The sequence below is a fragment of the Eretmochelys imbricata genome, chromosome 8, assembly GCF_965152235.1.
Source record: "Eretmochelys imbricata isolate rEreImb1 chromosome 8, rEreImb1.hap1, whole genome shotgun sequence".
Classification (NCBI taxonomy): Eukaryota; Metazoa; Chordata; order Testudines; family Cheloniidae; genus Eretmochelys; species Eretmochelys imbricata.
Genome location: NC_135579.1, coordinates 108166551 through 108305267, shown reverse-complemented (window position 1 = coordinate 108305267; position 138717 = coordinate 108166551). Strand labels below are relative to the sequence as shown.

Below are 138717 nucleotides of genomic sequence, written 5' to 3'. Positions count from 1 at the left end.
TTGCATAATGACTTAGCCACTCCCAGTCTCTATTTAAGCCTAAATTAATAGTATCCAATTTGCAAATGAATTCCAATTCAGCAGTTTCTCGCTGGAGTCTGGATTTGAAGTTTTTTTGTTTTAAGATAGCGACCTTCATGTCTGTGATTGCGTGACCAGAGAGATTGAAGTGTTCTCCGACTGGTTTATGAATGTTATAATTCTTGACATCTGATTTGTGTCCATTTATTCTTTTACGTAGAGACTGTCCAGTTTGACCAATGTACATGGCAGAGGGGCATTGCTGGCACATGATGGCATAAATCACATTGGTGGATGTGCAGGTGAACGAGCCTCTGATAGTATGGCTGATGTTATTAGGCCCTGTGATGGTGTCCCCTGAATAGATATGTGGGCACAATTGGCAACGGGCTTTGTTGCAAGGATAAGTTCCTGGGTTAGTGGTTCTGTTGTGTGGTATGTGGTTGTTGGTGAGTATTTGCTTCAGGTTGGGGGGCTGTCTGTAGGCAAGGACTGGCCTGTCTCCCAAGATTTGTGAGAGTGTTGGGTCATCCTTTAGGATAGGTTGTAGATCCTTAATAATGCGTTGGAGGGGTTTTAGTTGGGGGCTGAAGGTGATGGCTAGTGGCGTTCTGTTATTTTCTTTGTTAGGCCTGTCCTGCAGTAGGTAACTTCTGGGAACTCTTCTGGCTCTATCAATCTGTTTCTTTACTTCCGCAGGTGGGTATTGTAGTTGTAAGAAAGCTTGACAGAGATCTTGTAGGTGTTTGTCTCTGTCTGAGGGGTTGGAGCAAATGCGGTTGTATCGCAGAGCTTGGCTGTAGACGATGGATCGTGTGGTGTGGTCAGGGTGAAAGCTGGAGGCATGCAGGTAGGAATAGCGGTCAGTAGGTTTCCGGTATAGGGTGGTGTTTATGTGACCATTGTTTATTAGCACTGTAGTGTCCAGGAAGTGGATCTCTTGTGTGGACTGGACCAGGCTGAGGTTGATGGTGGGATGGAAATTGTTGAAATCATGGTGGAATTCCTCAAGGGCTTCTTTTCCATGGGTCCAGATGATGAAGATGTCATCAATATAGCGCAAGTAGAGTAGGGGCTTTAGGGGACGAGAGCTGAGGAAGCGTTGTTCTAAATCAGCCATAAAAATGTTGGCATACTGTGGGGCCATGCGGGTACCCATAGCAGTGCCGCTGAACATAGCAGTGTGCTGGAAATGGCCTAACCTGACGATTACTTTAGATAAGCTATTACCAGCAGGACAGTGGGGTGGGAGGAGGTATTGTTTCATATTCTCTGTGTATATATAAAGTCTGCTGCAGTTTCCACGGTATGTATCTGATGAAGTGAGCTGTAGCTCACGAAAGCTCATGCTAAAATAAATTGGTTAGTCTCTAAGGTGCCACAAGTACTCCTTTTCTTTTTATGAATGTTATAATTCTTGACATCTGATTTGTGTCCATTTATTCTTTTACGTAGAGACTGTCCAGTTTGACCAATGTACATGGCAGAGGGGCATTGCTGGCACATGATGGCATAAATCACATTGGTGGATGTGCAGGTGAACGAGCCTCTGATAGTGTGGCTGATGTTATTAGGCCCTGTGATGGTGTCCCCTGAAATCCAGACTCCAGCGAGAAACTGCTGAATTGGAATTCATTTGCAAATTGGATACTATTAATTTAGGCTTAAATAGAGACTGGGAGTGGCTAAGTCATTATGCAAGGTAGCCTATTTCCTCTTGTTTTTTCCTACCCCCCTCCCCCCAGATGTTCTGGTTTAACTTGGATTTAAACTTGGAGAGTGGTCAGTTTGGATGAGCTATTACCAGCAGGAGAGTGAGTTTGTGTGTGTATGGGGGTGGGTTTTTGGAGGGGGGTGAGGGAGTGAGAGAACCTGGATTTGTGCAGGAAATGGCCTAACTTGATTATCATGCACATTGTGTAAAGAGTTGTCACTTTGGATGGGCTATCACCAGCAGGAGAGTGAATTTGTGTGGGGGGGTGGAGGGTGAGAACCTGGATTTGTGCTGGAAATGGCCTAACCTGAAGATTACTTTAGATAAGCTATTACCAGCAGGACAATGGGGTGGGAGGAGGTATTGTTTCATATTCTCTGTGTATATATAAAGTCTGCTGCAGTTTCCACGGTATGCATCTGATGAAGTGAGCTGTAGCTCACGAAAGCTCATGCTCAAATAAATTGGTTAGTCTCTAAGGTGCCACAAGTACTCCTTTTCTTTTTGCGAATACAGACTAACACGGCTGTTACTCTGAAACCAACAATTATGAAAGGTGAGTAACTGTTTTTAATTCTTTGAGTGCTTGCTCATGTCCATTCCACTGTAGGTGACTCCCAAGCAGTACCTCCAGAGGTGGGTAGGAGTTCATGGATGTGTCGATTGCAACAGAGCTCTGCCAAATCCAGCTCCATCCCTGGCTTGCTGGGTGATGGCGTAATGCATGGTGAAGGTGTGTACCAACGACCACGTTGCGGCTCTGCAGATGTCATGGATGGGGAACAAGGGCCAGAAATGTGGCCGACGATGCCTGAGCTCTCGTGGAGTGAGCAGTTACTATTGGTTGGGGTGTCACCTGTGCGAATTCGTAACAGGTATGGATGCAGGTAGTGATCCAGGACGAAATCCTCTGGGACGACACTGGAAGGCCCTTCATTTTGTCAGCCACCACAATGAAAAGTTGAGTCTAACTGCGGAAAGGCTAGGTGACCTCCAGGCAAAAAGCCAGGGCACGCCTAACATCTAGGGTGTGCAGATGCCGCTCCTCAATAGACGCATGCAGCTTTGGACAGAACGCCAGGAGGAAGATGTCCTGGTTGACATGGCAGTGCAATACCACCTTTGGCAGGAAGGTGACACAGCTGGACTTTATCTCTGTAGAACACCATGTATGGGGGATCCGATGTAAGAGCTTTTATCTTGGAGACTCGCCTCACCAATGTAATAGTTACGGGGAATGCGATCTTCCACGACAGGTGCGAGAGAGAGCAAGAGGGTAGAGGCTCAAATGGAGGACTGATAAGCCTGGAAAAGACTAGATTGAAGTCCCATTGGGGAAGATGTGGACAACCTCAAGGAAGTCCAGAGGAGAGCAACAAAACTAATACAAGGTTTAGAAAACCTGTCCTATGAGGAAAGGAGTTACAAACTGGGCATGTTTAATCTTTGGAGACTGAGGGGGGACCTGATAACAGTTGTCAAATGTGCTAAGGGCTGTTAGAGGAGAGTGACCAATTATTTTCCATGTCCACTGAAGGCAGGACAAGAAGTAATGGGCTTCATCTGCAGCAAGGGAGATTTAGGTTAGAGATCAGGGTTGTTAAGCTCTGGAACAGGTGTGCAAGGGAGGTTGTGGAATCCCCATCACTGGAGGTGTTTAGGAACAAGCTGGACAAACACCTGTCAGGGACAGTCTAGGTTTATTTAGTCCTGCCATAGCACAGAGGGCTGGACTCAATGACCTCTTGAGGTCCCTTCCAGCCTGACATCTCTAAAATCATCTCTGTTTTGAAGAGAAATTCTTAACAAAGCTGGAAAAGAAGATCGGCTGTTCTCAAACTTATCTTTTTGGTTCAGTTGTTCTGGATGATTTAGTTGGGGATTGGTCCTGCTTTGAGCAGGGGGTGGGACTAGATGACGTCCTGAGGTCCCTTCCAACCCTGCTATTCTATGCCCATTGTGCTGGGCACTGCACACAGGAGACAAGGGCACTGCCCCATGAGCTTACCGTCTAAATACAGGGGAGTGCAGGGCCCAACAGAGGGAGCAGGGGGAGGACAGAACGATGGCACCAGGAACACACAGCTATAGATAGGAGCTGGTGTCTCTGTTGGAGGCTGCAGAGTCAATTATTTTCTTTATTTAAGTAAATGAATGAACAAGAGCTGTCAATGAATAACTAACAGCCCCCATCTCATCAGCACTAACCCATCTCTCCGCTCCTCCACAGGCTTGTATTACAAACTTGTGTTCCGGGCAGCTCCCCTCTGCCACCGTGGCCTACACTCCTCTGTGGTCAGCTAACATCCCTGTTGAGCCCAGATGGTCTTTGGGTCAGGGACTGTACTTTATGATCATTGCATGTGAAATGGAGTCCTGATAATAGTCACTGTGTTATTCATTGCAAAACCCCCAAACTACACTACTGCTGTTATTACAGCAATGCCTAGAAAAAAATTAAGTGTACAAATTCAAAATAACCAGAGTTGTGGTTCCTCAGCAACATTAAGTAGGACACACTTCACATGGGTAACACTCTGTAATACTGTGTTAATTAGCTGCTGGCATTAGCCGTTTGTACTGTGCTTTAATGTCGTTTCCTGAAGATGCTGATAGATATCTGAGTTTTTACAAGAATGGAAGGATTGTCTTGTGCAAGGCATTGGCCTGGGACTCAGAAGATCCTGAGTTCAATTCCTAGCTCTGACCCAGACTCTCTGTGTGATCCTGGGAGAGGTGTTTCATCTCTCTGTGCTGGAGCCGTTTCCTCCTGCCCTGGTGGTGCTCCTGCAGTCCTCCACACCTAGCACTGTCTTCACTTGGGATTAGGTCGGTTTAACTCCGCTGCTTGGAAGTGGATTTTTCTCACCCCTGAGGAATCTGGCTGCAGGTTATTTCTGGCAGCAAGCAGTGCTGCACCTCTGCTCCCAACCCACCGTCCCTAGAGATAAAACCATATGCTGCCCTGGCATCCAGGTGTGAGGAATTTCCCCCAAAGGTAGAGGAGAAGAAGCCGTGGATCCCCAAGGCTGGGAGGATCGCGGCCAATACGCTCAGGAGGAAACAAAGGGTGGTGGTGGTTGGTGACTCCCTTCTAAGGGGGAAGTGAGGCATTCAATTGCCAGCCTGACACGACATATCCTGGAATGGCCCATATCTGAGACATTCCAGAAGGACTGCTGAGGATCGTCCGGCCCTCTGACTACCATGCTGCTCCTTCATGCGGGCACTAAAAGTACTGCAAGGTGTGACCCTGAACAGATCAGAAGGGACTACAAGAAGGATGTGGAAAAATTGGAAAATGTCCAGCGGAGGGTAACAAAAATGGTTAGGGTACTGGAACACATGACATATGAGGAGAGGCTGAGGGAACTGGGATTGTTTAGTCTGCAGAAGAGAAGAATGAGGGGGGATTTGATAGCTGCTTTCAACTACCTGAAAGAGGGTTCCAAAGAGGATGGATCTAGACTGTTCTCAGTAAAAAGAAAAGGAGTACTTGTGGCACCTTAGAGACTAACCAATTTATTTGAGCATGAGCTTTCGTGAGCTACAGCTCACTTCATCGGATGTTCTCAGTGGTAGCTGATGACAGAACAAGGAGTAATGGTCTTAAGTTGCAGTGGGGGAGGTTTAGGTTGGATATTAGGAAAAACTTTTTCACTAGGGGGTGGTGAAACACTGGAATGCATTACCTAGGGAGGTGGTGGAATCTCCTTCCTTAGATATTTTTAAGGTCAGGCTTGACAAAGCCCTGGCTGGGATGATTTAGTTGGGGATTGGTCCTGCTCTGAGCAGGGGATTGGACTAGATGACCTCCTGAGGTCCCTTCCAACCCTGATATTCTATGATGACTACAGGGCTCTGGGAGTGAGGGAGCTGGTGGTGCGGGTAGCATTGTCATCAATCCTTCTGATCAAGAGTAGTGGCCCAGGCAGAGCCAGACACATCCTGGAGTTGAACACATGGCTGGTGTTGCCAGGGCTTCAGCTTCCTCAACCATGAGAGGCTGTTCTGAGAAGGACTGCTGAGCAGAGACGGGGTCTGCCTATCAAGGAATGGGAAGAATATCTGGATACAGACTGGCTAACCCAGTGCGGCAGCCTTTGAACTAAGGCCTGGTCTACACTACAGAGTTAGGGTGATGTTAAGGCAGCTTAGGTCAATCTAGCTCTGCAAGCGTCTACACTACTCCCACCGATGTAAGTCGCCCGTGTAGACACTGCGCTACTTACATTGCCTGTTGCCAGGCAGGGCTGACAGCCGGAGCCCCCCCATGTTCCACTGACAGCCAGAGCCCTGCTGCCACGGCCCAGTGAGGGAATAAGGGGCTGCGGGGGAAGAGTCCGAGCCCAGGCTGCCTCCAGGTGAGGGACTGGGGGTGGGGGAGGAGGGAAGGCGGGCCAGAGCCTGGGCGGTGGGGCTCTGGGTGAGGACGCTGCCAGAAGCGGCATAGTGTGGCCATTAAAAATCAAATTAATTACTCCAGTGGCTGTATGTAGAATTAAGTCGACTTAATTCTGTAGCGTAGACTTGCCCTTAGTTTGACGGGGGAAGGAGACAAAAGCCCACAGGTAAGTCCAACACATGATGACCTGCGTGAACGGTCGGAATCTGGGGGGCACATGAACAATCCTAGCAGGGTCAAAGGAGAGACAGGAAGGAATGTAGAAGGGAAATCCAATGAACATCTTAGCTGTCTGTATACTAATGCAAGAAGTTTGGGGAATTCACTAGTATTTCTAGTTCTTCCTGTTAAGAGTCACAATTACAACATAACTGGCATCACAGAGATGGGATGGGATAGTTCACATGACTAGAATATTTAGCATAGGAGGGTACAGGCTGTTCAGGAAGAACAGGCAAGAGGAAAACAGAGGCGGTGTTGCCTTGTATAGCAAAGATGTCTTCACTTGGACTAAGGTTGAAACAGAAGTGGGAGGCAGCCCTGTTGAAAGTCTCTGGGAAGGATAGAAGGGATGTCGCGATGGGAGTCTGTTACGGACCCATCTGACCAGGAAGAAGAAGTGGATGAAGCTTTTTTTAAACAACTAACAAAATCATCCAAAGAAGTAGTGACAGGGGACTTCAACTTACCCAGACATCTACTGGGAAAATAACACAGCAGGGCACAGAGTACCCAGCCAGTTTCTGGAATGTACTGGAGACAACTTTTTATTACAGAAGGTGGAGAAAGTGACGAACAGAGAGGCTGTTTTCGATTTGAGTCTGAAAAATAGGGAGGAAACTGGTTGAGAATTTGAAGGTGGAAGGCACTTTGCTTCTCTACAAAAGAAAAAGGACACTAAACTATCTCAACTACTACATGCCACAAGGGGCCACAGCAGTGGTTCCCTTAACCCACCCAGCAATATTGTTAATCTATCCAACTATACTCTTAGCCCAGCAGAAGAAACTGTCCTATCTCGGGGCCTCTCCTTCTGCCCCTCCACCCCCACGAACATGACACAGTTCTGTGGTGACTTAGAATCCTATTTTCGACGTCTCTGACTCAAGGAATATTTCCAACACACCTCTGAACAACATACTAATCCACAGAGACCTTCCTACCAAGACTACAAAAAGAAGGATTCTGGGTGGACTCCTCCTGAAGGTCGAAACAACAGACTGGACTTCTACATAGAATGCTTCCGCCGACGTGCACGGGCTGAAGTGGTAGAAAAGCAGCATCACTTGGCCCATAACCTCAGCCGTGCAGAACACAACACCGTCCACAGCCTCAGGAACAACTCTGACATCATAATCACAAAGGCTGACAAAGAAGGTGCTGTCGTCATCATGAATAGGTCAGACTATGAACAAGAGGCTGCTAGGCAGCTCTCCAACACCACTTTCTACAAGCCATTACCCTCTGATCCCACTGAGGGTTACCACAAGAAACTACACCATCTGCTCAAGAAACTCCCTGAAAAAGCACAAGAACAAATCTGCGCAGACCCCTAGAACTCCGACCAAGGGTATTCTATCTGCTACCCAAGATCCATAAACCTGGAAATCCTGGACGCCCCATCATCTCAGGCATTGGCACCCTGACTGCAGGATTGTCTGGCTATGAAGACTCCCTCCTCAGGCCCTACGCTACCAGCACTCCCAGCTACCTTCGAGACACCACTGACTTCCTGAGGAAACTACAGTCCATCGGTGATCTTCCTGATAACACCATCCTGGCCACTATGGATGCAGAAGCCCTCTACACCAACATTCCACACAAAGATGGACTACAAGCCGTCAAGAACACTATCCCCGATAATGTCACGGCAAACCTGGTGGCTGAACTTTGTGACTTTGTCCTTACCCATAACTATTTTACATTTGGGGACAATGTATACCTTCAAATCAGCGGCACTGCTATGGGTACCCGCATGGCCCCACAGTATGCCAACATTTTTATGGCTGACTTAGAACAGCGCTTCCTCAGCTCTCGTCCCCTAACGCCCCTACTCTACTTGCGCTATATTGATGACCTCTTAATCATCTGGACCCATGGAAAAGAAGTCCTTGAGGAATTCCACCATGATTTCAACAATTTCCATCCCAACATCAACCTCAGCCTGGACCAGTCCACACAACAGATCCACTTCCTGGACACTACAGTGCTAATAAGCGATGGTCACATAAACACCACCCTATACCGGAAACCTACTGACCACTATTCCTACCTACATGCCTCCAGCTTTCACCCAGACCATGCCACACGATCCATTGTCTACAGCCAAGCTCTATGATACAACCGCATTTGCTCCAACCCCTCAGGCAGAGACAAACACCTACAAGATCTCTATCAAGCGTTCTTACAACTACAGTACCCACCTGCTGAAGTGAAGAAACAGATTGACAGAGCCAGAAGAGTAAACCAGAAGTTACCTAGTACAGGACAGGCCCAACAAAGAAAATAACAGAACGCCACTAGCCATCACCTTCAGCCCGCAACTAAAACCTCTCCAATGCATCATCAGGGATCTACAACCTATATTGAAGGATGACCCATCACTCTCACAGATCTTGGGGGACAGGCCAGTCCTTGCCTACAGACAGCCCCCCAACCTGAAGCAAATACTCACCAGCAACCACATATCACACCACAGAACCACTAACCCAGGAACCTATCCTTGCAACAAAGCCAGTTGCCAACTGTGCCCACATATCTATTCAGGGAACACCATCATAGGGCCTAATCACATCAGCCACACTATCAGAGGCTCGTTCACCTGCACATCTACCAATGTGATCTGTGCCAGCAATGCCCCTCTGCCATGTACATTGGTCAAACTGGACAGTCTCTACGTAAAAGAATAAATGGACACAAATCAGACGTCAAGAATTATAACATTCAAAAACCAGTTGGAGAACACTTCAATCTCTTTGGTCACTCGATTACAGACCTAAAAGTGGCAATTCTTCAACAAAAAAACTTCAGAAACAGACTTCAAGGAGAGACTGCTGAATTGGAATTAATTTGAAAACTGGATACAATTAATTTAGGCTTGAATAAAGACTGGGAGTGGATGGGTCATTACACAAAGTAAAACTGTTTCCCCATGTTTATTCCCCCTGCTGTTCCTCAGACATTCTTGTCAACTGCTGGAAATGACCCACCTTGATTATCACTACAAAAGGTTCCCCCCGCTCTCCTGCTGGTAATAGCTCACCTTACCTGATCATTCGCATTTCAGTATGTATGGTGAAAAGAAAAGGAGGACTTGTGGCACCTTAAAGACTAACCAATTTATTTGAGCATAAGCTTTCGTGAGCTACAGCTCACTTCATCGGATGCATACTGTGGAAAGTGTGTATGGTAACACCCATTGTTTCATGTTCTCTGTGTATATAAATCTCACCACTGTATTTTCCACTGCATGCATCTGATGAAGTGAGTTGCAGCTCACGAAAGCTTATGCTCAAATAAATTTGTTAGTCTCTAAGGTGCCACAAGTACTCCTTTTCTTTTTGTGAAATGATAGAGTTCATGATCCTAAGAAATGGTAGGACAGAAAACAAGCAGAATAAAGACAACGGACTTCAAGAAAGGGACTTTAGCAAACTCAGAGAATTGGAAAGCAAGTCTAAGGGGAAAAAGTATTTAGGAAACTTGCCAGTTTTTTTTTAAAGAGACATTATTAAGGGCACGAGAGCAAACTATTCCACTGCATAGGAAAGATAGGAAGTCAGGTATGTGACAATTCTGGTTTAACCAGGAGATCTTCAGTGACCTGAAACTGAAAAAAAATGGTGTACAAAAAGTGGAAGCTAGGTCAAATTACAAAGGCAATCTAAAAAAACCCCAACACAAGCATATAGGGACAATATTAGAAAGGCCAAGGCACAACACGAGATTGCACTAGCCAGGGTCATAAAAGGTAACAAGAAAACATTTTACAAATACATGAGAGGCAAAAGGAAGACCCAGGACAGGGTAGGCCTGTTACTCAATGAGGAAGGAAAGACAACAGAAAATGCAGCAAGGGTGGAAGTGTTAAATACCCTTTTTGTTTCAGTTTTCACCAAAAAGATGAACAGTGATAGATGACTAATGTAGGGAACATCAATGTAACTGGGGTAGGATCTGAGGTCAAAATAGGGAAAGAATGAGTTAAGAATTACTTAGGCAAGTTAAAAGAAAAGGAGTACTTGTGGCACCTTAGAGACTAACCAATTTATTTGAGCATAAGCTTTCGTGAGCTACAGCTCACTTCATCGGATGCATACTGTGGAAACTGCAGGGATTCGGGGTGCAGGAGGGGGCTCCAGGCTGGGAGGTGGGGCAGAGAGGTTCAGGATGTGGGAGAGGGCTCTGGGCTGGGGCAGGGGGTGAGAGCGCCATCTGGGGGTGCAGGCTGTGGGGTGCAGGAAACTGCAGGAAACATATACACAGAGACCATGAAACAATACCTCCTCCCACCCCACTCTCCTGCTGGTAATAGCTTATCAAAAGTGATCACTCTCCTTACTATGTGTATGATAATCAAGTTGGGCCATTTCCAGCACAAATCCAGGTTTTCTCACCCTCCCCCCCCCCCCCCCCAACTCACTCTCCTGCTGGTAATAGCCCATCCAAAGTGACCACTCTCTTTACAATGTGTATGATAATCAAGATGGGCCATTTTCAGCACAAATCCAGGTTTTCTCACCCCCCCCACTTTTTTCCAAAAACCACACACACAAACTCACTCTCCTGCTGGTTATAGCTTATCCAAAGTTACAATGTGTATGAAAATCAAGGTGGGTTATTTCCAGCACAAATTTAGACAAGTTAGATGTCTTCAAATGGACAGGCCCTGACAAAATACAACCTAGAATACTTAAGGAACTGGTTGAAGAGATCTCTGAGCCATTAGCAATTATGTTTGAGACCTCATGGAGGATGAGAAAGACCCCAGAGGACTGGCAAAGAGCAATATAGTACCCATCTATAGAAAGAGGAATAAAAGTAACCCAGGGAATTACAGACCAGTCATCTTAACTTTGATACCCAGAAAGATAAGGGAGCAAATAAACAATCAGGTTGTAAGCACCTTGAAGATAATAAGTAACATTCAACACGGATTTGTCAAAAACAAATCATGTCAAACCAACCTAATATCCTTCTTTGACTGGGTAACAAACCTTGTGGTTAGGATGGAAGCAGTAGATGTGATATAGGAAGTAAGGGAGATTTAGGTTAGACATTAGGAAAAAATTCCTAATTGCAAGGGTAGTTAAGCACTGGAACCAATTACCTAGGGAGGGTGTGGAATCCCTGTTCATTGGAGGTTTTTAAGAGCAGGTTAGACAAACGCTGGTGAGGGATGGTCAGATAATACTTAGTCCTGCCCCACTGAAGGGGACTGGACCATATGTAGGGTGACTAGGTGGCTGGTGAAAAGGGACCCTGGTGGCTCTGGTCAGCACCGCTGACCAGGCCGTTAAAAGTCCGGTTGGCAGTGCTGCAGAGCTAAGGCAGGCTAGTCCCTACCTGTCCTGGCTCCGTGCTGCACCCCGGAAGTGGCCAGCAGGTTCAGCTCCTAGGCAGGGGGGGCCGGGGTCTCCGTGTGCTGCCCCAGCCCTGAGCATTGGCTCCGCACCCCCATTGGCCGGGAACCACGGCCAACAGGAGCTGCGGGGGCAGTGTCTGCGGGTGAGAGCAGTGCGCAGAGCTGCCAGCCATGCCTCCACCTAAGAACTGAACCTGCTGGCTGCTTCTGGGGCACAGTGTGGTCCATGGTGCCAGGACAGGCAGGAAGCTTGCCTTAGCCCCCGCACTGTGCTGTCGACTGGGAGCCGCCGGAGGTAAGCCCATGCCCCAACTGCCCCAGCCCTGAGGCCCCCCAAACTCGGAACCCCCTCCTGCACCCCACAGCCTGCACCCCCAGATGGCGCTCTCACCCCCTGCCCCAGCCCAGAGCCCTCTCCCACATCCTGAACCTCTCTGCCCCACCTCCCAGCCTGGAGCCCCCTCCTGCACCCCGAATCCCTAATCCCTAGCCCCACCCCAGAGCCCATACCCCCAGATGAAGCCCTCACCCTCCCTGCACCCCAACCCCTGCCTCAACCCGCAGTCCCCTCCTGCATCCTGACCCCTCATCCCCAGCCCCACCCCAGAGCCCGCACCCCCAGCCGGAGCCCTCACACCCTCCCGCACCCCAACCCCCTACCCCAGCCTGGAGCCCCCTCCCACACCCTGAACCCCTCATTTCTGGCCCCACCCCGGAGCCCACAACCCCTCCTGCACCCCAAGCCCCTGCCCTAGCCCACTGAAAATGAGTGAGGGTGTGGGAGAGCGAGCCACCAAGGAGGGGGTAGAGTCTTGGGGAAGGGGCGTGACCTTGGGGAAGGTGCAGGCTAGGGTGTTCGGTTTTGTGAGATTAGAAAGTTGGCAACCCTAACCACATGACCTACTGAGATCCCTTCCAGTCCTACATTTCTGTTTGCTCTTTCAACACTCCTGTGAGATATGGAAGTTCCTTCATCCCCTTTTTACAGATAACTGAGTCAGAGAGAGGCTCAGTGCCAGATTTTTACAGGTATCGATTTGCCCAGGGATGCAGATAGGTACCCAGTGGAATTTTCAGAAGCAGCCAGGTGCCTCTCTGCATCCTTAGCGAACCAGATACCTTTAAAAACCTGTAGCTAGATGACTTGCCAAAGTCTCACAGCAAGCCTGTGCATAGCAGGGAACTGAACCCAGGTCCCCCAAGTCCCAGGCTAGCACTCCAACCACTGGGCCCTTCTGCCTCTCCATGTCCCTCACTTACCCTACCTGAAGTTTTTGAGCACTTCACTCTAAAATGTCTAAGGTGAACTCTTCCCAGATCTACAAGAAGCTTGTTCTTCATGAGAACTAAGTTCAGGTCCAGTGGCTTTGGGAGTGATCTGAATGCAAAACCAATCTCAACATTTCTATAAAGTGGTGAGCAGAGCTTACTCTCAGCACAACCTCAGTCCAAACCCCAGGGCACATCTGCCTTTGGACCCAGAGCATACATGGGACACATCAGTCAGAAAAGTCATGTCATTAAAGTAAGTGCCTCCAGTCATGACTACAGTGGCACAGACTGAGCCAGCAAGCCTCAAGTGATGGCTTTGGTTAGGTACAGAAAACATATACTCCCTAACAGGTTCCTTCCTTCAGGCTTCTCCCTCCCCGTATATGAACAGTCTGCTAAGCTCCCCTGCTGTAGAGAGCTCCGGGCTGGGTTAGCACATGCAGATAGTTGAAAATCCATCACTAGATGGATATGGTAGAATGGTCAATACAGATGTGAAAAAGGCAGAAACAATCAATAAACAATTCTGTTCTGAACTGGGGAAAAAGCCAATAACGTAGTCCTATCGTACGATCACGAAACTTTCCATTCCAATAGGAACTCGGGAGGATGTCAAACAGCTACTAAATTTAGACATTTAAAGTGGGTGGCTCAAAGTGACATGATTTGGCCACTGAACCTGAGCAGAACCTATGTAGTCAGAGTACAGAGAATGCGTGTTGTAATTCTCTGGCCTGTGCTATACAGAAGGTCAGACTGGAGGATCACAGTGGTTCCTTCTGGCCTTGGAATCTACAAATCTATAAATCAGCAGGTCCAGATAACTTGCATCCAAGAGTTTTGAGAGAGCTGGCTGCCCAGCTCACTGGTATGTTAATGATGATTTTCAATAAGTCTTGAAACACTGGGGAAGTTCCACAAGATTGGAAGAAAGCTAATGTTGTGCCAGGATAAACAGGACTACCCAGGTAATTATAGATCTGACAGACTGGCATCGAGCCTGGGCAAAATAATGGAATGGATGATAGGGGACTCAATTAAGGAGGGTAATATAATTAATGCCAGTCAACACAGATTTATGGAAAATAGCGCTGGTCAGAATAACCCGTTTTTTTTTTTAATGAGATTACAGGTTTGTTTGATAAAGGTAATGGTGTTGATGTAATATAATTAGACTTCTGTAAAGCAAATGTATGGTACAACATTTTGAACTAGAACGATGCAGTGGTGGGGGGGAGGGATAGCTCAGTGGTTTGAGCATTGACCTGCTAAACCCAGGGTTGTGAGTTCAATCCTCGAGGGGGCCATTTAGGGATCTGGGGTAAAAATTGAGGATTGGCCCTGCTTTGAGCAAGGGTTGGACTAGATGACCTCCTGAGGTCCCTTCCAACCCTGATATTCTATGATTCTATATTCTATGATGCAAAACTAACATGGCACTCAAATGGATTAAAAACCCGCTAACCACTAGGTTACAAAAAGCCAATGCTGCAACAGCAAATGTCCTTCTGGAATGTCCTAGTAGGAGCGTTGTATGTAAGACCACAGGAGGTAATTCTTCCACTCTACTTGGCGCTGGGAAGGCTTTAGCTGGAGTGTCATGTCCAGTTTTGGGAACCACACTTTGAGAAAGATGTGGACAAACTGCAGAGCGTCCAGAGGAGAGCAACACCAATGGTAAGAAGTTTAGAAAACAAGACCTATGAGGAAAGATTGAAAGAAACAGGCATATTTTAGTCAAGAGAAGACTGAGGAGGAGAATTTATAACCATCTTCAACTATGCAAAAGGTTGTTATAAAGGGGGCCGGCAATGACACAGCTGGGAGCAGTGTGAGACACAGTTCGAGATGCATTTAACAGCATGGCCTCAGACTCTTTCCACCATGGAAATGAACAGTCTGGGAGATTTCCTGACTGGCTTTCTTCTTTGTAGGTAAAAGGCTCAGACTCACATCAAGGGAATGAAGTCACCTCTCCTCTTCAGATGTGTGTGGTTTTGGAAAAAACACAGGTAAGTGGATTGACTGGTTCAGGTGACACTCTGAAACAATGTGTGTGTGTGCACGCGCGCGTGCAGGGAGAGGGTGATGGGAGTGGGGGGAGACTTGGGATGCAAATGCTATGAAACTTTGTCTCTCTGCAACATGATGTAAGGTGGAGCCACCATCAGTGCTCCAAGATCACCCACTGCTGGAATGATTAATAATCTTTGAAATTATTAAAATGGGAAACCACCAAACACTAATTTAACCATTGTGGCAGGCGCTGAAAGAGCCCTTAACCAGCTCCTGCCACTCCAGCCCCATTCAGAGAGAATAGACTGGGGCTGGGTGAACTGCCCTATGTTTGCCTGGTAACTGACCACACCTACCAGCCTCATTAGCAGGAGCTATACGGCTGGAAGGAAGTCAGAAAAAGTTGGGGGGTGGAGACTAGGAGCTCAGCCTCAGCCTGTTGGGATCCTGGAAATGGGTGGCCTCCTAAAGGACCTCTCCCAGCCTAAGGGGAGGATCCACAAGGTCCGGGATCTCAATTAAGTATGGGGGACAACTAAAGCCATAACAGGGACAGGGGTGAGGTCACAGGGCTAAACGAAGAGAACCTGACGGGGACACCGAGCAGAGAACCCTGGACAGTGCCCACTGCTCCTCAAAGGTATCAAGGGAGCCAGCGGATGCCACCCAGAGGAACTCTGCCCAGATGAGTGAGACCAGGGAGGAGTGGAAATAGGCCTCACAGTTGCAGAGCACCCCCTTGTCTAGCATCCTCTTCCTGGTGGCGTAGATGGCTACTTTGGCTAGTGCCAGGAGGAGGTTGATGGGGAGGTCTCGCAATTTAGTGGGGCCACGGACATGGTGTGCAAATATAAAAAAGTGTGGGGAGAAGTGCAACCAGAACTGCAGCAGGAGGTTCTGTAGGAGTCGGAAGGGGCTGCAACATGGCACACTCCAGATACACATGTGCCAGGGTCTCCCTCACGCCGCAGAAGGGGCAGGTGTCCAGGATGGGGGTGAACCGTGCCAAGAACATGCCCATGCTCATGGCCCCATGAAGGAGCCGCCAACTGTTATCCCTGGCGGGCTTCGGGACCAGGGTGGAGTATAGGCTGGCCCACCGGGGTGCCTCACCCTCCAGAGGCGGTAGGAGGTCCCACCACTTCGTGATGGGGCAGGGAGTGAGGACGTGAAGGGTGTGGAGCACGAGCGTGTACAGATGTTTCCTTGGCATGGTCCAGAAATGAACTGGCTGCAATTCGTGCAGCCGGCTCACAGTGAAGGGGTGGGATGGCCGGGTGGGGCCACGGGGCAGAGTCCCGATGAAAATGTCCAGAGGGCCTGGGGTGTAGGGTGGGCAACCTCCCGCAGGACCCAGTCAAGGTAGGCCCGAGCAGTGGGTGGTAAAGTGGCCCTCGTCTCCTGAAGTACGTGCTGGGGAGTACGAGGGCCGGAGAGCCCCATGCACTGAGCGAGCATCAGGGGATCCAGCCAGTCTCCCCAGTCGTAGTCCAGGAGGTCTCTGACTCTGGTGACTTCTGCGAGGACCAGCCTCTGTTGCACCGAGTGGGACTCCGCCACCTGCACATAGAGCTGGGGGTTGTGTAGCAGAGGGAGTAGGAGCCTCTTAGTCTGTTGCTGGCCAGGCCTGTGGTAGGCCAAGCAGCTGTAAAGCCTGTATACAGCTGGAAACTGGTGGTGGGAAACTGATCACAAATAAAGAACACGGGTGTTGCACCAGACTAAAGTGTCCCTGATTCACGGAGGAGAAGGGGCCAAGGGGCCGAATCCAGAGGGGTGCAGTGTGTACCCCATTACAACCATAAATTCCTTTATTAAATCCAAAGATAAACTTATACAATTACTCTAAACATGCCTAAAAAGCCTGAATAATAAGCAATGCATCCAAACAGTAACAAAACCTGTATAAGCATTTGATCAAGATACTTACAAATGGGCTAAAAGCAAGGGGTGCTTAGACCCATATTGGTCGGCTCTAGCTTGGTCAGGCAGGTATGATCAGTGAACCCTTTAAGAGTTTACTATTTATATCTTTAACAAACAAGTGATGTCACTGCCAATTACTGACTACAGCAAAAGACAACTGGAGACAGTTCACCCTTATTTCCAGCCTTAATCCAGGTAAGATTTACAACCCCTTTTCTTCCCAAGGCCTTTCCTCCCTCCTTCCTGCTGTCCAACAGGTTCCCCATTGCACTTGGGCTCACACAGGTGTTATTGGTGTGTGGGCTGGGGAAGGGTCATGTTGGCTTATTTAAAGACAGATTCTCTTTGTTTTATTTAAAACCATCTACAGCTTCTCCTATTGGTCAGAGGCCTTCTGTTTAGAAACTTCCCTTTATCTCACTAGTAGTTCTTTGAACCAGACGTCCTCCCTACTTTATTCCTTCTGGCCTTATCATTTAACTTAAGCTAACTTTAATTCTTTAATTTTGTACTTATCCTACACCCACCTCCTGGCTGAGATTATGGCTACCAGGAATGCAACCTTCATAGATAGGCGAGACACGGAACATGTAGACAGTGGTTCCAAGGGTGGCTTTGTGAGCACCGAAAGAACAAGGCGTAGGTGCCACTGAGGAGCAGGGTTCCTTAATGGCAGAAAAGTTCTAACTTGGCCCTTCCAGAACCAGGCAGTCAGCAGGTGAGCAAAAATTAAGTTCCCATATGAAGGTGGGTGGTACACACTGATGGGTGCCAGGTCGATTCATAAAGAGCTGATGGAAAGACGAGCTACTTTGAGGGAAAGAAGATAGTTCAGAATAAGGAGAATACCTGCAGCTTCTGGGGATATAAGTTTTTTTTGTGCCCAGACAAACACTTCCACTTGGCTAAGTACCCTTTCCGAGTGGAATCTTTTCAACTATTAGTAAGGATGCTTTGCATGGCTTCAGAGCAGAAATGTTTTAGAGTTGATGCCCATCCAAAAACCCATGCCTGAGATGGAGTGCTTGGGGGTTGGAATGCTTGATTCTGCCCTTCCCCGGGTCAGGCTATTGGAAAAGGGTTGAATACTGATCGATGAGTAAGATGACAGGAGTACAAGTCTCTGGAATCAAAACTGTCTGGTCCAGTTGGGGGTGATGATGATGACTCGTGTCTTGTCCCAATGAATCTTCTGCAAGACTCAAGATAGGAGTAGAGTAGCAGACGTGTTAGTCTGTATTCGCAAAAAGAAAAGGAGTACTTGTGGCACCTTAGCGACTAAGCTGCATCCGATGAAGTGAGCTGTAGCTCACGAAAGCTTATGCTCAAATAAATTTGTTAGTCTCTAAGGTGCCACAAGTCCTCCTTTTCTTTTTAAGATAGGAGTAGTAAGGGAGGGAAGGCCTAGTTCAGATGATCTGACCACAGAAGGAGAGTGTCATCCTACGAATGAAGCCCTAGGGCGCCTCTGGAGCACTATATGTTACACTTCCTGGTTGTTTGAGAGGTGAACAGGTCCGTGGTGGGGGTTCTCCATAGAGCAAAAATACTGTCAAGTATCTGGGGGTAGCCGGGTTAGTCTGTATCCACAAAAACAACAAGGAGTCCGGTGGCACCTTAAAGACTAACAGATTTATTTGCGCATAAGCTTTTATGGGTAAAAACCCCACTTCTGAAGAAGTGGGGTTTTTACCTATGAAAGCTTATGCTCCAATAAATCTGTTAGTCTTTAAGGTGCCAGCAAAAATACTGTTTACCATGGAGTCATGTAGTTCCCACTCCTGGTTGATAGCAAAGCGTCGGCTGAGTGTGACCATCAACTCATTTTGATTCCCTGCAAGGTAAGCTGCCAAAAGCCTGATCTGACTGCTGATGCACCAATTCCATGGATTGAATGCTTCTGCACACGGGGATGGATCTCACTGCTCCCTGCTTGTTGATGTAAAAGATGGTTGTCATATTGTTCGACATTACCAAGACATGGTGACGTTGTATGAATAGGAGAAAGGCTTTGCAAGCCTCTCAGATTGTCCACAATTCCAGAATGTTCATATACATCCTGGTCTCTCGGGATGTCCAAGTGCCCTGTGCTGTATGACTGTCCATCTGGGCTCCCCAGCCTAAGAGGGAGACATCTGTAATGATCACTGTGCCTGGTGATGAGGAAAGAAAGGGAACACTTATGCATATTTGGTGGGGATCCTTCCACCATAGTAGAGATGATTACTGTGGTGGGAACTGTTACTTTTGTGTTCATGGACTGTTTGTTTGATGAGTACACTGTCTGAAGCCATGCCTGTAGGCAACGAAGATGGAGTCTGTCAAATGATGTGATGTGAGTGCATGAAGCCGTATGTGCCGAGAGAGAGAAATTTTGGTTGATGTTCAAGGGTTGTTCATGACCTGATCTATAAAGTCATTGTTTGGAACATGTCCATTGGCAGGTAAGCCCTTGCCATGACTGAATTTAGGGACACCTTGACAAAGTCTAAAGTCTGTGTTGATCTTAGGCTGGCAGACACTGCCTTCAAAATTCTCCAACTCTGGGTGCATGGAAAACATGTGTACCCATAGTGGAATATACAGAAGGGCCAGCACTTGAAGAAGAATCTCTGTTACTGGATGGAAGAGTACAAGCAAACAATGGGACACCACCAGTCAGTACCCTGGACAGTGGTCTCAGCACACCAACAGCCTAACCTTAGTCAATTTTTTTGTAGGCATCATGGTAAAGGAGAGTCTTAAGGAGGAATTTGAAGGAAGTGTGACAGAGTCGGGCTACATGGCTATAGGAGAGTAATAGAAGGCAGATATATTAGCCCCAGGCTAAGTAGGTCCCTTTTCTCTGGGTAAGGTAACAGGGAAGGTTCCAGAACAATCAGGAACCTTCTGGAGACAATTAAGACAGACAGGCTGATTAGAACACCTGCAGCCAATCAAGAAGCTGCTAGAATCAATTAAGGCAGGCTAATCAGGGCACCTGGGTTTTAAAAAGGAGCTCACTTCAGTTTGTGGTGTGCGTGTGAGGAGCTGGGAGCAAGAGGCAGTAGGAGCTGAGAGTGAGAATGCGGACTGTTGGAGGACTGAGGAGTACAAGCATTATCAGATACCAGGAGGAAGGTCCTATGGTGAGGATAAAGAAGGTGTTGGGAGGAGGCCATGGGGAAGGAGGCCAGGGAGTTGTAGCTGTCACACAGCTGTTCCAGGAGGCACTCTAGACAGCTGCATTCCACAGGGCCCTGGGCTGGAACCCGGAGTAGAGGGCGGACCCGGGTTCCCTCCAAATCCTCCCAACTCCTGGTCAGACACAGGAGGAGTCAACCTGGACTGTGGGTTCAGAAAAACAGCCAAGCTGAGGGCTGCCGTGAAGCTCCAAGGCGAGCAAATCCACCAATAAGCACAAGACCCACCAAGGTAGAGCAGGAACTTTGTCACAGAAGATAATGAGGTAGCTTTGCAGATGTTTACGGGGAGCTCCTCTTAAGCCTGAGGGACAGCATAGGAGAAAGCATGAATATGCTTGTTTGAAAATTTAACAAGTAGAAGATGTAGGCTGACGTCCTCGGCTGATAAGAGCAGGGAGTTGACATTACGAGAATGAATGAGATAGGCAAAGTAGGGATAGGCCATGAAAGGCCTGGAAAGTGAAGACAAGCAGCTTATATTTATGTGATAGAGAAGCGGGAGCCAGTGTAGAGATGCAAAGAGAAGGGTGACATGGTCAAAGCAACAGGCTAGGAAAATGATCTTTGGAGCAGCGATCAGAATGGATATAAGCAGGGAAAGACGGCATTTGTCAAGGCCAGACAGAAGGATGTGGCAATAATCAAGAAAACTATGAGAACGTGGATGACAGTTTTAGCTCTCTGGGTGGACAGAAAAAGGCCTTATCTTAGAGATGTTATGCAGAAAGACTTGGCAAGATTAAAACATAGCCCAGATGCAAGGACTTAGACAGGTTTGAGTCGAAGATGATGCCCAGGTAATGGGCCCAAGTGACAGGCGGGCAGATGGTGTTGTCCACAGTGATCAAGTAAGCAGGTAGTGAGGAGGATACGGGGGGAAGGTCAGGAGCTGTTTTAGCCATGTTGAGCTTGAACTGATGGCTAGACATCCATGAAGAGCTGTCAGAGACAGGCCAAGATTTTAGTCTGGACAGAAGGAGACATGCCTAGAGAAAAGGTAGATCTGAGAGTCATCAGCATCCAGCTGGTAGTTGAACTTGTATTTGTGGATGAGATTACCCTGTACAGGTGTGTAGAGAGAGAAGAGGACCAAGCACAGAGCCCTATGGAGCCACCATATAACATTGGGAGTGCAGATGAAGATCTCCCTCCAAAGGACATGTTGAATGTGTGACTAAAGACGTAGGAGGAGAACCAGGAGGGGACAAAATCACCAAAGCCCAGGGAGGACAGGATTTCCAAAAGAAGAACAGGTTATTAGAGACTATGGCAAGAGTGCTTTCAGTGGAGTGTAAGGGTGGAAGCCAGACTGGAGAGGGCCTGGGATGGAACTCCAGACAGCAAGTTCTACACTTTGTGTTAGGCAGGAGGACAGATGAGATGATCAACAGTGGTCCCTGCTGGCCTCGATTATCTATTATTTTAGACAGTGCATTCAATGAACTTTATAGATGGGAGGGAGATGGGGCAGTAGTTGGAGAGGCAAGTGGGGTCAAACGAGGGTTTTTTAATATAGGAAAGACTAAAGCATGTTTGTATTGTGAGAGAAAAGAGCACGAGGAGAGTGAGAAATTATGGAGAAGAGCAAAAATGGGTGCGAGGGAGATCAGGAGATGGGACGGGATCAAGGCAAGTAGAGGCATTAGAGGAGCGTAGATAAGAAACAGAGCATCTGTGCTTCTGTTCCTGCAGCTCCCTCTGCTATGACCCTCACAACATGGAATCTCGAAGGGTGGTACAGGGTTACTCATTTTCCCCTTGGATGGATTTTTTCATTCCAGCACTGGTGCCTGGGGAATAGCTATTGCGAGTTTTACAGTAAACAAAAATTCTTCTGCTCATGGCAGGGAGTGCTGTGTCCAGGTGAAACCCAACAGCAACTCCTGGATTCAACCTCCGTATCAATATTCAATAGAGAACAAGATGCCATATAAATGGCCAGCTCCATGCCATGTTTACAGGCAGAACTGTTCTACAGCCATTCCCAAAGGGAAATGAGACTCAGGCTGCGAGGCTCCCTTGGACCTGACAAACAGACAGCAGTGGTCATGCTTGGCATAGTACATGGTTTTTATTCAATAATGGGAGGCAGGGGAAAGGGAGGAGGCAGTGCAACCTTCATGGACCTCCTTACACAAAAGCCAGGAGAAGAGTTTTCTCTGAAGCTGTTCAGGTTCTGCATTCGGATGAATGAAGCGTATGGACCCTTCCAGGCCAGACCAGGTGGGAGACAGGCTTTCCCTTGTCTGGGGAGCTCCTACCCCAAGCATGTGGCCACCAGCAGCTCCGCACAAACCCTCCAGCATTGAATAAAACCAGAGGAAGGAGACAGCCTGGAGCTCACAGGATGGGAGAGCCCACCCAGAAATCTCCCTGCTGGGGATTATGAGTGGAGGCTTGAGGGGATTTGACAGGCATGGAAGGAAATCCTGGAGTGGCAATTGTCAGGAAGAATGCTGGTGTTGTGTGGTCAGCCAGGACGAGGCTCCTCCCTGCTCATCTCTGGTATGGATGCATTGAGGCAGATTTGATGTTGGTTTTTATGCCACTGGGTATCTTACCTAGAGAAGAAAAAGGAGTTGTGAAGTCACTTGGTAAGAGAAATCATCTGTACAGGAGAGCACCACCAAAACATCAGTGCAGAAACAGCCCTATTGGGAGCCATCCAGTCCCAACCCCAGGCTCCAGGGCAGGCTGGTTAGAACATAAGAACGGCCACACCAGGTCAGACCAATGGTCTATCTAGCTCAGTATGCTGTCTTCCAACAGTGGCCAATGCCAGGTGCTTCAGAGGGAATGAACAGAACAGGGCAATTATCAGGTGATCCTCTCCTGTCATCCAGTTCCAACTTCTGTCCCATCCTAAATAAATCCTTCCCCTCTTCTTCCTGGTTACACCCTCCATCACATGTTTGCAGGCAGGTAGATTTGCTACCATTGCTCATTATTTTGGCCAAGCCATACATTATAATTTGCTCTGCTATAGCACTTTCCATTTCACAAGGATCTCAGAGCATTAATGACTAACACTAAACACTGTCTTCCTCAATGTTAATTTAGAGTTAAGGCTGCTGCTCAAAGGTGTTTTCCATCAATACTATCATTGCACATCCAGGAACTCACCAGTAGGCAGAGTTATATCCACACTACCCTCAATTAACACCTCCTTCCCCAAACATCATACCCACCACCCCTGGATTCTGTGGCAGCTTCAAGAATAATTTAGAAATTTGAGATTTTTAGTGAATTAAATAGGAGCATGAGTAATTCAATCAGCTCAGCTTTCCTTATGATTTTAATTCAGTTGTTTCTGGGCTGCCCTAAATTCAGTGTTGTGTGCTACAGAATTCTGTATTGACACTACATTGTCATTTCATTGCAGAAGCTGTGGGGGGAAGTGGCAGCTGGGCCTCCCACACCCTAGGAATGGGAGCATTTGGAGAAACACATTAACTGGAGGTTTCTGCTAACAGGACCAACCATGAAATCGCTAACAGTGCTGACATTTACATTGTCGTGGTTCATAATTATCACCCCACTGAGATAAATGAGGCCATTCTACCTCTCTGGGCCATTGTTTCAGGATGTTTGCTGACACCAGCAGACACCATTGCACTGGTTATGCTGGGTTATATTTCAAAGGATTCCTTCACAACTGTAAGGGCTAGAAATGTGTGTTTTGAATAAAGCTGAGTTTCTGGAGGACACTTACGCATCGCAAATCCATGGGCCTGGATCCTAACACCAAACTTAGCCAGAGTCTGCATCTACGTAACTTCCTTCTGCTTTGAGCATCCACAGCACTCACATTCTATTGCTCAGAGTCATGCCCATGGCGTGCCTTACCGCTGACTTCAGCATTTCTGGCTAGTAACCGACATGACAATCGAGGTCCAGACACCCCCCGGAGAGAATGGCAGTGAGCCACTGATTTACAGAACAAGAATACAGTATGCAAAGTATATTGAGTAAGATCTTGTATCACAGCTTGTCATGTTCTGAATGTGATGGCCATAATGAAATAGGTGTACAGACTGGTTATGAATCTAAGTATTTTTATATATAGAAAACTGTGCTAATAACTGGTACTACAACTTCAACTCCACCTCATAGCAGGGAGGGGCACCTCCTAAGGCAAGTGGCTCCATGTAATCGTCCATTGTCCAACCCAGGAACAGATAATGATGAGAGTTAATAGGGAGACACTGAGACATCCCCAGCTATCACCTCAAGATGGAATTTCCCCACTCTGAATAACCACATGTCACCATAGTTTTGGGGGGACCCCTTTAAAAAGGAGGCTTTCATCCAGAAACTGAGGGACACCTCTAGGCAGGAAGCTGTCAGTGAATGCCAGATTCCACCCACAGCAGGGCACACACCGGGCAACTGTTCAGAGACAACAGGCAGCTTCTATTAGCAAAGGGATTTTATCGAACATGGAAATGTAAATCAAGTTTGCGTCTTTTATGTTTATTTTCTGTGTAACTTGTTCATGCTGGATTCCCCGACTAGTTCATCTCTGAATCTCTGGCTTTTCTTGGAAATCCACTGATGTCAGCCATCTGAACGGTAGCTGCACAGCATTAAGGACCCCAAGGTTACAGGGCAGGTGGAGACAGAACCCCATACCCATCTGGATGGTCCCCAAAACCTCACAACAGATCACAGACTTTTCAAGTAAAAACAAATCCATCACTGAGAGAGCTTAACTTCTCTGAGGTGGGAGTTAGGAAGGTGCAGAGGGTGGGGGGGTAGGGCCACACTCCCAGGGCGCTCACTCTCTGCTGGGGAGCAAATACAGACAGAAGACGCTAGCCTGCAGACTGCATGCATGGTCCCCAACAGGATGCTGTGCATTCTGACATGTCTGGTTGCAACATGCTGGGAAATGTCTTTATTAAAACAGGATTCTCGGTCATTCCCAGCAGAGTGGATGAGCGTGGGCCAGGAGTGGGCTTTAACCCATGTTAAAGATCCACAGAGATTAGTGTGGCTTGTGCTGAGGTGTGGGAATAAGCTCAGTTGCACTGAGGTGAAGCCTCATGTCTAGATTTCCCTTGTACTAAGAGAATATGGGTTCGTTTCACCGTTTGTGTCCCTTTGTTGACTCCAGCTCTGAGTTGTTGTTTAATGGCAGTTTGGATCATATTGTGGGTTAACCTAGATCCCCAAGATACCGCAGTCTACTCAGCTACACCCTGGTGTCCCCCACAACTCCATGAGAGGTCTCCCTCAAAGCCAGGTCTCTCCAGCTCCATATGCTCTGCTCTCCCTGCCCTCAGCCCCCATCTTGCCTCAAAGATGTCTCTCTCAAAGCCAGGTCTCCCCAGCTCCATACTGCGTATCCCTCTGCTCTCAGAGCCCGCTCTCCCCGGCAGCACGGTGAACGTGGTGCTTGGGGTAGGACTGCTGGCCTTGATGTCCCTCTCTTCCCCCCCATACATCAAGCACTCTTAGGCATTCTTCTTATTTACCTGGCTGGCCTGCCTGTGACATCTGCACTCCTCCAAGCATAGGCTGCTGTTGGCTGGAAGCACCTGACATCTGGACCTGCTGGATGCCTGAAGCCCCTGCTATGATGGCACCGGCTCCTGGCTGACTTGCTTGGACAGGTCCCCCTGAGCCTGGAGGCCTCCGGTTCGACAGCCCTTTTCCAAACGCCACAGCTGCCACCAGTGCATTGGTATCAGCAGGGTTGAAAGTCTGCTTGTTCTGCCGTAAACCTGCAGGGAAAGAGAAGATTTCTGGAGCATTTCAACAGCCAAGTCCATTGGACAGTTCCCAGGAGGCAACCTGGGCTCACTACTGTCCTGCGTCCGTAACAATGAACTTGGCATGGATACCAGTAGATGAAATAGAATAAGGATGGGCCAGCATGCTAGCGGCACTCAGGAGACTGGGGCTCAATTCCCCCTCAAGGACTCCTTGTGTGACCTCGCGCAAGTCAGTCTCTGTGCCTCAGTTCCCAATCTGTAAAATGGGGACAAAAGCCCTGCCCTGCCTCACCGGGGTGCATGATGGTAAGTTCACTAAAGACCGTGAGGTGCTCAGACACCATGGGACACCTACGATACATCCGTGAGGCTCCATGAAGGCCCCTTTCTCTGAGATGCCATGCTGTGGACTAGCAGGTAGCAATGGAATAAGATGCCACAGCCTTCCCAGACTGTTGGAAAACCAAACCTACTTTCCAGAACTGAACATACATGGTTTCAGGTAACAGGACCATGCTAGTCCATGTTGGCCACGGATACCAGAAATACCTAAGATCTGTTTTTAAAAACAGGAGGTTTCCTGTACAGATAGAGCACAGAACTTTAGAATTGAGACTCCTTATGGCACACAAAATGGTTATTTGCCTGTTCAGTACCTGCTGCCCTTCAAGATGTGTTGCACATGTCCATTCCCCTTCAGGGTGAGCATGTGTGTTCAAGTGCACCAAAGCCAGAGCTCTTTCCCCATACCAGTACCCATCAAGCACCGCATGCACTGTCTGCGTGCTTGTGGTGTTAGCCAATGGAATAGAGGGGCAGAGCTGTCCTGACCTTCCCTCAGCTCCTTCTTACCGGAAACAGGAAGTTGGAGTCTAAGATAGAGGGGAGGAGGGTGGGTCATGGAATAGATGTGTCAATACAGCTCAAAGAACAACAGTTACAGAACAGGTGAGTAACTGTTTTTTTTTTCTTCTTTAAGTGGTTGCTCACGTCCATTTCACTTCAGGTGCAGTGCAGCAAGGAGGAGGGTTTCAGAGTCTATCTGAACAAGAACTGCAATACAGCTCGTCCAGATCTGGCATCTTCCCTTGGTGCTTGGAAAATAAATACGACTCGGGTACATATTTTCACATGTCCAGGTTGCAGCCCTGCAAATGTCACTGATGGGTACCTTACCTAAGGAATGCAGCTGATGCTGCTTGAGCTCTTGTAGAAATGAAGGTTACTCACTTGTAACTGGAGTTCTTCAGGATGAACTCTGCATATTCCCACTCATGGGATATGTTGAGTGATCTGGGGCATGGCTAGCTCTTTATTGAAAAGGCTAGCCAACTTAGTCAATTTTATATATTGTCTTTACGAAACTACAAAGGTTATTGAAATTCGCAGTGTTAAGAGGAAACCAGACAACAAAGGTGCTGCCATCTGGGAACAGGTTATCCTAAGAGCTTCAATATCTTAGACCAGTGGAAATTATACCAGAGCTAAAACACAGAATGCAGCTGAGTGAAGCCAACATTTGTTTCCACTTGGGTACATACCTGCTAAACCACAGCACACATGCTACAATCCTCTGACAGACCCTGCTCAGGGAAGAAGCTCAGACAGGCTTCACCAGTTTGGGATGCCTGCCCTCCCTTTGATAGTCTGCCCTGAGGTAAGCAGTAGACACTCATAGCTGTGAGCAGTGTTCCCTCTAATTTTTCCCACCCAGGTGAGGAATGAATTTTGTTATGTGCACCAATATGGAGGTGACATGTGACACATCACCGCCATATTGGTGCCCACAACAAAATTCATGTGGCGGGGTGGGGCCAAGGGATTCAGTGTGTGGGAGGGGGCTCAGGGCTGGGGCACAGGGTTGCGGTGCGGGGTGGGTGAGGGTTCCAGCTGGGGTCACGGGCTCTGGCGTGGGGCCGGGGATGAGGGGATTGGAGTGTGGGAGGCAGCTCAGGGCTGGGCAAAAGGTTGGGGTGTGGGGGGTGTGGGCTCTGGGGTGGGGCCGGGGATGAGGGGTTTGGGGTGCAGGCTGCCTCGGGACTGTGGCGAACAGAGAGGACCCCCCCCAGCTCTCTCCCCACAGCAGCACCTGGGATGGGGGAGAGGGGTACCTCTCCCCGCCGCGGCGGCTCCAGCAGAGCTGGGCTGGGTTGGGTGAAGAGCACCTCTCCCCAGCTGTGGCAGCTCCCGAGGGGCTGGGCCAAGCCGGAGGAGGGGCTCCTCTCCCTGAAAGCTCCGGCAGCGTGGGGCCGGGCTGGGGAAGAGGCTGGATTGGGCGGAGGAGGGACTCCTCTCCACAGCCACTCTGGCAGGGCAGGACTGGACCAGGCGAGGGGCACCTCTCCCCAGCTGCGGCACTTCCGGTGGGCCTGGGCCGGGTGAAGGGCTCCTTTTGCCAGCAGCTCTGGAGGGGCTGGGCTGGGGGATCTGCACCTCCCTAAATAACCTGCTGCATGGCTGCACAGCTTACAGGGAACTTAGGTTGTGAGCCACTCCATACAGCACGACAAAGACTATATGAGATACAACTGAGGTTGGAATCTGCAGCAGAGATACAGATTAAATTAGTCTTTCTTGGAGACCATGTAGGTGTCTTCGGAGGTGGAGCCAAGAAGTCAGATGATCTTCGTGAAGACTGATGCAAAGAATTAATTTAGTTTCTCTGCAATGGTCTTATCATCCTTTTACTTTGTTGTTTAGCCACAGTGGCACTTTTTTTGTTCTCTTACTAGGTTTTTTAATTTGGGGTACACATTTAAGTTGAGCCTCTATTATGGTGTCTTTAAAAAGTTTCCATGCAGCTTGCAGGGATTTCACTTTTAGCACTGTACCTTTTAATTTCTGTTTAACTAACTTCTCCATTTTTGTGTTGTCCCCCTTTCTTAAATTAAATGCTACAGTGTTGGGCTGCTGTGATGTTTTCCCCACCATAGGGATATTAAATTTAATTCTATTATGGTCACTATTACCAAGTGGCCCAGCTATATTCACCTCTTGGACCAGATCCTGTACTCCACTTAGGACTAAACCATGATAGAAAGAACCGGAAGAGATGAAGTGCTCGATTTTGATGGATACTTTGGATTCTTTGGCTACTTTGCATTGGTCTCAGGAGGAGGAGCAAGCCTTTATAACTATTAAACAAAACTTTGTCTGCAGGCCAAGAAAACCCTACAATTGGCTATTATGTTTTTAGGCTGCGGTTCCTTAGCTAACTTTGGACCCACACTGAATTCACAATCCAAGGAATCTGATGAATAACCTGAAATGGGAAATCTTTTCCAACTCCAAGATATGTTTCATCTTGGCTTTCTGTTTGTTTGAACTAACGTCCTCAGGTCCAACATGATGTCAGGGGGTTTAAGTCCTCTATCCCGAATGGTCTCAGTAGAGGGCTGTACCTTTCTTGCAACGGGGTCTGAAGGTTTAGCTACTGAATGCTTGGTTGCCTTGGAACTAGAGCTCAGTGCAGAGGTTGATGCCTTTGGCGTAATCAACTTCCTCACTCTGGAAATTCCTGGGGCTGATTCAGACCACCTGTTCTTTCCCTCAGATGATTTTGATACCCCCAATCCCAAAGGGGTAACAGTCAAAACTTCTTGTAATAAGAGGGCTTGAAATCTTTTGTCTCTCCTGCAGGACATGGGGAGTAAATGTGCAACAGACAGCATCACACGAAGAACGAGGTCTTTTCTCTAGGCATTTGAAGCCCCTGGTGTGGGCATCCGAAGCTGGGAAGACCACGAAACATAATGCACATCTTTCAAAGCCATGCTTCTTAGTCTTCGGCCCCACCAGAGACACCTGTACTCTCATGAGATACTAAAACCTAGATTAATGCTATTTAACTATGAACTACTGGCTAACAAACTAAACTTACTAAACTGACTGACTATCCTAAGAGAATAAAAGCACTTATCAAAGCTATTACAGATCCACAAAATCTGGAGAAGGTCCATATCCATCCCAGCGCTGCATTTGGAAGGAAATGAGATGGTTGGGTGGTGCTGTCTCTTTGTGCTAATATTTTTGTTTCCCTTTTATCTAAACCAACCTAGTGCTGTGTTTGAATTGAAGTGATTGTTAACTCCAGTTAAAGTAGCAAACTGCAATTTTGTCTCTTTAGAGGAGCAACAAACTTGTCCCCGGACAGGGCTGGGCAGTTCAGACCAGACGGTTTTGAGGTGCTTTGGGGTGGTGGTGGTGGGGGTTTGAGGTCACCCTGCAAGTAGTAACCAAGGCCGGGGAAGACCAGGGTGTGGGCTGCTGTGCTGTAGGTGGGCTGCTGGAGTCAGATCGCTGCTACACATCTGCCTTGGTTAGATGGTAAGCCCTCTGAGGCAGAGAAAACCTATATTTTGGATCTTGGACAGCACCACTCACAGCATCAGCAAGGAAAAAACAAGAAATAGCAACCTGCATGGAGTGGTGCCAGAATGACATTCCTGATAGGATCAGAACTCACCTGAATGATGCTAGTTTGGATCAATTAGATTTCCCTACAGCACAGAATACCTAATGCCTGGCACACAGGAAACCCATCTCAAACAGTCTGGATTCCTTTCTAAAAAATGGCTCTCCTGGCTCAGCCTCTCCTCCCACCACCCACCCCGAACTCTTCTCCCATAAGGCCCTTCTGCTCTCCTCAGGCCCTATGGTTTGTGTTCTACTTGACCTCTCAAGCCTTCCCCTTGGACTCTGTACCCCATCTCCACCCCAGTGCCATACCTCCACTCTCAGACTCTCGCTCCTCCTTGCTGATTTTCTCCAGCAGATTTGAGCACATTTTGTTCAGGCTCTGGATCTGTTTCTGCAAAGTGGAAATAATGAGAAAATGCAAGGACATCTCCAGCATGGTACAAGACAGCAAGGTGAGTGTATAAAACCTTTCTCAGTGGCTGTGTGACTGAATGCAGGCATTTAGGGGGCCTGGGCCCAAAAGAAGGTTGGCAGGGAACAGCCATGTGAATGACTGTGTACTCTTCATCTCTGCTGATCAAACAGCAATCCCTACAGAATGCGATGCACTTTAGGAGGAGGTGGAGCCCAATGGTCTGGGGCAGCTGGAGAAATCACAGAAGGGGAAAGGGAGAAGGGCCTAGAAGAAAAGCAAATTACAACAAGGACAGAATGGCAGGGTGTAGCAACTCAGGAGCAAGACAGAGAAATGGGGAGCCTGCGCCTGTTCTCTGGGTTGAAGGTGGGTGCAGCACCTAGCTGTTCCTCCCCTACCTGTGCCACATCAGAGCTGATTCGAGTTGCATCTGTGATCAGCTGCTTCTCCTGCTCCTCCACCTCAGGGTCGGGCTTGGTACGGAGGTGGTCCGGCACAACCTCATGGCTGAAGACTGGCACACGCCCTTCTGTCTGTCGCTGGAACAATCAGAGAATCCACGCTCAGAGCCCAACCCTCCAGCAGAGCAGTCACACAACTGGAGCAAAGAACACAGGCTACGAAGCTAGAGCTCTGGCTAACAATTTGCTGTTGAGCGATTTTGATCTACAAAGCATTAAATGGTTTGGGTCCTATCTAACTAGGTTCTTACACTACGCCTGTCCTCATAGTATCCAAACATTCTAGGGACTACCCGAGATCCCTCTTCTCTCCCAAGGCAATGCCTGCCATGACAGTCACATTTAGCTGGGATGCTTGTGCTAACAGCCCCCACATTTCAATATCGGGGGGCCTGGGAGTTCTTAGTTGCGTGTCTTAGACTGTGGAATTTACTTCCCTGTTGGTCAGTTAGTTGAGGACATGATGCAAGATGCAGACTTCTTCTGGAGAGAGCATGGCTGAGGCGAAGTTCCTGGACAGCCAGTGGGGAGGCCTGTCAGTACAGGGGATGCTCTCTCTATGGGCCTTGGCTGCACGGTGACTGCATTTTCACAAAGTGGAGCAAGGAATACAGACTGTACCAAAGTGCAAGTTCGCAGGTGAAACGATTCCACACAGCAGCTCTGGGATGAGCCACCCCTCCCCCAAACGGTTCATCCCCCTCTTCCTTCTGTGGAAAGGCCGTGCGTGTTAAGCATTAGGAGGTTGTAGGTGAGTTGGAGCTATTGCCTGAAGCACATTCCAGCGCTCCATGGGCATCTCTCAGCAGAGCAGAGCTGCCAGGTTCTTACCATGATCTCCTCATCACGGTCTGGAGATAGCACCAGGGGGATGATAACCTGGTTGCGCATTAGGGGCGTCTTCTCATGCTTCAGCACTTTGTTCAGCGTGTTCAACTGGCCTGAGAGCAGTGCAAAGCTGTCCAGTACTGAGGGCCTGGGAAGGGAAAGGGGATGAGCGAGACCTGGGAATGGATGCAGGAGACAGAAAGAGCTCTGTCACAGCTCAGCCTCAGTTCGTCATCCGCTTGTCTCTGCAAAACCCTCAGAGCCAGGGGCACAGCAGGCTGGGGGAGGAAGGGTGGTCTCTGGTATTTGTGAAAGAAGCCTACTTCAAAGGCTCAAAGCAGGGACTAATAACTCCACCTCCCCCTGTATGATGCCATGGGTGGCGCCATTCCCAGCACCACTGGAAGGGAAAAGGGGAAGGAGGTGCCTGTAGGTTTTAAATTACATGCTATGACAAGATGGCCTTCAGATCTGTCTGCCCACACCAACAGAATTCCAATGGGAGGCGAGGACTGTGGGAACTGTGGGATGTGGGAACTGTGGGATAGCTACCCACAGTGCACCACTCCGACATTCGATGCTAGCCTTGGTACTGTGGACGCACTCCACCGAATTCACGCTCTTTAGTGGGGACACAGAAGACCGAATGTATAAAATAGCTTCTGAAAATTCGAATAGAATAATTTCGAAATAATTTCATACTGTAGACGTACCCCAAGAAACGTGGAACAAACAATTTACTTATCGTATAGTAAATGTGGGTTTTCAAGATGTCTTCTCCACGTGGGTCCCTCTCAAGGTCCTACTCAAGGAGCCATGCACACAGTTTCATGCATGAGGCCCAAGCGCATCTTGAGTAAGATCCACATGGACAAAGATTCAAAGCAACAACTATGAGTTTTACTGCCACACACAGGGTGGGGCTGGGGGGGATGGCCTGGGTAAGCAGTGCAGTCAGGAAGAAAGATATAGAGGCCCTAATCAGGAGCAACAAAAGAATGAGATGGATGTGGTCTCTCTCAGATCTCAGTGCAATTCTGTCCCTGGCTGGAATTAAGGAGCTCAAGGCTCTGTTGAAGTTCCCGATTTAACAAAGATTTGGTATCAAGGAGTTGCAGGCCAGTGCTGAACCAAGGATGGAGCTCAGAACTGAGGATAGATCATACAAATCCTCATACATCCCCGCTGCTAGAACCCCTATGGAGGATGACTCCTGGTGGTGTGGGCAGACAGATCTGAAGGCCATCTCTAGGCAGGGATAAAATCCAACTGGATCTTTCCTTTCAGTGAACTCTCAGAATCTGAGAATGTTGAGAAAGCTGGCTGCACTGAGGCCTGACCAGATCCACCTGTCTGTGCCTTTGCATAGTCATTCATAGATTCACAAATTCCAAGGCCAGAAGGGACCATTGTGATCATCTAGTCTGATCTCCTGTATAGCACAGGCCAGAGAACTTCCCCAAAATAATTCCTAGAACACGTCTTCTAGATAAATATCCAATCTCGATTTAAAAATTGCCAGTGACAGAGAATTGACCAAGACATTTGGTAAATTTTTTCAATGATTAAATACTCTCACTGTCAAAAATTTACACCTTATTTCCTGTCTGAATTTGGCTAGATTCAACTTCCAGCCATTGGATCATGTTCAACCTTTCTCAGCTAGACTGAAGAGCCCATTATTAAAATATTTTTTTCCCACGTACGTACTTATAGTCTGTAAATCAGCCCTTAACCACCTCTTTGTTAAGATAAATAGATTGAGCTATTTTAGTCTATCACTATAAGGCAGGTTTTCTAATCCTTTATTCATTCTTGTGGCTCTTCTCTGACCCCTCTCCAATTTATCAACATCTTTCGTGAATTGTGGGCACGAGAACTAGACATAATATTCCAGCAGTGGTCACAACAGTGAAAAATATTGAGGAAAAATAAACTCTTTTACTCCTATTCGAGATTCCCCTGTTTATTCATCCCAGGATAACATTAGCTCTTTTGGCCACAGTACTGGGAGCTCATGTTCAAACGCTTATCCACCACGACATCCACATTTTTTTCAGAGTCATGGCTTCCCAGGATAGAGTCCCCCATCCTGTAAGTATGACCTACATTCCGTTCCCAGATGTATCCATTTAGCTGTATTAAAACACACATTATTTGTTTGTGCCCAGCTTAACCGGGAGATCCAAATCACTCTGAATCAGTGACCTGACCTCTTCATTATTTACAACTTCCCCTAATTTTTGTGTTATATGCAAACTTTATCAGTAATGTTGTGTTTTCCTCCAGCTCACTGATACAAATGTTAAATAGCATATGGCCAAAAACTAATCCCTGCGAGACACCACTGGAAACACATCCACTTGACGATGATTTACTATTACATTTTGAGACCTATCAGTTAGCCAGTTTTTAATCCATTTAATGTATGCCATGTTAATTTTATATCCTTCTAGTTTTTGTTTTTTTTTCAGACAAAATGGTATGCAGTACCAAGTCAAACACCTCACAGAAGTCTATCTATATTATATCAACACGCATCCCTTTATCAACCAAATTTGCAATCTCATCAAATAGAGATATTAAGTTAGTTTGCCAGGATCTGGTTTCCATAAACCCATGTTCATTGGGATCAGTTACACTGCCTTCCTTTAATTCTTTATCAATCAAGTCCTATATCAGCTGTTCCATTATCCTGCCCATGACTGATGTCCTGGAAATGCTCCTTCCTTTCCTTGGAGGTGGACATTCCTTTCCATAAGGACTCACTCACAAGACAAGGTCACATTTCAGAACACATGCAGCACTGAGCTGTGTAGGGTAATTCTATTCTTTCTAGGGTCTTACACTGTGTCCATCACCATGGCAACGGAATGTGTAAAATGTGGCCATTTTTAGAAGTGGGAAAAGTGGGGAGTTCACCCCCCCGAACTCAGAAACACCAGCGTGGATTGTGGTCAAACTCTCCTATGAAGTTAATCTCTGGGCAAAGACCAAATCTTGAAAATTTCAATCCCGAAGTTGAATTTTCACAGCTGAAAAGTCATGACAGCATATAGGGAGAGATGTGTATCCCTCAAGTACTTCAATGCTACGGTGATAGGCGCTGCATAAAAACCCTAGAACAAAGACCCAAACCGAGATTTAGAAATCAATTGCAACCCTGGACTAACGAGCAAGGAAACCACCCACATTAGATCAGATAATAGAACCAGACCATTTCTAGAGTGGAGAATATCATGCACAACTATCCCTACATTCCCCAGAAGTTCTCTGGCTTGTGCTATACAAGAGGTCTGACTAGATGATCACAGTGGTTCCTTCTGGCCTTAGAATCTATACAGAGCAAGGGAGGGTCCCTGCTTACTCCATTCATGACTGGTCCTGAAGCACAGTTTGCTCAGGAGCCAACACAAGGAGCAGGCACCTCTGTAGTTTGCACTTCTTCTACAAGGCTTGTGGCTGCTTCTTTGTTCAGAAGATCATCTGCCAAACCCAGTGTGTGGGCACCTCCCCTCCAAAATCACTTGACCGCCATGTGGCAACACCTGCAATTGCTAGCATGAAAAGTTAGTATTAAGAAAAGATTTTTTGGGTGGGGATTCTTTTCATGGGATTTAGCACCTGGAAATAAGGGCCACAAGTATAGTCAGGCTTCTGTGAACCCCAGCAAGCAGAATGTAGAGCACATCTTGCACAACAGGACAGATTAGCCGTGACACCCGCACTCACAAACATGCACACCCTCTTACCAGGTGAGCCGGTCATACTCATTCTCTAGCTTATAGATGAAGCTGACCAAGGAATTCTTCAGGTCAGCCACCTGGCTAATAAGCGCCTCCAGGGACAATTCGAGCTGTTTCTCCTCCCTCTGCAGAAAGCAGGAAAGAGAAGGGTTAGGACAAGGCCTAGTGCTCTCCTCAGCCCCAGAAATGCACTGAGGTCACCAGACACAAACTCATATGCATCGCCCCACTCCCCCTTAGCGGATAGAACAATACCACTCTTCCAGGAGAGAAACGTGTTTGAGATAAAATGCTTGGCGTTTCTTCTGTCACAGTCCCATTTCCCTTTGGCCAGGAACTCAGTCTCGTGCAGCTCACAAGGCAGTTGGTTTCCTGCATTTCCTAAGCACCACTAGACCCGACCCCCATACCCACCTGAGCCTCTTTCCCTCACCCTCTGCCTTTGGTCTCTCACTGACCACATGTCATTTCCAGCTGCCATGGAACCTGTAGGCTCCCATGTTTCATCTGCCATTTTTAATTTGCGGCTGGTGCTCTGACACTGTGGTGATTAGTGTCATATAACACCTAGACCCACAAACAGAGTTGACTACTGCCTTTCATCTCAAAGTGTTTCATACCTACATAGAGCCATCTCACTGACATCCTCTGGGATGGAGGGTGGCAGTCAACTGGGGCACAGCATGCCACCTAACAGATGGGTGGGTATCTGCAGCCTAGGAAGCTGGGTCAAACACTGGACTCTTACGAAAAGTACTCTAGGATCTTGGCTACTATGTTACTTACACAGTAGCAGAGTTGCACAAAATTCTTTATGAAACACAGTTGGACTAGGTCCCTGCCCCACTAATTTACCAGTGTAAACCACAAAGAGAATAATAATACACCAAGGAAGGTGGGAGAGAGCAACCAAACAATGGGAAGGGAATGCTGATTGGGAAAGCAGATCATGAAACAGTCATTTTACAGGCATCCACCCATGGCTCTCACCACACCCTTCCTGTTTCAGAGCAACCATCCTTCTCCATTCCTCAACCCTTCCCCACACTGGGTCCATCTCCCCATCCTGGTTACCATCACCCCTGTACGGTTCCAACCAGCTCTACTCACTCCTCTTCCCATTCCAATCTACCACTCCTCCCACCACCACAAATCCAGATCCCACATCCACATCCTTCTCTGCCACCTCCTTCTCCTCACCTCTGCTGACATTTGCACCAGCCCTGGTCCTCCCTCCATCCCTACCCGCTCCACCTGCCACACACATGCCCACCATCATCTCTGCCCCCTCATAGCACTATTCCCAACCTGACATCCATTCTCCTCCACCCTCATGCCCTTCCCTGTGTCCCTTTGGAACACCACGCCATTTCTAAAAAGATCACAGCCATCCACAGACTCTTCATATCTCCCTCCTACCAGCTCCTGGTTCTCACCAAGACCGGGATCCCTTTGCCTCATCCAGCCTTTGCAGCTTCCCTCTTACTGAGGCCCCTCCTTCTCTTACATTTCCCACCCTGGAACAGACCGTAGTGGAAGCGTTGGATGTCTCCTCTCCTGCTCCTACAGCTTCCACCCTCTCCCTCTTCCCCTACCTCGAACAGCACTGTATCTGAATCTTCTCTCCTCTCCCACTCCACGTTGCTCTCATCTACCATCCACTTAGCTCCTCCCCATCAGCCTTCCTCTCAGATCTCGACGACTGGCTCTCCTTCCTCTCCTCGCAATCTCCCACATTCATCCTCAATGACTTCAACGTCCACGTTGATAACCCATCCAACCTCTCAGCTGCACATTTTCTTACCCTTCATTCGACCTGCAGCCCTGGCTCAACTCTTGCACTTGACTCAGACTTCACCAAGCACTGCTCTCTCTAATTGCTGTGTTCCCTCTCTCTCACCATCACCTGCCCTCTTACAGCACCACCAATCAGCCCCTGCCCTGGAACTCGCCTTTTCTGTTTGCCTCCAGCCCATCAGCGCTTCTCTGCTCTCAACCCTCTCCCCCCATTTCTAGGATTGTTGATTCGTTCCACGCTTCTCTCACCTCCACCCTTGATTCTTTTGACCCTCTCTCTCATCACAAGGTCCACCTTGCCAATCCCCAGCCTTGGCTCACCCCCAACACCTGTTTCCTCTGTGTCCGCTCTCACACTGCAGAGCATCTCTTATGGACGAGCAGGCTGACTTCCTCCATTACAAATCTGTTCTCACCCATTTCAGTTCTGCCAGCTTCCTAGCTAAACAACACTACTTCTTCAATGTCCCCGATTCCTATGGCTGCAAAGCCAACTGCCTTCTCACCGTCTCCGACTCAGGCTTTGTCTACACTAGCACTTCTGTTGACAAAACTTTTGTGGGTCGGGATATGAAAAAACACCCCCCTGACTGAGCTAAGTGTTACGGACAAAAGCACCAGTGTGGACAGCACTGTTGGCAGGAGACACTCTCCCGCTGACATCGCTACCACGGCTCGTGGGGGGTGGCTCAACTCTGCCAGCGGTCTCCTGCCGGCGTAGAGCGGCTGCACAGGAGCTCTCACGCTGGCACAGCTGCAGTGGTGTAGCTGTGCCGCTGGAAGGTCCGTAGTGCAGACGTGGCCCAACTCTCCAAACATATCCCTTCTCCTGCCACGGGATCTCACCGATTTGGTCGACAAAATACGACGTAACATTTCCCCTCCCCTCGGCTTGCCTTTCCCTTCACCCTCCCCCTCCAACATCTCTCCTTCTGCACTGTCACACATACAGAAGTGTCTCATCTGCTCTCTTCCTCGAACCCCTCCACTTGCTCCAGTGAACCAATCTCCTGATCTCCCTCACTCCCACTCTGATCCCCACCCTCACTTTTCTCCTTAACCTCTCATTATTCTCGGGCTCTTTCCTCTCTTACAATACAAGCAAGCTTTAGTCTCTCCCATCTTAAAAAAACCAAACCACCTATAACCTCACTTGCCTCTCCAACTACTTCCCCATCTCCTAGCTCATTGAACATGCTGTCTACAGTCATGTCTGAGCTCTTCTCCTCCAATTCCATTTTAGACCCTCTCCGATCTGGCTTCCACCCCTTGTGCTCCACTGAAATCACTCTCACCAAGTCTCTAACGATCTCTTCCTAGTCAAAGCTCAGAATCAGTCTCCATCCTCATCCTCCTTGACTTGACAACTGCCTATGACACAGTCAACCATACCCTTCTCCTTGAAATCTTGTTCTCCCTTGGTTTCCATGATTTGGCCCTCTTCTGGTTCTCCTTCTAAGTCTCTAATCACACCTTCAGTGTGACCTCATCTGCTCTCCAAACTTCTGTCATTTTTCACAGGGCTCTGTCTTGGATCCGCTTTTCTTCTCACCTTATCTTTGGGTAATCTCATCTGCAAACTGAAATTCAACCACCATCTCTATGCAGATGACTCACAGATCTACCTGTCTGCTCTATCCTTGTGAAAATCTGTCTCTCTCAGATCTCCTTGTGGATGTTTAGCGGCCAGCTTAAGGTCAACATGGCTAAAACAGAGCTCTTCCTCTTTCTCCCCCATCTCTTCTTGATCACTATGGACCACCCTGTGGACAACGCCACCATCCTGCCTGCCACTTGGGCCTGGAAACCTGGGTCTCATCTTCCACTCGGACCACTCTCTAGGTCCTTACATCCAAGCTCTTTCTAAATCTTGCAGTCTTTTTGCTTAACATCTGTCAGAGATGGACTGTCGTACCCCTCCACACAAGTAAAATTCTCATCCAGGCTATCACCATTTCACATCACGATTACTGTAGCATCCTTCTCTCTGGCTGTGACAAATGCAATCTTGCCCTGCTCACATTCATTCAAAATGCTGCTGCAGAGATCATTTTTGTAGCCAGTTGTTTGACCATATCACCCCCCTCTTCGCATCTCTCTCCTGGCTCCCTCTTCTCTATTCCATCAAACATAAGCTGCTTGTCTTCACTTTCAAGGCCCTTTGTGGTCTGTCCGCACCTTGCCTATCTGTGGAACTCTTTGCCAGAGGATGTTGTGAAGGCCAAGACTATAACAGATTCAAAAAGCACTAGGTAAGTTCATGGAGGACAGGTCCATCAATGGTTATTAGCCTGGATGGGCAGGGATGGTGTCCCTAGCTTCTGTTTGCCAGAAGTTGGGAATGGGTAACGGGATGGATCACTTGATGATTCCTTGTTCTGTTCATTCCCTCTGGGACACCTGGCATTGGCCACTGTCGGAAGACAAGATACCGGGCTAGGTGGACCTTTGGTCTAACCTAGTATGGCCGTTCTTATGAAGAAGGTCCCTGTAAACATATGTAAAACTCATTACCCTTTTTCAAACTATCCTTTTCCACAAGGCCTACAAAACACTAGACAACACTTATGCTGTTGGCGCGCAGAGACCATTGCCCAGCATACCGATCAGCACTGTCTCATTGTGCTCCCCCACGTGTCTGTTGTCTTGTATTTATAATGTAAACTATTTGCAGCAGGGATTGTCTTTTTGTTCTGTGTCAGTACAGCATCTTGCACAGTGGGGTCCTGGCCCATAACTAGACCTCCTAGGCAGTACAGTAATCATAGAATATCAGGGTTGGAAGGGACCTCAGAAGATCATCTAGTCCAACCCCCTGCTCAGAGCAGGACCAATCCCCAATTTTTGCCCCAGATCCCTAAATGGCCCCCTCAAGGATTGAACTCACAACCCTGGGTTTAGCAGGCCAATGCTCAAACCACTGAGCTATGCCATCTCCCCCCCCCACCCCCCCGGAATAATAAATAAATAAAGCAGTCTGTTTGACCTATCCCATATTTTGTGATAGGTTTTTGCTTTTTTAAATGATCAAGCATTTCAGTGAAGACCTTGACAGGGATCTTCAATGTTCATGCCAACATGACAAGACAGTATTTTAAATGGCTATGTTCAAGAAGGTTTCACACTCAACTCGATAGTATTTCTCCCTCTGTCACATTATATCTCTTGAACACCACATTCAGGCATTAAGGGTCAGAACCTTATTGATTTGGGGGAAACTGGGAAATGGTGAAAATGGGAGACACAGGAAGCCCCAGCCTACTCTTCAGCACAGCCCCAGTTCCAAGTACCTCTGCAGTTATACAGAGATCAAAGTAGTTTCATAGATTCTAAGACCAGAATGGATAATTGTGATCTTCTAGTCTGACTTTGTGCATAACACAGGTCAGAGAACTGCCCCAAAATAATGTCTAGAGAATACCTTCTAGAAAAACATCCAACCTTGAAGTAAAAACTGAAGCGATGGAAAATCCACCACAACCCTTCACAAGTTGTTCTAATGGTTAGTTACTTTCACTGTTAAAAATTTACACCTTATAGCCAGTCTGAATTTGTCTAGCTTCATCTTCCAGACATTGGATCATGATATAACTTTCTCTGCTAGACGAACGGCCAATTATTAAACATCTGTTCTCCATATAGGTACTTATAGACTGTAACCCAGTCACCCCTTAATCTTCTCTTTATTAGGCTATATAGATAGACCCTCGAGTCTATCACTACAAGGCATCAACTGGATACAGCCATTGTTTTGATTTCAAATATGTCACCCTAGTTTCCCCTTGTTAAAAAGACATATGGGTATGCCACGTATTTAGACAACCTTTGTAACAACACACTAAGGAGTGCCTTTACAGTTCTCTGTTTCTAATCCATGCTGACTGCTTACTTCGAAAGAACGGAAAAATATAATCGTCTCTGTCCATGCGGTTTAGGACATGCAGAAGACCTACGCCATGATTTATTACGCTGTCATTTATACTGCCATTTTAGGTCAAAATGGCTTTCTGTGTTTTTGTCCTGGGGGCCTTTTTCTATGGCCTCTCAAAAACCAGAATATTTGTTGGGAGCTGACAATGTGTGTGTGTGATTCAAAGCAGTTGCCCTATTTGCATGGTCAGGCACTAAAATAAGGAAAAGGCAAGCAGATTAACAGGGTGTGTTCTTTTTAATCTGCAGTTACAATATTTTATAATGTAGGATGTAGTTTGAAGTTTTATGGTTTGCACAGTGGCCCAAGGCTAAGTCACCGTCCATACACTACGTTTGCTACCCCTGGAAGGATGTTTGCTGATCTTCTTCATGGCTCTTCTCTAAACCCTCCTGGATTTATCAGATCCCTTCTCGAGCTGCAGGCCCCAGATGGGGCAGGGGCTGCTGGCAGCAGGGCCCCAAGGCTGGATGGAGGTGAAGTAACCACTCTGCTCCTATCACAGCCCTCCAGCCACTCCCCACACCCGTCTCACACAGCCCCCCGCTCTGCCCCCATCTCACAGAGACCCCCAGCCACTCCCCACCCCCATCTCACACAGCCCCCCAGCCACTCCCCGCCCTCGCATCACACGGCCCCCCAGCGACTCCCTGCCCCGTCTCACACAGCCCCCTGCCCCGCCCCATCTCACAGAGACCCCCAGCCACTCCCCCCGTCTCACACGGCCCCCCCGCCCTGCATCTCAGAGACCCCCAGCCACTCCCCACCCCCTGTGTCACACAGCCCCCCAGCCACGCCACGCCCCCGCATCACACAGCCCCCCAGCCACTCCCCACCCCCGTCTCACACAGCCCCCCGCTCTGCCCCCATCTCACAGAGACCCCCAGCCACTCCCCACTCCCATCTCACACAGCCCCCCAGCCACTCCCCGCCCTCGCATCACACGGCCCCCCAGCGACTCCCTGCCCCGTCTCACACAGCCCCCTGCCCCGCCCCATCTCACAGAGACCCCCAGCCACTCCCCCCGTCTCACACGGCCCCCTGCCCTGTATCTCAGAGACCCCCAGCCACTCCCCACCCCCTGTGTCACACAGCCCCCCAGCCACTCCCCACCCCCGTCTCACACGGCCCCCCGCTCCGCCCCCATCTCACAGAGACCCCCAGCCACTCCCCACCCCCGGCTCACACAGCCCCCCAGCCACTCCCCACCCCGCATCACATGGCCCCCCGCCCCGCATCACACGGCCCCCCAGCCACTCCCCACCCCCGTCTCACACAGCCCCCCGCCCCGCCTCACAGAGACCCCCAGCTACGTCCCGCCCCCGCATCACACGGCCCCCCAGCCAGTCCCCGCCCCCCCCGTCTCACACGGCCCCCCAGCCAGTCCCTGCTCCCCCGTCTCACACAGCCCCCCGCCCCGCCCCATCTCACAGAGACCCCCAGCTACACCCCGCCCCCACATCACACGGCCCCCCAGCCATGCCCCGCCCCCCGAGGCCGGGCTGCCCCCGCGGCCGCCTGGGGCGGGCACCAGCCCCCACCTGAGACCCGCCCCCAGCGCCCCGCGCACCTGCATGGCGGCGCCGGCGGCTCCGCTCGGGGGGCCTGGCTCGGCTCCCTTCCGCTTCCGGGTCACGGGGGGTCACGGGTGGGGCGGACATGGCGGCCGCCGAGCGAGGGGCCTCTGAGGTACCCCCCCCGGCTCCCCGCCCGCCGCCCCCTGCGGGCCATGGGGGGGGCCTGGCGCTGGGCGGGGGGCTGGGCCGGGGCTGGCCCTGGGCTGGGGGAAGGGGCCGGGCCGGGCCTGGCGCTGGGGGGGCTGGGCCGGGCCTGGCCCTGGGCTGGGGGAAGGGGCCGGGTCAGGCCGGGCTGGGCTGGGCTGGGCCGGGCCGGGCCTGGCGCTGGGCGGGGGGCAGGGGAAGGGGCTGGGCCGGGCCTGGCCCTGGGCTGGGGGAAGGGGCAGGGCAGGGCCGGGCTGGGCCGGGCCTGGCGCTGGGCGGGAAGCTTGGTCAGGGGGAGGTGGGCTGGGGCCTGAGGTCTGAGCCTGATGCTGTGGAGGGGGAGGGGTTGGTGCTGGGTCTGGCTGCAGGTTTGGCGGGGACAGCCTGTGCTGGCTGCAGCGTCTGCCTGAACTGTGCAGGCTCCCTAGTGAACAGTGTTGGTGCCCTGCAGTGACTGTCGCTGTTCAGGGTTACAGTGCCGCCAAAGCCTTGGCCTGTTGTGCAAGGAGCTGCATGGACGTCTAGCAAAGCACAGTCCCTGACCCAGACCCTACAGCTTTGGCTCAGGATGAGGCATGGTGGGTGGGTGAGGATGGAGAAGCAGTATGTATCTGCAGAGACGAGAAATATGCACTTTTTGCTGTAGAAGGGTTTTAGTTAATGGAGAAAAATAAGCAGCTTAGCTGGTGTGTTCTCTGGTCGTCTCCTCCCTAGTGATATGGTGACTTGTTCCTCTTTGCTGCAGGTGGAAGACGCAGGGCAGGTCTTCCTCCTGATGAAGAAAGACTATCGAATCTCCCGCAACGTGCGCCTAGCCTGGTTCCTCAATCACCTGCATCAAGTCATTTGGGCTGTGCCTGAGTCAGAGCTGGTGAGTACATGTGCCCAGGCTTGAAGGCAGGGTGGCACTGTGTGCTGATCAGTGCCCTCTGGCATTGGCAGTTTGGCCAAGTAGAAGAGAAGCTGTAGGACTTTTGGCCACTACTGCTCCTTGGGAACCTGTGAAAGGCTTTAGCCCAATTCTTTTTTTTTTTTTTCTCCTCTTTTTCTTGCTCCCCTGCAAGCCTGGCTTTCCCTCACTTGCTGTTTTTTTTCTCCCGTAGGTGAAGTCAGATAATGAACTGGATGTTCTCAGCATCCTGCCAAATGGGTGGCAGCCACATGAGTCTGTCCGGCCTAGGCCCTATCTCCTAGTGCCCTCCACACAGGTCACCTTCCTGGCACGACAGTACCGATTTGTGATTGAGCTCGACCTGAGCCCGTCCACAGGCATTGTGGTAAGTGTATGCGTCCCTGCCTCTTCCTGTGTACCCTGTGGCTCTGCCCACAAGGAGCTCCTGCTGCCATCTCTGTTCTGGAAGGGCTTCCTCCTGTGCACTTACTCCCAGCATGCATCTCCCTTCTGTGTGCCAGGAGAGGTTGGCTCCCAGTAGAAGCAGTGTGTGCCAGCGGCTGCCACTTGGCCAGCTGCCACTCCTGGGCCAGCTCCTAGCAGGCAAAACTCATGCACAGATAATCCCTACAGGAAAATCCTGCCCCTTTTGCAGGGATTATCTGTGCATGGGCTTTGCCTGCTAGGAGCTGGCCCAGGAGTGTTCGCCTCCCCGTGCTGGGGCTCTGCAGAGTATTTCTAGAAGGCTGTATGGTGTAACTCCATGTGCTAGGGACCCTTGTCAATTACATCAGGGGGAACAGCTAAAATTTCCTGTTTGTACTTCTGCAGGATGACTCAACAGGGGAGATCATTTTTGATGAGGTGTTTCATGCCCTTTCCCGATGCCTAGTGGGATTGCTAAAACCCTTCCGAATTCCTGGTTCAGAAATTACCTACCAGCCAGAGATCTTTGTCACCATCCAAGCATATTCCTCCATCATTGGCCTGCAGTCCCATCAGGTAACGTTCTACCTCCTTCCCCTCTTTGTGTGAGAGCACTTTTTGTTGCCCTGGTTGCTGGTGAGATCCTAGGGAGGCGGAGACAGGAGTTGTCTGAGCACTGCTATATGATGATGTAGTCTTGCTTCATGAGAGCCTGTAGTCTGGTGCAATGCTAGACCATAAAGGAGCAACTCCTCTCATGTGGGCACAGCTTCATTATGTATCTGTGGACAGGAGGCTGAGATTTGGCATATGTGGGCAATGCCAAGCAAAGAAGGGGATCTGTGGGCCGCAGCCTGCCATTAATTAAGGGAAGTACATCTAGGATATCTTTTGCCCCAATGTGACTTGAACTCTCTTCAATTCACTTTTTTGGGTGGCTTCCTAGTGAGATTGGACCACAGCTCAGGCGCTTTGTAAACCACACATGCAAGGGCAGTTCCCGTTTAAACAACTGAATTCTGGTTGGTGGGGCCAGAAGGCACCCATGTAGCTCATCACTTCCCAGCAAAACCTTAACCCTCAAAAATCATGGTGCTACCATGCCATTTGCTCTGCTCATCCTGCTGATGTGTTCTACCCCTTTCCTCTGTCTTCTGTCTGTGTGTTTGGAATGTAAGCTGCTTGGGGCAGGGACTGCTTATTACTCTGTCTATACAGTACTTGCACAACGGGGCCCCACTCCTGGTTAGTCTCTAGGCATGACCGTAATAAACATAATGAGGATGCCTCCCTCTGTCCTTCCCATTATCCCTCTGTCACTGATGTCATCCTGGACTGCTTGCTTGTCCAGTTCTCCCATAACCGTCTGTGTGCTTTGTTCTAGTGCATCTCCTGTAGTGACATTGAATTGATCTGCAAGGCCACTATCCTCTCCTCCTTGAGATCCTTTCTCAAGACCCACTTCTTCCATGAGGCCTTCAAGAAACTAGCCCTGGGCTGAGGGGCAGATGGGGATCCCTGTGCATATGGTGGGGAGGAGAAGGGTGTATATATATGTGCAACTCATCTAAATAAAATTGTCCATATTCTAGTTGTTTCCCTCTCCCCCAATCTGTTACTCATCTCGGGGAGGAGAATGGAGCTAGCAAGTTGTGTGCCGATCATCTCCTGAACTCTCTGCATGTGTGTTGCATCATGTTCCCCTCCCTGTCATCCTGCAAATTCTTTGGGGCAGGGACTGTCTCTTACTCTGGGTCTGTGCAGCACTCAGCATGATGGAGCCCCCATCCTGGCTGGGGCCTGTGGGTACTACTGTAATATAAATGGTAAGAGCATCATCTTTGACCTGGTGTGGATTATCTGCTGTGATTGGGCTCCCATCTCCCTGACCAGTGGACTTCACTGTCCAGTTGCTCAGGCTTTTTCCCTAGTCTCTACCCTAATTTTTTTTTCTTTTGCTTCAGGCTACTTCAGGCTTTATCCTGCCAATTATCAACAGGTAGTTGGATCAGGCTGCATGTGAGTTAGAGTAGAACAAATGTGCCGCCTTGAGGAATGTTAGGCTGAAGTTAGAGGCATCTAGGAGCTTGGACAAGGAGCCCTACTTCCTCCTGTTCAGTGCCTTTCCCTCTGCCTGACTCCTAGGGCAGCAGGAACCTCTTGCCCCCAAATGAGGTTGACAGGTGCATGTTGTGGTGGCTCCCAGGATTGCTACACAGAGGTGGCTGGTGTGAGGCCTTTCTTGTCATGAGTTAATTACCTGCCATCTCTTGTGTTTCCCCTGCATTTCCTTAGGGTAGTGCATGTGTGTGTCTGGGTCAGTGGGTCAGATACCACTGTGATGGGTAGCTGTTTAAAACCCTAAGGTAATGTCTTTCCCATGTGTCTCTGGCTCAGGTGCTATTCCAAGGCTGTCAGCTGGATGAGACCAAGAGAGAGACCTTCCTGCAGCAAATTTACACACAGCTGTGTGCCTTTGAGAATAAAGTGGCTGAGATGCTCCAACAACAGTATGAACTCAAGCCCCAGGTGAGGCAGGCAGAGGTGATGGATGGACTGGAGGAGAGATCTAGGCTCTCTGGGGCTGCTTCCCTGCCCTGCCCCTCTGGGAGGGGCTCATAGGATGCTGGCTTGTACTAAGATGGGCATGCTATATAAGCCTCAGCTGGGAGTCTGTCCTTTTTGAGGAACAGCCTTGTTCAGTGGCTGAGAGAACAGCACATGGCTGCAGAGATAAGTGGACTGAGGGGTTTCCAAAGTAGGTAAGCAGGACCAAGAGGTATTTGGGAGGGGTCATGTGGGAAATATTTACCCTAGCTTGGGGTTATACAGTTAAGCAGCTGGGTTTATTTGACTGGTTGTAAAACCACGGAAACTGGCAGTGGCCTTGGGCAGGAGGATCTGGAGCAGAGGACACGCTAGAATTGGAATTTATTTTTTTTTATTTTTTGAAGTTGCCTAGATTTTCAGTTGACTGTGTCCTTGCCAGCAAACACTGATGACTGTATTGGATTCAATGAATTAAAGGGGTATTGATGTGCACTGAGGGATTTTAATTTTTGCTGATCGTGTATCTTTCCCAGGCAAGAGCAGCCCTTTGATTGCGCCCGGGGAGGTTTTTTACCCTTACCTGGTAATAATAGTTATATGGGATGAGGCTGGCAGAGCTGTCCCACGCCATCCCAGACCAGAAGGGCCCAGGGCTGCTCTTGGTTTTACATGACAAATATTTGTGTACCCCAGGACCACACACCCTCTTTCACCCACAATAGCCTTTGGGCAAATGACGGGAAAGACTGGACAGCATTTGTATCAGTCTTTGTAACAGGACTTGTTCTGCTTGTACAGATCTAAGCACATAGGTACACATTTGTTTACGACCCGAGTCCTCAGAGCGCCTCCAGGATCAGTGCCCCAGACAGGGCAAAAGAGACCTACCTTTCTTAGATGCCCGGCAAGAGAGACCTCGGTCTGCGCGGTGAGAGATGTTGCACAGCTGCAGCTTGCACTAGATTGAAGGAGTTAGGGTCTGTCCACATTGCAGTTGACACCAGCGGCTGGCCTGTGCCAGCTGACTGGCGTTTGGGCTGTGCAACTGTTTCCTTGCAGTGTAGACTTCCAGGCTGGGTTGTCAGTCCGAGCTCTGGGACCCTATTTGGGCTGCAGCCTGAACCCAGAAGTGTACACTGCAATGAAACAGCCCCACAGCCTGAGCCCCACTAGTCCAAGTCAGCTGTCAGGTCTAATTGCAGTGTAGCCATACATCTCCTAGTGCTGACTGCAGAAGTCTAGTGGCCCCAGCATCACCTCCTCTACTCACCCCATGGGGAGATCTAGTAAGCCCAGGCTCTGCTCAGACAGAATATTGGGTATATAACTCCGTAAGGTAGAAGCCTTATTCTCAGGGGCCAGTAGAAGTGAGAGCTCAGGGGAATGTCACATTAAGGGGATTGAGAAGGGCTAGAAGATTAAAGGTTAGCATAGGACCGGGTAAATCACACTAGGGCTGGGGTAATGTATGGGGCTGTTAGACTCCAGGGGACCTGCAAAAAGAGTGAGTGGAACAGGGTCAGAGTGTGGCTGATGGCGTCTCGTTGGTTTCTTGTTGCTAGGTAGATTTGTCACTCCTCAGCCAGGAGAGTTCTTGTGCCACACAGGAACCCTCTGGAAGGAAGCCCGGTGTCTCCATGGTCACTGCTGACATTGGCCTCGTCAGCATGATCCGACAGGGGATCTTAGCACTGCAGCTGTTGCCTTCCAACTCCAGTGCAGGTTAGTTCCACCTCCTGGGATTCAGGGAGCCTGGCCTGGAAGTCTGTATCCCTCTAGCCCTGGACTCATGGTGGGCATGCCCAAGGAGTCATGTTGGGTCCTTCAGATGGGGGAAGGACCAGGCTTCAGGGCAGCAGCTCTGGGTTGCAGCATTTCATGATCCCATTATGGTGTGGTAATGCAAATAGTCAGCGAGTGCCCTGGGGGCGTAGGGTGGGGAGTCTGATCACAAATGGGGGATGGTGCTCTGAAATGGTGCCTTGTTATCCCCAGGTATCATCATAATCACAGATGGTGTGACCAGCGTCCCGGATGTGGCTGTGTGTGAGACTCTGCTCAACCAGCTGCGGAGTAGCACTGTGGCCTGCTCCTTTGTGCAGGTATGCCTGGGGTGGGGGCAGCCAGGGCACTGCAGACTGCACCGTGTATGCTAGTATGCCAGTCTGAGGCGGAGGGTGGGGGTGGGGTGCTGCACCATGTCTGTAGGTATGCCAGTCTGGGGTGGGAAGTGGGGACGGGGATGCCAATCCAGGACAGGGGCACTGACCCCCAGCGGAGGCACCATGCTGTGGGTGCTGGTATGCGCTCTCCCTGTTTGGGGTCAATGGGTTTGATACTCACTCGCCCCAAGCAGGATGGAGTGGAGCTTACCTGTGCTTGTCTCTCTCCTCTCCCCTCCTTTGCTCTGTCTCACATGGATCTCTTTCCTGCTCCTTCTCAGGTGGGCGGAGTCTACTCATATGACTGCAGCTTCGGCCACGTCCCCAATGTGGAACTGATGAAATTTATTGCCATGGCAACTTTTGGTGCGTACCTGTCCACCTGCCCTGAGCTGGATCCCTTAAGCCTCGACCTGAATGTGTATCACAAGGCCTTCCTGCTGTACTCCTTCCTGCGCACTGGGGAGTCCCTGAACCCAGAGTATTACTGTGGTGAGGAGAGCATGTATGTCCTGCTCTGTCGGATGGGGGGTCTGGAATTCCTTCGTGCAGTGGGGACTGGATACATCAATGTCCCCTTCCCTTTCCTGGTTGTTGCCAATAGCAGCGGGTGAGGGAGGCAGTGGGGAGAGCCTTTTTCCAGCCCCTCCTACCTACTGAAGTGCACACTAGGCAAGGGAGTGGTCCTCTTTTCTCCAGCAGCCCTGAGAGCTCGGGTCTGGGGAGGACAGCTTAACAAGCATGCTGCTCAGTGGATCAGAGCATGTGATCAAGGCCTGCAGAATTCTAGGCCGCCTCGAGGCTCTGAACGCTACTGGAGTGGAATCTCTGTGGCTCCCTTCCTGGGGCATGGTGCTTTAGGGAGCATTAGCTGGGGAGTTGGGTGCTAGCGTGCCTTTCTGCCCCCTGCTCTCAGCTTGCTTACCCAGCCAGGCTTGATCTGAGCCCAAAGGGGATTGTGTGTGGAAGCCTGAGCACAATCCCTGCTGCCACGGGAGTACAGTGAGGGTGAGGAAACGCTTACTGGCCCCTTTGCACATGGAGGCTCTCTGAACGCTGACCTGGTTGGCTGCGCTCTGCAGAGGACATCCAGACCATGTCTGCACATGGGAACTTGGCTTACAAGATTATGGTCCCCAGAGAAATGGCCACAATGCCAGCATGTGGGTGCTGCCACTGAGGATGCCGGGGGGGGGGTATGACAGTTTGCGTCTACTGAAAATTGGCCTTAAGGCTCGGAAGCATCAGCAGTTCTTGGAAAGTGCCTGCTGTCTGTGGGGGTGGTTCAGAGGGGGTGTGGCCTGAAGGAAGCAGGGGGAGGTGCTGTGGGCATCTGATGCTATTTAAAAGCTGTTAGTTGTTAAACCTTGCAGCGAAGGCTGTCAGGGCCCTGCTAACTGGTCATTATACAGCACCTGGGGTAGGCATGAGACTCCCTAGGGACGAGGGGAAATGAATCCCTGCCTGAGAAGCTTGCAGCTGGATTAGTGCAGCGGCCTTGCCATTCCTGTCTGGTTAAATGCATAACCCTGCTGTGCTGCTCCTGATTATCACGCCTGTCACATCATGTGCTCAGGCTGGGCCCCCACCCTGTTACATAGCTCCTCTGCACCAGCAGGCCTCTCCTGCCCCTTCCTGAGCGAGCCTGGAGGGATGTACTGCTCACTGGGAGGGAGGGGTCCCACAGCTGCACTCCCCAAGTGCCTTGGGCTCCTGCTGCAGGCTGGGGAGTGGAGGAGCTGCGTGACCCATGTGCCTGTTGTTGTTTGCAGTGTCCCAGCACAGACTGTTCAACGAGCACCTGGTGTCCGCGAGTAGCAACCCGGCTCTGGCCATGAGGAGGAAGAAGCACACTGAGAAGGAGGTGCATGCAGACCTCGTGAGCATAGTCTCTGTCCGGCTGCGTGAGGGCTACAGCATCCGGGAGGTCAACATCACCAAAGGTGACCTGCGTGCGCCATGCCGTTCTGTGACTTGGGGCTCCATTCCCAGTTACACAGCCTTAGTCTGGCCAGCCTCAGTGGGGTGAGGACAGGAAACCATGGCCTTGAGGAAGAAGCTTGTTCTCCATGGCACATGCACAGGATTGCCCTGTGCAGTTGCATGGTGCTTGTGTGCCTGCTAGGCAAATCCTGTCTCACAGTATGGCGATACCCACAGTTCAGAGGTGGGGAGCAGCTACAGGGTGAGGGGGTGCCCCATAGGTGACATCGGTGCAAGGTCTGATATGGGCACAAGTACTGAACCAAGGCTGCAGACTAGGAAGGTGCAAATAGTAGCACTTGATGCAAAGAGAGTGGCTGCCAGCAGGTAGCGCTGTATTTACATTACCTAAGCTGCCTGCACTCCTGCCAGCACAGCAGTGGCTGCAGCAGAGCCAGGTGAGTGGCTGCAGAAATGATAGCATGGGCAGGATTTCAGCACCATAAATGTACCTGGTGCTACCTAGAGAGAGAGAAAGAAAGAGAAAATGGAAATCTTGCTTTAGTGAAGCTAAGTAAAGAAGCATAAATTCCAGCAGGAGAAATGTACAGCGGAAACTAAGGTGAGAACAGGACTTTTGAAGAGCAGACTGCCAAACACAAATATCAAGAAATCGTTTGCATATGAAGAGACAGGATGCCTGCAGGAGAATCATTGTGTCTGCTTGCCTAGTTGGGTGTCAAGGGAGCAGATGAGGAGGATAAGGACATAGCAGAAAAGTTGAATTATTTCTTTGTATCAGTCTTCAGCTCAGAAGATGTTGGGGAGATACCTGCTCTTCTCGGACAGTAAAGATGAAGCACTGTCAGGGCCTGAAGTATCAAAAGTAGACAAGTCACCTGGGCCAGACGGTGTACTGAAAGAGCTTCAGAACGAAGTATATGAGCTAACAAAAAATTGCAATCTATTATTTAAAATCTACACCTATACCAGAGGCTCAGAGGGCAGCAAATGTATCTGCATCCCATAGGATGTGCCTGGGAATTCTGGCATGTAAACTAGCACTATGTAAATTAGTTGGAACAACAGTTTTTAAAACAGAATTATAAAATGGTTGGAAAATTGGACCTGATGGTGTAATCAGCACAGGCTCCGCAAAGGAGAAGGATGCCTCGCTATTAGGCAGCAGCAGAATGCAGCTGACCAGACTCTTTCTCATTGGTGTCACTGCTGTGGGTGTGGTTCTGGGCAGCTGCTCTGCTGCTGACCAGAGTCTAGTTAATGTCACTCTTGCTCTGGGTAGCGCTGTGCGGGGGAAACTGAGGCTGGCTGCAGACTCAGGCGGGCAGCACTGCATCAGGTCTGGTTGGGATGATTGGCTTCTGACCAGTGACTTACCTCCTTTGGTGGCTTAGCATCTCCAGCCACTCGCCGAGGAAAGGTTTGAGAAGCCCTGCTAGCAGTGCAGCACTGGGGACCTCGTGGGGGAGTGAGTGAATGAGTCGGCAGTGCGATGACCCGTTCGATTGGGTTGCTTCCACAGGCTAATGTGTGGGATGGATGTTCTGCTCCCCTGGCCCAGCCAGGCCCTCCTTGGGCGCTGCCATCACTCTGGCAGGTGAGGGAATGGAGCGCTTGGAGCAGGCCCCAAAGAGCTGAAGGACTTTGGAGAACAGCCCATGGGGCAGGCTGGCTTGTTCACTTTGGGGCAGGCATGTCTGGGGAGAGATGGGACCAGCGTGACATGAAGGCTGTCAGCCATCAGGGAACTCCAGCTGGTACCGAGTGCCGCAGCGTGTCTCCTCACCAGTACGGGATACTGTGAGCAAACCACATTTGTCGTACACTCTGCATTGGCTGCCTATAGACTGCTGAGTTAGGGGCAGGGTCTTGGTCCTAGTGTGCATAGTGCTCCATGGCCTAGCCCAGCATGTCTGAGAGCCCAGAGCTCCAGGATGAAGCCTCTGACTGACCACTCTGCTCCTCTGGCACCATGGAACTTCCTTCACAAGGGGAAAGCTCATTTGTGCAGGAGACAGAGCTCTGTTTGGCGGGTCTGAGCCTGCCCTAGGAACTGGCCTCTCATTCCAAAGGCCAGGTGCATGTCTGTGACATGCACACAGCAGCGTGTGCATTTCAAAACAGTTCCCCAGCAAAAGGCTGTGTTGCATAAACACCTCTGTCCTCGTGGGGGCGTGCGCGAGAGAATGAACCACATGTCCCCTCGCTCAGCGTGTGATTGGAAGGTGTTTGGGGGTATCATAGAATCATAGAATATCAGGGTTGGAAGGGACCTCAGGAGATCATCTAGTCCAACCCCCTGCTCAAAGCAGGGCCAGTCCCCAATTTTTGCCCCAGATCCCTAAAGGGCCCCCTCAAGGATTGAACTCACAACCCTGGGTTTAGCAGGCAAATGCTCAAACCACTGAGCTATCCCAGGAAGACACGTGTACAGGGCAGAGTGGCCTCTGCCAGTTCAGAGTGGTATTTGAGTGGGCCTGGGCCCACTTGTGCTCCTGTGCTGTGGGGTGCAGAGCAGGCCGCGATGGCTGAAGGGAAAGGCCGGGGTAAGTAGGAGGGGGCTCATTTAGCTGGATGGCCCACCCAGCTGCCAGAACAAGCTGCTGGGGGGCGTTGTGGAGTCCCCATCGCTGGGGAGTCAGAGCAGAGCCTGGGTGCATTGTGCTTAGGGCAGGCTGGGGGTGCTGAGTTCAGCCCTGACCCCATGGAGCAGAGGGACCATCCCACCCAAAGGATTCTGGGAATCATCATACCTGTTCAGGGGCCCCATGTCAGGTGACGCTTGCGTCTGGAGGCAAGAGGTGATGCTGCTGGGTCATGGCGTGGGAGGGAGCTTGACCGCAGCCCCTCACTGCCCTGCTCTCCCCCCACGCAGGCGGCTCCCAGCTGGAGGTGAAACTGGTCTTGCTGTGGAAGCACAACATGCGGATAGAATACCTGGCGGTGGCGGGATGGCCCCTGGACCCCTCCAAGCGCAGTGCCTGGGTGGAGGTGACAATGGAGGGCAGCTATGACATCCTGCATGATATCAGCTGCACCATGAGGAAGCCTATCACCAGCCTGTACCGCACTACAGTGATCCGTCGCTTCTGGAACACGCTGCAGAGGTGAGCCTGGCCATTCCCTGCCGCTCTCATAGTCTGACCCCAGTACCTGCTGGCTCCAGGGTGCCTCTGCACCCCCTTGCCGTGCTCACCTGAGCCCCCCAGTGGGGGTGGCCTGAAGAGGAATGCCAGTTGCGGTGACACAATTGGGAAGAGGGACTTGAACTGACTTGTGTCCTAGGCAGTAGGATTCCCAGAGCCGACAGCTCTTCGTTCCCTGGTCTGTTTGCTGTATCTAACCAGACCCCAGGCATTGGGAGGGGCTGGGCAGTGAGCAGGGGATTTGTGCCCAGTGAGGTTGGCACCACCCCGCAATGCTGCCTTGCTCTGAAGGTCAGAGTTGTGGGTGATTCTCAGGTAGGTGGGGTGTGTGGCTGATCCCAGATGACTTGTGGGCATCTGCCCAGTGTTCCCGAGCTCTGCAGAGGCATCTACCCCTGTTCTGCGCAGTTGTTCCCTGCCTGTTGTACCTGTGAGGGAAGGACTTGGCCGAGCCCTTTCCTAACTTTCCTTGCTGTCGCTGAGCTCTCTCGCCTGGGGGGGTGGGCTGCTGCTTTCGGGTTCCCTCTAGTGTGTCCTTTGCCGGGCATGGGGGAATCCTCCTTCCCCCAAGGACATGCCCCCAGCTGGCCTAACAGCACAGCTCTGAGTGCTAGATTGGCTGGGAGCGCCCTGGAGAGTTAACAGTAGCTTTTGTCTTGCAGCATCAACCAGACCGATCAGATGCTAGTTCACCTGCAGTCTTTTGACACCGTTCCAGAGCACTTCACCATCCCTGAGAGCACTAAGAACGGAGTGCCCCTTTTCTACATCCCACCAGGCTCCACCACCCCGGTATGCCACCTCCCCGTTTCCAGAGAGCCCTGGGAACAGGTGCCCTTCTGTTCTGAATCCTGGTGTCAGATGGCTGATCCATGCGGGTGGCTGCTGTGGTAACTGTGCCTCACAGGGACGGCCCACAGGCTGTTCTCCTTGCTAACAGTTGCACTGCTCCACTTCCGCGTGATGCTGTGTGAACCACCCCTTCCCTGATGTCCTTTCCCGAGCATTGTGCACTCCAGGGTGCCAGCTTAGGGTGTCTGCTCCACAGACTGCTGCTCCTGGAAAGTCCCTGCGGTGAACAGCAGGCTTCCCATTCTAGGCAATGTGCAGAGTGTTCTCCAGCAAGCATGCAGTGTGTGCTCCAGGTGCACTCCAACTAGAGAGGGCAGGAGTGTCGCAGGCTCAGCCTGCCTTGGTGTGTCTATGGATACCTTCCCATCTGTGTGGAAGCCCATACTGGCTGTCAGGGGCTGCATCGCTCAGTTACGCTGCTGAAAGCATTACTTCTCCCCAGAGACAATGTAATGCTCTTCAGCCCACCTGCTAGGTGCCTGCGTGGCTCAGACTCCGGGGAGGCTTGGACCTTCTCCGTGGGGAAACCAACAGCTTGCTACTGATCTCTGTAACCCCAGCTCTTTCGCTCTGTCTCTCAGGTGCTGTCCCTGCAGCACAGCGGCTCTGACTGCAGCCATTCGCAGTTTGCCTCCTACTGGAAGCCCATTCTCTCCATGGATGCTAATTTCTGGCAGCGGTGGCTGCACATGCATCGGATTGTCCTCATGCTGGAGCATGACACGTACGTCCGTGGTGGGGCTAGGGCAGCCATGACCTGGATGAGTCGCAGTGGGTAGGGAAGCAGCCTAGGGACAGCGGGAGCCTGGCTCTGCAGCCAGAGCCTGCAGGAGCTGCCTCGCTGACGGAAGGGGGCTACGCAGGATTACTCAGTGCACAGGAGGGCCCTGGAAGGTGGCTGCTTGCTGCACAGCGCAGGTAGAATAGGCTTGGCTCTCAGGCATGGGAAGGCCCACTAGCCGGAGGAGACCCTGCTGTTTGTGCATTAACCCTCTGCAGGCTGGGAAGGCATCCTGGCTGGAGGGGGAGGGGAGAAGAGAGGCAGCTCCTGGGAGTGTTGGGTGCCCTCGGGGTTTGTCTCTGCCGGAGAATCTGATTGCAGGGTCTCCTGTGGGCCTCCCAGTTGGAATTTCACCCTGTGGCTCAGTAGGCCTCCCTGCGGGCTGGGGAAGCTCTGGGTGTGTCTACACGACAAAATTATGTCAACCTAAGTTATACGGATGTACAGCGCCGCTGGAATTGAATCACTTGTGCATGTCCACCCTACGCTCCGTGTGTCAGTGGTGCGTCTCCTCCCCAGGAGCACTTGCACCGATTGTACAGTCAGTGTGGGGCATCACAGGACGGCTTCTGAAAGGCAGCAATGGTTGATGTAAGCAAGGCAGTGTCTACGCTGACACTGGGTCGACCTAACTACGCTGACCTAAGCCTCTTGCGGAGGTGGAGTTAAGTCACGTAGTGGGCGAGTTACGTCAGCGGGAGCGACATTTTAGTGTAGATGCTTACATAGTTAGGGCAGCATAAGCTGCCTTACGTCAACCTAACTCTGGTGTAGCCCAGGGCTCAGTATAGTGGGGCTGTGGCCTCTTCCAGGGGTATCAAAGGACAGGTACAGCCTGTTGTGTCCTGCTGAGAAAGGGGCTGCCAGTTCACAATGGCCCTCATTTCCGTAAAACACTGCAGGAGTCTGCTCTGATTCCTGCCTCAGGCAGAGCCCAGGGCCAGGAACCTCTGGAGAGCTGGAGCCTCCAGGAGCGGGGCCAGTTGGGAATCTCACTCTGGATGTCCTGACATTATGGCAGGTGACTGCGAAGCTCCATTGGCTCATATGGACACAGTGCAGTCAACAGCTGGCTTGCTGCCCACCCTGAGATCATCTGAAGCCAAGGAGGGGAGGGCGCCCTGTTAGGATCAGTGTGGCTAATCCCCAGCCCTGATCAAAGGTTTACCCCTTAGGTCCCTGGGAAGCAGGTAGGTAATGCTATCTCCGTTGTACAGAGGGGGAGGTAGCAGATTGGCCTAGGGGGAGAGCAGGATTCCTGTGACAGTGGAACAGTGGAACTCCCTTAGAGGTGGCAGAGCCAGACAGCACAGCAGGAGAGGAGTTGGTGGCAGCCATTTTGTGTGTGTGTATGGGGTGGGGGCAGGTTGATCCCGCCCAGGCTCGTGAGGGAAGGTGAGTGGGCCAGAGGCTCTGCAGGGGCCCTTCTTGGGCCATGCTGGGAGCAGACAGGAGGGCTGGGCTAGTGACTCGCTGGTGTGTTCCACAGACCCGTCCCAAAGCACCTGCACACACCAGGCAACAATGGCCGGTACAGCACCATCCAGTGCCGCATCTCCCACTCAGCGCTCACCTCCCTGCTGCGGGACTGGAGCAGCTTTGTGCTGGTGGAAGGCTACTCCTATGTCAAACTGATGCCCAGGTGAGAGGCTCCTTGTACTGCAGGGTGCTGCTTCCGCTGTGCTCCATAGAGAGCCTGGCAGGGGTGGGGAAGGAGTCAGGGTTCCTTTTGCACACTAACACCATGGCTGATGCGCTGTTGGAACTGCCATTCAGGTGTGCCACATTCCCCAGCTTCTGTGCGCTGCCAGAGCCCTCTTCCCCTCTCTGCTCCTGGCCCCCTTTCTGCCCCGTCTGCATAAGACAGCCCCTCCTCTTGCCAGGAAGCCTTTCAGCTGTAACCCCCATGGCAGTACTCTGTCTTCTCTTGTTGGGGCCCTGGAGTGCATCTGACTCAGCAGCTGTCTGCACTCCTCTTGTGCTGTGCAATGGAAATAGTCCAGGCTGATCCCTGCTAGCAGGGCCTGCTTGGCTCCTCCTGGCTGACCCCAGCGCTGGTTCTGTCTCTGCTGCCCATTTGCAGTGGAAATCTCTGAATGACTCCAAACCCAGCTTGCAGCTCGCCCATGGCAGGAAACTCTCTGACCTCGCAGCTGGGGAAGGAGCATCCACTCTGCATTGGGCTCCAGAGCAGCAAGAGCTCTGCCAAGGCCATGCTGCCTGGTTAGACCATTCTCCCTGCTGCCCAGTCAGTGACTAACTCCTCTTCCAGCTCTGAGGATCCAGCTCCTTCCTCATTCTATGTGGTGCGGATCATCTCCAAAGCTCCCTGCATGGTTCTCCGGCTAGGGTTCCCCATTGGGACGCCTGCCCAGGCCAGGAACCAGGTGAGTCTGAGGGAGAACGCTGTGGGGCAGTGGGAACAAAGTGAGCAGCCTGCGAGGCGTGTGGGGCAGGCATGGAGAAGAAGCAGGTGGACGTATTTACAGAGCTGACACCTTGACCAGGCAGCTTTTTGGGATTTGGGACAAATGAATTTAAAATGCAGCTGCTGTAGCAGAGATTTGGAAGGTGGCAAGATATTGCATCTGTATTTTAAAGAGGCTCCAAGGGTGATCCAGGGAATTGCAGACCAATAAGCCTCACATCTGTGCCTGCTAAACAAGTCAAAATGATTATTAAAAATAGTATAATAAAACACCTGAAGATTATATGATTTGATCTAACTAGCTTGATTTGTGCAGAGGAAAACCATGACTCACTGCGCTATTAGAATTCGAGTGTTAATAAAGTAGTGGATAGAAGAGCAAACTAGTTAACTAGTTAACATAATTTAGATTTTGACAAAGTCCCTGGCAAGAGGCTGCTAAGATGTCAAGGGCTGAGAGGCAAAGTGAGGGATCAGGATCTGTGAAGGAGACAGGAAACAGTGGGATGATATGTTCAGTTTTCATTGTGGTGCCCCAGGATCTGTACTAGGTCCTGTGTTCTTTAGTGGTCTGGAAAGGAAAGGAGGCAGAGAGAAGTGAAACTCACTGCAGATGTGGCAGACCAGACAGCGCAGCAGGTGACTTAATAAAAGTCTCTGAAAGGAGTGGACTAGAGAAGGGCAGTTGGGAGTGCTGTTTAGTCTCCTAACACCAGGATAAGGCACATTCAATGAGGAAGAAAAGTGGCAAATTGAAAACGTAAAAGGAAATTTGACAGTGGAAGTCACAGCAAGTTGCTGAGGTGAGAACTTAACAAGATTCAAAGTGAGGTAGGGCCTTTACATGGGTACAGAATACCCTAAAAAAGAATATTGGAAGGGATGAAAACCTTGCACTTTGGGGCTTAACCCAACCTGTAACTATTAGAAATCAGGAGGAGACTAGTATGGGGGCAGATTATCCACATGCTGCAGCGGGGTTTTTGTACCTTGTCTGCAGCTGTTGGAGCCAGGACACTGAGCTAGGCAGATCTTTGGTCTGGACCCATCTGGCAGTGCCTGTGTAATGGGGTTCCTGCAGACCCAGAATGGGGCAAGAGTAGGGAGTAGTTCCCCTGGTGCCTCTCTCCACAGAGCAGAGCTGTTTGTTGATCAGGAGTGGGGAAGGGGCGGTTGATTCGTAGAGTTTAAGGCCAGAAAGGACCATTGTGCTCATCTTGTGTGACACTGACCATTACACTTCATCCAGCCACCCCTGTGCTGAGCCCAGTAACTTGTTTGGCTAAAGCATCTCTTGCAGAAAGGCCTCCAGCTGGAGAGTCCATCTCCTCCCTCAGCAGACTGTTCCAGGGGTTAGTCACCCTCATGGATCGAAAAACAATTCTGCCTTATTTGTCTGGCTTCAGCCACCAGCCATTGGTGGTTCCTGTCCCAAGTTAAAAAGCCGTTTGGTACTGGGAGTTTTCTCTCCTGGAAAGTACTTGTCACTGCAATCCAGTCACCTTGCAGTCTTCTCTTTGATAGTTGAACAGCTTGAGCTCTTTAAGCCTGTCACTATAAAGCATTTCTCCAGCCCTAAGAGCAATTTGTGGCTCTTTTCTGCCCCCTCTCCAATCTTCAATGTCCATTTTAAAATGTGGACCCAGAAAGGGATTCTGTATTCTAGTATAAACCTCACCAATGTCACATGCAGAAGTAATATCACCTCCCTGTTCGTTGCTCCTGTCTGTACATCCCAGGATCACATTTGCCCTCTGCCAAGGCACTGCACTAGCTGCTCACCTCGAGTTGCTTGTCTCTACAACAGGCAGCAAGGATGTAGCTAAGCCCAAGTCTGCAGGACCCAAGCCCTGTATTTCCAAGCCCTGCTTGAGCGTCCATGCTTCATTGTACCTTTGGGTTTGCCCTGGCTCCCTCAGATGGGCGAACAAATCCACACCGTGCTGCGGCAGCCCTTCTGATTGTGGCTTGACTTGCAGCCGTGCTGCAGAACACGTGGGCTTCAGCCCGCGCTGTGGCTGACTCCAGGTCTGACTCTCTCCCCTAGCAGGTCTAGGCCCCAGGCTCCGAGTGCCTGCCGACCTGGGTCCGCCTGATCTGTTCGTGGATGGAAAGGGGGCTTGGGCTCGAATGGCAGTCGGAACCTGGGTGTAGTCTGCACTGTAGACCCCCTGTGATCCCTAAATAGAGCTGCTCAGGGTTCCTTTTGCCTGTGTCCTGCAGATAGTGGAGGAGTTACAGGACCGGATCCTGCAGCTGCGCTTCCCCCACAGGGTCCAGAGCAAAGAGGCGACTCCCAAAGTGAAGAGGAAAACTTTTGGCAGCAGCTCTCCCTCGAAGTCCCCACCCGTGGCTGGGGCCCCACCAGCCCTCTCGGACAGGCCCTGCCTTGTCGTGCTGCACAAGCCGCTGGAGAAGCTCCTGATCAGGTAGTGGCAGTGGGCTGGTGGGGCAGAGGGGCAACAGGCTTCCAGGGCTCCTCTTGCTTAGTAGTCGAGCGGGAGGGGAAGCGCTGAGGATTAGCCCTGCACCTGAGGAGGGGCCCGTGGAAGGCTGGTGTGGCTGGGGAGCCTGTGCCCTTGGGGTGGGTTCAGTGGGCATGTTCCCTGACAGAGCTGTGGCCATGGCCTAGGAGTGGCTGTGAGTCGCAGGGCTCAGAATCAGTGCTGCGCTGGAGAATTCGAACCTGGCCAGAGCGCAGGGGAAGAGAGGATCACCGAAGTGGAGCAGGTCCTAGCCTTCCTGTTGCTGCCCCCGAGGAGTTAGATCCAGGATCAGGCCACTCAGCCAGAAGTGCAGGCCTTGTCTGGGGACGCTTCCCTCTTGGCTGGTCGTTCTCCCTTCCACCCTTCTAGGTATGAGAAGCTGCCTTCCGACTACCGGGCTCCCTTCATCCTCACCCTGGAGCACCCCCCTGTGTCCGGCCCCCTCACCATGGTAGCCAACCGTACTGCCTCCTCCACTCTGGCTTCGCTCTCCCGCTACTTCTACCACCAGCGCTGGATCTGGTGCATCCAGTCGGGGCTCGTCCCAGCCGTTCCCATCGCAGCTGTAGCCCAGCTCCTGTCCACGCTCACCGAGTAAGTGTCATGACTGAGCGGGGCAGCGAGCTGGCTGGCGGGGAGCTACCCTTTCCGAAGGTGCAGACCCCAGGGCAGGGCCGGATGGTCTGAGGCTGGTCTGGGCTCCCATAACCCATCTCAGCACGGCTCTGATTCTGTGAGCAGCTGCCAGAACCACTGGGCCTGGAGGGTTCACTGAGTCCTGCTGCCACCAGCTAAGGGGGAGTGAGTTCCCTGGCGTGAGGGCGCAGGAGGCGTCTCCTGGAGCATGGCACCATGGCCTGGGCTCTGCTTCTGTCTGGGCCGTGTCTGTGTAACATGCCAAGCTACTCCCGGTGTGTCGGGGCTGGCTCAGACCCAGTCCCTGCAGGGGGGCCCTGGGGAGTTCCTGTGGCTGAGGGGCTCCTGTGGTCGTGGTCGGAGGGAGAGCGGAGCGGAGGAGTTGCTCATCTCCCAGTGCTTTTCTCTGGTGCTGCCCAGGATCCGTTTGTCAGAGGGTTTCCATTTTGCATCCAGTGGAGACGGAATTATCAATATGGTGCTGGAGCTGCCCGTACGGGTGAGTCCTGTCCCTGCCCCACCCAGCCCCTCCAAGGGGACACACTCTCTGAGACACCATGGGAACGAGTGTGGGGAGACCCATTCACTTCTCTGGGGCTCAGTGGCTTCCGTCGTCTCCCCAGCCCTGGGGCTGAAAGGTCCCATGGAGCCCTGGGGGGGCTCTCTGCTGTAAAGGTGCAGGCTCCCTCTCCACTTCCCTGCCATGGGGGGTGAGGTGTGTTGGGGGAGGTGGGGGAATTTGGGGTGTGCTGTGTTGGGGGAGGTGTGGGGATGGGGCAGAGGGGTGTGGTAGGCTGTGTCGCAGGGGATTTGAGGGTATGGGGTTGGGAGCAGAGGGACTTGTGGGTGGGCTGTTGCAGGGGGCATGAGGAAGCGGGTCAGAAGGATTTGGGGAGTGGTGACAGGAGACTGATATGGCAGTGGGTTGTGTTTCGGGGCACAGTGATGGGGCAGAGAGGTTTGGTGGAGGCACTGGGTAGGCACGCATTGGTGCTGTTGGTGCCGGTCCAGCAGTGGGCTGTGTTTCGGGGCACAGTGACGGGGCAGAAGGGTTTGGTGGAGGCAGGGGGTAGGCACGCATTGGTGCTGTTGTTGCCAGTCAGGCTCATGCAGCATCTTGGCCGCAGAGTGACTCCTCCAGTGGTGACAGCAGCAGCAGAGAGAAGCACACTTGCATCGTCCAGTATGTCCTCTTCCCGCCGCACTCCACCTCCACCAAGGACAGGTGAGGTCGGGGATCAGCCTCCCAGGTAGCACTGAGAGCCAGCCCCTCTGGCTCTTGGCCTCGGGCCTGTCCAGCAGCGTGTGGGGATGGGGAGGGCCATACCTAGCGCACCCTTGGCAGCTGTTGGGCTGTGACTGCTTGGAGCTGCAGTGCCCTTGTGCCTCGCTGGGCATGGCCTGCTGCAGGGGTGGGCTAGCCATTGATGCCCACTCTCTGGAGGCTGGAGGTGCTGCAGGGGTAGGCGAGTGGTGCTGCCTGGGGGGTGTCTGGAGCCCGGGCAGCCCTTGGTGCAGTACGGTGGAGAGGCCTGAGCAAACACCTGGTTGTGCAGGACGCTCACCCCACGTACACTGTTCTCCAGCTTCTCTACAGATGACGACAATGACACAGAGGTGGAGGCCATTGAAGTGGATACCGAGCTGAACCTGGTCACTGAGTGCTGGGTGGAACCACAGAGTGGCCACATCCGCAGCACTGCTGAGAACTGGAGGTATCTCCAAGGGCTGCCCTACCAGAAGATCCCCAAAGCCGTGAGTCTCCAAGGGCGGGTGGGGATGGTGAGCCCAGTCACATGCCAGGCCCCCATTGGGTCAGGCTCCATGCAAATACAGACCAAAATCTTCTAAGCGTGGGACCTTAGATGAGTCAGACTGACAGCGAAGTGCAGGGAAACAATGGGACAGTATTGCTCAGCAGGACGGGCTCCGGTCTCAGCGCACGCGTGGCCTTGCTGTTGTCAGGTCTTTTCTGGGCATCATGGCCAAGGAGACCTTGGGAGGTCAAAGCTACCTGGTGGTCCTTTTCAAAACTCTCCTTTGCTGGGATACCCACAGAACTATGACAACTGACTCCTGGTGTGCTGAACTCACTGCCCATCATGGTGACCAATAGAGTTTCACTTTCTCTGTGTGCTCCCCAGTCTGCCTGTACTCATCTCTCTCTTATGCTCTGACTAGAAGCTTTCTGGCACAGGGGCTGTCTTTGTTCTGTCTGTGCACTGCTTAGCACAGCCCGTGACTAGGGCTCCTAGGCGTGAGGATAAATCATCAAGGGAGATCTGAAGGAGGGTAGTGAGGCAGCTTTGCAGATGTTTATGGGATGCTCCTCCCGGGTGTGAGGGGCAGCATGGGAGAAAGGCACAAAGGTGTTTGTTTGAACATGTGCCAAGTGGGTGAGGGAGGCTGGCCTCAAGGGATGGTGAGAGGCAGGAGTGGACACCACAATCATGAACGAGAGAGAGAAAGTGAAAGCAAGTAGCTTACATTTGATGCAGTAGAGCAAGGGCAGCTGGTGAAGGGTTGCAAAGAAAGGAGTTTGGTCAAAACAGGGTAAGAAAATGATCTCTATGGCAGCACTCTGAATGGGTACGAGCAGGGAAGGCTGCATTGGTTATGGCCAGGAGGAGAATGTTGCCGTGATTGAGATGTGAAGTGAGTAGCACCTGGATGAGTGTTTTAGGTGCATGAGTGTCTAGGAAAGGCCCTATTTTACAGATGCTGTGGAGAAAGAATTGGAGAGACAGATAGCCGGATGTAAGGACCTAAAGAGAGTCTTAGTCAAAAGTGACGACGACCGAGTGACGGGCAGGATGATGGTGGTGTACGCAGTGACTGAGAAAGGAGGTGCAGGAGGGCGGTTAAGAGCTCTGCTTTTTAGACAGGTTGAGCTGAAGCTGATGGCTAGTCATCCATGAGATGTCAGAGAGGCAGGCCAAGATTTTAGTTTGGACGTGTTGATAAATTGTATGGACAATTGCTTGACCACACTTTGGTTCACTATGAAAGATATTCAGAGACCAAATAGCCAATGTCATTCAGGTTTATTGCTATGAGTAAGGCTTAGTCACTGAGGTCACGGAATCTGTGACTTCCAAAGACCTCTGTGGCATCAGCCAGCGCTGGCTGGCAGGGGGGACCCCAGAGCTCTGGATAACCGCAACTTGGAGCTGTCACCAGAGGGGGACCCTGGAGATCCCAGCCCTCCTCCTCCCCCCCGCCCACCCGCCTCCCCCTGAGCTGCTCAGGCTACCCATTTTGTCATGGGTCGTTTTACTAAAAGTCAGGGACAGGTCACGGGGTTCCATAAATTTTTCATTATTGCCCATGACCTGTCCGTGACTTGTACTAAAAATATTCGTGACAAAAACTTAGCCTTAGCTATGAGCCAGTAATAATATACAAGGGGAAAGGTTCTATGCAATACCAGTCTTCAGAAGCCATTTACGTTCACTTTATGCAGAAGGTGTGCTCCCAAAACTATGCACTTCAGCTGGTAGTGTTCATAGGGTGACTTTCCAAGTTACACGTTTGCTTATGTCACTGTAATGCACCCATCGTTTGTCCCTGTTTGTAAGTCCTTTCCTTATCGTTATTCTGGAACCTAGCAATCCAGATCCTGGTCCTGAAGGTACCTTCCTAGGCTTGTACCACGGAAGAACAATCCGATATTTGGTCCTCTTCCTTTGGGACATTCCAGTACTAGCCTGTGAGAGTAGCTCCCTATCTGTTGCTGTGGTAAAACACCCCTATGTCTTGATCCTGACAGTTTTCCTATCTACTTCAGCTAATGCAAGGTGTCATGGGATCCTTAATAAGACAGGAGTACTTGTGGCACCTTAGAGACTAACAAATTTTTTTGAGCATAAGCTTTCGTGAGCTACAGCTCACTTCATCGGATGCCTGCAGTGGAAAGTACGGTGGGGAGATTTTATATACACAGAGAACATGAAACAGTGGGTGTTACCATACACGCTGTAACTAGAGTGATCAGGTGAGGTGAGGGAAAAAATTACCAGCAGGAGAGGGGGAAAAAAAAACCTTCTGTCGTGATGATCAGGGTGGGCCATTTCCAGCAGTTGACAAGAACATCTGAGGAACAGTGGGGGAAACATGGGGAAATAGTTTTACTTTGTGTAATGACCCATCCACTCCCAGTCTTTATTCAAGCCTAATGTAATGGTGTCCAGTTTGCAAATTAATTCCAATTCAGCAGTCTCTCGTTGGAGTCTGTTTTTGAAGTTTTGTTGTTGAAGAATTGCCGCTTTTAGGTCTGTAATCGAGTGACCAAAGAGACTGAAGTGTTCTCCGACTGGTTTTTGAATGTTATAATTCTTGACATCTGATTTGTGTCCATTTATTCTTTTACATAGAGACTGTCCAGTTTGGCCAATGTACATGGCAGAGGGGCATTGCTGGCACATGATGGCATATATCACATTGGTAGATGTGCAGGTGAACGAGCCTCTGACAGTGTGGCTGATGTGATTAGGCCCTAAGATGGTGTCCCCTGAATAGAGATGTGGACAGAGTTGGCAATGGGCTTTGTTGCAAGGATAGGTTCCTGGGTTAGTGTTTTTGTTGTGTGGTTGCTATTGAGTATTTGCTTCAGGTTGGGAGGCTGTCTGAAGGCAAGGACTGGCGTGTCTCCCAAGATCTGTGAGAGTGATGGGTCGTCCTTCAGGATAGTTTGTAGATCCTTGATGATGCGTTGGAGAGGTTTTAGTTGGGGGCTGAAGGTGATGGCTAGTGGCGTTCTGTTATTTTCTTTGTTGGGTCTGTTCTTTAGTAGGTGACTTCTGGCTCTGTCAATCTGTTTCTTTGCTTCAGCAGGTGGGTATTGTAGTTGTAAGAACGCTTGATAGAGATCTTGTAGGTGTTTGTCTCTGCCTGAGGGGTTGGAGCAAATGCGGTTGTATCGTAGAGCTTGGTTGTAGACAATAGATCGCGTGGTGTGGTCTGGATGAAAGCTGGAGGCATGTAGGTAAGTATAGCGGTCAGTAGGTTTCTGGTATAAGGTGATGGTTATGTGACCATTGCTTATTAGCACTGTAGTGTCCAGGAAGTGGATCTCTTGTGTGGACTGGTCCAGGCTGAGGTTGATTGTGGGGTGGAAATTGTTGAAATCACGGTTGAATTCTTAATGTAAGTGAACAGGAGTCTAGTTAAGATTAGGCCAATTTAGGCTATGCAATTGCTATAATATTTGTGTTTAATGGATACTAATATATATATGGTGTGGATAATACCTAGTAATAATATGAGATAGGGGTGTGTGTATATGCTAGCCAGCACATACTGGTCAACAGAGAGAAGGAGACCGGTCTGGAGCAGAAATAGATCTGAGAGTCATCAGCATAGAGATGGCTGTTGAATTTGTGTAGGTGGATGAAATTACCCAGAGATAAGGGGTCGAGGGCGAAGAGAAGGGGACCAAGGACAGAGCCCTGTGGACGCCCCCTCCCCCCCCCGGAAGGTGCAGGACTTGTAAGGACACGCTGATGGTGAGATTAGAGAGTTAGGAGAGGACAGTCACTGAAGCCAAGGGAGCCAACGGTTCAAGAGGAGCGTGGCTGATAGGTCAAGAAGGGTGAGGACGGAGCACTCGTTCTAAGCTTTGGTTAGGGGGAGGTCACAGAGTCCTCATCAAAAACGGTTTCCTGGAGTGCAAGGGGCAGAAGCTGTACTGGAGGGTCTAGGGTGGAATTGGAGGAGAGGAACTCAGTCAGCGATTTATAGATAGTGCCTTCAGTGATGGAAGGAAGATGGGGTAATTAGTTAGTGGCAAGTGGAGTCAAAGGTGGACTTCCAAGATGAGAGAGACTAAAACATGACAGTATTGTAAGTGAAAGAGCCAGAGGAGAGAGACAGGTTAAGGAGGGGATGAGAGTGGATACAAGGGAGATCAGGAGGGTTGGGATGAAGTCTCCTGTCTTCAGACTTCCTCTGCCCTTGGTCGTCTTCTGCTTGAGGCTTGTTCGAGACTGAGCCTGTGTCCCTTTTGCAGCTGTACCCCAGGGATCTGGCCTGCGTTAGCACCATGCTAACTTTCGAGTACATCAGCCAGCTATGCCAGAACAAGGAGTGGGTGTCCCTGGCTTTGGACACCAAGGCTGCTGAAGGTGAGTCAAGAATCTATTTCTGCTCTGGCATGATGGACAGAACCGGGGCAGAGCCTACTGCCAGCAAGACGAAGTTCTCAACAGCTCATTCTGGAGCTCTGACAGCTCGCTCTTACTGTCTGACAGCCTCCTGCGCTGCTCCCACAGGTCACCCAGCCTGTGGCTCAGCTGGTGAAGAGGCGGGCTGGGCTTATGAAAGCCAGCAGGCAACCTGAGGTCTTGGGGAGGGGGAAGAAATCCTTTTCTCTGGCTTGCGGAGCAGTTCTGGGTGAGAAAGAGCTGCTGTCTGTCTCCATTCCCTTTTCCTTGATTGGGCATCGTGGGTGTCTCAACTTCTTTGCAAAGAGAATCCCTCTTAGGAGCAGGTGCTCAGCTTCTATGGTCCTGAGGGTGGGCTGAACACCTAGATGGACAGCTGAATGTAGGAAGGGTTACAGACCAAACCATGGGGAGCTCCCTTGATGCTCCAGGAGGTCTGCTCTCAGGACCCTTCTGAACCTCTTTGAGCACTAAATCCCTTAGCTAGAGATTGCAGCTACCTGTCTGCGAGTCATGTTCCCTTGGCACCTCCTGATCTGGTGCACTAGCAGCCCAGGAACCTCGACTCATTTAACCTGGGTGACCATCCCTCCGGAAGCAAAAGGGAATAGAGGTGGTCTTGGAGGGCAGCACAGCAAGGGGACGCATTCCGTTTGTGCAGTTTCGTGTTGGCACTGCAGCTAGCGATGGTCCACCAGTGGCTGGGGGGTGGTAAGGGAACTAGAACAGTCCTGGAGGCTCTCTGTCACCAAGGTCCCCACAGCCGGCTCTCCTTTGTACAGCCGGGGGCCAGGCTTTCAGGCAAGCTCAGTTCCAGCATCTCCACTGTTCTCAAGCAAGCCTGTGGGAGCTCAGCTGTTCTGAAAACCTTGCCCACTCTGGAGCCACTGGCCCTGTGTTGTGTGGCAAGGTAAGCCTGGCACCGTTGGGCAGTGGGATCTACCCACCAGTCAGTGAAGGTGGGAATGAGAGTTGGGGAAGCGCCGTTCAGGCCCCTCTCCCCCGCAAGGCCGGGCCAGGGGTACCTCTTGTACTGGGTGCCCATGAATGCAGCCCCTACTTCCCTGGAGGATGGATTCACAGCTTAATGTGCTCCCTGCCCGGTTAAGATTTCCTGGTATTCAGCCTATTCTGTCCTGTCCCTCCAGGTTATACTCTTCCCAACTAAACAGCTCTCCTTCTCCAGCTTAATTCAGTCCTGAGTCCCTGCTCGCTTTTTGCGACCTTTGGCTCTCTCCCGAAGAGTGGTGGCAGCAGAAGCGTTTCCCCCTCTCAACGCAGCGATGCTCGGGCTGTGGCACTCGAGCCACAAGTGCGCTTTAATGTGTCTACTCCTTGCAACACATGATATTAGAACACGTGTGATTGGTTAATAAATAAATCAAGCTGCTTTTCCTATGTTATTAACCAATTGTAATTGGTAAAATAACATACTAGGTCAGTCACTTTGCTGTGAGAATAATATCATCATCATCATCACTCCCATAACCACATTGGTCGTTGGGGCACCATCACTGATGAGCAATCAACCAATTGTCTCCATCCCTGACGATCGTGTGTCAGTGCTTGAGTCTCTGCGAAGTCCCTTCCTGTCCACTCTTTTATGTTGTCAATCCATCTCTTCTTCTCGCTACCTCTTCTTCTCTTCCCCATACCATCCCTTGGAGGAGGATCTTGGATAGGCCAGATGATCTTGTTACATGGCCGTACCACTTCAGCTTGCGCTTCTTCACAGTCGTCAGGAGGTCTTCATATGACACAGCGCATTGGGTGATGATGTTGCAGACCTCTTCATTAGTGATGTGGTCGAAGTAGGAGATGCCCGGGATTTTACGGAAGTATCTCATCTCTACTACCTGTATTTTCTGTTCAAGTTTTGCTGGAAGGATCCATGTCTTGCACGCATAGAAAAATGGAGATGACCAATGCGCGCAACAGTTTCAGTTTGGATTCCAGGGAGATGTTTTTATTCCTCCAAATTGGCTTTAGCTTTGCCACTGTTGCTGCTGTTTGCGCAGTTCTTGCCCCAATTTCTGCCTTGGATCCTTCATCAGTGATGATTGCCCCCAAATACTTGAACTGTTTCACTGTCTCCAGCTCTTGTCCACAGACAGTGATACGTGAGCTGATCCCATCATGTTTGTTTGTCATCAGCTTGGTTTTCTCTGCACTGATTTCCATGCCATATTTTGTGGAGGCTTTCATCCAAACATTTCACAAAGTTGGCAAGTTCATCTTCGCTGCCTACCAGGCCATCAGTGTCATCAGCGAACCGAAGATTTGGGGTTGTTCGCCCCCCAATGCTGACTCTGCGTGTGTGATCTTCTAGGGCATCAATCATCATGTGCTCCAAGTAGATGTTGAACAGTGTGGGCGAAAGAAGGCAGCCTTGCCGGACTCCAACAGTGGTGCGAAACCACTCTCCTATTGTGCCATTGACAAGAACTGCACTGCTTCGGCATACAGTTGTTTAATGGTACGAATAAGCTTACGACCAACATTGTACTTCTTCGTGGTTGCCCAGAGAGCTTCGTGCCATACTCTGTCAAACGCCTTCTTGAAGTCAACAAAGACGTGGCAGATGTCCTGCTGGTGTTGTAAGAGCTTCTCACATAGAACAAGAAGGTTGAAAATCTGTTCTGTGGTACTTCTTCCAGCACGAAAGCCAGCCTGTTCTTCAGCGATGATATTCTCCGCTTGCGGCTTCAATCTGTTCAATATGACTTTCAACATCACTTTGTTGGGATGGCTAATTAAGCTTATGGACCAGTAATTTTGACACAATTGCAGGTTGCCTTTTTTTGGCAGAGTGGTGATTAGTGACTGTGTCCACATGGAGGGCCACTCACCGGTCTGCCAGATCTTGTTGCAGATCTTGGTGAGTACATCTATTGCTATTTCTCCTTCGAATTTCATCAGTTCAGCTGGGATGTTGTCAATACCTGTAGCCTTTCCGTTCTTGAGTGATTTCACAGCTGTCTCCACTTCTTCATGTAGTACTGGAAAGTCATCCACCTCTGTTGAATCTGGGCTGTCTAAGACACTAGGATCTTCATTTGTCTGGTGGTTCTGAAAGGCTCGTTTGCTATTTTTATTATTGATACACTCTTCAATTTTAGGGCATCGTTTTCAATCCATATCTCCTTGGCCACCTTCATTCCTTTATTGATCTTTCTGCCAATTGCTTTGTATTTATCAGCTCCTTCAGTGCTGTTCTTGTCTCTCAAGTTCTCTTCTGATGTCACACATTTGTAATATTTCATTTGTGACCCATGGTTTTGTCGTCTTACGATGTTTCCCAAGGATGTCCATTGCTGCCTCATTCATTACAGCATTGAAATGGTTGGTCGTTGTTTCTACGTCATCCTCTACAGCAAGCAGTGGGACAAATTTTCCGCCGATTATTGCTTGGAATGACTCTGCAGTGTTTCGGTCTCTGAGTCATTCTAAGTCAAACTTAGTTCTGGATCTGCTTTTGCAGATCCAGACTAACATGGCTACCCGTCTGATACTTGACACCATGCAAGGCACTGCATTTAGCCATGTGGAGAGGAACTCCAATACGTCTGTTAGTCTATAAGGTGCCACAGCACTCTTTGCCGCTTTTAGTTCTGGTGAACTTTGGCCTGACAATTTTCCTTAGCCACAGTCAAAAATTTAGTCACAAGGTTATGATTGCTTCCAATATCAGCACCAGGAAAGCTCCTTGTTTTAGCTCTGTTAATCCCAGAAGGAAATCAGTTTTGAACCATGATGTAGTTGATCTGGCTGTGATGTAGACCATTAGGTGCATGTTACGTTAATCTTTTGGATGCTTTATGTGCTCCTAATGTGTTTGCAAGAACCAGATTGTTATAGCTGGCAAACTCCAAAAGTCTTAATCCTCTCTCATTGGTTACTGCATTACAGAAAGGGCCACAATAATCTTGCCAATCTGCCTGTGTGTCAGTACCCACGTTAGCATTCCAATCTCCTTGTACAATCAGGATATCTTTCTTGTGTACCTTATCAATGATGTCTTGGAGCTGATTGAAGATTTTTACAATTTGCTCATCATCATAGTCTGTTGTAGGAGCGTAGACTTGTACCATTGTGACATTAAACGGTACTGCCTTTAGATGGATGGAAATAAGCCTGCTGGGCATTGGGCAGCATTCTTGATATCTTTATGCACAAGAAATCCTACGCTGTTGACATGTTTGTCCTCTCCACTATAATAGAGTACATGGCCTTCTTCCTTTAGTGCCTCTCCGAAGTTCTTCCATCTGACCTCAGATTCCTAGGAGGTGCCAGGTGTATTGTTCCATTTCGTACGTGAGTTCTTTAAACCTCCCTATTTGTTTCAACGTCCTTACTCTCCATGTGGCTGTGGAGGTGATATCTCTTCCATGGATCCTCTTTGTTGGGGTTACACCAGTAGTATACTGGTTGCATCTGCCCTGGTGGGAGACGGACGGCGTGGTCATTATTAAGATGGGCTGCGATCAATCTGGTATGGACATGGTTGACTTGCTCATCATATGATGTGTCTTGGGCAAATTTCTAACCTGGCGGAGCCCATCCCTCTCAGGCAGCCCCCTTTTAGTCCCCTCTTACGCCATGCAGGAGGAGCAGTGGGCCTATTCTGTCCCCGGACGCACAAGGAGGAGAATATATACAAAATGTAAAGTATTTCCCAGTCATACTGTTTAAATATGACACTACAGCACTATAGTAAATGAAACAATGACTTCACTTGGCTGTGGCTCTTTTGGGTAATGCTGGCTGCTACTTTGGCTCCTGAGTCGCTGAGGTCTGAGCATCGCCGCTCGACAGGGTCTCACTGATTTTCTTTCAAGAGATAATTGAAAAAGTGCGTCATGCTCTCCCCTTCCTCTGTAACAACTTTCCTTCCTCCAGGCCACAGCAGACAAGAAACATCTGCATTTCTCTCTCCCTAACCTCGCTGCCTGCCGCTCATCCCACCTCCTGATCTCTCCATCCCGTCTTATCCCCATCCCGTGCATCGTCTCCCTCAGTGCAGAAAAGCCAGCTCCCACCTCCATTTGGCCCTAGGTGCCATCCTCCAGCCCTTTTGTGGTTTGTCCCCTGCTGCCCCTCACGCTTGGGTGGAGATCCCTGTAAACAGCCCCTAAAGGAACCATTAGCCTCCTGCAAAATCTGCTCTGCCGTCTACAGCCAATTGTGTGATGAGACCGCTGCCCGTCTTGCTGACCAATGCCATGTCTCTGTGGCCATCTCTTGCCCTTAGGCCGGCAGCTCTGTGGGACAGGGGCTGTCTCTTTGTTTTGGGTTTGTCCAATGCCTAGTGTCCTACTCAAGGACTAGCACTCCCAGCTGCTACGATAATAGAAACAATTAATAATGAATCCTTGGCTTTAGGTGCCACTACGCAGTGAGCCACAAAAAGAACAGGAGTCCTTGTGGCACCTGAGAGACTAAAGCTCATGCTGAAATAAACGGGTTAGTCTCAGGTGCCACAAGGACTCCTGTTCCTTTTGCGAATACAGACTGACACGGCTGCTCCTCTGAAAAGTGAGCCACAAAGGCGCCTTCAGCGCTGTGTGCATGTCTCCCAGCCTGTGCTGCTTCCAGCCACCTGATGCTGTTGCAGCTCCTGTGCCCCTCCCCTGCTCAGATGGGCAGGGAGCAAGTGCCTCATCTCCCTTGTTCTCCTTGCAGGCCCCGACATGGGGGCTGGCTCCCATGTGCATGAGATCCCATTCCAGTTCGGCCTCCTGAAGCTGCTACCCAAATGCCAGCAGATTGAAATGTTCTTCCTCATGCTGACGGGAGGTGAGCACTGACATTTGTTGGAGACAGGGAGAAGAGTGAAAGCCTAGGGAATGTGACTCCTGAGTCAGGCATTCATTGTAACCACACTCCTTTTGCTGCAGAGTTGTTAGCAGGGAAGCCTTCCTTGTTTGACACTCCTTTCCACAGTGTTGACTGCGGTAACCCTGCTTTTGGGGAAGAGAGGAGGGCTGGATTTGCTGCTGCTTAGTTAGTTTGCTTCCTTGAAAATGAAGCCAGACGCGCACCTACAAAGGGGAGAGAAAGGAAGAGCAAAGGGAAAATGCAGCTGCTGTCTCTCATGGTGGCTCACTTGCAGTCTCACTGCTGGAGAAACACAAGCACAGCACAGAGACTAATCAGCACCCCAAGCGCTGGCAAACTGGTGCCACCCTCAAGCCGTTCAGGGAATTGCTTTTTGTCGTCTTTCAGGCTCCCACAGTGTTGCAAAATATCCAGTCTTGGCCGGCTAAGCCGGACTCTCTTTAGACGAAGGGCAAAGGGCCAAGGGCCAGGCACAGGAAAGAGGAAATAAGGTGGGGGACGAAAGGGAGGGAGAAGGGGCGACAGCAGAAACTAATGCCTCACGTCCCAGGTGGTGGTTGGAATCTAGCTGGAGCTGAGGTGATCTGGGTCCCCCTCTCTGGCCCAGTCTGGCCAGGGCAGCTCTTGGGATCAGGCCAGTGAAGGCCCATCAGTATCGCAGTGGCTCCTAGCATCCCAGAGTGGGATGGGGGGGGTCTTTCAGCCAGTACTCTCAGGACCCCAAAGCGAGGTGATGGGTGCAGTACCCCAGCCGGTCATCATTTTGTTCACGAGTTAGGTCTAATTTATGACACACCAGTTCTGTTCCATCGATTTCTGTCCCACAGTCCTCCAGCAATGATCCCGACGGTCTGGGGGTGGTATCAGCAGGCTGCCTAGGATGTGGGCTGTCTCCCTTCTGTACCTTTTCTATTAACATTGATGTAGGTGATTGGAATGTTTTATAAACTTTCATCTGTTTTTGCACCATTGACCTCACAGCTCGGGGAGGCCCCCGGGCCCCAGTTATTACAGCAGGGTAGGGGAGCTGCCTCCTCACCTCCCTGCAGCAGTGCCAACTCACGTCTCCCACCCCGCATGCCCCAGCTGGCTCCTGCAGCCCCAGCGTCGCTGGCGGAGACGTTGGGGGGTTGCTGCTGCTCCTGTGCTGGGGTCAGCTTGGCAGCAGCTCTGTTTGCTAGTGCCAGGCCTGGGTCTCTGTGCCGTCTTGTGGCTTCCTACCTCTTGGACCTCGTCTTCAGCATGGTTCCAGGACCTGGTGTGGGTGGGTGCAGAGAGGTTTGTGTGGCTGATAGTAGAGGGCTCCCTCTCAGCCTTGTGTAAACGTAAAGGGAAAACCTCACCAGTCACGTGCAGCTGACTCCTTGCTGTGAGCTGCCTGTCGGGAGGGGTGCTGGGACAGTAGCTGGCTGGAGGGGGTCCCTGATGCTGGTGGTTCTTTTCTGGAGCAGAGGATGATGCGACGGCCAAGGACTCTTCGTTTGCACCCAATGAAGTGCTGCTAGACTTCTTCCATGGCTGCCTGCAGCACTACCTCAGCGACCGGGAGGTCCCCTTGGCGGACTCAGATCATACAGCCTTCGTGGAGCAGGTCTTGCAGCGGGACCGCGATGGCCACCTGCCCCCATTCACGCTCCCGGTGATCCGAGGTAAGGGGCCGAGAGCCTGGCAGCCGGAGATGTGAGCAAGGGGGCCTTTGGTGCCCTGCACCTGGGCTCCCCTCCTCACAACCTGTCTCTTCAGTTCCAGAAGAGCCCCTGGAGGCCCCTGCGCCCCTGGAACAGCAGGGTCCCTCTCTGGGTGCTCACCCTATTGGCAGTAGCGCTACCAGGGACGTGAGTGGCTCCACAAGCACCCTGCAGGTACCTCCCTTGGCTCTGTATCCCTTGTGCTGCTGGGGCCATGGGCCCCCTGCCCCGAAAGCTCCTGAATGCTGCCCAAAGGGGAGCTGCTGGGGCACGGCCCGAGCCCTGTGACGGGGCTGGGGATGGAGCGCTGAAAATCCAGCCCCTGTCTGTGACGACCCACCAGCGTCTCTTGGCTGCCCAGGGGCTGGGAGAAGCGAGGGCCCCGCTCGGGGGCAGGGACACAGAACTGCCCCAGCTGGCACTGCCCATGGAGAGGGCAGCGAAAGAAAGGGCTGGGGATGACCCAGGACAGGAGCGAGGCTGAGGAGGGCCTGGGGAAGCTGGCCCCATGGCCACCTGTGCTATACCTGCAGTGACGGGGGAGGCCCAGCCTATGCAGCGTGCAGCAGTGCGGATCTGAGCCAGCTGCTCTGTCAGCAGGTCAAGCGCGTGGACGCAGAGGCTGCTGCACCCGAGGGCCAGGCAGCCCCCCTGGGGTGTTTCTGCTCTGCGTCACCCCTCTCTTGCCCTGGGGGCGTCCCTGCAGTCTTACCCCCGCTGTGCTCTCTCCTCAGAGCCTGTGCAACGCAGAGCTGCCGGAGGCCGATGTGTCCCCGGCCGATGCTGCTGGGTGTCTCCTGCAGTGGCGATGCTATGCCAAGCTGGTCAGTCCACAGCACCTCTTCCTCACCTTCCTGCCAGCCACCTTCCCTGGTGAGTCTGCCCCCGTTGAGCCAGGGAACTGAGTCCGGCGGCAGCGGGAATGCTGAGTGACTCTCTGGGCGGGGACAGCCTTCCAGCTATGTGGGGATGGGCAGAGCTCGAGGCTGAGGGGCTTATCAATGGGCCTCTTGCAGCGCTCTGGGACCAGCCTGGCTGTTGCTTGGCTCCCGTGTGGAGCTTTGGCTTTCCCCAATTTATTGCAACCTAGTTTGGGGCATGCCTTGAGCTCCCCACCCCGCCATGGGGGTGGGGGACCCGAGTGAAGCCCCCTGGGGCTACCAGGGGTGGAGGCTGGGGCGGTTGGCAGGGCGTTCTCTGAGGGCCCTTGCCTCTCACAGGAGGTGGGTATTTAAAGGGTTGATACCAGTTACCCAGGGTGAGCTACTGAGTTGGCTGGCCCTCCAAGCTGCCCTTGGGGTGCTGGGCTGGCAGCAGCCACCGCCTGTCGGGATATGTGGGAAGGGCCTGACCTCTCCTTTCCTTCTCTAGACGTACAGAAGCTGATGGCTTGCTCTCTGGAGAAAGCCCTGAAGGAGGACAGCTCAGCAGGAGAGAGCCTGGACCCTGCCTGTGGGGAGCCGGGCAGAATGGGACTCGAGGAGGCAGCGGCTGCGGCATTCCTACCTACTCTCAGTGTAACGCCGGCCAATGGTACTGACCCCTGGCTCCCCACCCCATATGTTCTGTGGGCAGGGGCCATTCCTGAGCTCAGGAGAGTCCTTCTCTCCCACTCAGAGTGCTTGCCATGGCCAGGCAGGCCAGAGGCTTGTGCACTATGTGCTGCTCCTGGCTCAGCCCGGCGTGGCTGTGCGGTATGCCCGTCCCCTGATAAGGGCATGGGGAAGGGCTGAGGAGTCCCCAGGCAGCATAGCTATGTATGCAGTCAGCACCCCTCCAGAGGGGCCGCTCCTTGGGAAAGGGATGTCTGCTAATCTGGCCCACAGGCTGCAGACCAGGTGACTCTGCCTCCAGCAAAGCAACGGGGCTTCCTCAGAGTGCAGCGCTGGTGCCAGACAGACACCAGCTCTTCTGCCATGGAGGCCCCTGGACCTCACCCAGACCCTGTCCCGACAGGCTGTTCAGAGTGTGCTGTGTCGCTCTGGTAGCGTGGACCGGAGCCACTGCTCCTTGCTGGAGATCACAGCCCCCACAGGGCAGGGGAAGACACAGCACTGCGGGCGGGGGGTGTTGGAGCCCCATGCAGAGCCCTGGATATTGAAAAGGGGAGGGGGAATCAGTTGGCTGGCTGGTGTCTGAGGAGCGGAGGGCCCATGCTGCTGTACAGAGCCGTGGCAGGGGACAGGAGTGGGAAAGCCCTGGGCCAGCTCCCAGGGAGCTCAGCCCAATATGGTCTGGTGGGGAGAGACTAAGGGAAGTTACAAACCGGTCTCATGCTCCCCGTGGGCCCGAAGAAGGGCTGGGGGGCATGGGAGCAAGACGGGGGGGCGGTGCTCTTGGGGAAACTGGCATACTGAGCGGAATGGGCAATCTAGTGAGGAAAGGGCAGTCCCAGACATAGTGGCTGGTGTCTCGGGCTGTCAGTGGGAAACGCTCCTTCAGGGCGTCTCTCTTCTGCAGAAGCAGGCCAGGACGCAGGAGAGCTAGGCGCTGCCCTGCGGAAGGATGTACGCATCTCCTTCAGCCGCCAGGCCTCACAGCCCGAGCTGAGTGAGTGCCACCGGGTCCGCTGCCCCATCTACGTCTATAGCTGCTCCATGGAACTGCTGCGGGAGCAGATGGTCAGCCCCCGGACACACCGGCCTCCACGGGACATCTTTTTCAGGTAAAGCCAGCTTCCCTGGCTCTGGGCTGGGAGCGCATCCTCCTTGGGGTGAAAGTGCAGGGAGCTCAGGGCTGCACAGTCGAGTCTTTCCTGTGCAGGATGCTGGCTCCAGCCTTGCCCTAGTCTGCTGGCATACTCCTTCTCACTCACAGTGGTGCCTGTCTGCCTGCAGGAGCTTGTAGGCTGGCCATGGCCCGGCCTGGCCCTGCACAGATTACCTCTTCCTCCAGCAGGGCTGAGTGGTGATGCTGCTGCTCTTTTCCAGGTCCCAGTTTGTGGAGCGCCCCACAAATGCCACCTGGTTAGACCACAAGCACAAGGAGCTGGTGAGTTACTGCACGCTGCTGCAGGAGCACTCGCACCAGTGCTACGTGAAAGGTAAGGAGAGGGGCATGGCAAGGCGCTGTGCCCTGGCATGGAGGGGGCTGAACCAGGGCCTTCCTAGACGCCACTCTCTGGCGGGCGAGGGGGGTGCACTCTCTTCAGGAAACTAGTTTCTTGTCAGAGTTGGCTTAAAGCTGTTCCCGCATGGCCCCTTGGGGCCCAGGTCTGTGGGCATAGCTGTGGGGAGCTCAGCACAGAGCGGGCACTGCTTGCTAAGTCCTCTCATTGTGGGCTTTCTGAGCTGCCTGAGTAACCTTGGCCATGGACTCCCTTCCCACCTCCTGCCCCGCTGGACACAGCCGTGCACTCAGCCCGGTGTTACACCCACAGGGCTGTTCAAGAGCCTGCAGCAGTCGCATAGCATCAGCTCCCAGGACCTTCTCACAGCCATGGACTACTGCGAGGAGCTGCTGCAGGAGATAGACATCACCAACTTCCTGCTGACCCTCTGCAGCCACGTTCGGGCCTTCCGCGAGAGCCACCGGCACTTCCATACGCACCCCAGGGCAGCCAGCCTGGAGCAGGAGGAAGAGCCGCTCTCCAGGGAGAGAGGCGTCCTCATCTCAGAGTCTAGGTAGGAGCCATCTGCCACCCTTCCCATTGATTCAGGGAAGAGCTGTGAGCTCCTGGGCCTTCATGGGTCATTTTCACGCAGAGGAGACACAGCGTCATGGAGCAGGACGGCTAAGAAAGTAAGGCAGCATTGGGTTGGGGGCTGCAGTGTGTACTGCCAGGTTCCCTCTTCCTGGTGCTGCCAAGGGGTACGGTGCCCAGGCACAGAATGGCACGAGATGTCTGCATGACAAGTTCTGTGGCTGGTGGACTTCGTGCTGAGCCAAGGTCTGCGGCATGGCTGCAGGGCCCTGAATCCCACAGGATCAGCTGGTTAATACCCGCTGTGTGCAGAGAGACCAGCCCCAGTCAGCACTGAGCAGGGACAGTGTTGCACTCTGCCCACTTCTCCAGAGGCACCAGCCCTCCCCCGTGTGCCTGGACTCTGTGTCTGTACCCAGACCCCGATCTGGCTCCCTCTGCTCTCCTGAAAGCCTGGCAAAGGCCTGGTATAGACACAGCTGCCCCCCAGCCCTTGTATAGAGTCCAAGGCCTGATACCAAGCTGCTGTCTCTCTACTCTTCTTCCTGGGTCCTACCCCCCGGGCTTAGCAGAGGGGCACGGTACCCAGCAGGGCCTGCGTGGCAGTCTGGGTACCTAGTGGAGTTGGCTGCCATGGGCAGAGGTGTTTTCCGGCACCTTGGGCTGAGTGGGTTATAGGTCTGTTACTGGCTAGGGATGGTGGCATTGTACCTGGAGGTGACAGTGACTCTGTTCATGGTTCGTACTGTGCCCATCTGGCTTGTATGCATGTGGCCTCGTCAGTGCGGAGATGGAGGACTACAGCGAGCAGGACCACGGAGGTTTCTCATGCCCCACTGAGGAGCCCAAGATCAGCGCCAGCTGCTGCCCGGAGTTCCCCCTATCCCTGCTGGAGAGTGGCCAGCCCTGCCAGGTGCACCCCAACCTGCATAAAATCATCCAGGTGAGGGAGGGGAGCAAGCATGCAGTGAGCTGAGGCCAGAGGGGGTCAGTCTCACATTCACAATCTCCTTTCTCTCTCGGCAGGAGAAGTTCCTGGAAATCGGGAGTTTGCATTTTAAGCCAGTGCTGTCGAATCCTCATTATTTCTTCTACTGTCCGCCCTGTGCCAAGAAAGAGGTATGTGTGTGGGGCGGGGGCTTGGGTCCCTGTGCCTGGTGCGGCCCCAGTGCCCTGGTGGCGGGACAAGTGAACTAGGCTCTGCCAAGGGGGGAAGTGCTATTTGTCTTTCCCCAGGTCTACCCTTTGGGCGTCCACTGAGCCCCCGGGGCGCTGGAGCAGCCTGCCCTGCTGCCCAGCCTTTTGACTGACACGAGCTTGTTCCCCCTGCTCAGGAGGAGGCCTCCCGGGACCAGGCAGACAGGAAGGGCAGCGAGGACATGGAGGGGTCGGAGGCTGAACTGGCAGCTGAAGAAGGTAACTCTTTGTCCTCCCTACAGAGTGCATGTGCCTGGCAGTAGTGCCGGGGGGGCTGGACTCCACCACGCTTCACGGCCGGGGGAGCTTGGCTGGACTGCTCTTAGTGTTCCAGCGTAGCTCTGGGAGCAGTGTGAAGATCTCTCTCCTCTTTCTCCCGCCCCGGCCCACACACACACACACACACAACTGCCGTAGCTGTACGGGCAGAAGCCCTAGTGTAGCTGCAGTTATAAGTGCGGCTCGTTGGGGGGCCAGTCCTGGCCATGCTGACACTGCTGCTGTGAGCTGCGTCTCCACTAGCAGGGTGATAGTGCGGTTACACTGTGCTAGAGTGGAGCAGCCCTGTGTATGCGCAGGGACCGTGTCGGGCTGCGGCATTGCCACGGAGAGTGACCCAGAGCTGGAGGTGGAGTATCGGGAGAAGCTGGAGAACGAATTCCTAGACGTGGGCTCCCTCTCGGACTCGAACACCGTCAACCACGACGACGACTCGTTCAGCGTCCTGGGCGGGGACTCGCTGAATGAGCAGGAGCTCCTGGAGCAGGAGATGCCACCTCTCTTCATGCACCTGACCTGCTCTGTGAAGTTGCGCAGCCAGCACAGCTCTATGCCCGTGCGGTCGCTGCCCACCTGCCTGGGTAAGAGCGTGCCTGCAGGCGGCCAGGGCTAGGGCCTTGGCTGCAGCCTGAGCTGAAGGGTTCCAGCGGGGAGCCTGGGTCGATGCCAGGCTGCTGGCTGGGTGAGCGGAGCACCTTGGAGCACAGCGCGCTCGTTTCTCCCTCTGCCCCAGAGGCTGCTCGCTTGAGGCAGGTTCCCACCCAGGCTGGAGGCCAGAGCTCTCCCAGTACCATGCTGGTGCCATCAGCCAGCCAGCCCTCCTGGTCCCTGGGAAAGTGGCTTCAGGGTGCTCCACAGGAACTGCAGAACCTGGGCTTCCCCTGCACCCCTCAGGGGCCTCTTCCACCTGTCTGAGCAGGGTGGAGTTTGGCACAGGACCCCCATGCCAGCCCCTTCTCCTGACCTCCTGGTGTCCTTCCTCAGGGGAAGTGCTGAGCTGCCTGGAGAGCTGCCAGGCTATGGCCAGCATTGATCTCAGCGACCTCTGTGTGACCCTGGACATCTTCGTGCTGACTTTGCCGCTGGAGATAGAAGGTGTAAACGCTGACCTTCACCACAACAGGTGGGTGTGGGGCCGGGCTGGCTCCCCTGAACTGACCCCTCCAGACCAGGGGCTGGCTTCCCCAGCCCTGCCGATCTATAGACCAGGTGCCCGGCTCCCCTAGCCCTGTCGACCGGCAGACCTTCAGACCAGGCACCCAGCTGGCCTGACTCTCCTGAACTGTGACCCCTCCAGACAAGGAAGGTGGAATTCCCCCCTCGCATCCTGGACCCTCCTGTAGAGCCAGACTGTCCTGATTCCCCGTGACGTGGCACCAGGGTCCCTGGCTATGGGAGAAACAGCCCTCTGTTCCACAGCTGCCCAGCCCTAGCCTGGGGCCCCTGCACTCTACTGGAGCCACCTCTGTGTGGCTCCTGCCTGGGGCTCTGGGGCTGCTGTCCCAACCTGTGCTCTCTTCCCATGGCAGGTACACGTCTGAGAGCAGCATCTCCTTCGCCCGCTCACCCGGGCAGCCCTCCTCCTTTCGCTCGGACGAGGAGCTCATGCACAACCTGGAACGGCTGCCGTCTACGGGAGGCGAGAGGTATTGCACCCTTTGGCCTGGCAGCTGGGCTGGTACGCTGGACACCATGCTAGGCTGCAGTGCAGGGGGTGCGGGAGAATGAACCCTACTGTTCCCTCTCTCATAGGCACCCAGCGCTCTCCAACCTCCCAGGGGTACACAGACAAGCTGTCGAAGCCACCATGAATGAGGTAAGCCCTGGCTGCCCTGCCTGGGTCACCGCAGAGCCGCCTTCTCGCCCAACCGAGCGTGTCCCAGCCCGGGGACCAATGCTGCCTGCAGCAGGCTGCATACTGGCTGTGTGCTGCCCAGCTGCTGGGGCAAATCTGTCTGAATCCAGCCAAGGCCTGGGGTTGGTGCAGGAGGGTCTCTGGCCACCAGTGGGCGTGGCTGGGGAGGGAGATAGAGACCCAGGATGCATGGCAGGGAGTGTGGGGACAGGTCATCCAGGTCGTGTCCTTGGCCCTTAGATCCGCTGGCTTCTGGATGATGAGATGGTGTCTGCCCTGCGCCGTTCGCAGGCGGTCAGCGCCTCGGTCCTGGACCGGGTCGCCACCCATGTCTACAGCTCCCAGGGGCGGCCCAGCTGCCACAGTGAGGTGGTGCCCCTGCAGTTTGTCTTCGGGCCCGAGCACTCCTTGGAGAAGTTCAGAGAGGTGAGAGCTCCACGGCCCCTGCCGATGTGTCCCGCCCCACCCCCACGTGCGTGCCCAGTATGCTCTCTGCTCTGCGCAGTGGCCAGCCCCCGTTCCAGCACACTCTCCTGGGCTCTGTGTTGCAGGAGTTCCGGAGAATGACCCTGCCGGGCTACGTGCTCAATGCAGAGGGCTGCGATTACCACTACGTCTCCGTCAGCCGCCTGCGCCCCATGGAGACCCTCACCAGTACTGTCCACAGCCTGCAGCAGCCCCCACAGGCGTGGCCGAGCCCCCTAGAGACCCCTGCCAGCGCTGTCCCCAGCCTGCAGCGGTCCGCGCCAGGAGGAAGCCCTGGAGCAGCCCAGAGCCATGTTGGGCAGGAGGGGAGTAGCGAAGCAGATGCTGAAGGCCTCCAGCCAAACCATCCAATGCCCTCCCTGCCGCAGGGAACTGGGGGCCTCTGGGCCTGGCCAGTGGGTGAGAGCCAGTTTGGGCCAGATGTGGGAAATGCACTGGGTGAGAGCGACCAGATGCAGGATGAGGTGAGAAGGATGGATGCTGTCTGGATGGTATGGGGGAGCTGAGCTTTGGCAACCAGCCCCGGGGGTGGGTGAGTAATGCAGTCCCTGGTTTGGGTGCAGGAGCCAGAGGAGGTGCTGAGGCTGGAGCAAAGTGGAGTGGTGGAGCAAAGTGGAGCTGTGGGGCACAGCTCGCTGGAGGAGGCAGCCCGGGAGATGACCCCCCTGACTCCTCCCCACTCTCGGTTCCTGCCCTTGTCCTCGGAGAAGGGGAGTGCTGAGAAATCGCCATCTACAGCGATCCTGTCTGACTCGGGGACCCAGGGCAGGGAAGGTAGGAGCCCTGATGGGGCTGGGCAGCATGTGCTGGGCTGGAGCCTACGGCATGAGAGCAGCTTCCTGGGTGCTGCCTCGTGGTCCCTGCTTGACACGGGTGTTCTGCATCGGGAGAGCCCTGCTCCTGGGAATGGGGTCTCTCAAGGCCGTCTGCCTCCCCCTTTCCATGCCAGCCTGGGGGGTTGGTTCTGCTTGTTGGCACACGGAGGTTCATGAACTGGGCTGTGCTGGGTGTCTCTAGGCACACAGGCCGCTCCAGAGTCAGTCCCGGGCCTGTCACTGTACCTCCCGGAACCCTGGGCCTGTGCTGCTCATCGGGTGGTGTGATGTCCCACCCTGTGGAGTCTGGGAGCGCAGGTCTGTGAGCTGCAACAAGTGCTCTGCTAAGTGCTCCCTCTTCTCCCGCAGGCGCCAGTAAGCAGCGTCCCAGCCGAGTGCAGAGTCTAGTGTCAAGCCAGGGCAGCATGGACTCGGATCACTTAGGTGAGATTCTCCTCGGCAAGGGCAGGCAGCGTGGGGCACGGGACTTGCTGGGGCGCTGGGCTCCAAGGTGCCGGCTACCGCTCTGGAAGGAACCGGGGGAGGGCTGTGTTCACAGGGCCCGTGTTTCTGCGGCAGGTTACGATGGAGGGAGCAGTGACTCAGAGTGCGAGGAAGCCCTGATGAGCGACCATGACCCCAAGTGCCCCCTGATGCCAGATTTCTGGCTCATTGTAAAGATCCAGCAGGACCGGGTAGAGGTGTATTCTCACACACGGTAATGAAGGTGCTGTGCCAGCTCCCATCTCCACACCCCCTTCCTGTCACTCGCATTGGCCCGCAGACTTCTCCTGCTCTCTGCCCCCAGTGCCTTTGCTCCCTTGTCACCTGCTCCCAGCCTTGCTCGCTCCTTGCATCTGCTGTCTGTCTCGGGGGCACCCTGGTTGCCCCCAGCCCAGCACTGGGGTGTTCAGGTGCCAGCCATGTCACATGGGGCACAGGACACAACAGCCCCTGTCACAACGCTCACGACCTCAGACAAACAGCTGGGTGGTTCGTTCTCACGTGTGGCAGGGTAAGCTGGGCTAATGCTGCCAATCTCTGTGAGCTGAGCTAGCTGGGGCTTCCTGTCGCTCTGCCCTTCCAGCTGCCCCCCCAGCCATGGCCGTGGCCAGGGGGATTGGGGCAGGCACCTAGCCACTCATGGGAGAAGCTGCCTTCCTTGCTAGCAACTCTGCTGCTCCCTGTCTGGAGCCTGTAATGGCCACACACCCCACTCAGCAGGACTCTGCGGCCTCTGCTGCTCCCAGCCCCTCCCCACTGGATCCCACTCGCTCCCCTCTGCTGATCCTTCCCACAGCAGACGGAGTCCCCCTGCACCTTCGCCTGCAGTCTGGGTCGCGGGGTGCGAGTCTCCGTCCTGCCCCAGTATGCCTGCCCCAAGCCTGCTCCCACAGGTTCTGAGATCCCCTTGTCTGCCCTTCTCTCCAGGACCCCCATGTGACTGCTCTCACTCCCAGCCCTGCGCCCCAGTCCTGGGTCTCTGCTCTCACAGCCCCAGTTCACATCTCCCTGCCAAGGAGTGATTCGTTGTCTCTCCCTATGTTGTCCTGCCAGCCACTCTGGCTGTTGCTCTTTCCATTGTCCAGGCTTGGGGTCCTGACTGGCTGTCCTCCCCTTCCATGCATCACACCACTCCTCTCTATCCCTCTGCCCACTGGGAGACCAGCCCTTTCTGCCAGCTTTCCCCCGTCCCTGCCAGCTGCCAAGGACCTCCCCAGTGCAGCTGGGGCTCCCAGGCACTGTGCCCATCGCTGGGCCCCGTAGCCTGTACCCCAGAGGCCTGCTGACCTCCCTCTCTTATCCCCACGAAGCAGCCCAAGTGCGGAGCAGATGGCGATGGCTGAGGCCGGGAAGGAGCCGGCCGAGGAGTGTTTGCGTCTCCACCAGGCCGTGGTGAGGAAGATTGGCGAGATCTGCAGGGTTGTTAACCAGGTAACGTGGCTCCTGGGGAGGCTCTGGCGCTTTGAGGCCCAGCCTGGCTCTCGAATGAACAGGGGTTCCTGGGCTAGGCCCAGCACCCAGTTCCCTTCTGTAGCACCAGTGCAAGGAGGGTTCTGCAGCCCTTGTTCCGCCTGGGCCCTGTGTTCCAGCGTTGCTTGCCCTGGGGCCCGGGCCGTGGTGAGCCGGCCTGAGCCCCCCATGTCTGTTGCAGCGCTTGCTGCTGCAGGACCTGCACGACAGCCACGTCTGCAACACGCTGCTGGTGGCGGAGAGCGAGGAGGACATCTGGAAGAGCGAGACTCCCTACAATTCCTACCGGCAGCGCGCCCAGCCCACCGATGGTAAGCCACTCTCCTCCCCTGCTGCCAGGCAGGGAATGGCCTGCAGCCCCGGCATGACCAGAGTGCCCTACTCTCTGCCCTGCAGATTACTCCACCGAGGAGAGCTACCAGCCCCGTGACTACCTGGCAGCCACCATGCAGTTCATGCCAGGTCACTTTGCCTGCCCCGTGGTGTGGAGCACCCTCATCCATGTGCACTCCCGTCTCAAGATGGGGCCCAACATGGGGGTCTCGCGAGGTGCGTACCATCGGGGTCCCCTCGCTGCCGTAGGGACCGACTGCCCTGCTGACACAGGCGGGCGGGCCCTGCCTTTCCCAAGCGTCCGGCAGGCGGGAGTCTGAGCGGTGCCTGCGGAGGCCCCATGTCTGCACCGGGGGGCAGAGCGCTCAGTTGGGCAGCGGGCTGCAGAACAGAGCTCAGTGTCATAGAATCATAGAATCATAGAATATCAGGGTTGGAAGGGACCCCTGAAGGTCATCTAGTCCAACCCCCTGCTCGAAGCAGGACCAATTCCCAGTTAAATCATCCTGTGTCCTGTGTCTCTGCAGCTATCCAGGCGCTGCGCTCGGTGCTCAATGCTTTCTGCGTGGTGAACAGGAAGAACATGTTTGTCTACCAGGAGCGATCCACCAAGTCAGTCTTCTACCTCCGGTAAGGAGCCCCCTTCCCCAACCCTGCCCCTGGTCGCCTTGTCCCTAGGCCGTGTCCCCATCCTGGGCTATTGCCCTGGATTTCTGGGCTCCTTGGGGCAGGGACGGTCTGTGTCTGGGCAGCACCCGCAGTGACTGCACCATTCCACCGGGGTGCCAGGCAGACTGGGTCCCTCCTGCCCGCTGCTGCCTGGCCCTCCACACGGAGACCTGTTGAGCCTGCAGTAAAAACCCCACTGAACTCTTGCTCCTTTTCACTGACACCTTAATGCCCCAGGCCCCACCCCCTAGGGCTGAGGCTGCTGCCCCACACTTCTCCCGTCCCTCTCTCCCTGTGCCCAGACTCTCTGAAACCACCCACAGCGGGAAGGCGTGGGAAGGGGAGAGCATCCAGGGCTGTGCGTGCCGCTCGCTGGCTCTGACGCGCAGTCAGGAGCCCATTTACACAGAGGATCAGACAGTAAGTCTGCAGTGCTCTCTGTCCATGCGGGATCTGGGGCAGCTCCTCAGGGTTGTGGGGGGCGGGTCAGTGAGCCCAGCATGGGCACGCAGTGGTGGTGGGCGCCGAAAGCCTGGGATAAAGGGAGCAGCCCCATTTCCTCTGTGGTAGGCAGTCATGGGTTTGTGAGGGGGTGCATGTGGGGCATGGGAGGGTTGGGGGGTACAGGTGGGGGAATTACAGGCAGGGCAGGGGGCAGTGTGGGGTAGGGGGGTTGTGGGTAGGGCAGGGAGGTATGTGGGGGGAATTGCAGACAGGGTGGGGTAGGGGGGTCGTCTGAGCAGTGGCAGGTGCTGGACCTTGCCAGAGCTCAGTGACTCCCCAGTAGTTCTGGGTGGGGCTGTGGAAGAAGGTGTGTCTAGTGTAGCCCCGTTGTTCCCCCCAGGGCTTGCGCTCCTCCCTAGACACAGCCTCCTGCCGCAGCGCGGACTCTGCCCGCCCTGTGGGCCAGGTGGACAGACACATCCAGCTCACGGTGCATGGTGTCGCCCCAGCAGGTGAGTCATGACCTCCGGGGAGGGGAGGGGAGGCACAGGATCGATCACCCCCTACCCTGGGCAGTGGTGTGGGAGTGGCAGGGTTGGGCTGAGGTGCGCCCTGGGCGGTGGGGGTGGGCTGGGGGTAGGATCGCCCCCAGGGCAGTGGTGGGGGGTGGGCTGGGGGGCAAGGTTCTCTGCCCTGGCTGTTTTCTGAGCAATGCCCCAGGTGCTGGGGCTTGGAGTCAGCAGCTCAGTGTGGCATGGGGCATGTCTCGGTGCAGGGGGAACAGTTTCTCCCTTGGCTGGGCCCTGTTCTCCCCTTGCCCCCTAGCTGTCCTGGTCATTGATGCCAGATGGCCCCAGGGTCAAACCCCACATGCCATGTGCGGCCCAGACAGTGCCATGCCTCCCCTGGTTGGTGCCAGGGCTGCTCCACCGATGGGAGAAGCTTGCTCTGGCACGTGGCCTCTCGGGGTTTGCTGTGACAGGCGGGTGCCCTGCTTGAGGGGTGGGGCAGGACCTCCGGTGGTGGTGCCCCGATGAGCATGTTGTCCTGGGGGCTGCTCTCACCTCTGCTTCTCCCCAGGGCCCGAGATCACAGACGAGCTGGTGAAGGTTCTGCGCAGGCGTCTGGATGAAGCCACTTTGGACATCATCACTGTCATGCTGGTGCGGAACTGCAAGCTGACCCCGGCCGACGTGGAGGTAACGCTTCCCCAGGGCCTGCAGCCAGCTGCCCTGTGCAGTACAGAACCTGGAACCAGATCCATAACCCTGCTAGAGACCAGGAGCCCCCAGTCCAGCTGCGCCTCTGCTGTCCCCCACCCCTGGGCCAGCCTCCCTGCCTCTGCAGGGAACAGCTGAAAATCAGCATCCACTGCCTTAGGCTGTCTCCATGGCCAGGGTGTCAGGCGCTGGGGTGGCACAGGCCCCCTGTCAGGTGTCTGAGTGCAGACCCCCTATTTCAGGCCATCTCTGGAACAGGGTGCCCATGAACACCCCTTGTACGTCTGCTGGGTCCTCAAGGGTTCTGTGTGCAGCAGCGCTCGGAGGGGCCTGTCTGACGCTGCCTTTCCCAGGAGCGCTGTGCCCAGGGATTAGCAGGTTTCCTCTTCACAGTTCATCCAGCCCCCGGGCTCTCCGCCCACAGAAGTCCTCCAGTTCACTCTGCCCTCTGCCTCTCTGCCCTGGCTCCATGCCGTGGCCTGTTACCTGCGCCAGAACCTGCTCATCTTCCTGCACACCCCCAAGTACACAGACAGCAACGTTGAGCACCACTTCAAGGTGAGGGGCTGGGGCCCTGCGTGCGGCCATGTTCCCACAGTGGGCTGGGGGGTGGTATGAGTGCAGGGCTCAGACTGGGTAGATGCCACCTGCTGCAGAGGGTGCAGTCTGTGGCTGCCTGGCTGCGCTTATGGGCAGTGGTGGAGTGGTCCAGGCTGACCCTCCGCTCTGGAGCCTGAGAAGAGTGAAATCCCACCCAAAGAGAAGAGCCCTCCGGGAGCGGTGGGTGCAGGCAGCACTGCCGGGTGCTGGTGCCTTACCCTGCAGTCACCCCCCACTTCCCTACTGCACTGCACTGGGCATTGTCCCCACGCACAGGCTGATGCCCCACAGAGCTAGCGCTCTGCACAGCAAAGCGCAGCCAAGGGCCGACATGGGTGGGGAGGGGGTTGAGGCCCTGGGGTGGGGGGGTATGACCTAGAGGACAAGGAGGGTGGGGAGTAGGAGGGGCCCAGCTGCAGCACTCATCTGTGTTTAGCTAAGCTGATGGTCCTGTTCCTGGCAGTCACCATGGAGACACCCCTGCCACGTCTGTCTCTTTCCATTCTGACAATGCCCGTGGCTCTGTCTCCTGGCCCCACTGAGCCAGCACTTCCGGCCAGCCATGCCACACCTACAGAATGAGCAGGGCTGCTGTGCCAGCCTCCATGTGGGTGCTGAGCCTTCCCCTGGGTCTGCTGGGCTCCAGCTTCCTGGGTGTGCTGCCATGTGGCTCCAAGGGCTTCATGCCTTTAAGGAAGGCTCAGACTCCGGAACCCAGCCTCTAGCTCCACCCACTCCACAGCAAAGCGTGAAGGTGGGGCTGGCCGGTGGTGGAGAGTTCGGCGCCCGCTGACCCCCAGCAGTGTGCTGCTTGGCTGGCAGGCTGTCTGCTCCCCTCTCCTCCAGCTGTGGGGCCTGGCAGGTTGACAGCCATCTTAGGCAGCTCAGTGTCCCTGGCAGCCTTTCTGGACTTGTGGCTGAGGGGGTGATGCCACTAGCAAGCAAGGCAGGTTGCTATGCACCGGCCCAGGGCCCATTGAGTCCCAGAGGCTGGTAGATGATGAGGGCCGAGCACGGAGGGCAGGGCTGAAGCAGATGCCATGTGGGGCGGGCTCAGGGTTAGCAAGGGACCTGCTCATGTGGCTGGAGGCAGAGCGCTTACAGTGGGTGAAGCCACGCTGGGCTGGCATGCGCCCGTCCCTGGGGACAAGGCTCTGCTCTCCTGCTGATGTGGCTGGATCCGCCTCCCATCGCTCAGCGGGGTGCTTACCCTGGCACGCCCTTCACTCCGCTCCGTCTCTGCTCCCCAGCACTACGTCCAGCAGAGTGGCAGTCCCGACCTAGATCTCTACCTGTACAACAAGCCCGGTGGCCAAGGCACTGGCGGCAAAGGTACTGGGGCGCTGGGCTCTCCAGCATCGGGTGAGGGGCTGAGCAGCAGGGAGCTGCTTTCTCGTGCTGAGCGTCCCACAGGGAAAGGAAGGCAGCACGTGCCCTGTGCGCAGAGTGTGGATTTGGTGCCGTGGGGATCATCTGTTCCCTGGGGAGTCCCCCCAGGGAAAAGCCCCGCCGTGGCCGTTGGGCCCAGCACAGCTTGGAGAGGGTCCCCTGCCCCATTCCTTCCGTTGGAGCGGTGTTGCTGCAGTGCAGCTCTGGGCTGGCTGGAGGCTCCTTGGACATGGCCGAGCTCCTGCGGCGCTGTTCCCCGAGGGCCCCAGTGCGCCCTGGTCACTGTTCAGCCAGCTCTGGGGTGAGACGCAGCTGGGTTCCAACAGGTAGGAGGGTGTGGTGACCCTCAGGGTTCAGGGTCCTGGGTGGGGAAGGGCAGGTCCGCTGGGTGCAGGCGCCTGGCAATGGAGTCCCTTGAGCACTGTAGGCACCTGCTCCTGAGGATTTGTTATGGGTGCAGTGCCCTGCCCATTCTTGTGGGCTGTTGGAGGAGAGCTTGCTCGTCCTGTGCTTGGAGCTGGTCCCTTGTGCCCCTCCTGTGCTGGGTGGTGATGTCCCTTCTGTGTCTGACTGTGGTGAGGCTGGCGTGGCCCGCGGTGCCCTCTGAATGCTCTTCTGTTGTGTAGGAACCATGTCGGACCTTGTGCAGCACCTGTTTCCGCTCTCCCACTTTCAAGGTAGCACCTGTGGTTCGTGTTGCACTGAATCTCTTCCCCTCCCCCCACCTGGCCCCTCTTTGGTTCCTGCCATGGACTGGTTGGGTTGTATTGTGGCTTCAGCGCTGGCTCGTTGTGTGGCTGTCTGTGACTCCAGGCTCCCTCTTCCCAGCGGCCTGTGGGGTCAGTGAGCAGGAGGCTGCTGCTGCCTGGGGCCATGACCCTCAAATCCCCTGGAGAGAGTGTTCTGCTCCTGGCTCCCCCCGCCCCCTAGCTCAGCCCAGGGAGCTCCAGGGCTCTGTACAATGGGAACATGTCTCCTGCCACCAGGGCATGCTGCAGGCAGTGCCCACAGGGTACAGGCTCCCTCCATGGCTGCGTCCATAAAGCTGTGTGGGGTCACCCTGCACCCCAAGACCCAGGTGGCTGCATTGGGGGTTTATAGTGGCCAGCACCCCTGGTGTGATGGGGCTGGATGGAGGGGATCCGGTGCGAGGGGGCTGGGTGATTGCTGCAGTCTGGCCCGCACTTCCAGTGGGAACGGGGACAAAGGAGGGGACAAAGCCCTAATCTCCATCAGTGTGGGTCTGGGTGGGAATCCTGGCAGAAAGTGGGAGGACCATGATCTCGGTTGCTGCCCGTCTAGGCTGTGCCCGAGAGTGGGAGAGTTTGCAGTTTCAGCTGGGCCTTAAACACCATCACACCAGCAATGGTTAAGGCTATGATTTTCTTATGGAAGTCAGGGAGTCCCTGACTTCACGAGACCTCCATGACTTCAGCCTGCAGCAGCTGGGAACCTCAGGGTCCTCCCGCGGCATGAGGCAGCAGGGGAACCCCGAAGCTCCCATCTGCTGTGGGTGGCAGTGGGCAGCTCTGAGCTGCTGCAGGCATCAGGCCCAGCCATAGTGGGGCCCCCGCAGCTCCCAGCCACCATGCCCAGCGTGGGGACCCCGCAGCTGAGCTCCCCTCTGCTCTCATAATGGGACTGGCAGCGTTGGCATCTGGAGGAGGAGCGAGCCCCCTCCAGGCGCAACAGTGGGTCTGCTCTGGTGGACACCAGCCTGTTCCCCTGCTCTAGAGCATTGTGCCTGGATCCTGGCTGGCCTCTCGTGCTGGGGCAGCCCATGGGAACCAGCCATCTGTCTGGGGCAGGCACTCACGGGGCAGGCCTGGGGAGTCAGGCAGGTCAAAAAGCTGCACTGCTAGCCCTGCCCCAGGGAGGGGGTAGCAGCCCTCCTGCTGCAGGCAGACAGGGACCAGCCCTGGCTACTGTGTCCCATTCAGGTGTGCGTGCGTTCGGGGGATGGAAGGTTCAGGAGTCCCAAGGAGGACTCGTGAGCTGGAAAGCCTGCCTGGTCAGGAGAGACTAAAGGAGCTCAGTGTGTTGGCAAGAGAGAGAGAAGGGGTGATTGGAGCATGTCTGAGTACCTACCTGTGGGGCGGAGCCTCGTGTTCGGCTAGCAGAGGGCTCTTCAGGCTGGCAGACTGAGGCCGAACGGGATCTGGGGCGGGATGCTGAACTAGGCAATTCAGACTATAAACAAATTAAACTTTGGACGTAATTAGCCATTGCTCTAGCTCAGACCGAAGTTCTAGGCTGGATCCAAGAATCCCAGGAGAGATTGTCTCTGGCCTGCTATGTGCCTGGTCAAACTGGATGATGATCATAGTCCTCAATGAACGTCTCTCAGCACCCACCTTGCTGGGAATCTGCCACCGACACTTCAGGGCATGTCCTGGGAGAAGGGCAGGCTGCAGGGAACCTATCTGAGCACTCTGCTGCCATCCCAGACTGCAGAGCTCTGACATGTGGGCGCCAGGAAAAGGCACCACCTCAGCACCTCTCTGGGCTGCCAAGGTGGGCACTGCGCTCTGGAGTGTGTGTAGCAGGGGGCATCACTTGCTTCTCTTCACCTTCCTTTGCGCCCCCTCCCCGCAGGGGAAGTGGCCCAGCACCGTCTGAGGTGCGGCACTAAGATAAAAACCTGCCGTTCTGCTGACTCCTGCTCTGCTGGAAGCTTCCCTCCACCCCCTGGAAAAGGAGTCGCTGCTTCCGGTGCTGAGTCGGGGCAGGCCACGGCCACCTGCTGCCCTCCCTGTGTGATGGGCAGCCCTGGTGACCCACTCTCCCAGCTGGGTTGCTGGCACCCTGAGAATGACTTACTGCCCTCTGCAGGGGAGGGGGTTACCCTCCCGTGAGATGGATTGGGGCAGGGCCTTGGCGGTCCCTGTGATGGCCATTGTTGCTGGCATGTAACTGACACACACAGCGCATGGGTCCTGCGCGTGGGTCCTGCGTGCGTTCGTGTGCTAGCCGCTGTGCAGCGACTTGCCTGTCTCCGTGCCCTTAAGTGTCGGTTCCTGGGCCGCCTTGCGCATACTGCCCCTAGGAGGAACCTCGCCCTTATCCCGCCAGCTTCCCCGCACCCCCTCCCAGTTGCCAGGGCCCTCCTGGTGGCCCATGGGGAGCCAGCTCTCTCTCCAGAGACACAGCAGTGCGGGGACCCCACGCAGGACAATGTGCAGTGGACATGTTGCTCTTAGCCTCCTTTCCTGCACAGGCCTTTCCTGCATGGGCTGCTGCCGTTCTGTGGCTGTTCGGAGAGCTGCACTAAGAAGCACAGTGTGTGGCTGGGTAGGGCTAGCAGGGGTTGGTGGCTGAGTTATGGTCCCAGGGCTGGGCTGTGTCACCTGCTCCTGTCACTGCTGCTGCCTCCCTTCCTCTCCTGCTGGTGCCCCATGCCCCGATAGAGATTGCGGACCCCTGGGGACAAGGCCTCTGGCTGTGTGTGGCACAGTGGGGCCAATCGAGGGTCTGGCTCCTGCCATGCAAATGACTAACTGCTTTATGCCCTGCGCCCAGATCCCCTCACTCTGTCTGCCCCTGCAGGGTGAGTCCCTGAGGGGGTAAAAACCCCAGTGCAGGCCTGGAGCCTTCCCCAGCATCACCACCAGGAGCTACAGGTCCTGCACCACTGTGCTGGCCCAGAGGGGGCTACTGAAGAGTGTTGGCTGCTGGCCTGGAGAGGAGCAAGGACACCAGAGCCCTGTCCCGGAAGTGGGGAGGGCATGTTCTAGCTAGGGTGCTGCGGGGACATCCATGGGGGGCGGGGGAGGGCAGCATTCTGGGGGGTGGGGGATCAAGGGCAGCATAGCTAGATTCCTGGCACCAAAGCAACAATACAAACGCAGCATGATGAGTACAGGACCCCCACGCACCCTCCTCCAGACATCATGTGGGCATCTGCAACCCATCCCCTCTGCTCCCCCGGCCAGGGACCATGGGCCCAGAGTCCCTGTGGGCTGGGGGTGTCCAGTGCAGGGCGGACACACAGTGACTCGGGCTGTCCTCTCCTGCAGGAATTGCGTGCATTGCTCTGTCATTCGTGGATGAGCGTGGCAGCCCCCTCTCACTGGCGCGCTGGGAACGGTCTAGTCCCCTGGAGCTGCCCCCGTCTCCACCTGGCACAGACCTGCTGCAGGACTCAGACTTTGAGAGCCTCACTGCAGTCAGCAGGCACCATGCTGAGCCCGGCACCCTCCAACCAGGTAGGAGTGTACATGTTCTGTACTGAAGCCAGTCCCAGCCGCTGAGCAGCTACCTTGACCCTATGCCCGGGCAGGAGCTTCAGCCTGACGGGCGAGCTCTGGGCACCATAGAGTGGGCTCAGGGCTCGGCGGGGGGGCCCTCCAACTGTGTCCCCAGGATGGCTCGCTGGAGCTGGGGAGGGCCTGTTGTGCCCAGGGGAGAGGGCATCATGTGGCTGTAGGTGTCTCTGAGCCTTGTGGGGGATCATCCCTCTGCAGGGGCCGTGCAGCTCTGGTGTCTACCCTCTTCCTGCAGCTGCCTGCACCCTGGTGCGCTTGGATGTCTGGGAGAAAGGGAACATCAGCCCCCTGCAGCTGTCGGAGAAGCTGCGCAGCGCCGTGCGCCACGCCCTGTGCGACGCGGTCATGGAGTTCCGAGTGCTGCCGGCCCCACTCTGCATGGAGGCTGCCTGCCCGCCGGAGGAGCAAAGCAGTGGCGGTAAGCTGCAGGGTCTCTTCTGGGTCTTCTTGCCACGAGCATCTGTGGGGCCAGGACCCTCAGCCAGCTGTGTCCTGGAGCCAGGGAGACCTGGTTCCGTGGGGAGGCTGCTCTGGCTGAGCACTCCCCACCGTGCTGCTCCAGTGCTGGGTTCACGGCCTCTGCCCAGGTTCTGATGTGTACTCTGTCTGCAGGAGGCCTCAGGAGGACCATGTCGGAGACCAAGGGGCTGGCTCTTCCTGCGGGCAATGCTGGTGCCGGTAGAGTGCCCCCGCCCCCTCTGCACTTCGCCTCAGCCCCCAGCTCTGGCTCTGGCGAGCCAGTCACGCCCACAAACAGGATGGGACGCCGGAGCTTCTGGGACATGCTGGTACACTCAGAAGGACGTGGGCTGTAGCAGGGTGCTCAGACTGAGCCCGGCCCCCAGGGCTGGGGTCACAGTGGGGCCTGGGGTGGGGAGGAGCCGGCTGTGCTGGGGATAGGCCTATAGCTGGGAGCCAGCTGGGATGGGTGGGCAAGGGGAGGTCAGAGCTTTGCTTCTCTCCACTCTTCACCCCCTCTCGTGCCCCACCCCCCAGAGTAAGGCCGACTCCTCGGAGCTGGGCAGCCCCAAAACCACTGATGACATCGTGCTGGAGCGGCCAGAGGAGAGTCGCACCCGCCGCCGCCACAAGACAGAGAGCGTCAAGCAGCACCTGAGCCAGGAGCGTGCTTCTGCCACGGCCGAGCTGGAGCAGGCCCAGAGGCAAGTGCCCCCCGCGCAGCCAGCCAGCTGTACCCACAGCAGCCCGGGAAGGCACACGGTGTGGTGCTGCGATGGCCACAGCAGGCCTCACGCTGTGTCTGGCTGCCCTTGCTGCTGTGTGCGTGGCAGGCCTCTGAGCAAGAGGGGCTTTGGCCCGCTGGGCCCGAGGCTTGTGGCGACCCACACAGGGCATTGCGTGTGGACAGGGAGGGACGGAGAGTGGCCAGACATCACATGTGCCCGGGGGGACACCACCATCCACTCATCCCTCTAGCTTCTGCTTTGCACTGCCCCTTATGTCTGTCTCTGGCCTCGGCTGCATAACCAGTGCCCTGCCCCCACAGGCGCCAAGTCTGCCAGCTCGAGGAAGGGGAGGTGGGCACCATGCACCCGCTCTTCAGTCAGACCTGCCGGCAGTGGATGGCATTCATGAGTCGGCTGGGTATGTACTACGGGCCCATCTCCCCTGCCTTGCAGGATGGGGCTGGAATGGGGATCTTCTCCCCAGAGCTTTGTCTGTGGGACCCCGTGTAACCATTCCTTCCTCTGGCCCATGCTGACCCCACCCTGTGCCTCTAGCCCAGCTTGTAAGTGCTGTTTGTTTCCTTAAAGGCACCATGTGCCCGGGGTGTAGCTTCAGCAGTAACCCGGCCTCTGACAGATGGGCCTGCACTGGCCAGCCAGTGTTGCACATGCCCACACAGAGGCCAAGGCTTGTGGTCTGGCACATGGAAGCCTGGGAGACCTGGTCATACTCCCCAGCCCATCAGGAGAGTTCGATGTGGGAGAGTCTGCTAGGCGTCTGCAGCCAGCGGGCTCCTTCCAGAGGAGACAGGCCAGAGCCCAGCCCCACGCAGTGCGCTTTAGAGTCGGGCACTGTCCAGCTCTGCAGAGGAGCACTGTGCCTTCGGAATACCAGCCTGAGATCCTTGCGGCTCCTCCCAGTCCATGCTCTGCCAAGCATGTCCCCACTAGGGTACTCTTGAGCACTCTGAGAACCCGTCAGGAGGCCAGCTCCCTCTGCTCCCAGCAGGCCACTTTTGTGACTGGGTGTGTTTGTGGCTCATGTCGCTTCTCCTGTGCGGGGCAGGGTGTCCTTCGGTGCAGCAGTGCTCGGTGGAGATCGTCTCCCGCTTCCTGCTCTCCTCCATCCTGGAGGAGGTGGTGAGCCTGGTCACGGCCCTGGCGAGCGACACCGCTGTCAAGGTGTTCCAGCAGCACTGGTGAGTGTCTTGCTGGGGGGATCAGCTGTGGGGTTGGGAGAAGGGCCCAAGGAGTCGGCTGCCCTGAGCTCAGCTGGGAGGTAGGGTGGGGGGTTGCTGCCAGGCTCCCTGTTGCAGCTGGCAGGGATTGGGTGGGGTGGCTCCTGGTGGCCAATGCTCTGTGTGGTGCTCTCCTCTGCAGCTGCCCTCGGGGCGCCACCTTCCTTCCATATAGCCCCAGTCAGCGCTCCAGTCCTCGGCCTGCGGCCGTCCGACGTTTCATCCTGCTGGGACGCAACTTCCATCAGTGGCGCTACAGCACGGAGCAGGGTGAGCGGGGCCCGGGGGCAGGCATCCTGTGGGTCTGGGGGAGCCGCCCGGGGGCCCCCAGCAAGCCGTGTTGGGAGAGGGCAGGCGCCCAGGTGGAAACTTCCCATGCCCAGCTCTGGACCCACAAGGCATTTGTTCTCAGACTCTCTCGTGGCCCCTGTCGGGCTTGTTTCACCCCAGGGAGCTCCCCCAGCTGGGACTCAGGCTTGGGCCTGTAGGCCAAGCTGCCAGGCTTGCCCTACCCCAAGTCCCCCTCTCCCAGTCCGCCTGTGTCATAGTGAACACCCCACACGGCACATCCTCCAGGAGGAGCCATTGCTCTGAGACGCCCCAGCAATGCGTGCGGCGCAGGCTGCGCCGTGCACCCCTCAGGCCGGCACCGGGTGGCTGCTCCACCCAGAGCAATGTACGGTGGCTGAGCAGAGGGTAACTCTCCTGGGCCAGGGCCCCCCGGGAGTTTTAACCTATCTCTGCTTTGCCGGAATCTCGCAGCGCAGTGAGCAGGGGGCTTTTTTCCTGCAGGTGGTGCGCCGTATGGACAAGGGAAGGCCAGGCCCTACAGGGGCTGCAGGGAGGGACAAGCTGGCGCCCCTGGGGAACACACTGTGCTGTCCCCAGACGTGCTGCTCCTTCATCAGAGTGGTTAGCTGGCTTGGACAATGCCCACCCTGGCTGGCTTCCTGCAGGGGTTCTGCCCTTAGTCTCCCGCCCCCTTGGGCAACACTTATTGCCCATGTGGGGCAAAGGGAGGGGAGTGAGGTCCCAGCGAAACAGGCTCAGAGCTGGTGCTCGGGAGAATGTGGAGAGCAACAAGAGGAACTTCTCCAGCATCAGCTCTATCAAAACTTCATCCTCTGCTGAGAGAATCACGGGGGGCTGCTGCTCGGTGAGTGGGTGGGTGTATGTGTACCCAGGGTCCGGTCCTTCCCATTAAAATTCAGGCCTGGTCTCTGGGTGGCTGCAGAGCTCTGGGGCTCTGACCGTACCAGCACCCAGGGATGAGGCTGCCAACTCTGGTGTTCAGTGCGTGCACTCTGCAGGAAAGCTGTTTGGGAAGGGTTTGATCCTCCCATCCTGTGCTCAAGACCCTGATGGAGCCAGGGCAGACGAGACCTGATGTTCCTGACTAGAAACCGCCTCTGCTTCCCAAGAAGGGCCATGCCGAGTGTCCGTACGGTGACCTGAGCAGGTTTTGCCATCAGCTCCCCTCTAGCCCTTTGGGTGGGCTCCAAGCACAGGCTGGGCACTTTTTGCAGCTGGGCACCTTCACACTTGCAGGGCACTCTTCCAAGCCACACCCACAAAATAAGCGCCACCCACCATGAGTGCCCACCAGCATGATGCTGCTCGTGGCAGATGTCCCACACAGGAATGCGCAGCGCCCGAAGCTGCCCTGCGTTCCCCATGGTGGGGTGTGTATGTGCCCCTGGGCCTGGCACCTTGGCTGGGGAAAAATAAAACGTCTTCCCAGCGCCATCCACTCATGGCTCCAGAACGTGGCCACCTGCAGTAAATTGCACAGGTCTGTGACCCTCCCGGCCTCTCGCGTGGGGGGATGAAATAGTGAGCACAGCTGATGTCTCAGCAATCATCCAGGCAGAGGCGCTGAGCCCGCCGGGGTGCACGGGGCAGTCCCTTCACCCCTTTCTGCAGCAGCTGCGCAGGCGTCCCTGCGTTGAGGTTTTCCTACCAGCTGAGAGTGGCCAGTGAGAGCAGCTTGGGAGATGTGGCGCTGCATGGTACCGGCCTGACCTGAGCCCTGCTCCTGTCTTGCCTGAGCTCTCCGCCTTAGCCCTGCCTGGAGTTGGGGATGTGCCCCTGGGCCCATCTTTGGCTGGGGGTGCTCCCGTTCGCCAGCGCTGTCATGGTCCCTTCCGGCCCGTGTCCTGACTAGGCCCCAGAGCAGGTAGCGCTGGTCGGGCTGGGGCCTGCGCAGGCTTGGGGAGCTGACGTTGTCTTCGCCTGCAGTGAGACGCAGCAGGAGCAGGTGTCAGGAGGTTAAAATGTGAGTCTCTCGCTGGAGTGATGAGCCAGCGCTTGGGCCACTGCTACCCCAGTCCTTGCGCCACCCAGTGGAAGGGCAGCTGCCGGCTGCCTCCGGGCCTCTGCGCTGGAGTGGAAGCGGGCGGCTGTGCAAGTGCTCCTACCACGGCAGGGAACGCTGCACGTGCTGCTGATTAGGGCTAATCTGACCAGGTTCAGCCACGGGGCTGTCCCCCCGCCAGGGGCTGCAGACGCAGGAGACCTGCAGCCAGCAGAGGGGCTGGGCACTGTGCTGCTGTGGTTTGCAAGTGTGTCCGTGTGGCTCTAACACTGGTGCCCTGAGCACTTGTCCTCCCGGGAGAGGCAGGGATCTGGGGGTGACTGTTGCCTAGGAAGCGGGGAAGCCAGGAGTAGCTGCTTCCCAGTGCTCTACAGACTGAGGCAGGGTCTCTGGTGCAGCATGGCCTGGGTCACCCCAGCATGGCGGGTAGGGCCAGCTCCCTTTCCCTGTGATGTCAGCACAGAGAGGGGGCGTGGCCCGAGAGAAGGGTATGGCTAGGATGCCCTTAGCTCAGGACTGGATGGCAGGAGGGGGCCTTGGCTCCACCCTAGACCTGGCATGGCAGCATCACAGGAGCCCTCCGTTCAGACAGGGCTGGGGAGCACAAGGGGAGTGCTCCCTACAGCTTGGTGGCCCTCAATGTTTGGTCCTTCCCTACATACCCACTGAAATGCACCCACCTCTGGGGGCGGGAATTGGTATCAGACATGGACACAGAACACTGCAGCCCAGCGTGGGTCTGGGGCAACTTTGCCAAGTCGCTCTGGGATCTTCAGTGCTGAGGGTGGGGCGTGGGCTCTTGCCGCTGCACGGCCAGCCTGCCCGGAGCAAATATTGGCATGCGTGGTTGGGGATTAGTCTGGAACTTACGGTGTAGCCCTCCTGGCCAGCTGGGTCTTGGCAGGCTCCAGCACTGATACGCTCCAGCTGTTTCCCAGCTAGTTGCTGTCCTGGGCCTCCTTCCCGAGGACAGGGGGTCTGTGGCGCCCAGGTTCCTGCCAACGCCTCCCTGCAAGGTGCGGGCAGTGAGCAGCAGGAAGGCACATTGTGGTTCTCTCTGGTCTCTTTCAGCCCACAAGGGGCTCCAGCACTTCGAGGCCATGGAGCTGAGCTTGGTGGAGAAGGGCTCCAACTCCAGCCCCTCGCTGGCCCCGCGACAGAGATTCCTTCTCCTGGAGATCCTCGACAAAAAGGTGGGTACAAATCCAGCCTGGCCCAGAGCCCGTCCGAGCGGGGGCCATGGGTGAGGACAGCCTGGCCTGGCTCCTCACGGGGCCCTGCATAACAGTGAGGTGGGGCGGAGCAGGCAGCCGTGCCAGGGCAGTGCCGTGCAGCTGCCTCTCTGTCTGCTCTTGCACGGCAAACCCAGTGGTCTCCCTGCGGCCTGGCACTGCCACGCTCTCCGACCGGGCATGCTGATGATAGTTGTTGGTCCCAAAGCCTTGGTGGCTCCCAAAGGCCCATGGCCAGCCTGTGCTCCCAGGTGCTTTGCCGTCAGCATCTCTGGGCCCTCGTGCTGCAGAGCAGGTGTGAACACCAGGACACGTCACCGTGGTGATCGGCTGGGCGCTGAGTTGGTGCTGTGGCCTCCCAGCTGTGCCCCCCACCCCACGTCCTGTAGTGGAAGCCAGCTGGTGGTGCAGCAGGGACCCACCAAGCAGCAGCAGCCCACGGGCTCTTGGGTCACAGCGGCCTGGCCGGGGCTCAGCTGGTGCGGGCCCTCCCCCAGCAGAGCTCTCACCATCTCCCTTCCCGCCTAGCTGATGCTCTACACCTACAACTGGTCCCCGGACCTGGGCAGCTCCTTGAACAGCTCGCTCACCCGCCTGCTGCAGTGGCAGAACGCCCGCTCCCACATCGTGCATTGCCTCCTCAGTCAGAAACTGGGGCTTTTCCATCACTACTGCTACCTGGACACACCCTGGCATGAGGACAGCAAGCAGGTAATGGCACTGCCAGCCCTGTAAGGCTTTCCTGCCGTAGCTGCCACCTGGGCCACTCACAGGGCACCACGAGTGTGGTTCGGCAATTCTAACCCAGAGCCTGTCCGCAAACCCCAGGACACACTGGCTCCCAACAGCCTCGGTCACTACTTGTCAGGTGACCCCAACCCACTCCCAGTCCCAAATTCCCCCTCAGAAATGTGTGTGGTATTCTGGGCAGCCCTCTTCTGGGCAGTCCAGATACCGTTCAGTCTGTTGTTCCTGTAAGGGAACAACGTGCAGCAGCTTGCCACCTCAATGGAGCTACCCACACAGCTCACAGCATGGGAGTAATTTTGATTAAAGAATAAAACCAGTTTCTTTAACAGCAGAAGCTAGGATTTGAAGTCAGTACCAGTTACAAGAGAAATAAAGATAAAACACATTCTAAACTTAAACTAGCCTTAGTTTTTTCAGTATCTTCATAAATGATCTGGAGGATGGTGTGGATTGCACTCTCAGCAAATTTGCGGATGATACTAAACTGGGAGGAGTGGTAGATACGCTGGAGGGCAGGGATAGGATACAGAGGGACCTAGACAAATTGGAGGATTGGGCCAAAAGAAATCCGATGAGGTTCAATAAGGATAAGTGCAGGGTCCTGCACTTAGGACGGAAGAACCCAATGCACAGCTACAGACTAGGGACCGAATGGCTAGGCAGCAGTTCTGTGGAAAAGGACCTAGGGGTGACAGTGGACAAGAAGCTGGATACAAGTCAGCAGTGTGCCCTTGTTGCCAAGAAGGCCAATGGCATTTTGGGATGTATAAGTAGGGGCATAGCGAGCAGATCGAGGAACGTGATCGTCCCCCTCTATTCGACATTGGTGAGGCCTCATCTGGAGTACTGTGTCCAGTTTTGGGCCCCACACTACAAGAAGGATGTGGATAAATTAGAAAGAGTCCAGCGAAGGGCAACAAAAATGATTAGGGGTCTGGAACACATGACTTATGAGGAGAGGCTGAGGGAACTGGGATTGTTTAGTCTGCAGAAGAGAAGAATGAGGGGGGATTTGATAGCTGCTTTCAACTACCTGAGAGGTGGTTCCAGAGAGGATGGTTCTAGACTATTCTCAGTGGTAGACGAGGACAGGACAAGGAGTAATGGTCTCAAGTTGCAGTGGGGGAGGTTTAGGTTGGATATTAGGAAAAAGTTTTTTACTAGGAGGGTGGTGAAACACTGGAATGCGTTACCTAGGGAGGTGGTGGAATCTCCTTCCTTAGAAGTTTTTAAGGTCAGGCTTGACAAAGCCCTGGCTGGGATGATTTAATTGGGGATTGTTCCTGCTTTGAGCAGGGGGTTGGACTAGATGACCTCCTGAGGTCCCTTCCACCCCTGATATTCTATGATTCTAGTTCAAGGTGAAATTCTTACCACAGGTTTTCAGTAGCAATGCTGACCAAGTTTCTGGTCAGGCTCTGCTCCTAAGGTCTGCGGCTCTTTCTGCTCTCTTGTGAAAAGAGAGACAGAACTTGGGGTGGTTTTGCCCCTCACCTTTATAGGTCAGTCCCCCGTTGAAGTGCATTTTCCGGAGCGTGACCCCTAGATAAAGATCTTTCTGGCTCAGAGAAAGGAGACATAGAGTCTGGTGGGAAAGAGGTTTCATGCTGTTGTTTGCTAAGATGCAGAATCTGTTTGGCTAGGAACGGGATCAGGAACAAAGAATGGCTGCTTGAGAGGTGATGGCTAAGGTTACGTTTTAGTCACTGGTATTTTTAGTAAAAGTCATGGTCAGGTTACTGGCAGTAAACAAAAATTCACAGCCTGTGACCTGTCCATGACTTGTACTAATATACCCATGACTAAATCTTGGGAGCTCAGGGCGGGGATCCCTGCTGCTGCTGTGGGACGTTGGCGGGGCTGGCAGCCTTCCGGGCTGGCAGCCTTCCTGGCTGGCTCCGCGCGGCTCTCTGGAAGCGGCGACATGCTCCTTGGCTCCTATGCGGAGGCGCCGCCAGGGGTCTCTGCGCACTAGCTTTGCGGCTCCCATTAGCCGGAAACTGTGGCCAGTGGCAGCTGCAGAGCAGCACCTGCAAGCGCAGGCAGCGCATGGAGCCACCTGGCCTCGCCTCAGCTCCGAGTGGCTGCGGGCGGGCCCCATCACCGCTTCCGGGAAGCCCCCCGAGGTAAGCGCCAGCCAGAGCCCTCACCCCTCCCACGCCCCAACCTCCTGCCCCAGCCCTGAGCCCCCTCCCACACCCAAACTCCTGCCCATCGTGAGACTGCCCCAGCAGCGGCCAGTACGGCTGACCCAGGGGCTGCCAGAGCTGCTCCCGGATCAGCCGTACTGACTGCTGCAGGGGTCCCGGGAAGTCATGGATTCTGTGACTTCCATGACAAACTCACAGCTTTAGTGGTGGCCCATCAGCTTTGTTGACACCTGGCTAGAGGTGTAAACATGTAGGTTGTGTTTGAGAAACCAGTTTACCCGTTCTTCAGACTTGTCTGGTAAACGCACGTCAGTCATGATTCCAACTCACGTTCATACCTTTACGTGTAAAGTTGCTACATGCATTTCACCATGATACTACTGACCAGAAAGTTGTTAGTTTTCAAGTGACCCCTCACCAGGCATGCTCTGTACATGGATGACTACGCGAGCGTGGAGGGTGTGAATCCAGGGTGCATTCCATCACACTTTCTTTTTTTGTTTCTTTTTAAGACCCCTCTGAAGGGAGCGATGGGTGGAATAGTTCATTTCCTCATTGTTTTGTTCAACAATTATACCTAACATCCAACCCACCAATTTTGGTCCATAGATTTCTGATCCCACCCTGTTCTTGTTCACCAAGCATGATCTTAACGCAGTCCTCGAGTTCTATCAGGAGGCCCTTTTGTTGGGACTAATTCAGCGCGTCTCCCTTTTGCACCTTTTCCTGCCAGCTGGTTCTTATGAGCTTTCTCTCACTTCCTGTGGCTGAGCTTGTAGTTCGGGTACAATTATCACAGCAACAGGGGCCAAGGGCATGAACTGGGAGGGGTAGGCCATGCCAGGCTGGGCAATCTGCTGCCTATGGCAGGGGCCACATTAGAAGTAGGACTCGGCAGAGCCCTGGGGCTACGCTCTGGGGACCTGTCCCTGTTGGGCAAGGTCTAGGGGCCTTCAGGGGCTTTCTCGGCTCTCTGATTCCCATTCCCAGGCTCATGGTGAGGGGGGGTCTCAGGGCTGTCTCTTGTTTATGTAGGAACCAAACCCCTTCCTGAACTCCACCCTGGAGGTGGATGCCCTGATCCGGAGCTCGAGCCCTCCCCCCAGCAAGGAGCAAGGGCGGCTCAGCAGCTCCACGCGCAGTCTGCCGTCCCTGCACTTCCCCCCCGACATGATGCCCTTTGACGAGGCTCTGCGAGATGTCACCACCCTGAAGGGCGTCCCCCTCGGCCCAGAGCTGGGGCCACGTGACCCAGTGTCCTGGCATGGTGCCCAGTTCCTTGAAATCAAGAGCCTGGAGAGGAAAGGTAAAGGGGGAGACCCCCTGCTTGTCCAGCCCCGGGCACTGGTTTCTGGGGATGGGGGTGCTCACAGCCACAGCATTTCAGCCTATCCTGCTTTCCAGCCCTGGCCTCTCCCAGCAGGAGTGTGGGAAGCCTGGCCCGCAGCTCAAGCGGGGTTGGAGGCTTTACTCTATGTGGGGGGACGGTGGGAGCCTGTAGGGTGGGAGTGGCCTGGCTGTGGCTCCGGATCCCATGGCTGCTCCTTTCCCTCTCAGAGCTGGAGAAGCAGATGAAGATTGAGAATCTCTTTGTGACGTGGCAGCAGAGATCAGCGCAGTCCAACATGCCCATCGGAGTAAGTGCTGCCCATCAGCATGACCATCTCGCCCCGCTCTGATATGGTCACTGCCCCCATGGGCAGGTGGAGCCTCAGCTGGGGGCATAGGGACATGTGGGGAGGGGAGGTGTTGCCCCAGGGGTGGGGAGTCCTGCAGTGGGACTAGTGCGGGGGAGGGTTGAAGAGCCAGTGGTCCCCCTGGGCAGGTGAGCAGGCTGGTTGGCCCTGGAAGGGCAGGACGCCCTGCATGGGCCTGGGGGAGAAACAGGCTCCCATGGGCCATCCCCTGCAGCTGTGCCCCTTGTACTGTGCAGCTGGCAGACCTGGAGACCCTGAAGCAGTCCTCTCGCCTGGTTCACTATTGTGCCACACCACTCCTCTTCGACTCAGCTTTCCGGCAGCAGATCCAGGCCGACCAACAGGCGAAGCTGGAGGGGAAGGTGAGCAACTCACCAAGTGGGGGTTGTGCTGTGATGGGGCCCATCCTGCCTGAGCTGCAGCCTTGTCCCAGGGAGGGAGCCAGCTTCCCCAGAGCTGGAGGAGGGGCTCTGCCCCAGCTGTGCAGGGTCAGGCCACTGGGCCAGAAGGCCCTCGGAGCCGTCCAGCCGGACAATTCCTGTGTTCCAGCACTCGGGGGCAGCAGCTGAGCGGCTATCGCCAGCCAGCCAGTCCCTCTCTTCTCGGGCGGGGCAGCGCCTGCTGGCCGTTCTCTACCGCAGGAGCTAGCTGCCCCGGCTCTCTTGTCTTTCAGAAACGCCATCGCTCGAGCGACTCGACAGCATCGGGGCGGGACCGGAGCCACAGTTGCGACTCGGCAGAGGTGCTGCCCTGCAAGCTGAAGGAGGAGCCCTGGCTGCAGGAGATGTGCAACGCCTTCCTGCAGCAGTACATCCAGTACCTGCAGAGCATGGGTTTCATCCTGGTGCAGGTGCGGCCTCCCTCGCCTGCCCGCAGGTCAGTGTGACTCAGAGACTGCCCTCCCCCTCCCCCCCGTGCAGAGTGACGCCCGGGCGGGCAGGGCATACTTGTAGGGTGACTCTGGCTGGACTCCCTGGTCAGATGACTTTGTTCTGTCTGCTTTGCAGTAGCACTAGCCGGATCCGAGCTCTGGCATTCCTGGGCACTGAGGGGAGAGGCTCCTTCTCCTACAAGCCCAAAGCAGATGGGAGTCCGAAGGTGAGAGCCGAGTGTTAGGGCGGGCATGGGTCACTGCTCCACTCACATGCCTGCTCTTGGCTATTCACCAGGCTGCTGGGAGCAGAGCCAATCATAGGATCCTGGAGGTTCTACGCATCCCTCTCCTGGGGCCCCTGGGCATGCTCTTGGCACGTCCATCCAGTATCTAGCACCTCTTCTGACAGCTGCAACCCTGCAGACCCTGCCCAGCCCCTGGACCCAGTGCTGACCCTTCAGGTTCCTTCCACAGCTTATTCATCCCCTCTCCCAGAGCTCCAGCCAGGGGTGTTCTGGGCCCAGGTGCCTCTCACTGGGTATGTGAATTGTGTAACACACAATGCAGTGTGATGCTCTGCTTGTCGCACGAGGAAAACCTGCCTGTAGGAGACTGAAGGAGCCCAGTCTGTGGTAGTGAGGGGGTTTGGTCGCGGTTGCAGTTCCATCTGGGGAGGAGAGCTCCATAGCAGAGGGCTCTTCTGGTGGCTTGGAGCTGAAGCAAGACCACCCAGACTAGAAATAAGGTGCAAATGAAGCTTTGAGGTTGGTTAACCATCAGAACAACTTACCCAGGGATGTAGGTGGAGTCTCCAGCACAGTCTCTTCACCCAGACCAGGAGTGTCTTTCTACGAGATCTGCTCTAGCTCAGGGTATGTCTACACTTAAAATGCTACAGTGGCACAGCTGTGCGGTTGTAGCATGTCAGTGTAGCTGCTACCTATGCCAATGGGAGGAAATCTGCGGGCAGTCCACTTCCCCGAGTGGCGGCCGCTAGGTTGAGAGAAGAATTCCTCCATCAACCTAGCATTGTTCACATGGCAGGGTTAGGTCAGCCTAACTACGCTGTTCAGAGGGATGGATTTTTCACACACCAAGTGACCCAGTTAAGCAGAGTAAATTTTCTAGTGTCGCCCAGGCCTCAGTGAGAGGTTTTGGGCAGGAATTGGTGGGGAGGGTTTCGGGCTGGGGGAGAGAGCAGCCCCTCTGGTGTCCGGACAGGCTTAGTCTCCAAGAGCCAGTGAATCCACCATGTCCCTAGGTTTGTTGTAATGCAGGTTAACGGACCCTTGACCAGAAACCACCTCCCAAGGTGGGCGTCTCCAGACAAGTCTCCTCTTCCCCTTCTCTCAGATACTAACAGACCAAGCCCTGGGTGGCCCTGGGTCCCCCTCCGGACTCCAACAGTGTGGGGAACAAGCTGGCTCCAGAGGGAGGGATGCCCACACCAGCTGCCTCTCCTAGCTTCTGCTGCCTGGCTCTTGGCATGGATGGCGGCTGCTGCTGGGCACCAGTGCCCACCTGCCTTCTGATCAGCTCTCTTCCTCTTCTCTCCAGAGCACAAGCCCCCCAGTCACCACCTACCACCTGCAGAGAGCCCTCCCAGGCGGCATCGTGCTCATGGAGCTGGGCTTCCAGGTGAGCGGTCAGAGGTCTGTCGTCCCTAGCCGGGCTCTCTGTGCCCAGCTCACTTAAGGCCCTCATGGAGCTTCTGCCAGCCATGCTCACACCGTGCTGGGCACTGTCCCTGCCCTGAAGAACTAGCTGCTGAAGGAGACGAGCCCCACATGGCAGGTGGGACTGGAGATGCTGTCTAGACAGAGCTGTCCCTCGTCTGGCCCTGCCCAGCGCACTTCCTCACAGATCAGCCCAGGAAGGGCCTGGAATGCCCAAGAGGCAGCGAGAGGGTAGAGCCCGGGCCCTGAGGGTGCTCAGCCATCCCCCAGGGAAAGTGTTTTCGTGGCTCGTTGGGACTAGAGTGGTGAGGCCAGAGATGGGGGAGGGCCCAGGCTGGGAGATCTGATGCCTGGCCCAGGGGAGCTGAGGAACGATTGGGGTGTGGTCTGGCTATGTGCACAAGATCTTGCTGGCCCTGTGGGAGGCTGTTGGCAGCAGGGCCATGTGCTTAGTGCGCTCTCTCCCCAGGGTTGTTACTTCTGCGTGAAGCAGTATGCGCTGGAGTGCTCGCGGATCCCCATGGGCCAGTCCGTCAACTCTCAGGTAACAGCTGGCCTGCGGGTGCTTGCTCTGTCCTGGATGCTCTGGGCCTGGGCAGGCAGGACTGGAATCTCCAGCTTGCTACCTGCCGGGACAGGAGGGCAGGACTGCAAGGGCTCCGGGTAACACATCCACCTTTCCCTAGGCCCCTGGCGTGGGGCGGCTGCTCTGGGGCTGACTTCCTACAGTAAAAGCAATAACTCTTCTGCTTCACTTGAACAAGGGGGAAGCAGGGCCAAGAATGCACATGGACCACCCTGGGCTGGGAGAGGCCCCTCCAGCACCATGCATTGCTATGCCCACTGCAGTGCCTTGGGTCTGCCCTGCTCCCCGTGGAGCAGTGGTAGAATGTGGAGCGTGCCAGCTTTCCTGGTCTCTCATAAGGAGCGGGCTGCTGCCAGAGGGGCCAGCCATCCATTGCCTGCTGCCCTAGCAGTCTGGGCTGAGTGCAGGAGGCCTCTGGGAATGGGGCACGCATCCTCCTTCCCCAGGGAGCAAGCGCCCTAGAAGTTCCAGCAGGGCGAGGAGCAGGGCACCCGGTCCTACCAGGAGCTGATCGCCCTGGCTGACTGGTGGGGCTGTTCCCCTGGGCTGAAGTCTGCCAGGCCCTTGAAGCAGCTGCTGAGGGCGCATGGAGCCTGCTTTCCGGGGAGCCTTCATGTGGTGAGCTGAGCTCCTGTCACCATAGATCCCTCTAGGCGCCGGCAGGTCACCCAGGATTCTGCAGTGGGTGGCAGGTGTCCCACCTCTGCTGGGGCATCTGATGGGGAGATACTGCCCAGTTCTTCGCTGGTGCTTGGCCTCCCTCTGCAGCGCTGGGCAGGGCTGGTTAGCATGGGGCTCATTGCAGGGGCAGGGCCTTTCCTCCCCCGGGGGCTGGGACTGCAGTGCCAGCCCCTCTTCCACAGGGCTGGAGTGCTGTCTCCTCCCTGCGGCCCGTGGAGGGCGGGCAGGGCACAGGGGCAGGCCTGGGCAGTGCAAGGCAGTGTCCCCTTTCCCACTGGCTGCGCGTCTCCTCTCTCCATCAGGGTGCTCTCACGGCCAGAGCTCGTAGCAAGAGCTGCATGGGACCCAGCTCCATCTCTGAGTCTGCGGTACGTCCTCTCCTTCCACTCCTGCTGTGGCACTGCAGCATCTCCCTGTGCAGGGCTGGGCCTCGCCCTGCCAGGCATGCTGGGTGCTCTGTACCCACAGCCCCTTCCTGCCCTGGGTGCTGGCTGATGCTGGGCCTCTTGCTAGGTGGTTCCCGTGAGGGAGACATCCCAGCAGGCAGCTGGGCCTTCAGGAGGGGGCTTGAAAACAGCCTCGCTCGTCTTGCTTCTCTCTCCCAGGCTGGGGCAAAGGCGCCTCTTGCTGGGCTCACTTCTTAGATCCGCTTGGTGTCCTCTCTGATGCTGGCATGGGGTGAGGGTGCTGCGTTTGGGTGCAGTGAGTAGTGCTGCCCAGTCCCCTTGGCTGCTTGTTCACCCCCATTTCTCGAACGCTCAGGGCCAGCTCTGTCTCCTTGGTGCAACCCAGAGGGCATCCCTGTGAGGAATGAAGGTGCTGGAGCCAGCCCAGTAATGCCAGTACCTCGTGGGTGGTGTGACCGGAGCACACTGTGCTCTGGTGATCCTGGACCGGGGCAGGTGCTGCGGCACACATCAGAGTGCCCCTGAGGCTGCTCTAGCTTGTGCTCCGGCCCAGTTGGCCTCTGGCTGCCCCAGGATCTGGATGGGGAAAGCCACCTCTGCCTCCCCTCCTCAGGCCTTCTGGGAACTGGCCTTGTGTGTCAGCTGTGCTCTGTTAGGGTGGGGTGTCTGTGGTCAGAGCTGGCCCAGGTGAGCCATCCGCGGCGGGATCCCAGCAGCTGTGCTGTGTCCTGCTGGGGCTGCCAGTGGCTGAGCTCAGCAGGGCGTGTCGCATCTGGGGGCGTGTGGGGAAGGGCAGAGAGGGTAGCTGGGCAGGAAGTGGGGAGACTGAAGCAGGCCCTAGCTCCCTGCTCTGGGGGCAGCCCAAGTCTCTGCCCTCAGCCTTCTGCAGTCCTTGCCGAGCGCTGTGCTGCCTGCCCGTGGCCTGACTGCCTAATGCCAGCCGGTGGGGTCCTGGCTGACTGGAAGTCAGTGCAGCATGGCGAAGAGCTAGGCTAAAGGTGGGAGAGCAGAACTGCTGCAGGCTGTTGGGTTGGGGCCCTGCCACTCAAAGCCAGCTGTGGGTCTGTCTGGTTCCTAGCAGCCAGGTGTCCGCAGCACCTCTGCACCAGGGCTTGGAATTGAAGCGACAGCTGCCTCGGGCTGGGCACAGCCTGGGCAGAGAGGGGTGAATGGGCAGCTCCCCGCACTGCCAGGCCCTGTGCCTTTGCCAGGAGGCTGCTGGTGTCTCTCACTCTGCTACCAGCCGGGCGCCAGGCATCTGGGGCTCCCCTGCCCTGTGCCCTGACCCTGTGCCCCTCCCCAGCTCTCCATGCTCTTCACGGAGGAGTGTGACAAGGTGCGGGACCTCATGCACGTGCACTCGTTCAGCTATGATTTCCACCTGCGCATCGTGCACCAGTACCTGCTGGGCTCCCACATGACCCTGCGCCAGGGCTACCATCTCACCGGCTTCCTGGAGGACTTCATTGCCCACCACCCCGACATCCCCAAATTCGGCCGCAATCATGTCTTCCAAGGTGAGCTGGGGAGGGGCGCTGCCCATGGCCCTTATGCTCCTGGCTGAATCCACTTCCGCATCCAGGAGTGCCGGGCCCAGGGCCTTCCCCCAGGGCTGGGGCCACGCACCAGCTGGAGACACCTTTCCCAAATTCAGTGTCATCCAGCCCCGTCCGTTCCTCGGCCAACCTAGGTGGAGCTGCTCCATAGCTCCGCCTGCGGCACGCTGTGCCACCCCCCTGGCCTGCACGGTTCCAGGGCATGGGTTGTCTGGGACTAGCCAGGCTGCGTTCAGCTGGGGCTGTGCTGAGGGCCCTGCCCGGGGACTTCGGGGCAGGCGTCATTGCCTTGTGAGTGCGCTCTGGGGGCTGGGAAGCAGAATCTTGCTGTCCTAGTGTCTGGCTCTGGGGGCCCCGACCAGCCCCTGAAGACAAGGGGACACCCTGGCAAACAGTGACTCCTCCTCTGCTAGGCACGCTGGCCATGCCCACCAACATGATAACAGCCCACCAGCTCTACAACTACGTGGCAGACCATGCCAACACCTACCACATGAAGCCCCTGCGCATGGCCCGGCTGGCTGCGGGCAGCGACGGCAGGAAGGGGACCCCGGGCATGGAGCAGAACGAATATGCGCTGGTCTCCATCTGGAACAGGTAAGCACCCGGCAATGCCCCAATGGCTCCGGGAACCCCAAGAGCCCGCCCCGCTTAGGGCATTGCCTGGTCACAGCCAAGCAGGATGGGCTGGGAGACGCTGTCACGCCAGCTGCTGGCCTTGGGCTCTGGATGGTGGGTGGGTGCTGCCGCTGGTTCTCCTTGCCCCTCCCTGGACACCTCCTGCGAGGCCCTGCTGCCCCCGGTGATTCGAGCTGTGGTGGGGGGTGGCACCGCCTGGGCCCCCAACGCTCTGCTTGTGCTTGTAGCTCAGGCTCCTACAAGGACTCGGAGGGGCTGCGGCACCATGACGACTTCGACGTGTCCCTGCTGGTGTGTCACAGCGCGGCGCCGTTCGAGGAGCAGAGCGAGGCGGAGAGGCACGTCCTCCGGTGAGAACCAGGGTCCTCAGTCAGGGCTGCGTGGGGAGGCCCAGGGGGACTTGACTGGGCTTGGGCGGGGACGTGCCTGGGGACTGGATGCGGGGTGGTGTGCAGGCCAGGGCTGCTTGCTTGGCTAGGTTCCTGGGGGCACAAACAGGGTGGCCCTGGGGGTGTGGTACCAGTGCAGTCCCAAGGTAGTGAGCGTTGGCTGGCGGGGGAGGGAGAGCCTGGGTTGGGTGGGCACTGGCTGGCACGTCCACATGGGGAAGGAGCGTTTCAGGAGGCCCTGGGGGCACATAGCCTGGCTGGCAGGGGTGCCCCCTCCTCACAGGCGTCTCGTCTGCAGGCTGCGTTTCTACGTCATCATGACGAGCCAACGGGAGCTGTTCCCCCGGCTGACAGCCGACATGCGGCGCTTCAAGAAGCAGCCGCGCTTGCAGCGGGAGAGCACGCTGGAGCCAGTGGTGGGCCGGGCGGCGTGGGAGGCGCCGGAGCCCGGTCAGGGCTGCCAGCAGCAGGCAGAGCGGGACCTGTGGCAGGAGGTAGAGGACAGCAGCGAATTCTACGCGGGTGGTGCCCAGGTCAAGCTGGGCCCTGGACTGTTCTACACCTCGCCGCTCTTCCCCCTGCTGGCCTCCGAGGTGGCCGTGGCCCAGAAGCAGCTGAGCAGCATGGTGCAGCTGGCCAAATGCCACTGCCGCAGGGACACCCTCTGGAAGCGCCTCTTCCTGCTGGAGCCGCTGGCCTCGGACAAGCTCAAGCTGGGCAAGCTGTCGCTGTGGGAGCTGGAGGAGCTGCTGAACGCAGTGCATGGGAAATCCATCGCCGACATCGACCCCCAGCTGGTGAGGGGCAGGGGGCGCGCGCGCATTTGTACACGTCGTGTCTCCCCTTTCCTTCCCCTCCCCCCCGAGGACCCATCATCCCAGGCTGGAGAGGGGCGGGAGATACACGTGTGTATACACACCCCCAGGACCCATCATCCCCATCTGTGGGGGCAGGCACAGTCCCAGCTGGTGAGGATGGGAGTGGAGACATGCATGGCGTGTGGGAATCATTGGGACCATTGTCCCCCACGCTGGTGAGGGGTAGGGCTGGGCACTGCTGGGGATGTAGCTGCGGGGCTTGGTCCAGTAGGCTGGCAGGGAACTGGGTTTGAGCGTACATTTCATGAGTTTCGGAGCTTCTGGGTTGTGGTGTTCTTCTGGCACGGTGGTCTCTCGCTGCTGTACAGGGGACCTGGCCTCACCCTCTCTCCGTCCTTGCAGGGCTGCTTCCTCACCATGACTGTGCCCTGGTACCAGAGCCTCATCAAAGTGCTGCTGAGCCGCTTCCCCCAGAGCTGCTGCCACTTCCACAACGTCGAAACTGGCACCCAGTATCTGGTAAGGACTAGGGCCCCTGCCCCCCCCACGCCCCAGCCCCTGCAGCCGACCGCTGCCCCTGGACATGCTGCCCCCGCGCCAATGGCCAGACCCAGCTCCTGCCCTGCAGCCAGAGACGGCTCCCCTGCCCCAGGACTCTCTTCTTTCCCAGACGCGCCCCCAGGCTCCTGCCTGCGCCAGGGTTGGATGTGACGCCTCTGTGTTGGCTTGAGTGGGGCTGCCCGGAGGTGTGATGTCACGAGGGCACAGCAGTAGGAGCATTGCCCTGACTGCACTGTGCACTGACCCACGGCGCTCTCACTGTGCCCCACAGCATGCCCCACAGTTCTGGCGCTGTGCCCCTGTGGGATGCTGGGGAGCCTGCCCCCTATGGTTCTGGCACTGTGCCCCCCAGCACATCAGGGATCCCCCCCAGCCGTTGTCACTGCACGCCCTGACAGCCTGTTGTGCTCTCTGCAGGTCGTGCTCAATCAGAAATTCACAGACTGTTTTGTTCTCGTGTTTCTGGATTCCCACTCAGGGAAGACGGTAAGAGCTGCTCCCTGCGGGGGCCTGGACAGGTACCTGGCTCTGCAGGTGTGCCTGGCCGGGGGCAGCGGGAGGGAGTGGGCTTCTAGTGCCCAGGCAGAGCCCGGCGGGGATTCAGCGTTCACCATCAGGCTGGCCTCTGCCCAGAACTTGGAGCTAGAGCTCCACCATCCCTTTCCTGCTGTGCTCTCCCCAGAGAGGTGTCAGCTCCCAAATGGGGGGCCAGGCAGGGGCGATTTGGGGGCAGCAGGGGCCATATCTAACAAACGATCCACGCTACGGAAAGTCCAGGAGCCCTGACTTGCAGCATTTCAATGGGGCAGCAGCCTGGAGCCAAGGTATCCAAGGGCCTGCTGGTGCCCTGCCCCCCAACTGGGGGTCTCATCCCATCCAGGAGCCTGTGTTGTCCAGTGCTCCCCCCCTCCCCCGCTGTATCTGTCCCTCTGGGAGCCTGTCGTCCCCCCCCCCCGGCTGTATGTCCCCTCTGGGACCCTGTGCTGGCAGGTGCAGGGATCCTCGCCAAGAGCGGATACAGGCACTGAGCTGGCCCCAAGCTGGGAAGGGGCTGGGGGGAAGTTGCCCTGCTGTGAGCAGCTTGTTTTTCTCTGCAGAGCCTGACAGTGGTTTTCCGGGAGCCTTTCCCTGTGCAGCCCCAGAACAGCGAGAGCCCCCTGCCGCAGCTAGTGTCCACCTACCATCACCTGGAATCCGTCATCAACACGGCCTGCTTCAACCTCTGGACGGGGCTGCTCTAGCCAGGCACCAGCACCTTCCAGCCCGACACACCGCGCACCCCAGTCTGCACCAAGGAGCTGACCTCCAGCAGGATTCCCCGGTGCTGCTGGCAGCATGGGGGTCACGTGATGCATGAGTAATGGACAGAGCGGAGGGTGCATGGGGCTTGGCGGCTCCCCTGGACCTCCAGCTAGCTCAGACTCCCCAGAAGGGGCAGGGCAGGAGGGGTCCCCCCCTCTCAGGTAGAGGAGCTGCTGTTAAGGACACTCACGTGTGTTTGACACTGAATGGATTTGAAATGGAAACCCAGGGAGGGTCCCGGCGGCCCCGGCAGCAGGAGCTTGGCGCACATGCCACAGCAAAACAGCTGCCATCTCTGGGCCCAGAAACCTGGCACCCACGTATGCACAGCCCGCTGGGCCTGGCAACGGAGCTGCCTGGCATGCTGGGCCGGAGCCAGGCCCAGTCCTGAGGGCACCGAGTGCGGCTGTTGCGGCCTGTCACTTCGATGGGTGGGATTTCAGTGGTGGGCCAGCCGCGGGGCGGCAGGGGGTTTTATGAGGATGTACTGAAGGATGTCACTGTCAAATAAACTGCCTCAGACTGGCCTGCTGTTGCCTGGCTCTCAGCTTGGCGCTGCACGGGGCAGGGTGCGCCGGGCCTTGCCCATGGCCTTCCCAAGGAGCTGGGCAGTGCCCACAGGGCCCCTTACCCTCTCCCCCCGAGCACAGTGGGGAGGCAGAAGGCCCGCCAGGGCAACTTCCTTGGCCTGGCCCCGCAGCCTGGCTGATGAGTGCAGGGAGCAGTTGGGAATGGCAGGGTGAAGCATTGGGAGCCCTGTGGTGGTGGGGCTGCGTGGGGGCAGCTCACCGGCTGAGCAGGGCAATGGGGAGGGCAGAGCACATTGTGAAGGACTCTGGGGGACCCTTGACAGTCACCACACTGTCCTTCCATCCGCTTGGCTCTGGGCATTCTGCAGGGTTAGCTTCCCTTTGCCCCACCAGCCTTCGAGCCCATTGGTCTGACGGGGGGAGGGTCTCCCGGGTGCCATCCGGGGAGCACCCGCTCCCTGCCCCTTCTCTGAACCCTGGTGCTCAGCAGGGAAAGTTAACAGTGCTGCTGCTGGGAGTCCCCTGCCCAAGGGCTGGCCTGCTTATTCCTGGTGCCTTTAAAGGGCTGTAGCCACACCCAGAAGGGCTGGCAGCTTGTCTCAGGGAGTAGCTCAGCGTGGCGATGGGCCTGCAGCCCTGCCCTCTTGCTGGGTCGACTGGGGCAGGAGTGACAGACTTAGCCAAGCTGTGGAGGGACGGGGGCCTGGGCTCAGTGCTGCTCCCCCCTCTGCAAGCCAGAGACTACCTCGTGCCAGCTGCAGGGCTGGCGGGGGACGGTTACCTGCTCTTTGCCATCGCCCCCCACCCCCAGCAGGGACCAGGGGCCCAGAGCATTACCAGGTGGAGATAAGACACTCCCAGCCTGGCTGGGGCAGGCTCTGCCAAGTGACTGCCCTTACCCAGAGCTGCAAGGAGGCAGTTTTGGGGCCTCTCCAAGGAAGAGCAGAGCCCTGGAACCAGACCTGCCCCATGGCTGCCCCCCCTGCAGCCACTTACCCCTGCTCTGTGTGGGGCATGGCACTCCTCCCGCTGCAGGCAGCCCTGCTCTGTCCCAGCAGGCCTCAGGGAGCAGATGCGTGTGCTGCTGGGGCCGGCGCACGGGAGAATCAAGGCAGCCTCCTGCGTAAGCAGTGGGGCAGTGTGACGGGAGGGGCACGTGGGCGTGAACCCCCCACGAACTGACAGGAGCCAGCACACAGGAGAGCTGCTCCCTCAGCGTCTCAGCCACTGATGGCTCTTGATCCCCGCTGCTACGGCCTCCACCTCGCAGCTCCCCCCGGTTGGTGGGCACAGCCGGCGCTGGCAGAAGCAAACTAAGCAATTGCTTGGGGCCCTGCGTGGCTGGAGGGGCCCTGTTCGCTTTTTATTAAAGAACTCGCCTGTTTGAGTGAGTGGGAGGGTTAAAAATATTCCTGCGTAGGGCTACCACCGACGCTGCTGCCGGCCTCGGCTCGCCCAGTACGCGTGCAACCAGCCCAGTCCTTCCAGCGTGTCTCCTGCAACAAGAGCCGGGGACTGTGAGCAGGCCATGAGCAGCTTCCCCTGCCTTGGAGCAGGCCAGGTACCCCTGACCCTGTGTGAGCGAGCAGCAGCTACAGGCCAGCTCCCACCAGGTGAGTTCTGCAACACTCCCTCTCCGAATACGTGTTCCTCCCCCGGGAGCCCTGCTCCAGTCCAGCACCTGCTGTCTGAGCCACAGTGGGCACCCCCCTCCCAGCCTGGCATTGCATGTGCCCCCCGGCCCTGTTCCCAGCAGGGGCAGGGACCAGGCAGAGGCACACCTCTCAGCTCCCAAGCCCTGGCTCCACCCTACAGTGAGCCAGCCCCCCCACCCCAAATGCTGGTGGGGTCCCTGCGCTCCAGCCCCGCTCACCTTGCGGGGTGTACTCGCAGCCCACGTAGCCCTCGTAGCCGAGCGACTCCAGCAGCTGGAAGAGGTAGGGGAAGTTCACCTCGCCTGGGCTGTCAGGCTCATGCCGACCAGGCACCTGCCCGATCTGGATGTGACCTGGGGGTGGAACCAGCATCTCCTCAGGGTGTCCGGGGCATTGCTGTAGTGAGCATGGCCCCGGGCTCTGATCCACGGGGGCACAGCCCCTAACCCACGAGTCCTCCCACCACACCCATGCTATGAGCAGCCCTTCCCTCCCAGGGACAGGCACACACCACTCCTGCTAGTCTTGCCCCTGGAGGGCTCTGCCTTGACTCAAACCTCCCACCCCGTAGCCTAGGCCCAGTGCCTTCCCCACCACGCTTGGAGCAGAGCCCCAACCCTCACCAATGAGTGGGAAGTAAGTCTTCAGGGTCTGTGTCAGGTTCCCATCCATGATCTGGCAGTGGAAAATGTCCTGCAGGAATCAGAGCCGCAATTCAGGGTCTGGGGGGTGCAGGGAATGACTGCAACTCCTGTCCTGCAGCAGGCTGGCAGCGGAGACCTAGTGCCTGGGATGTCTGAGACCCTCTCCCCCGCCCCTCGCTGCGCACAGTGCAACGCTCCCCAGGGCCCACGCCGCCTCCTGCAGGCTGGGGAATGGTAGGGGCATGTCCAGGGTAGCTCAGCCCCACCTGGGGGATGGCACCATCGCTTATCCAGTGCTGCCCATGCAAGCAGGCTCCTCTGGACAACCACTGGGGTGGGTTTACCCACCTGCTGCACCCAGGGGCTGGCACCTGCCTCCTGCTTCTCCTGGCACCAGGGGCTGGGAACTTATTTAACTGTAAAGGAAACGGGTCTGGGCACTACAGAAACTCACCAGCTGCAGCCAGAGGTTGGGCCTCCCCACCTTCTCCAGAATGGCTGCAGCTGTGGGGGGAAGAGGCAAGTCAGTCAAAGCAGGGGCCCCCCAGGGTGAGCACTCAGCTCGGGCCGGGGCAGTCGGAGCACGGCAGGGCCCCCTTACCTTGGTGAGGGGTGGTCAGGAAGTAGCGAGGGTCAGTGATGCGGCTGTTCATAGGCTCCAGCAGGCCTGTCATGTCCTCCTGCAAAACCACATTGAGGCCCTGGGCGTTTGTCCCCTCAATGGGGTAGGGCGGCCATAGCTCCCTGCACCCTCACCTCCCTCCCCAACCAGAATGAGCCTCTGGCCAGGCAGGAACTGTGACCCACCCCTTCTCCTCCAGCTGGTATTAGTGTCTCACGCAGGGGCTGTCCCTCAGTGCAGAGGCATAGTCATCTCACGGACTGTGTGGTCCCATGCCCCCAGGAGTGCAGCCCCACTGGGGGAGTCTCCTCTGCCTATCCCTCTCCCGGGTGCAGGAAAGTCCCACGGGGGGCACAGTGACTCCTGGTGTCCCCTCGTACCTGGGCCAGGATATCAGCAGCATATCTGAGGTTCTCGATGAAGGTGGCTTCCATTTCCGGAGCCATCGCTGTCCGCTCGGTGCCCGCAGGGACCCGCCCAGCCATGAGATGGATCCTGCAGACAGACCTGGGTCAGAGCCTGCGGGCAGGAGCTGAGCCACCCACAGGGCCTAGCACAAGCCTGACTGCGAGTGGGATGGGTGCAGAGACAGAGGATGAAGCAAACAGCTCCAGGTGCCAAGTGCACGAGGGGTGAAGGGAACAGCTCTAGGGCACGCGCCCTCCGGCAGCAGCTGGGGCGCCGGCCCAGGCCACGGCACAAGGAGGGAGCTGGAGTGCCCTCTGAGGGGCAGCACTAGCTGTGATTTGAGGAGGGATCCAGGGGGGCTCAGCAGCATTGCCTCAGGCTGGGCAGGAGGAGGTGGGCTTTGATTCCCCCGCCACCTCTGGCATGGGGCCCACGGGCAGCACTCACCCCTTGGGAGGAGTCTCAGCGTGCCCCCCACAGGCCCGCACTCCCAGCCCCTGGAGCCTCCCAAGCAGAGGCTGCCTCCAGGGGCAGGGGGGCGTCCCACTGAATAAGGGTCATAGGAATGCACCCCTGTTTTGAATGAACTATTGCACTTCTGGCAGTCCTCCCACCGCTATCCCACTTTTGATGTGATCAGTAGGGGGAGCGGCCGCTCCCCCTGCTCCCCCCCAGCTACGCTCCCCTGCCCCTAGGAGCCAGAGGGACCTGCCGGATGCTTCCTGGGAGCTGCCCCAGGTAAGCCCTGCTGGGACTCCCCACCTCGCCCTCCCGGCAGATCCCTCTGGCTCTTAGGGGCAGGGTGGGCACCCAATAGGGTGGCCCACGAGACCCTCCTGCCCGGTTCTGGGCGCAGTCAGGGGACAGGGGAGGGGGTAGATAGGGCAGGGGTCCTGGGGGGGGTCGTCAAGGAATGCAGGGGGTTCGATGGGGCAGGAGTCCCCGGGGGGCGGGGACGGGCCACGACCCCCTCGTGGGGTGAGGAGGGACCCAGTTGTTAAGATTTTGGCAGCTCATCACTGGGTACATGGCTGTGGGTGTGTGACTCACCAAGGGGCCCTCGTGGAAGAGGAGCAGTCAGGCCGCTGTGAGCAAGAGTCCCAGGAATGCCAGGATCTACAAGTGGCTGGCAGAGCAAATGCTGGGGAAGGACACGGCCCAGGGCTGCCACACCCACAAAGGAGCTACAATCACGCAGGGCCGAGAACAGGTGCTCCAGAAATGTCCTTCCTACAAGCTGCTGGAACAGACTTGTGCAATGGAGGCCAGCACTGAACCCCAGCACAGTGTTCTGCAATGTAGAGCAACCAAGGACCCCAACCCAGGGATTTCCCCTGGACAGCCCCCCCTGCCTTGGCCCGCACAGCCCAGCCCCGAGAACCAGGTGCTGGAGGAGGCAGCCAAACTCCGGGGGAGAGAGCTGTGGTGTGGTGCTCTCCCACGGTGCTGTATTCTCATACAGCAACAAACAGGGCCCGTTGAGATTGTCTGACCCCTGCACAGCACAGGCCAGAGACCTGCCCCCAGTAGCTCCTAGGGCAGAGCTCTTAGAAACCATCCAGCCCAGCCTTACAAAGTGAGAATCCGCCATGAAGCTCGGTAGATTGCTCCCTTGGTTAACTGGTTAATTACTCAAAAATTACCTGTGTGTGTCTAGCTTCAGCTCCCCCTTTCTCTGATAAAGTCTGTTATCAATTTCCTGTGGTAGGTTCTGTAATCAAGTTACCCCAAATCTTCTCTTGGTTAACCAGACTGAACGGCTGGACCTGCTCATGAGAGAGCCTGGTTTCTAATCCTTTCATCAGGTCTCTTCTCTCAACCCTCCCCCATATAAGGTGGGTAGAAAGCTGGCTAGATTGTCGGGCTCAACGGGTAGTGATCAATGGCTCCATGTCTAGTTGGCAGCCGGTATCAAGTGGAGTGCCCCAAGGGTCGGTCCTGGGGCCGGTTTTGTTCAATATCTTCATAAATGATCTGGAGGATGGTGTGGATTGCACTCTCAGCAAATTTGCGGATGATACTAAACTGGGAGGAGTGGTAGATACGCTGGAGGGGAGGGATAGGATACAGAAGGACCTAGACAAATTGGAGGATTGGGCCAAAAGAAATCTGATGAGGTTCAATAAGGATAAGTGCAGGGTCCTGCACTTAGGATGGAAGAATCCAATGCACCGCTACAGACTAGGGACCGAATGGCTAGGCAGCAGTTCTGCGGAAAAGGACCTAGGGGTGACAGTGGACGAGAAGCTGGATATGAGTCAGCAGTGTGCCCTTGTTGCCAAGAAGGCCAATGGCATTTTGGGATGTATAAGTAGGGGCATAGCGAGCAGATCGAGGGACGTGATCGTCCCCCTCTAGTCGACATTGGTGAGGCCTCATCTGGAGTACTGTGTCCAGTTTTGGGCCCCACACTACAAGAAGGATGTGGACAAATTGGAGAGAGTCCAGCGAAGGGCAACAAAAATGATTAGGGGTCTAGAACACATGACTTATGAGGAGAGGCTGAGGGAACTGGGATTGTTTAGTCTGCAGAAGAGAAGAATGAGGGGGGATTTGATAGCTGCTTTCAACTACCTGAAAGGGGGTTCCAAAGAGGATGGTTCTAGACTGTTCTCAATGGTAGCAGATGACAGAACGAGGAGTAATGGTCTCAAGTTGCAGTGGGGGAGGTTTAGGTTGGATATTAGGAAAAACTTTTTCACTAGGAGGGTGGTGAAACACTGGAATGCGTTACCTAGGGAGGTGGTATAATCTCCTTCCTTAGAGGTTTTTAAGGTCAGGCTTGACAAAGCCCTGGCTGGGATGATTTAACTGGGAATTGGTCCTGCTTCGAGCAGGGGGTTGGACTAGATGACCTTCTGGGGTCCCTTCCAACCCTGATATTCTATGATTCTATGATTCATCAAATCCTGCTTGAATCGTGGGCACCAGCCCTGGACACAGGATCCCAGCAGCCGTGGCACCAGTGCCAAACCCAGAGGTAAAATAACCTCTCGACTCCTAGGTAAGGTTCCCATTTACACATCCCAGGATCCCACCAGCTCTTTTGGCCACAGCATCCCGCTGGGAGCTCATGTTCAGCTGATTACCCACCACAGGCCCCAAATCTGTTTGAGTTGCTGTTTCCCTGAGCAGTGCCCCCCATCCTGTAGGTATGGCAAGGGTTTTGGCTCCTAAGAGTACCGTTACACTGAGCCGTATTAAAACCCACTCTGGGTGCTCGTGACCCGTGCACCAGGTGATCCCCGGTGCTCTGCCAGGTGTAACGCCGCCCCAGGGAGCTGGGTTGGGAGCTGCCTGCCCCCATCCAGGGACTTGGCTGTAACTGACCACGCTTGGCACTAACTTGTCTACGCCGCCCAGCCCATGGCTGCTAGCAGCCTCTCCCCTATGCCAACAGCCCCTGGGGCAATGGCCAGGGGGTGGGAGTGGAGCCTCAGCTGAGCTGTGGGCATGGGAAGAGCCCAGGCTGGGTGTGGTGGGTAGGGACCGAGGCGCAGGACCAGGGGTGTGGGGCCCCAGCGTGCCTGGCCGTGGCAGCCTGCCTCTCTCTGCTGGCCTACAGTGCCCCCGGCTGGAGAATGCCAGCTCCCACCACGAGTAAAATGACACCTGTGATCTCAGCCTCCCTGTCTGTCACCAAGGCCCGGCTCCTTCCCCCTGGCCCCGGCGGGAGGGCTGGGCTGGTTCCCTACCTGAGGCAACCCAGGGCCTTTGCGTACTTCACGGCCAGGGCCAGGCCTTCCCGGAAGGCAGCCTGGCGGCCGGGCACAGCACCAAGCCCCTTCTCGCCCTTGTCCTGGTCCCCTAGGGAGAAAGCAGCCAGGACAGCCCCGGGTTAGAGGCAGGAGAGACCGAGCCCTGAGATGGGGACCCCTGCAGCCACGTGGGAGGGGCTCGCTCCAGGGCCCCGCACCTGGGCAGTCAGTGCCCCCATCTGCCCATACACTGGGGGCTGCAGCCCCCCAGGCCCCATGACTTCATCTGGGGGCTGGGCTCAGGGACAGGCCCCGGAAGTTGGCTCCTAGACAGAACTGGTGTTAGGCAGTAGCTGACTGCGTGGGGACCCAGGTCCAGTTTGCTGCCTGGGGGCCCGGACCCGGGTCGGTACCTTGCTGGGGGGCTGGGGGGTTCGGGTCCGGAGCCGGGGTTCAGGGTTCTGGTCCAGACCTGGGTCGGTGTCTGGCGGTGGGGTGGGGGGGGGGGTTTGGGGTGCGGGTCCGGACCCAGGTCGGTGTCTGGCGGGGGGGGGGGTTCGGGGTGCGGGTCCGGCCCCGGAACGGTGTCTGGAGGCGGGGGGGGGGGAGGGTTTGGGGTGCGGGTCTGGACCCGGGTCGGTAGCTTGCTGGAGGGGGGGGGGGGGCAGGGGTTTGGGTCTGGACTCGCGCGGGGGGGTTCGGGCCCGGAGCCAGGCGAGGGGGGGGGTTCAGGGGTCGGGCCTGGAGCTGGGTCGGGGTCAAGCGGGGGGGTTCGGGGGTCGGGCCCGGAGCCGGGTCAGTGTCAGGCGGGGGGGGGTTTGGGTCCGGACCCGGGTCAGGGGGGGTTTGGGGTTTGGGTCCGGAGCCGGGTCGGGGTTGGGTGGGGGGTTTTTCGGGGTTCAGGTCCGCACCTGGGTCGGGCGGGGGGGGTTCGGGGGTCGGGTTGGGTGGGGGGTTCGGGCCCGGAGCCAGGTCGGTGTCTGGCGGCGAGGGGAGGGGGGGGTTCGGGTCCGGACCCAGGTCGTGCAGGGGGATTTGGGCCTGGAGCCAGGTGGGAGGGGGACGGGTTCGGGGTCAGGCCTGGAGCTGGGACGGGCGGGTGTCCGGAGCCAGGTCGGGGTTCGGGCCCGGAGTTCGGGGGCCGGACCCGGATCGGGGTCAGGCGGGGGGCCGGACCCGGAGCCGGGTCGGGGTCCGGGTCGGGGTCGGGCGGGGGTCCGGGTCTGGAGCCGTGTCGGAGTCGGGCGGGGGGGTTCGGGCCCGGAGCCGGGTCGGTAGCTTGCTGGGGGGGGGGGGGGTTGGGTCCGGAGCCAGGTCGGGCGGGGGGGTTCGGGTCCGGAGCGGGGTCGGGCGGGGGGGGGGGTTTGGGCCCAGAGCCGGGGCGGGGTCGGGCGGGGGGGGTTTGGGGTTCGGGCCCGGAGCCGGGTCGGTAGCTTGCTGGGGGAGGCGGGGGGATCGGGTCCTGAGCCGGGTCGGGGTCGGGTGGGGGGGTTCGGGGTTTGGTCCTGGAGCCGGATCGGGGTCTGGCGGGGGGGTTTCGGGGTTTGGGTCCGGAGCCGGGTCCGGGTCGGGCGGGGGGTTCGGGTCCGGAGCCTGGTCGGGGTCGGGGTCAGGCGGGGGGTCCGGAGCCGGGTCGGGGTCGGGGGGTCCGGGTTCGGGTTCGGAGCCGGAGCCGGGTCGGGGGTCCGGGGTCCGGAGCCGGGTCTGGGTCAGGCAGGGGTCCGGAGCCGGGTCCGGGTCCGGGTCGGGGGTCGGGCGGGGGGTCCGGGTCCGGAGCCGGGTCGGTACCTGGCGGGGTGTTGATCAGCACCAGAGCCAGCCCGGCCCGGTCCGCAGCCCCGCGCAGCAGCGCCGGGTCCCAGGCGTAGGGCTCGGGCAGCTCGGCCGCGCGGAACCCGGCCCGGGCCGCCGCCTCCAGCCGCTCGGGCAGCGCCGGCCGCTCGGTGAAGAGCCAGTCCAGGTTCGCGGCGAAGCGCAGCGGAGCCATGGCGAGCCTGGGGGCGGGGCCGGGGGAAGCGCTGGGGGCGGGGCCTGGCCGGGGCGGGGCGGGGCGGGGCCGGGGGAAGCGCTGGGGGCGGGGCCTGCGTGGGGGCGGGGGCTGGGGAGAGCGGGGGGAGCCCGGCCACGTGCTGCCATCCCGCCGCCCCCCCCCGGAACGATCCCCGGGCTGCTGCCGGCGGCGCCCGGACCCCAGCGCCAGCCCGGTGGCCTCGCCCCGCGCCTCCGCGGACCCCGGCCCGGCCCGGCCCCCGCTGCTCCCTGCCGCAGGGCGGCCCCCGCGTGCTCAGGCAGCGCCCCTCACCGCCCGGGGCAGCCGGGTCCCTCGCCCCTGCCCAGCTGTGCCAGGGCTGGGCAGAGCGGGGGCCCGGCCTGTCCGCCCCGGGGCCCGGCCTGTCCGCCCCGGGGGCCCGGCCTGTCCGCCCCGGGGCCCGGCCTGTCCGCCCGGGGGCCCGGCCTGTCCGCCCCGGGGCCCGGCCTGTCCGCCCCGGGGCCCGGCCTGTCCGCCCCGGGGCCCGGCCTGTCCGCCCCGGGGCCCGGCCTGTCCGCCCGGGGGCCCGGCCTGTCCGCCCCGGGGCCCGGCCTGTCCGCCCGGGGGCCCGGCCTGTCCGCCCCGGGGCCCGGCCTGTCCGCCCGGGGGCCCGGCCTGTCCGCCCCGGGGCCCGGCCTGTCCGCCCGGGGGCCCGGCCTGTCCGCCCGGGGGCCCGGCCTGTCCGCCCCGGGGCCCGGCCTGTCCGCCCCGGCGGGCTGCGAGGGGCCCGGACGCGGGTGTTGGGACCCCTGAGCACGGCACAGGGGGACGGGGGTCTGTCTGCTCAGCCTCACTTCCTTCGTGCCGGGGCAGGGGCTTCTCTGGGGGCCAGGCCAGAGGAAGCAGGACGCCTCCAACCCCGACCCATCCAGTCCCTGTCAGACAGAGCCCAGCGCTGCCCAGGGGCTCCCGCTGCCCTGCCCTGCCCTGCCCTGCCCTGCCCTCACTCCCCCCAGGGAACCCCCTTCCTAGTCCCTGCCCCTGCTCCCCTCCTTCCCCCTGATCCCCAGTCCTGTGAGTGGGGGTCGCTGCTGGATTCCCGCGCGCCTCCCCCTTCCTCTTCCTCCTGCGCCCTTCACATCACTGTGTCCAGGAGCCACTGTGTCTCCCCCCCACACCGCCCTGACCTCCCCCCACACCGCCCTGACCTCCCCCCACACTGCCCTGACCTCCTCCCACACTGCCCTGACCTCCCCCCACACTGCCCTGTCCCCCCCGGGCACCACCCTGTCCCCCCCGGGCACCGCCCTGACCTCCCCCCGCACCACCCTGACCGCCCCACACACCGCCCTGTCCCCCCCGGGCACCGCCCTGACCTCCCCCCACACCGCCCTGACCGCCCCACACACCGCCCTGTCCCCCCCGGGCACCGCCCTGACCTCCCCCCACACCGCCCTGACCTCCTCCCACACCGCCCTGACCACCCCGCGCACCGCCCTGACCTCCGCCCGCACCGCCCTGACCTCCCCCCGCACCGCCCTGACCTCCCCCCCGCACCGCCCTGACCTCCCCCCACACCGCCCTGACCTCCCCCCGGGCACCGCCCTGACCTCCCCCCGGGCACCGCCCTGACCTCCGCCCACACCGCCCTGACCACCCCCCGCACCGCCCTGACCTCCGCCCACACCGCCCTAACCTCCCCCCGCACCGCCCTGACCTCCCCCCACACCGCCCTGACCTCCCCCCACACTGCCCTGTGCCCCCCGGGCACCGCCCTGACCTCCCCCCGGGCACCGCCCTGACCTCCCCCCGCACCGCCCTGACCGCCCCACACACCGCCCTGTCCCCCCCGGGCACCGCCCTGACCTCCCCCCCACACCGCCCTGACCGCCCCACACACCGCCCTGTCCCCCCCGGGCACCGCCCTGACCTCCCCCCACACCGCCCTGACCTCCTCCCACACCGCCCTGACCACCCCGCGCACCGCCCTGACCTCCGCCCACACCGCCCTGACCACCCCCCGCACCGCCCTGACCTCCCCCCCGCACCGCCCTGACCTCCCCCCACACCGCCCTGACCTCCCCCCGGGCACCGCCCTGACCTCCCCCCGGGCACCGCCCTGACCTCCCCCCGGGCACCGCCCTGACCTCCGCCCACACCGCCCTGACCACCCCCCGCACCGCCCTGACCTCCGCCCACACCGCCCTAACCTCCCCCCGCACCGCCCTGACCTCCCCCCACACCGCCCTGACCTCCCCCCACACTGCCCTGTGCCCCCCGGGCACCGCCCTGACCTCCCCCCGGGCACCGCCCTGACCTCCCCCCGCACCGCCCTGACCTCCTCCCACACTGCCCTGTCCCCCCCACGCACCGTCCTGACCGCCCCGTGCACCGCCCTGACCTCCCCCACACCGCCCTGTCCCCCCCAGGCATCGTCCTGACCCCCCCACGCACCGCCCTGTCCCCCCCGCGCACCGCCCTGACCGCCCCACACACCGCCCTGTCCCCCCCGCGCACCGCCCTGACCTCCCCCCACACCGCCCTGTCCCCCCCGCGCACCGCCCTGACCTCCCCCCACACCGCCCTGTCCCCCCCGGGCACCGCCCTGACCTCCCCCCACACCGCCCTGACCTCCCCCCACACTGCCCTGTCCCCCCCGGGCACCGCCCTGTCCCCCCCGGGCACCGCCCTGACCTCCCCCCGCACCGCCCTGACCTCCCCCCGCACCGCCCTGACCTCCCCCCACACCGCCCTGACCACCCCGCGCACCGCCCTGACCTCCCCCTACACTGCCCTGTCCCCCCCCCGCACCGCCCTGACCTCCTCCCGCACCGCCCTGACCTCCTCCCACACCGCCCTGTCCCCCCCGGGCACCGCCCTGTCCCCCCCGGGCACCGCCCTGACCTCCCCCCGCACCGCCCTGACCTCCCCCCACACTGCCCTGTCCCCCCCGGGCACCGCCCTGTCCCCCCCGGGCACCACCCTGACCTCCCCCCGCACCGCCCTGACCTCCTCCCGCACCGCCCTGACCTCCTCCCACACCGCCCTGTCCCCCCCGGGCACCGCCCTGTCCCCCCCGGGCACCGCCCTCACCTCCCCCCGCACCGCCCTGACCGCCCCACACACCGCCCTGACCTCCCCCCGGGCACCGCCCTGACCTCCCCCCGCACCGCCCTGACCGCCCCGTCCCCCCCGGGCACCGCCCTGACCTCTCCCCACACTGCCCTGACCACCCCGCGCACCGCCCTGACCTCCGCCCACACCGCCCTGACCTCCCCCCGCACCGCCCTGACCTCCTCCCACACCGCCCTGACCTCCCCCCACACTGCCCTGTCCCCCCCGGGCACCGCCCTGACCTCCCCCCGGGCACCGCCCTGACCTCCCCCCGCACCGCCCTGATCTCCTCCCACACCGCCCTGACCACACCGCGCACCGCCCTGACCTCCGCACACACCGCCCTGACCACCCCCCGCACCGCCCTGACCTCCGCCCACACCGCCCTGACCTCCCCCCGGGCACCGCCCTGACCTCCGCCCACACCGCCCTGACCACCCCCCGCACCGCCCTGACCTCCGCCCACACCGCCCTAACCTCCCCCCGCACCGCCCTGACCTCCTCCCACACCGCCCTGACCTCCTCCCACACCGCCCTGACCTCCCCCCACACCGCCCTGACCTCCCCCCGCACCGCCCTGACCTCCCCCCGCACCGCCCTGACCTCCTCCCACACTGCCCTGTCCCCCCCACGCACCGTCCTGACCGCCCCGCGCACCGCCCTGACCTCCCCCACACCGCCCTGTCCCCCCCAGGCATCGCCCTGTCCCCCCCGCGCACCGCCCTGACCTCCCCCCACACCGCCCTGTCCCCCCCGCGCACCGCCCTCTCCCCCCCGCGCACCGCCCTGACCGCCCCACACACCGCCCTGACCGCCCCACACACCGCCCTGTCCCCCCCGGGCACCGCCCTGACCTCCCCCCACGCCGCCCTGCCCCCTCCCCCCCCGTGCACCGCCCTGACCACCCCGGGCACTGCCCTGACCTCCTCGCGCACTGTGGCTGACCTAATGGGACAGCTGCATCCCTACCCCTTGGCCGGGCTTATGGCTCATTAGGTCAGTTCTTGCTCTTGTCACTTATTGAGCCAGCGCCTGAAGCCTGCTGGGCAGTTTACAGAGTGAGCCTCGGCCTAGCCCCTGCCTGCAGGGCTCGCAGGCTCTTTTGCGCAGGCGTGAATGACACGTTGGGGGTTCTTAGTCATCACCCTTGTCTCTACCTTTCCAGGACACAGCACCGAGAGCTGGCTGTCAGCTCCAGCCAGGCTGTGCTCCCTGCACCCAGAGCCCCACCGCTGGTCTCTGCAGCCCCCTCCCCTCCAGATCCCTACACAACACCCACAGCTGCCCCACCCAGCACCTGCTGCTGCTCTGCTGATTTCTCTTTCTGCATGAGCTCAGCTGTGCCGATATCTGACTGAAGAGCCGGATCCTGTGGGTGCTGCGCACTCTCCAGGCCTAGCAATGAGGGCCAAGCATGTTCTGCACCATGCAGAATTGGGCCTGTCACAAACCAACCCATCCGGGATGTCCTGTGTGCAGTCAGGCCCGTCCCGCTGGCCTGCCTTGCTGATGCCCCCTGGGGTTTGCGCTTGGCACACAGCTCCGCGGCAGAGGGGTGATGCACAGCGAACATTTGTTTTGACGTGATAAAATAATCTGTGCTGATGATTAAATACCACCAGCCTACGGTTAGAGTTTATTGATACCAATGTGACTGGCTCATGTATCAAACTCCACACATCCCCTGACAACTCTCCATTTAATACCGGCATTCTCCGATCCGATCACTCCCACTGACCAGTCAGAAAAGGGCCACAGGCGTGAGGGTTAGCCCCATTCCGGCTTGGCTCATTTCATTCTGCCAGTCTACACTCCCTGCAGTCTCACTCAGATGCGGTACTTTTCACTTCCTGCCCTGAACAGTTGTACGGTGGTGTTATGTGGCTTTCACCAACCCCACCTCTCACTCTGAGGTGCGTGTGGAGGCCTTGTGCTGTGGGCTGCTTTCGGCTGAGCGGTTTTATGGAAGTGTCGGTGTAGCGAGCTGGCGTGGGCTGACAGGGAGCCCACTCCCCGCCCTCTGGTGGGTGGAGCCAGGCCAGGCATGCCCCCCATGCTGGAAGCGGTGGGACGGGACAGGAAGTATAAAAGGCGGGGGCCTCCCCTTCACCTGGGAGGGAGCCAGGGAAGGAGTTGGATGCTGCTGTGGGTCCCTGAGCCAGGGACTGAGCTGTATTACCCCTGCCCCCAGCGGGATACCCCGAGGAGCTGCCAGCGTCTGAGGACCCCAAGGAACCTGGAGGCCTGTGAGTGATGAAGCCCTATGAACCGGTGCAGGTAGGATATAGCCTAGGGACATCTGACAGTCTGGTTGGTTGCCAGAGTCTAGGTCAGTGTGTTTCAGTGGGAACCCCTCTGACCCACGGGTGGGATTTGCTGCCACTGTCGGGGCCCTGGGCTGGGACCTGGTGGAGTGCAGTAAGTCCAAGTCCTCCTACCCCCTGCTGCCAGCCCCATTCCTGGGGTGGCTGCCTGCCCACCCATGTTGGGCCAGATGGCCTGCATTTGTCTGCAGCCTGGAGAGCTGGGCTATAGACTGCTACGGGAGAACCTCAGAGGCATGGACACTTTGGGAAGGGAGGTTGTTCTGTAACCCTGAAATGTTCATAACTCTGAACAAAGCACAAGCTGAGCTCCAGATCCAGCAGCTGATGCTCCAGGCCAGGCTTCAGCAGCAGCTGAGCCCTACTCAGCCCTGGCATGAGTTTGCAACCTTGTCCCCTCCTGTGGGGGTGGGGGGGTGAAAATAGCGAATCCAAAAATGGATGGGAATCTGGGAGGCAGTGACCATGAGTTGGTTGAGTTCAGGATCCTGACACAGGGAAGAAAGGTAAGCAGCAGGATACGGACCCTGGACTTCAGGAAAGCAGACTTCGACTCCCTCAGGGAACGGATGGCCAGGATCCCCTGGGGGACTAACATGAAGGGGAAAGGAGTCCAGGAGAGCTGGCTGTATTTCAAGGAATCCCTGTTGAGGTTACAGGGGCAAACCATCCCAATGAGTCGAAAGAATAGTAAATATGGCAGGCGACCAGCTTGGCTTAACGGTGAAATCCTAGTGGATCTTAAACATAAAAAAGAAGCTTACAAGAAGTGGAAGGTTGGACATATGACCAGGGAAGAGTATAAAAATATTGCTCGGGCATGTAGGAATGAAATCAGGAGGGCCAAATCGCACCTGGAGCTGCAGCTAGCGAGAGATGTCAAGAGTAACAAGAAGGGTTTCTTCAGGTCTGTTGGCAACAAGAAGAAAGCCAAGGAAAGTGTGGGCCCCTTACTGAATGAGGGAGGCAACCTAGTGACAGAGGATGTGGAAAAAGCTAATGTACTCAATGCTTTTTTTGCCTCTGTTTTCACTAACAAGGTCAGCTCCCAGACTGCTGCGCTGGGCATCACAAAATGGGGAAGAGATGGCCAGCCCTCTGTGGAGATAGAGGTGGTTAGGGACTATTTAGAAAAGCTGGACGTGCACAAGTCCATGGGGCCGGACGAGTTGCATCCGAGAGTGATGAAGGAATTGGCGGCTGTGATTGCAGAGCCATTGGCCATTATCTTTGAAAACTCGTGGCGAACCGGAGAAGTCCCGGATGACTGGAAAAAAGCTAATGTAGTGCCAATCTTTAAAAAAGGGAAGAAGGAGGATCCTGGGAACTACAGGCCAGTCAGCCTCACCTCAGTCCCTGGAAAAATCATGGAGCAGGTCCTCAAAGAATCAATCCTGAAGCACTTGCATGAGAGGAAAGTGATCAGGAACAGCCAGCATGGATTCACCAAGGGAAGGTCATGCCTGACTAATCTAATCGCCTTTTATCATGAGATTACTGGTTCTGTGGATGAAGGGAAAGCAGTGGATGTATTGTTTCTTGACTTTAGCAAAGCTTTTGACACGGTCTCCCACAGTATTCTTGTCAGCAAGTTAAGGAAGTATGGGCTGGATGAATGCACTATAAGGTGGGTAGAAAGCTGGCTAGATTGTCGGGCTCAACGGGTAGTGATCAATGGCTCCATGTCTAGTTGGCAGCCGGTGTCAAGTGGAGTGCCCCAGGGGTCGGTCCTGGGGCCGGTTTTGTTCAATATCTTCATAAATGATCTGGAGGATAGTGTAGATTGCACTCTCAGCAAATTTGCGGATGACACTAACCTGGGAGGAGTGGTAGATACGCTGGAGGGGAGGGATAGGATACAGAAGGACCTAGACAAATTGGAGGATTGGGCCAAAAGAAATCTGATGAGGTTCAATAAGGATAAGTGCAGGGTCCTGCACTTAGGACGGAAGAATCCAATGCACCGCTACAGACTAGGGACCGAATGGCTAGGCAGCAGTTCTGCGGAAAAGGACCTAGGGGTGACAGTGGACGAGAAGCTGGATATGAGTCAGCAGTGTGCCCTTGTTGCCAAGAAGGCCAATGGCATTTTGGGATGTATAAGTAGGGGCATAGCGAGCAGATCGAGGGACGTGATCGTCCCCCTCTATTCGACATTGGTGAGGCCTCATCTGGAGTACTGTGTCCAGTTTTGGGCCCCACACTACAAGAAGGATGTGGAGAAATTGGAGAGAGTCCAGCGAAGGGCAACAAAAATGATTAGGGGTCTAGAACACATGACTTATGAGGAGAGGCTGAGGGAACTGGGATTGTTTAGTCTGCAGAAGAGAAGAATGAGGGGGGATTTGATAGCTGCTTTCAACTACCTGAAAGGGGGTTCCAAAGAGGATGGCTCTAGACTGTTCTCAATGGTAGCAGATGACAGAACGAGGAGTAATGGTCTCAAGTTGCAGTGGGGGAGGTTTAGGTTGGATATTAGGAAAAACTTTTTCACTAGGAGGGTGGTGAAACACTGGAATGCGTTGCCTAGGGAGGTGGTGGAATCTCCTTCCTTGGAAGTTTTTAAGGTCAGGCTTGACAAAGCCCTGGCTGGGATGATTTAACTGGGAATTGGTCCTGCTTCGAGCAGGGGGTTGGACTAGATGACCTTCAGGGGTCCCTTCCAACCCTGATATTCTATGATTCTATGAATCCCCTTCCTGGGGGAGGGGGGGTAAAAACAATGGAGCAGACCCCAGTGCTGCTCCTGCTCCGCTGGCTCTGGCTGCTTTGAGCTGGTAGCCCCGGCATCTTTCTGTAAGTGGCTGCCCCGTGGATGGGAATGCGGGTGGGGTGGGGACAGGCAGCCCAGACTTGCCTACCTTTACGATGCAATACAGGCATGGTAGTGTGTCTCTGCTGCTGCCTGATTGGTTACTTCTGGTTTCACGTGGTATCCGGTTGACCAGTTAGTCCATAACTCTGGTGTTCGCATCTTCTGCTGTATGGATTCTGCTGTATTGTTCTGTCTTGCCTGGGGCCTGGCTGCCGGCCCATCCCGGCCAGGGGGCTGGGCTAAAGGCAGCCAATTGCCCTGTCCCAAGGGGCCAGGGCCCTCGCTTTTTACTGACTTACCGTGCTAACCCTCTGTTGATCAGCTCTCAGCTGCTAGGGGCTGTCTGCGTAAGGGTTAATATTTGTGTGTCTCTCCTTCAGGCTGCGTTTCACATGTGGCTGTCCGGCTGCAAGAGTGTAGCTTTGTCTGGTAGTGGACGAACCTGCATAGCACTGTGTGTTCCAGCATTTTTGTTCCATGATTGTGTAATGAATGACCCTATTGCAAACGCAGGCATCGGGGCTGAATGACGTGGCTGTGGGAACCTTCTCTCCAAAGTCCCGGAGTGTTCTGAGAGAACTTCAGCAAGGTGGCACTCTAGCCACCAGCCCAGGGAACTGGATGACGTCATGTATTTAGATTTTCAAAAAGCCTTTGTCCAAGTCCCTCACAAGAGACTCTTAAAGAAACTAAGAGCCATGGGCGAAAGGTACGATAGTGCCACAGATCACAGTCTGCCAAAGGGACAGGAAACAGGAGGAATAAATGATCAGTTTTCAGCCTGGCAGAAGGCTGACATGAGGCTGTAGACTAGGACCAATGTTGTTACCGCCTCAGTGGTTAGCCAATGTTTGGGGCTTTTGGGATGGTTTCTATGAGGAGGAGCTACTGATGATGTAATCTGGTATTTCTTTGATGCAATCCTGTTTATACATGTGAGCCGAATCAGGATGAGCTCCACCCTGACCTCTGGTGATGAGGTGTGGCAAGTTGTGGAAAAGAACTTCAGGGGCTGATCTCATTTGCATAGGCACACCCACCCAGCCTAGAATGAGGCCATAGCTGCCCAAATGGTCACTTTGGCTGCTATGGGATCCCCAGTGTCTCTGTTATTGGGGCAGGAAGAATAAATGGTTATTACCCTGATTATGGGAATCAAGGACAGTGGAGCTGTACTTGGCCTTTTGTTATGATGGAGGGACTCGCCATCAACTAAGTAGCACTTGCTAGGCAAGGGACATGGGTTCCAAAACTCTGTGAATTGAGAGAGAGGCTGGAGACAGGTATTAGTACCTGGTGGTGTGGGTGCCTTTGTGAGGGCCTGAAACATCAATTGCACCTCTGTCTCTCTCCACCATGGAATGTCAGAGCTAATTTTGGGTCTATTAAGAGTCTAGCTTTAGTACTGTGCTGAATTCACTTTGGCCTCATGGTGCACCAGCACTAAGTAAGGCTCCCACTACTACAAGCTGAAATCACTAAAGAGCTAAAATCACTGAGCACTGTCAAGTAGTGGGCAGCCTGAAGATCTAGAGTGCAGCAGAGCATTCGTGGATGGGCTGGTGGAGAAGTTCACAGGAAGGTGGGAGCTACTTGTGTGACGTGGAGCAGAGTGGATCAGAGTGAAGCCCTGCAGAGCAGTCAGCTTCAGGTCACATAAGGTGCCCCTTACCTCTCCCCTTCCCCCCCCCCCAAGCACATTTTTACCCAAATGTGTGTAGTAACACTGGGGAGTAACACTCTGCAGATGAGCTTTTGAACTCTGGGGCTGGACTTTTGGGGTTGTTGGACCTTTTTGGACTTTGGGTGATTTTTTGGATTGCTGGACTCAGGAGACGTTTGGGTTGTGGGACTCAAGAACCCGAGGGAAAGGACATGGCCCAATTTGCTGGGGTGGGTCTTTGCTCATGGTTTGGTCGATGAACCCTAGTTGTGGTGGTTTCCCAATTTAATGCTGATGTCGTTTACCTCATGTTATTAAAGAGTCTCTGCTACACCGAGACTCTGTGCTTGCGAGAGGAGAAGTATTGCCTCTTTGAGGCGCCCAGGGGTTTGTGTAAGATTTTTCCCAGGTCACTGGGTGGGGGCTCAAGCCAGTTTTGCATTTGCTTTGATGAGCGGGAACCCCTGTGTACTGAACCCGGCCCTTGCTGCTATCAACTTGGCTTGGCAGAAAGGTTACATACACAAGGAATGTCCATAAAGTCTGATTTCCCCTGAACACAGCAGGCTAAACAGGAGACAGTTTTCTTCCTTACAATTCCAAGCCTCTTTCCAGTCAGCACTCTGCCCAAAAAGTTCTCTCTTTGGGCTCTCTCTCTCTCAAGTCCAGGATACATGTACATTTTTTGCTGTCCTTGGCTTTCTGCTTCTTTCTCTGGCTGTTTCAACTCGCACAGATACCCACACAGCTGCAATGAAATCCGCCTCCGGCCCCTGTGTTTGCATCCAGTCTAGTCTTTGGGCTCTGGTTTCACCTCCCACCAAACAAAGTCATTTAGTTGTTCCCTGATTTAGCTTGAATGGAAGGCAGCTAGCATGCCCAGTGGGGTTTGTGACTGCTCACAGATCAAAGACACAGTGCGGGGAGCCACCCAGCTACAAGCGGAACCACGTTAATTAACAACCTGGAAAACGGGCTGAGCAAGTGGCTAAATTTGCCAATGACATAAAATAATTTAGTAAACGCTGAAAGGAACTTCAAAAGAACCAGATTCAGACAGGTGAACAGGTAACACGCTGGCAGCCAGGAATCGGTGTTGAGAAATGCAGCTTCTTATAACATGAGAACAAGGGGATAATTAAATTGAAAGATAACAAAACTAATCTGTCATAAATGGAAGCCAGGGGACACTGCTAGTCCTCACTATATGTATTCTAGATAAGAATCAGAAGCTAGGCATTATAGAAAATTGACAAAATAAGCAAAAGGCCACAAGGTGAAATCCATACCCAGCGGAGTTCAGGAAGTATGTGTAACCCTTCTGCCAGGTGGAGCGAGCAACAACCAGGGCCAGGTTCCATATGTAGGGGTTTCTTTCCATTGATGCAACACAGAACCAGCTCAAGCCCCTACCCAGTAACCTGGGACAATTACACACCACCCCAGGCGCCTCTGAGAGCCAATACTGCCCCTCTCGCAAGCACAGAGTCTGAGTGTAGAAAATAAATTTTTAATAAGAGGAGGGCAATAATGCTGAGTTAATTTGGGGAAAACCCTGCAAACAGGGTTCATAAACATAAACCATGAGTAAAAACCCACACCCAAGTAGGTTGGGCAGTGCCCTTTTCCCCTCAGGTTCTTAAGTCCAGCAACCCAAATGTCCCTTTCACTTGCCCGTTCCTTCTCTGCACTCCTTCAGGACCGTTGCTGTCCTTGGTCAGTGCAGACCCAGAGCTCAAAGATGCATATGCAGAGTCCACCTCCCACCCTGGGTGGGAGGACAAAGAGGCATCTTGCTCACTCCTCTGGCCGCTTGCTGGCCACCTGCTCACTGCTGTCACCGGGCCCCTCCACCAGCTGCCCTGCTGGCTGCTCATCACACCTCTCTGCCGCCTCCCTGCTGGTCACTCATTCACCAGCTGACTGTCAGTCACTGTCTGCCTCTCTGCTGTGACCTCTGCACATCATTCTCTCCGTGATTTCAGCTCTCTTGCAGGCTGGACAGAAACTCACTCCTACCACAACTGATTTCAGCTCTGACTGAGCAACTAAAATAACAAAAGAGGCTCCTAATGAAGCCTATTTAGCTCTATTCTTTGAACAGTAGGAAAGAACAGGTTAAGCCAGTCTAGAGAGAATCCCTGGAGGAGTTGTACAGCCTCCTGACCAGAACTCCTATCCCCACCCCTCTTACTTTCACAGGGCTCTGGCATTTGAGCCCCTGGCTTAACCAGGCTCTTTCAACTGAGGGCGCCCCCCTCATTTGGGACAGGTTAAGCAAGTCCTGCTTTCCTGTATTCCTACAATAATTACAACATTGGTAACCATATTTCACTACCCCTGCATTCAGTACTAAGGTCATTTGTACCTGTCAAGGATGATTCTCCACTCTGGCACTTCTAGTGCAGAAGGTGGGGACCCACAAGAGTTCTAAAAATTAATACTGGTCACTTCAGGCTTGTATTAAACTCCCAAGGTTACAACTTCTCTCTCTGACCTTGCATGGGTAGATGCTGCCACCACCCAAAAGCAAAACCCCTTGGAACCCAGGAAGGCGCACTTGGGAATTCCTTCCTGTGGGGTACTCTCAAGCCCTTTCACCCCCCTCCAAGGAGGAGCTCAGAAAGGAGAACAAAGAAATCAGCTGTTGCCACCAGCTAGGTGCACAAACCTCTTAAGATACAAATCCAAATCCTGTTCTTAAAGGTAAATTTTATTTAAAACAAAAGAAAGAAAATACATCTGAAAACTCAGGCTATTGCTAGATTTTTAAAAGAGCAATTCCAAAAATTAAGCACCCAAAATAGTTTTCTGGGGGTTCAGTGTAAAGGTTACAAGCAACAAAAACATCTGGCGTTAACACAGAGGAATCCACAAGCTATAAGAAATAAATAAAATAAGCCTAATCATTTCTTTCTACACATTTTCTGATCTACTTACATATCTGGGTTTCCAAATAAGAAATTTCTGGGTATGAATCTGATTATTTTCATACCTGGCCTTTAGCTTCTCACAGCATAACTGCTGCCCTGTTCCCCTCTTCCCGGAGAACAGCAGCAGCCCCACAAAGCAGGAGTCTTGTTTCAATTTTTAAAAGTTCTAGCCATCCCATTGGCTCTTCTGGTCAGTGACAGTGCCGGAGGGGGCTCAGGGCTAGGACAGGGGGCTGGGGCGTGGGAGGGGGTGCAGACTCCAGCCGGGGGTGCAGGCTCTGGGGTGAGGCTGGGGATGAGAGGTTTGGGGTGCGAGAAGGGGCTCAAGGCAGGGTATGGGCTCTGGGAGGGAGTTCCTGGCCAAAGGGAGTTGTGGAGCCAGCGCTTGGGGAAGGGGCAGCATGCAGAGGAGCCTTCCTGGCTGCCCCTGGGCCTAGGAGCCAGAAGGACACGCCAGCTGCTTCCCAGGAGCCGCACAGAGATGGGCAGGGAACCTGCCAGCCCCACTGTCTGGACTTTTGATGGCCCGATCAGCACCAGGGTCTCTTTTCGACCGGGCATTCTGGTCAAAAACTGGACACCTGGCAACCCTAGCATCAATACTGGCAATTTTCCCATTTCCATCCAGCAAGGTCATGGGTCTGTTCCTCATCACAGGGTGGAACTGGCCCTTTAAGAGCCCCAGACGGGCTACAAGAGAAGGCACCTGATCCCTTGGGGCACAGCAGCCAGGAGAGCGGACCAGGGGCTCTCCCTCCCTGGGAATAGAGACCGACCAGGCGAGCTGGGGCAGCAGGAAGTCCCCTGGGAGGAGAGGCCCTGGGAACCTACTAGGGGAGGGTTTCCCGGACACAGCCTGTTTTGAGCCCCCGGCCTCTGTCTGGCCAGATTTGTCAAATAACAGTCAAGGTCCTGGACTTTGGCGGAGCAGATGCTGCAGCTGAGAAAGTGCCCCGATTGGTCTGCTTCCTGATTGGTTTCTCCCCTGTATCCATATCTGATTGGTCCCTCACAGCTGCCAGATCCCTCCCACCCAACCAGGCCCCAGCTCCCAGCCCTGGGGAGGGTGGTCCCACAGGGAGGTGTTGATGGATGGGCTGGCACTGGGTCTGTGGCAGCCACAACGACAGGGTGCAACACTGCCCCCCGTCCAGTGAGTACCCTCACTGCAGTACCCCTCCAGCACTCCCCAATACCCCCCCAGTACACACGCACCCCTCCAGCACTCCCCAGTACCCCCCCAGTACATGCACGCCCCCAACTGTACCCCCAGTACACACACCCCTCCAGCACTCCCCAATACCCCCCAGTACACACGCACCCCTCCAGCACTCCCCAATACCCCCCCAGTACATGCACGCCCCCAACTGTACCCCCAGTACACACGCACCCCTCCAGCACTCCCCAATACCCCCCAGTACACATGCACCCCTCCAGCACTCCCCAATACCCCCCCAGTACATGCACGCCCCCAACTGTACCCCCCGTACACACACCCCTCCAGCACACCCTCAATACCCCCCAGTACACACGCACCCCTCCAGCACTCCCCAGTACCCCCCCAGTACATGCACGCCCCCAACTGTACCCCCCGTACACACACCCCTCCAGCACACCCTCAATACCCCCCAGTACACACGCACCCCTCCAGCACCCCCAACTGTACCCCCTCCTCCAGCTTCCCCTTCCAGGAAGTGTCCTCTTTTGGGGAACCTGAAGCATGGTAACCCTATGCTAGGGGAAAAGAGTCTCTGGGGAGAGAGCCCTGGAAGGTCACGCTCAGAGCAGGGGCGAATCCTGCAGCAGACATCGTCGTTGAGACACACAATCCCCTGGGAACTGTAGCTGTGGGTGGGCGGAGGAGCTGCGCTCATGGAGCTTTCGCCTGTGTCTGAAAACTAAAACGGTCTAGAAATGGGGCTGGGTGTGGCAGTGAGTTGCTCCTGGGCTGGTCTCAAGCCAGCACCT

The 138717-nt window shown here is 55.7% G+C and overlaps 3 protein-coding genes across 14 annotated transcripts; 1 reads left to right on the top strand and 2 right to left on the bottom strand.

The window, feature by feature from the left end:
- Window positions 1-22175: 22175 nt before the first annotated feature.
- On the bottom strand, window positions 22176-43115 carry MED8 (mediator complex subunit 8). 3 transcript variants are annotated; one of them, XM_077825073.1, is made up of 7 exons: window positions 43008-43115; window positions 35716-35834; window positions 31967-32111; window positions 31073-31213; window positions 30569-30650; window positions 25601-25849; window positions 22176-22684 (listed from the first exon to the last, which is right to left on the bottom strand). In XM_077825073.1, exons 1-7 carry the CDS (start codon window positions 43011-43013, stop codon window positions 22620-22622), a joined length of 807 nt encoding a protein of 268 aa, XP_077681199.1. In that variant the 5' UTR covers window positions 43014-43115; the 3' UTR covers window positions 22176-22619. The 3 variants fall into 3 exon arrangements, with proteins under 3 accessions (XP_077681199.1, XP_077681200.1, XP_077681201.1); XM_077825074.1 differs by lacking the exon at window positions 43008-43115 and adding an exon at window positions 39528-39548; XM_077825075.1 differs by lacking the exon at window positions 43008-43115 and having other exon boundaries at window positions 31967-32139.
- Window positions 43030-114901, top strand: SZT2 (SZT2 subunit of KICSTOR complex). 10 transcript variants are annotated; one of them, XM_077825065.1, is made up of 74 exons: window positions 43030-43126; window positions 43904-44029; window positions 44262-44435; window positions 44882-45052; window positions 46874-47005; window positions 48589-48748; window positions 49022-49128; window positions 49470-49680; window positions 50961-51131; window positions 54008-54239; window positions 54941-55070; window positions 55712-55854; window positions 57401-57553; window positions 58184-58298; window positions 60563-60768; window positions 61195-61419; window positions 61882-61960; window positions 62589-62686; window positions 63048-63216; window positions 67469-67583; window positions 73305-73418; window positions 74912-75109; window positions 75204-75322; window positions 75883-76021; window positions 76520-76681; window positions 77609-77813; window positions 78079-78191; window positions 78528-78771; window positions 79575-79734; window positions 79818-79910; window positions 80126-80207; window positions 80567-80848; window positions 81252-81390; window positions 81797-81913; window positions 82020-82083; window positions 82363-82548; window positions 82674-83072; window positions 83172-83382; window positions 83793-83867; window positions 84003-84141; window positions 85241-85358; window positions 85579-85708; window positions 85794-85946; window positions 86258-86360; window positions 86702-86819; window positions 87244-87355; window positions 87924-88042; window positions 88457-88621; window positions 89914-89995; window positions 90679-90729; window positions 94069-94257; window positions 94553-94735; window positions 94930-95105; window positions 95314-95480; window positions 95825-95922; window positions 96571-96703; window positions 96885-97012; window positions 100128-100249; window positions 100817-100999; window positions 104224-104494; window positions 104746-104825; window positions 105122-105247; window positions 105559-105761; window positions 105893-105983; window positions 107317-107397; window positions 107905-107979; window positions 109005-109070; window positions 110413-110626; window positions 111079-111262; window positions 111532-111654; window positions 111992-112490; window positions 112914-113030; window positions 113490-113558; window positions 114170-114901. In XM_077825065.1, the coding sequence occupies exons 1-74, from the start codon at window positions 43097-43099 to the stop codon at window positions 114311-114313; spliced, it is 11061 nt and encodes a 3686-aa protein (XP_077681191.1). In that variant the 5' UTR covers window positions 43030-43096; the 3' UTR covers window positions 114314-114901. The 10 variants fall into 10 exon arrangements, 8 of the variants coding, with proteins under 8 accessions (XP_077681191.1, XP_077681192.1, XP_077681190.1 ...); XM_077825066.1 differs by having other exon boundaries at window positions 85238-85358; window positions 88466-88621; XM_077825064.1 differs by having other exon boundaries at window positions 85238-85358.
- A 1324-nt stretch (window positions 114902-116225) lies between these two features.
- Window positions 116226-123924, bottom strand: HYI (hydroxypyruvate isomerase (putative)). Its single transcript, XM_077824059.1, has 8 exons — window positions 123720-123924; window positions 121929-122040; window positions 118206-118320; window positions 117805-117883; window positions 117658-117707; window positions 117183-117252; window positions 116778-116912; window positions 116226-116400 (listed from the first exon to the last, which is right to left on the bottom strand). The coding sequence occupies exons 1-8, from the start codon at window positions 123916-123918 to the stop codon at window positions 116327-116329; spliced, it is 834 nt and encodes a 277-aa protein (XP_077680185.1). The 5' UTR covers window positions 123919-123924; the 3' UTR covers window positions 116226-116326.
- Window positions 123925-138717: the final 14793 nt, after the last annotated feature.

Coding starts and splice junctions, on each gene's coding strand:
- HYI (XM_077824059.1), bottom strand. CDS start 123,918: ATGGCTCCGCTGCGCTTCGCCGCGAACCTGGACTGGCTCTTCACCGAG. Junction 117,708..117,804: donor CCTGACCACCCCTCACCAAG/GTAAGGGGGCCC, acceptor TTCCCCCCACAG/CTGCAGCCATTCTGGAGAAG. Junction 116,401..116,777: donor CTGCGAGTACACCCCGCAAG/GTGAGCGGGGCT, acceptor CTCTTGTTGCAG/GAGACACGCTGGAAGGACTG.
- MED8 (XM_077825073.1), bottom strand. Junction 32,112..35,715: donor GAGTATGACCGGCTCACCTG/GTAAGAGGGTGT, acceptor TTCCCTTCCCAG/GCCCTCAGTACTGGACAGCT. Junction 31,214..31,966: donor ACCGTGATGAGGAGATCATG/GTAAGAACCTGG, acceptor TGATTGTTCCAG/CGACAGACAGAAGGGCGTGT.
- SZT2 (XM_077825064.1), top strand. CDS start 43,097: ATGGCGGCCGCCGAGCGAGGGGCCTCTGAG. Junction 85,359..85,578: donor TCTGCAGGGTTGTTAACCAG/GTAACGTGGCTC, acceptor TGTCTGTTGCAG/CGCTTGCTGCTGCAGGACCT. Junction 85,709..85,793: donor GCGCGCCCAGCCCACCGATG/GTAAGCCACTCT, acceptor TCTGCCCTGCAG/ATTACTCCACCGAGGAGAGC.